The sequence below is a fragment of the Lissotriton vulgaris genome, chromosome 11 (assembly GCF_964263255.1).
Source record: "Lissotriton vulgaris chromosome 11, aLisVul1.2, whole genome shotgun sequence".
NCBI classification, from domain to species: Eukaryota; Metazoa; Chordata; class Amphibia; order Caudata; family Salamandridae; genus Lissotriton; species Lissotriton vulgaris.
The window spans coordinates 114,498,567-114,642,745 of NC_141699.1; the positions used below are offsets into that span (position 1 = coordinate 114,498,567).

The 144,179-nt window shown below is 46.8% G+C and overlaps 1 protein-coding gene across 1 annotated transcript; it reads right to left on the reverse strand.

The window, feature by feature from the left end:
• Positions 1 to 5,267: 5,267 nt before the first annotated feature.
• MLEC (malectin) lies at positions 5,268 to 101,812 on the reverse strand. Its single transcript, XM_086942849.1, has 5 exons — positions 101,309 to 101,812; positions 56,788 to 56,966; positions 55,340 to 55,516; positions 39,199 to 39,256; positions 5,268 to 13,496 (listed from the first exon to the last, which is right to left on the reverse strand). The coding sequence occupies exons 1-5, from the start codon at positions 101,487 to 101,489 to the stop codon at positions 13,267 to 13,269; spliced, it is 825 nt and encodes a 274-aa protein (XP_086798975.1). The 5' UTR covers positions 101,490 to 101,812; the 3' UTR covers positions 5,268 to 13,266.
• Between the last annotated feature and the right edge of the window lie 42,367 nt (positions 101,813 to 144,179).

Consider the following 144,179-nt stretch of genomic DNA (forward strand, 5'->3'; position numbering starts at 1 on the left):
TTTTTGAACTTGGGATCACCTTGCTCTGTATGATGTTGATCTCCGCCCCTAAGAATATTTTCACCTGTTCTGGTTCTATTAATGATTTCTCCCAGTGGATTGAAAACCCCAGTTGAGCTGGTGTCTGTATCACTACTTTCATGTGCCCTTGTTGTATGAGTTTGCCTTTACCAGCCAGTCGTTGAGGTACAGGTATACATGTTTTTCCCTGCCTCCTTAAGTGTGCTGCTACTGCTGCCAGACATTTTGTGAAAACCCTTGGTGCAGAGTCCGAATGCCAGCACTGTGAACTGGTAATGAGTTTTGTTGATCATAAACCTGAGGAGGTGTTTGCATTTGCTGTTGATGGGGATGTGCAAGTAAGCGTCCTTTAAGTCGATAGTTGCCATGTAATCTCCTTCTTGTAGTTGTGGTATGACCTCTTGGGTTGATGTCATCTTGAACCTTTTTGAGCTTTTTTGAACAGGTTTAAGAATCTTACGTCTAGAATTGGACGTAAGGTTCCGTCAACCTTTGGTATGAGGAAGTAGGTGGAGTATACCCCCTTGTTCCGTTGTTTGTGTGGTACTATGCAGCAAATGTGTACGCTCCTTTGCTGAGAGTACTCTGCCTCTTGGCTTTCTGTTTGGAGGTGGCTTTTCCAGGTCTATACAGTACCCGTATTGTATGAGGTTTAGTATCCATTTGTCTGATGTTCCCTCCCTCCACTCCTGGAGAAGTGTTTTATTCTGCCTCTTACTGGTGTTGTGTGTTGGAGGAACAGTTGTAGATCTTTATTCGTTCTTAGTCTTTGTATGGACTCTTTCCACATCCCCTGATATCTTGGCCAGGTGTGCGTTGGTTCTGCAGATGAATCACTTGGATGAGGGAGGCTGACTCCCCCTCTGCCCGTTACCCCTTCCTTGGCAACGCCCTCATAAGTATTGTCCTTGGGGCTGGTACTGCCAGTTTTGCTGCTGCTGTGCCTGGTTACCTCCTTGATAACCTTGTTGGAAGGTTTGGTGTGGTGCCACAGGTTGGTGGTTCCCCCTACCTGTTGGCCTCCTTGGTGGTGTCCCTCTTCTCATACCTCTGAACTGCAGTGCCCCCATGGACCTAGCTGTTTCGTTATCCTTTTTCAGTTGGTTCAGATTGCCATCAACTGGCGCGCCAAACAGTTGTTCTCCATTGAAGGGTGTGTTGAGGATGTTGTTCTGAACTTCATTCTTGAAGCCTGATATCCTTAGCCAGGCATGCCTCCTTTCTGTGATCCCCAGCATCATCTGCCTGCTTGATGTCCCCGCTGCGTCCAGGGCAGACTTCAGACATGTATTTGCCATGTTTTTTCCTTCTTCTACCAGGTGGCTAGCGCTTCTCTGGTTTTGCTCTGGTACGTGCTTTAGGAGTTCGCCCACTTCTTCCCAGTGCTGGTATGCGTGCCTGTTGATTAGCGCATTGGAATTGGCGATGCACCATTGTATCACTGCACTTCTTTCCATTTTCCTACCCATTAAGATCCATCCTCTTGCTCTCTTTGTCTGGTGGTGGGTCAGAGTTAGTGGGTATATTTGCTCTCTTACTAGCCGTGGATCTGATGATCGAGTCGGCTGGTACTGATCCCCTAATGTACATGGGGTCCTTTGAAGAATGTTTGTATTTCTTTTCTGCTCGTGGAGTTACTGCTCTACACATAGCAGGTTCCTTGAATGCCTCCTTCCCCATGTCCAGTACACTTGGGAGCATGGGCAAGAACTGGCTTCTAGTCTGGGATGGTAAAGGGTCTCCAAGAGGAAGCAAGACTGGGGGTTTTCTTCCTCTAGCCGCACTCCATATGTGTCTGCAGCTCTTTTGATGACTGGATTGTAGATCTCCATGTCGTCCGGCGGCGAAGGCCTCGACGGATAGGACTCTACACCCTTTTCCGGGAATTCGGCGTCAAGATCTTGCCACTGCAAGTCCTGAGCCTCCGATGATGTCGAGCCCTGGTAAGTTTGCTAGTCTTCCTCCCCTTCGGCGTCGCCGTAGTACAGCTCTTCCTCTTTCTGTTCCTCTCCATGTTCAGGTGTGGTCGGCGGTTGAAAATCCTCAACGCATCTTTCGGCTTCGGCCTTGGATTTCGACAGAATGCTGTAGAATTTCATCTTTTCGACGAAGTCTCTCTTGCGTTGCAAGATGCTTGCCATTTCAGCCTCGAGCCTTTCCTTTTCCATCTCAGCCGCATGTTCGGCTTCAAGGGTTTCGGCTTTTCTCTTCGCCGTTGTCGACGTCCAAGTCGAAACCGCTTTCGGGCCTTCGTTTTACAACGTCGAGTGATGGAGGTGTCCCCTGCATGTTGTAGTTTGCTCTTCTTTGCCTCTCCCTCACGCTTGAGGGTCTTCGGGGTGAACACTGAACATGCGTTGCAGTCCTCGCTTCGATGGTCGAGCGGCAGGCAGAGATTGCAAACCGGGTGTTGGTCCTTTTGCGCGTACTTGTGGTGGCAGTTTGCGCAAAATTTAAACAGAGTTTTTCCATCACCGTGCCGAAGGAGCCCCCTGTATGCGGATTCTCCGTAGAAATGTTGAATTCTTCGATGTTCTCTCTTCTTAAGTTGACTTCTGTCTTTACTTGTACTCCGGTGCCTTCTCCGGTGATATTTTCGATGTTTCTTCGATTTTTCTTCGAATCTTCTCTCCAAAGTTTTGGAGCAACTTCACTATTGATCCAGACCCAACGGCAGAAAAAAGAATCTGAAGATGGCGGCCAAAGGTGAGAGCTTCCGTTGGAAGCGCGTCAACGTCACGCAACAGTGGGATGTCGACGCCCACATGGGCCCCGAAAAAAAAAAAAAAAAGAGAAATATTACGATTCCGGACCCAACCACTAGATGGTGGAATAATGCACAGCATGGTGAATCCAGAAACATTCACGCTGCAAAACTCACCTTGGTTGAATAGCGTTGCGTTGAAATTTAATGGAGATAAAACGGACATCCTTTTCTGTGACTCAGGGAAACACACCCTTCCGGACAGTGAGCCGCTGGTAGCATCAGCATCGGTGTGGAACCTAAGAGTGCATTTTGACAATAATCTCACTGCACATGTTGATTCCTTTCACATATTTTTCCTTGCAGTTAAGGTTTCTGAAAATATTACCTTTTTTGTCCCTACCAGCAAGGACTTTGGTAGTACAAAGCACCATTTTGAACAGACTGGAGTACTGTAATGCACTACTGCTTAGCTCCCCTGCTTGATTACTTAACCAATTGCTGTATATTCAAATGGCAGCAGCAGATCTTCGTCAAGGGTTCTTGCAACACTTCACTGGCTCCCAGTTACTAAGAGAACCATCTTAAAAGCTTTATGTATTACCTTCAGAGCGGTGCACAATTTGGGCCCCATATTTCTGCAAAGAAAATTCAATCACTACTCTCCATATAAAATCCTGCACTCCTTTCTAGGCCTATCTTTCTTTGTGTCCCTAAATACAAAAAAGTTAGTAAGGGGGCGGGGGCAGGACCTTTCCAGTCACAGCTGCACAAGACCTGAACACGTTTCTCTTTCCCCTTTAGTGGCTTTTTGGATGGAATTCTTCAGGATCTGGTTTTTTATTTAAGGTGCCAGTTCCAGGATGCCACTGTGGTTTCAGTGATGCTTTATAAATGACATTTTCATCTAATTTCCATTTTTTTGAAAGATCGAATTATACAAGTTGAACTGGGCTCTAATCTCTGTTAAAAAAGCTCAGAAATGGCGTTCCACAGGTATCGGCCATTTGCCTTGTCCTATTCAATGTTTAAATGCCTCGCCCTCCAAAACATAATTGATCGAACAATTTGGGTTTACTGCACTAATGTATGCTTATAAGCCAAAAAAAATTGCATGATCAAACTTCAAAGCCAGCTGAAAATAGCGGAGACTGAAATTCCTATACCCCTGTATGTGAAAGAACAGAATGGAGTAAAGCTTTTTGTCCCTCTTCGCTGAACCAACAACCTACCAGTTCAACGGAAGACCAGGTTAAAGCTGTGGCCAAGTCCTGCCTTTTCAAACAATGTATCCTAAAACAGATTATACACCTTTACAAGTTTCAACAGCATAAGCAGATAATCAATGTTTTCATATCGGCCAGACTGGATTAATATCATTCCATTTACTTAGTCCTACCTGACAATCCGACTAACACATTTGAAAAGGTACAAAATAAGACTGCCTGCCTGATCCTGAACATCAGGAAGTAGATTTCTTAGGGTCTGGTTAAACTCCACGGGCTACCAGTTCACCAGAGAATTAGGTTTATGGGCCTCTAAGGTGACAAGCAAGCTTGTTCTTTAAAAGATTTTCTTTCTTTATTCCAAATTCATGTTTGCGCTCAACAAAAACTGCCATGGCAATTATTCCCAGATAGATTCTGCTAAGTCACTTTGGGTGAAATAGTCTTTTCAAAACCAGAAGTTAAATTATTGAACAGTCTCCCCTTCCATTTACAAATTGATAATTACCTCCTGAATCTTAGGAAGTTTCTAAAGACCTGGGTTCTTATAAATATTCTTAGACGCAGCGTTTGTTAGAGGGAACGTAGCTCTTTAGCGCCAAGATGCCATGGGGTGAACGTTCACGCTTTATAAGCATTTCAAATTCAAAATAAACGGTATCGTTTTGAGACTTACAGTAGCTTTCAAAACCTTTTACAGGTTATCTATATTGCCATTTGGAAGTCTGAGGAGAAGTGATGCAGTGTCCAGCATTGGACCATATACGACAACCAGGTGCTACAGATTTTTAGGGATAAAGTGAATACCAAAGGCGCGTGACTGAAAAAATTATATTGAACGACCATGTTTATTTGCTGCCTCATGGAGAGCTCACTGCTCATGGAGACTGCTTTCAGAAAGGCAGTCATTACGTATGGGTTTGAACCCTAACATGACAATTTCTGTTTTGGCTTAAGAGGTAATTACTCGAGAACATCCATCTGTCTACCTGTATGTTAGCCTGCAGTTTCACACTGATGAGACTACAACTCAAAATAAAAGTTATCATCGGCATAGAATTGCAAGTCTATCCTATGGTTTAATTACCCTGGCGATTTAGATGTAAAAAAAAACACGATAAGGAATGAATGACCAGGATAAACTTTAAGGGGCTGCATTGGATGAAAAAAAACCACAGGTTGGCAGATGGTCACTTATGAACATCACAGCTGATCGCATCATCAACAGTATTGTAACAGCTCAACTGCAGCACATTTACACCGCATCCCTACAAACAAACAAAAAAACAGGCAATGAACACACTTCAGCCAAAAGGGACAATATAATTTCTGTTTATTTTCTTTTAACAAACTGCTGACAACTTCAAGTTGCAGACAGCATGAGTCATTAGAGAACATTCCCCTCAAGCAAAACATCCCCGGACAATTAAAAGCCAGCTACAAGTACCCAAAAAATTAAAAGTAACAAACCCCAACCTATTCCTTCCATAAAAAAGGAACACATTTCATACACAAGAACACCGACCTTGTAAGAGCACACAACAGAGGAGCTTGATATCTTCACTCTCCCTAATGCATGAAAAGTTCACTTCCTGTGCTACAAAGGAATGTGGAGCTTTCATGAATTCATCTCCCTGGGATGGGGAAAACGTCCCTAGACAGTAACTGGTGAAATATGCATCATACAAGTACCATAGTTTGCAGTTCTGCAAAAGCTTCTAATTTCATTACTAATGCCCAATGGCTGGGGCTCAGTTTGGCCTGAAAGGGGCACATTGAAGGCTCAGCTTTCTTTGAAGGAAAGGATTCTACTCTTTGGGATGAAAAATACCCAGTGTCCCTACAGTTCAGGTTCACCTGTACACATCTTCCGAAGTGTTTCCGCAGTCAGTAGGACCAGATTGACTAACTAGCTGCCGTTATTGTCAGTGCCATCAAACAGGTCTCCTCTGCGGTTTGTCAACAACGTCCATCTCTCAAGACAGGGCTTAACTGTGCATCACTATTTAAATAGCAAGCTTTTCCTTCAGACTGGAGAAATGGAGAAGGGGAATAAAGCGCTTGCAAAGGTTTCTTTCCTTCAAATAAAAGCACTTAAGTAAAAAACACTATAGTAATTAAAAAGGCAACAATGCCAATCTAGTCAACAAAAACACAAAATCAAAACACAGACTTACCCCGCTCAAATTCCACATCTCCCCCTTCCCCCAAAATAAATAATATGCAGCAAAAGCACACATGGCAGGACCGAGTTATTAAAAATGTATCTGTAAATCGTGTCTGAAAACACAGATTTCACTTTGTATTGGTGTGGGCTCTTTCTCAAACTGGCACTCTTTCAAGCACAAATCCACTTCCAGAATGAAGCTGTTAGGCCAAAGGGGATTAGAGGGTAGACTGCCGCTCCACTAAGTAAGAAGGGCTTGGAAACTTCTGAAGAAAAAAAAAGGCCAATGAAAGTAGATGCACATACTAAAAATAAAAAAAACTTGTAAAAATAGCCCAAATGCTTGACACTTTTGTGCCCCATGGATTCTGCCTGACCAAATGTCTTTCAGACTAGAAGTCTTTGGTGAATGAAGATCTTCCAGGAACCACAAGAGGATGCATATGGAAATGCCATATTTAACATTCGACAAGCAAAGATAAAACTTCTAGAACTGAAAAAGGCACGACTGATAAAATACCACAAATGGTTTCAGCTCAATCTGAATTGTGACGCAGCAAACATGAATGAAAAACAATGGTTGTGTTCACATCATTAAAATCAAGACTTAGGATTCCTGCATTTCAACAGAACTAGAAAATAATAGAACTCCGTCCTTCAACAAATCAGAATAAAAAGCACAACATCTTCCTCATTGACAATACAATTAATGGTAGAGTTATCAAACGGGATTAGCACCCATTTGCAGAACAGAGGGCATTGATGGGTGCTGAATTTCTAACTCATTTACGTTCATCATTGTACGAGTCTAGATAATTAGAGAACATTGGTTTGAATACCAGTAAAAGAAATACACCACTTTACAAGGAATTGTACTTTTCAACAACTGAGAAACAACAGTCCTTAAAGGAGAGCTGTAAAGCAGAATGTTTTACATTCATATTTAAATAAGAGGTATCCTACCAGTAAAGCCACACCTATCCAATGGCATACACAGCATTACTGAACTAACTGGCAGTTCCAGTCTACCTAACCAACTACCGACTCCACAACAAGTTAGTACCCATTCGATCAACCATGTAGGGATAACTTTAAACAGATTACAAAGTTATCTGTCAGCCAATCAGTGGGAGAGAAGGCTTCGAAATAGAAACAGGAGACATACAACCTAAGCCTTTTTTTTGCAAAAAAAAGGGCACAAGTAAGGGATTCATTGAAAGGAGGAATAGAGGCAGCCCTCTGGCATCTCAACCCGTGTTTTGGGAGACAAGTCAATAACAGGGACTGGAAAGATGTGCGAACCAGACTGAAAGAAAAAAAGAAACCAATAATGGGGAACAAAGAAAAAATAAAATTTGGTGGGCAATCCATTTCCCACACAACACAAGGACAGCTTGATCACATAATGGCCACATTTCAGTTAAAGAACACATTGGTCTGTTGTCACAAACAGGGCAGTCAATCTGCATAATCCATAGACGGCAATGAGGAATTGATGAATGAAGGGGGACAGGTTGGTGGGATGTGGCTTAACACTATGGAAACATTACTTGACTGAAAGCGGACAACAGAGGTTGCTTCCAATTGTTCGGGTTTATGAAGATTGAGAGGACGAAAAAGGCACAAAAAAAAAGGAAGATCCCACTAGCACCACACATGCCCTCCGCACTGCAAAGGCACATAGTAATGTGTGGCTGGGGTTATTGTGGATGAAAGGCAACATTGCTTTCATAGGGTACTCAGTGTAAAGGCAACCCTGTGGGAAGGAAACAGCCACCACGAAATAGATGACCACTGTTTCAGCAATCTCTTCACGGATTTGCAAACTAGGATCATGAAATACACATAATCTTCTGAAAGATCAAGGTCATGAAAGGGAAGGCATTTATCCTCATTCCTGAACTGGCTAAGCGCAAGAAATCCAGCTGAGAACTAGCCTCCCAGCAAAGCGAAGACAAATTAAAGGATATACAAAGTCCCCTTTTACTCAGTACTCTACAAAGGCATTGTGAACAAAGGAGATCATCACTGGGAGTGGCACAAAAATGCAATTAGAGTGGTTCCATTATTGCGGACAGCTGATGAGAAAACAGCATTTGGCAGATTCCTGGAGGCACTGTGATAACCCCCATCAACCAACACAGGAAAGGATAAACTACTCAACTAAACAAACAAATCTGATATTGCGTCCAAATAGAGACTAGCAAGAGGATCAACTCTGCAGCCTTTGATTCTCACCATTGCACTGTTCCCATGTTGCCCAAAAAGATGAAGGGGAAACTGGTGGAAGGTGTGTGGACTGTAAGGAAAATGAACATCTCATATGGAAAAGATCATATCGGCACAAGCAGGCAGGGATCAGCAAAGGTTGGCTTCACACTTACTCAGCACATGTCCTTTCATTGGCCCACTCCTATTACTAATATGCAGAAACAGCCGCCACATCATGTCCAGATCAGAAACAACTTTTTGGGTAAGGGGTCGTACAGGGAAGAATAAGTTGGAGGGGTAAGAGGATAAATCTAAATAGTGGTCTTGCAGCACTGCTCAAGCATGTCCCTCAGCAAAGTAGCCAACCCCATACTGCCCAGGCAAAACTTCCTCTGTTTATTTTTAACGCTGATCAGTAACTACATGCGGAGGTGATGAGAAGTGGTGTTGCTAATGAGAGCCACTAAAACTGGTGCTACCTTAAATGCGATTTTCCTTTAAACTAACCTCAGAATCTATTACCGGCATAATAAAAGATCAATCACCAGGACTCTAGGGAATGCAGCAATGATGATGAAAAAGGACCGCTTAAATGGATGAAGCAAGAGGGTTAGAGATCACAGTAGGCAAACCAAGTCTACAATTTTCTTTTGGAAAGTACATTTTACCTTGGCTCTAGTGGTATGTGCAAGAATACCTTCCTGAAGTAAAAGGCCTTTGGCACTTGGCAAACAGGAATACCAAAGAGCACTATTTAACAAGCAACAGATGCCTGAGGAGTGCGCCTCTGTGGGATATTTGCATCAAGGATTAGGCCGTGAACAAGATAGTTCACCATTTCCATCCGTATCATACCTAAAAGCCTCCAATCGCAAGATTAAGCAAAGAGGAATCTTTAGCTGCAGGACCAATGGACTCCTATCTGTACGTACTGTGATGATACTGAGGCCTGTACATCAAATTATGAAATTCATTCTGCGGTGTCTAGAGTGAAAATTCAACACAAGGACATTACTCGTTCTCCAAACTTACCCGAGATACCAATAAGGGATAGTTTCGAAGGGAAAAGGTCTCATGCTAGAGATTTTCTGCTGGAGTCAATTTCCTGAAGAAGTTGTGCAAACAAGAATAATCCTTTGAACAACTCTATGGTATGTGTCGTCAAGTCTGTGAAACCCACTTTAGGGTCCAACTGAGAGGATCTGATGTTCGCAGATATTTGTGGCTAGTATTACTACCCTTTAGGAACAATGTTTTTCAGACGTGCAAGTTCCCTCAGAGGCTACAATGGATTGTATACTTTGCTTGTTAAATAAGTTCACTTGAAATCTGGCAGGCTTCAGCCATCTCGGATAAAATATAATTTATAATCTGATTCGACAGAAAGAAACTGACTGGTACCTTAATACCCCAATGTGTTAAAGGTCATTTTAGAAGCCAAAATCTCAAAAGCAAAATTACGTAGCTCTTGGAATACGTTCCTGGTACCATTTATGTGTCATGCTAAACCCACAAGGAGCCAAGTCTTAAGTCCAGGGGCTGCAGGCATGGATAAAGAATCTGGAGCAATGCTCGTCCATATGTAGATCTGTCTAACTGTGGAGCTGAGACCAATGGCCAGCTCACGGTAATGAGAATTAGAAAACCAGTAGAAAAATAGCCCAAGAATATAGCAAACCAAGGTGGCCTAGATGGAGTGTTTGTGTGTTCTATACCTAGATGTACATCATTTATCAACGGATAAGAAAGGCATCCTTCAAAAGCTTCAAGCTATGCGCCAAGAGGAAAAGTGAAAACATTTGCCATTACCTTTGTTGGGCAAGGAGTTGATTTTTGGCAAACAGTAAAAGGCAACGGTTGATGATCTGCTTAGGGAGAGTAAGCTGGTAAGGTTTGCATGAGGGTTTGGGAGGTATATAGCTCTGGGAGGGCCAGGAGGAATATTTTAGAAAACAGAAAAAAAAACTTTGTGAGAATGTTTTGAGCGCAACGTCTAGTCCTCTTTGTACCGGTTTGCATGACTATTTATTGTGCTGCAGTTGGCTACACACATGCACCTGAGACTTCTTCTGTTCAAGAAGATTTCAATCCACAAGCACATAAAACAGAGCAGACATGAGAACTAGAATAATAAAACCTTTTTCAGCTGACCGTTGCAAGTATCCCAATCAGTGGTAGAGTACAAGAAGAGCCACTCAGCCTCACCCTAGCACTAGGGAGCTACCTAAACCCATTAGGCTATTAACTTGATGGCTTCCTAAAGTCACCAAGCAGAACAAAATGAAAGTCAGCCTTATGTTGCACAAAGCCCGACATGGCAACCAAATTGCCACACCAGAGACATCTTTTCACCATAATTAGCTATTGTTTACCCTGGGTTATCTTTTTAAGCAGGACCGAAAAGCATTCGGTGCTGTCCATCATCATGCATATAAAAGCTGTTGCACCATAGCTAAAGTAGCACTGGCTTGACAGAGGGGTGGCTGTAACTCTGGTTTCACAACTACTTCTTGGGCAGCAGATGCCACAGTAGCCTCTGTTCACGAGGCTAGAGAATTTGGGAGAGGAAGACACTTGTGGGTAATATGTATTATTTATGTGAAATATACAGAAATATTAACTGGAAATAAAAAAAAGACTGACACCGAAGCTTACTTCCTCTTGACATTGAGAGAGTATACTCGTAGACTTATGACATTAAATATCTCTTCTTTAATCTTGAAAGTGGAGTGTTGCAGGTCTACCTGCACATTTTTTGCAATGTCTGGAGGTTGGCGTTGGCAAAAGCAACTGGTGTTTGCTCTGTTAATAGTTGAGAGCCGGAGTATGCGCAAATGAATCAAGAGCATTCTAAGCGTTTTTTGAAAGTTTTTTCTAAATGAAGCGTGATTTGTTGAAAGCTCGATAAACACAAGACGTAGAAAGCCAGTATTTACTGTGTGATATTCTCAACATCCACTATAGACAACAGTCAAGATTTCTTCATGATACAGTGAAGAGGCCTATGGTACTAGAAATAATCTGAGCAAACCGTGCCAGAAGATGAAACAAAACAGACCCAAACACACTACCCAGCAAAGTCTTAAGCAGGAGGAAAGGCGGCACAGGAGTCCGAGACCATTGTGTATACGACAAACATTACTGGTCTTGAATCATGTACCAAAGTTAGGTGCTGGAAGAAGATGAGTTTACAGAGTCTGCGGGACATATATCTGAAACCTAAATTCAATACATGAACTAGGGGTTTGTTGGAATGATCAACAGAAAAAATAATCTGGTGTGGTTTGCTCCCTTATACGCTTAGGCTTTTGAAGAACTAGCACAAGCTCCCAAATGTCTCCATCTGTAGACTGAGGCTCAAGTTCAATATTAACTACACTGAAGTGGTGTTGAACATTCACAGCTGCAACCAAGGAGTCCTGTGGCGGAGGAAATGCTTGGAGCCCTTCACTCCGGTCTTTCATGTCTTCCTTTAGGTGGTTCAAGAAGATGACTGGGACTAAAGTTGGGTTAAGGGAGTTGTCAGTCCAAGAGGCAGCACTGACAGAAAAGATACTGGTTCGGAGACTAAGCTCTATTCTTTCCATGATACTGAAAGAACGATCATGCAGAAACCCGAGGCATTAAGCACCATAAATATGGAGACAGCAGACCTAGGCTGATGGCTTAGCTGGCCACCTGTAATATAGTCCTCTTTTCAGATACGACCAGAAGTGCACACAGAATGGGCTATGGGTAATGATGCTATCCTATATCAGTCAATTTAAAAGAGGGATTTTATTTGAGATCCATGCAAAGACCTTCAACAGGTGAAGCAGTACTTCACAGCATGCCTTTGTGAGAGGATGTATAAAACTAAGGGGAAGAAAGCAGTTTTGCTTTGTGCCAGGAACATGAGGATTCCTAGGCACTGGGGCAGATCACAGGCATAGGAACCCCACACAGAAATAGTACCTCAGCAAAGCTGTTTTTAATTCTAAATAGGTCAAAGAAAGGCAGGTAACAGAAGTGGGCATACAGTCAATGCATAGACAGTGTTAGGGGCCAGCCATATGAAGGAGTGCACATGTGCAGTACCAGACACAGTTTCTTGTCTTCAACTAGACGCAGCAGGGCTAGGATCTAGAATAAAAAAAAAAAGGAGGAGAGGGCAAAGCCCACACATCAGAAATGTACCAGATGTGAGAGCACTGTAGAGCACACATGAAATTGCTTTAAAATAAAACCCATCATAAAAAAATCTAACATTTCTATGTTTACAAGTATCAAAAGTACTTGTCCTTCAAACAAACAAATCAGAATCTGGGAACACCAGGTCTGCGACACCAAAGCAGACTGTTTCACCGGTGCATCTGTACAATTCCGGACTCCACCCCAGCAGAAAGAACAAACCGTTCACTAGAAAGGCTGATTTACTGTATGCGGAGAATCCTCTGCTGATGCCCCTAATGTGCATGAATGTTGCTCCTTAAAAGTCACATATTGAGATCAAATGATGCTGCCAGACTTGGGTTTTCTGTAGGACATAGGAGATTACCATCACACCATTTCTCTAATGAAGCAAAGAAATCATTGCCAGCAACAAGTACCCTGTGTATGCTACTCCTTCCCATCCCTGCTCCGCTGCACTGCTAGCACCTGCATCGCAGATCAAAATCCTTTTGCTGTATGATGTCCTCAGCCTTGCACCAGCATGGAAGGGTCTGCGTCCAGTGTGCCCGACAGAACTCTGCAGACTGAGGGGCTAAGAATGACCAACAGAGGCTACCGACTCCTACCTGCACCTCGTACCTGTATATACCCTTTCCATTGCCCAAGGGTTACTTTTCCCGTTCATAAATAACGAAAATATAACGAATTCAAAACCAAATCCAATTGATTCTCCTTTCCACCTTGGGGTCCCCTCAGGCTGATGAGCAGTGCTGGGAAGGCCATTCTCACAATCGACAGAGGCAGAAAAGTGTAGGTATGAAGACTCCAAAGGCCACCAGAATTGGAAACATGAGGCTGCTGTTGTCCGAAGCATAAGGATTTGGGGTGCGGGGGCCGGACTGCACCCGGTTCCTATTAACCTGCTTCTTTGAGCTGGAGCCATCCTCATATTCTTCTTCTTCTTCCTCCTCCTCCTTCTTTTCCAGGCCAGGGTGAGGTAGCAACTTTGGTACCTCTGTAAAGGAATAACAGCAAAGATAAGGTCAAACATACATCCAAAATACAATATTCACAAAGGTGAGGAAGCGGAAATTCATGGTAGAAATGTTGAAAGACATGAAAAGCATTTGAGAAAGAAGCAGGGGGGGGGGGGGGGGGGGGCAGGATGAAATACTTGACCAGAGAGAGTATGAACTACTGGACAGGCGGAAATGGAGAGAGCAGCATAGGCGCAGGTGGTGGAGAATAACAGCAGAGTAATTAAAGTTGAGGGGTGGGGAAGGAACGGCAAGTTACATAGAAAATAAAAAGGTAAAAACATATAAGGGGGTCAAAGAGCACAGCACAAAGGGTAAAAGCATATAAGGGGGTCAAAAAGCACAGCAGTAGAGTCAGAAGAGCATCCTTTGCAGCAATTAAGGCAGGAGATAGATAATAACTAATGCAGAAGCCATAAAGCAGCAAACAGCAGAACTAGGCCCAAATAATGAGATTATCTTTTAGTGGAGAGTTTATTTACATCAGGTGCGGTGGCAGTGTCTATGTTTCCATGACATGAATTTCATGTCAATACAATCAAATCTTCCTGAACCTTGAGTTTTTCAGCCCCTACCAACACTCTAGAGCCTTCTGTTTTAAGTTTTGAAGAGGTGAAATGATGATGCTGGAGTACCACACAATAACATAATGACGATATGAACTTCAGCAAAGTAAGTTACTTCATGCTGTCATCTACATGTTTGTTTTAAATAAAGCCAGATTGGTCCGCATATTTTTTTTTTAAACTATTTGATTGATATAAAAAATAAACAATGGGCATTTTAGAAGACCTTCAATGCAGACAGTAATATGGCAAGGCAAAAAGGTGAATCAAAGCAAATACAGCGGTACATTTTAAAAAGGAAAAACAATATAATCATGGCATTACTTCAGTCCCCCCACCCCGCTCCCGAGACCCCTCATCCCCTCCCCCCTCTATTCGGAATGGGTCTCATTGTCCAACTGTGGCAGTTCGCAAATGAACCCTCTATATTCATTCCACGCTCCCCAAATCATGGCCCATTTCCGTGGACATTTCAGATTCAGATACAACGCTCTTTCGGCTACCATCGCTGAATCTAGATCGGCACACCAGCCCCTGTGTGTCGGCACCAAGGGAGACCCCCAAGCTTTGGCTAGATAAGGTTTAACATACATAATACCGAGCGTGGCACAGTCTTGCACGGGGTGACTAAGATCATTAGGCTCCCAAATATTCAGCAAGCAGTAGCGCGGTTCCGGAGCCAATGAGACCATAACAACTTGTGATATAGTTCGCATAGCCTTGGACCAGAAACAGGCAATCAAGGGGCACTCCCAAATGGTATGTAAGAAGGTTCCTTCCTCCCCGCAGCCCCGCAAACACGCTGATGTGAAATTCTCCCTATCTTGTGAAGATTAACCCTAGTGTAATAAACTCTGTGTAAAACTTTCAGCTGTATCAATCGGAGCCGGAATGACACAGTAACTTCCGGAGGAGAGGAAAGCGCGGACTGCCAGTCCGACTCATCACAGTCACCTATCTCCGCAGTCCAGGCTTAGCCTCATAGTAGGATAAGGCATGTTATTGACAAGTTTACGGTAAACCAACGAGGTCGCCTTTATGAGCATATGCTCCATAAGCATCTATCATCTAAAGGAGTGGAATCAAATAGCTCTTCGCCCGGTGGTGTCACTGACTTGGGGGCATGGCTAACTTGCAAGTATCGGAATCGCTCCGTATGCACCAAATCAAATTGCTCCATCAGTTGGTCAAAGGTGAGGACGGTACCCCGCCTCCAAAGGTCTCCAACCGTTGAGATACCTTTCAGATCCCAGTCCTGAAATCCTTTACTGTTGCAGAGCGGGCAGAGTCTGCGTGACGACCAGAGCTGCGTCATCTGCGTGATCCTGTCCTTACATTTAAGACGAGCAGAGGCCAAGTACCACAACCTCAATGTATGTGCCGTGGGACCCAGAAGGGCCGCTGCGCTTTTAGGGTCGTAGAGCGCAGCCATCACTCCTCCGCCTCCCAAGTCATACCTATCCGCTTTATACGCCGGCTCATTCTGTGGAGCGTGGAGCCAGTGGTTTATGGTCTTTAACTGGGCTGCCCAATAGTACAATTGAATATCTGGAAGTGCTATGCCTCCATCAAACCAGCCCCCAATTAACTTTTGCCGGGAAATGCGCGCTGGTTTGTCCCCCCAAAGGAGACCGCATATTTAAGCTTGAATTAACAAACAAGTTGCTTACCTTCGGTAACGCATTTTCTGGTAAAGACTATCTAGCTGCAGATTACTTACCTTTGAAATTCCCAGGCGTCAGGCTGGATCCAAAAACTTTTGTTGAGCAATGCCCCTTGTTCGCACCCTGACGCCCGCTTTCAGTCCCCAGAGTGGGAAGGCGTGGGTGGGACTGTAAGGCATCTGCAACTAGAAAGAGTCTCTACCAGATAATGTGTTACCAAAGGTAAGTAACTTTTTCATCTGCTAGAGACTTCTAGTTGCAGATTCCTTACCTTTGAATCAGATACCCGAGCCCTACCATCCCATCGGTGGGTTGCAGACCCATATCCTAAACTAAAAAGTCTTGCAAGACTGAACGGGCAAAATTCTCATCCCAGCGCACCTGGCCATCAAGGCAGTAATGTTTTGCGAACGTGTGCAAGGAAGCCTACGTTGCTGCCTGACAAATGTCTTGGACTGGGACACCCCGAGCCAAGGCTGTAGTCGCGGACAACGAGCCAGTGAGAGATTTACCTTTTCTGCACTGTCCTTACTTTCTTTGCTCCCACGTACCCCACAAAAGGGTTGATCATCCTCCAGGAACTCTTGTGCGTTCAAGGTAGAACGACAACGCTCTTATTGCGTCCAGCCGGCAGAGATGCTCCTCTTTCTTAGAGGAATGCGGGGGGCAAAGAAGGTGGGCAATGTGATGGACTGGCCCAGATGGAATGGGATTACAACTTCAGGTAAAAAGGATGTTTTGGTGCGCAGCACCATTTTGTCCCGAAAGGACATAAGTAGGCGAGCAAGATAATTGCCACTAAGAAGGCAGTTTTGGTGGTCAACAGCCGTAGGCTGAAGGGAACACACACCAAGTAGGTAAGGACCAAATTAAGGTACCACTGCGGCATAATAAAGGGCGTGGGTGGAACTAAGCCAGCCTTTTTAGAAATCAATTTATAATAGGCAATTTGAAGAGAGAGGGCTGGTCTGGCAGCTGGAAAAAGCAGACAAAGCAGAGAGGTAATCCTTGAGAGACCCCAAGGCAGAGCCCAGCTGGGCAAGGGCTAGTATGAATTAAAGTACAGTAGAAAGGGAAGCAGAAAGAGGGTCAATTGATCGTTCTGTACAGTATAATACAAATTTCAGCCAACGGCAGGCGTGTACCATCTCAGTGGAGGACTTCCTAGCTGCCAGAATAACGTTACAGACTTTGGGAGGAAGGTCAAAAGCTATCAACTGTCACCACTCAATCTCCAAGCATAGAGGCACAGAGTTGGCAGGTACCGGTGAAGAACCCTTCCCTGCTGCTGCAACAGAAGATCCTCCCGAAGGAGCAGCCTGATCGGAGGATCGATACTCATTCTCAAAATCTCTGGATACCAGACTCTCCTCGCCCAGTTTGGAGCCCAAAGAATGACTTGGGCCCAGCCGCTCCTGATCTTCAGAACCCTGGCCAGGAGTGGTATGGCTGGAAAGGCGTACAACAGGCCTGAACTCCACTCGTGAGAGACAAAACCAGTGCACACACAATCTAAATATTGACAATTGATATCTTATTAGTGTTCTTTGAAACAACGAAGAAGGGCAGTCGGTATATGTTGCACTTGTATTTATTGCGCCAGCCGACAAGTGTTTCATTGGAGTGGAGTACACTCCAAATCTTCAGGGCTAAATCCTAATGGATATAGCGGGTAATCCCCCAAGACTGGTGATAATTCCGACCCAGTCAGGGTGTCGGTAAATTGTTCAGTGAAACGGCCAGGGGAGTCAAGGCGCGTTGTGGCGTTAATCCAAAAGGAATGGTCTTGAGCCGGTAATGGGCCAGGACAGATGAAGGCGGAACTTTGGTGAGAGCTAATTGCTGGTCGGACAATAAATGTGTAGAAGCTGTCCAAATATTCTATAGTAGTGATGTAACTTGGTCTCACGATAATGGTCTTATGACTTGTCAAGACGGAAAACGCTGCCACAATGGGCGCTCTGTTCCGGATAATGCCCTCTTAAACTTAAGACAGCCCGGTAGATTTAGAGTGTACTCCACTCCAATGAAACACGTGTCGGCTGGTGCAATAAATACAAGTGCGACATATACAGACTGCCCTTCTTCGTTGTTTCAAAGAACACTAATAAGATATCAATTGTCAATATTTAGATTGTGTGTGCACTGGTTTTGTCTCTCAAGTTGTAAATGTATGCCTAGTAATACATTGTCAAGGGGTTGTTAGGGTCACCCCTTTCCAAGTAGCACCACATCAACCAAACAAGTCCAAGTAACCCAACCAAATATCCAGTGGAGCGCAACTATTCCCTTAAACTAAGTGCCCTTGTCATGGAAAAAAGTATACTGAACTCCACTCGTGGCAAAAAGCGGCGAACAGGTATAGCCGCCTTGGAAACTCCAGCGAGCAGTACTGCTGATACTGCACATTCTCTTCTGAGGCGAACAAATCTAACCAAGGTTCTCGCCACTGCTGAAAGAGACCTTGCCCCACCTCTGACTGGAGATACCATTTGTGATCTGCCAGGCATTGACGGCTGAGTTCGTCCGCCCTGGCGTTCAGGGAACCTGCCAGCTGTTGGACCACCAGGGTTATGCCCTGCTGGTCCAGCCATGTCCAGAGAGAAAGAGCCTCTCGACAAAGTGACCACAACCCCACCCCTCTGTTTGTTGAAGTACCAAATGGAGGTGGTGCTGTCCGTGAACACCTGCACAGCTTCCCCTTGACAGAGGGAAGAAATGCTTTCAATGCCAACCGAATCGCTCGGAGCTACAACAAATGTATGTGAAGTCCAGTCTCTGCCAGGGACTTATGTCCCCTCATCTCCACCTCTCACAGATGGCCGCCCCATCCCAGATGAGACACAACTGTCATCTGGTTGGGGAAGGGAGAGAGGACTGCTGTTGACCCAATCGCGGTTCGTTAACCACCACTGCAGTGAGATTTCCCCAATGCTGTGCCCATTGGAAATTCAAGTCCCACTGCAGAGCCCGCATACGCCACCTGGTGTCTTACCAACAGGATGAGGAGGCTATGAGGCCAAAAAGCCTCAGTCAGAGTCAGTCTCACCGAAATCAAAGATAGAGGCTGAAATATCGGAATCATAGCCTGAATATCCTGGACTCGCTGCTAGGGAGGATAAGCCGAAAACTTCAATGTGTCCAGTACAGCTTCAATGAAGGGGAGCACCTGAGGAGTCAGGTGGGACTTCGGCACGTTTACAGAGAACCCCAGCGAATGCAGAAGGTTTGCCGTAGTCTGAAGGTGGAAGACGACTGCCTGGGGCGAGAACGCCTTCCACAGCCAGTCGTCAATGTAGGGGAAGATTGACACCCCTAACCTGCGCAAATGAGCTGCGACCACCACCATCGCCTTGGTGAACACGGTAAACTGAAAGTGCTCGTTGCCTACCTTGAACCGTTGGTAAAGCCTGTGGCCCAGCAGGATGGGAATGTGAAAATTCGTGTACTGCAGGTCCAAACAAGACCTGAGCCAGAGTGAGCATTTTGAATTTCTCCTCGTTGAGGAAGAGAATGATGGCCCGAAGATCTAAACTGGGCCGTAGCCCCTTTTTCTTTTTCGGAATCAGCAAGTAGCGGGAATAACAGCCACTGTAACAGCCACTGCCTACTTCTAAGATCAGGACCCTTTATATAGCTCCCTTGACCAAAAGAGCCGTAACTTCCTCTTGGATCATTTTTAAATGATCCTCCGTCAGCCGTTCCAGATTTGGCAGAATAGGAAGAGGAAAAGAAAGAAAAGGCAGAGACTAGCCCTCCTGGACTATCTGCAAGACCCACTTTTCTGATGTTATGGATCTCCAGTGGATGAGATGATGACAAATTATCCCACCAACTGGAGTAGCTTAGGAGTGCTTGGAGACTGCAGCTACTGGGGTCAGTGTGGCCGACGACTTCTGGCCTCCATTCCGAGCTCGGAATGCACTGCATCTACACCCTTGCACAGCTTGGGCAGTCTGTGCGGGACAGTGGCTCGGATAGGGAGGACGCGGCTGGAAACCACTTCTGCCACAAAAGGAAGACTGACCACGGGGTGAAGGAGTGGCCTATGGATCTGGTCGTAGCTTGAGAGACCTTGAACGTGACCAGGGCAGTCTGCCTTTCCCCCCAAAAGGCGGGTTCCATCAAAGGGCATGTCCGTCAAATTGGCTTGGACATCGGCCGAGAAGCCAGTTCGAAGCCAGGCGTGGAGTCTCAAGGCCACCGTAGTTGAAATCTATCTACCCAGCAGATCTGTCCTATCTAGGTCACATTGTATGGTGAATTTTGTTGCATCTCTCCCATCCTTGACAGCTTGGGAGAGCACAGTCCGGGCCTCCAACGGGACTTGTGGCAGTACTTGCGCAACCGACTCCCAAAGGGCTTTATAAGGATATGGTAACTGGTTTGCAGCAATAGGCGATCTACAAGGAGTATAGGTAAAGTAGTACTGAATGGTTAATGCACATGGTGCTCAAAGACAAGGGTTGGTTACCATACAGCCCAACTTAGATCATCAACAGAGGGGCAATCAATATTCAACGGATAATCCGAGCACTCAAATGATGCAAAAATGTGTCAAGGTCCACGCCGATTTCACATTTTAAGGGAGCACTCTCCTTATCATTTCTAATTTGTTGCTATGATAGTACTCTGGAACTTGGAATTAACTTGGATTCAGGCTACACTTTACGCTCAGATACTGGATTTTCAACACTGTTTAGCTGCTTTATTTTCTCATCTATTTGTTGAGAGTTACTAGTCCGTTCAGCCCTGACCCAATAAAGAAACACGCGTTGGCTGATTTTTCTATGACGTATATATGCACAACACTATTAATGTTGGAAACCTTTCGTTGGTTGTATGGAAATCTCGTCTCCCAAAGGGAATGGTAGAAATGGACCAATGAGCATGCGGTATTCACAGAGCGCAATGCCAGACTGGAGGAAGAAAACAACTTTGTTCCAAAAGAATCCAGCCTCTTGGATTCCCTATCCAGAGGGACGGAAGGGATGTAGAGGCCTGCACCGCCAAACTCTCGGGGGTGGGGTGTGGGCTGAGGAACTTTGGGTCACCCAGGGCTGGACGATGGCAGCGTGCAATCGTCCTATTCTCAGGAGCCCATGTGCTAGGTTTGGACCAAGTTCCTAGAAGGACGTCCGAAAGTGCCTCATTAAAGGGCAACAAGGGTTGGGAAGTGGAAGCCCCAGGTTGAAGCACCTCAGTCAGTAGATTAGTCCTGACCTGCACCAAGGGCAGCTCCAGTCCAAGGACTTCGGTGTCCTCTCAACAACCATGGCATAGGATGCCCCATCCTCATAGCCACTGTTGGCAGGGAGAGCATGCGAGTATCTGGAGAAGTATCCAGTCCACTGGCCTCCCCAAGTTCCCCACACCAGTCCAAATTCTCCTCAGAGACTTCCTTGGTTTAAATCCTCTCCTGAGCCTAGCACATCCTCAAAGTGCGCAGGCGACAACATAGAACCGCTGGGTTCTGTTGATGTTGTAATCTGAGTCAATCGACGTTGTTCCGGCTCCGAGTCTTCGTGATGAGGCTGGGGCTTGCGTCACCGACTGGCATCGGTGACGTAGCAGGCACGGACCTAGAGTCCGACACGGGGGAAGGTCGCGGTAGCATCAACGGCGTCTAACTGGATCCGGGATTGGATCCCTGAGGCCTCACCGGCGTTGTGGCTGGAGCCGACGACAATGAACCAGATGGCGCCCAATCCGATCCCCGCGGGGCCCAAAAGCTCACCAGCAGGGTCGTTATGCTCAAAAACGCAGCGCATGGCCTCAAAACGTATCTGAACGAGAGTAGTTCCTGCTCCTGGAGAGGGGGTGAGTTTCGAAGTCTACTCCATAGAACCATGCCTAGAGCGTCTGTTCTACTTACCTCTGTCGACAACGGATGCCAGTTGAGGTGAAGATGAAGTCCGCTTAGACTTCTTCTTCTTATGCCTCTTCCTTAAGTGTCTCCAGGACCTCGAATGGGAGGAAGAGGACTTAGGGCTCCGGGAGCGATCCTGCAACCTCCTCAGAGTCTCAGTGGACGGTGTCGACTACCGTGCGCGAGTAACTTCATTGCCGGCTCCCTCAAGGTCTTTGGAGCCATTGCCCAACAGTCCGAATAAGACTTTGTATCGTGGTCGAGACACCAAAAACATACGTGGGAGGGACAAGTCCTCAAAGACGTCCCTCGCATACAAAGTCAGAAAAAGTCCAAAATTTCGACAAGTCAAGAAAAAGCCTGTCAAAAAGAAGCAGAGGAGTAGCTCTTACCGGATCTGTGCTTAACTGGTGCGGAAAGAAAAGAACTGACGTCCGCATGCCTGGTTGGCACCTATATAGGCACCACAACGTCATTGCAGATGCCACAGTCACGCGGAGTCGAATGGAGCTAGCGGACGCTGCGCGCAAAGGGTATCGCTCAACAAAAGTTTTAAGATCCAGCCTAATGCCTGGGAAATTCAAAGTTAAGGAATCAGCAGCTAGAAGTCTATCAGATAGAAAATGTATAAACCCCACGGCTGTGCGGAAATAGGGTGACTCAGCACCAACATACACAGAAAATGGGTAAAGTGATACCTATGGGGCAAAAACTAGGTAGGTTGTGAGATGTCTGGGGAGGGAGGAATGGTTTGTCAGGGATCTCAGTGATAAACGAAACAAATGCCATTGCTTAGCAGTGATCACGGGAAAAGTATGGCCTCCCGTTAGCAAATGTCTACTTCTTGAAATGGCAAACAGATTGCCATTCGTAGAGAAAAGACTGCGATCAGGTATGGAAGAGTAAAAATTGTTTGCAAAGAAGCTGAAGCATATCCATAAAGTGAACCAACAACAGGAGGCGCAAGGTTTAAAAGAACAAAAGTTACTTACCTGAAAACTGTGGTTCTCCAGTATTGGTGTCTTTCATAGATTCACATGCTTGAATAATTCCCCGTCCTCGAAGTGTGAGTCCCACAGTACATAAAATAGTAGTAATATACATATATACATAAAAAAACATCATAAATATAAATATAAATATACATATAAATATACATATATATATACACATATATATATACATACATACATATATATATATATATATATATATATATATATATATATATACATACATACATACATATACATACATACATACATACATACATACATACATACATACATACATATATATATATAATAGTCAAAGAAAATTTTTAAAAGTACCCTAGAACAACATAGGCCCATAGAGACCCAAAGGGAGATTTCACATTAGTAACATATCCATGTCAAAATGATAGTCCACATTCCAGCCAATCAGGCTGCAGCACCCTCTAGAACCTTCTCCTCAGAGGCTCAAGCCCTCAGATTTTTGTAGCACCAAAGTGACCAAGAGTGCATGAGGAGAAGAGAGCCTCTGAGGGGAGGAAGGGTGGGTCGCATGTGAATCTATGAAAGACACCAATACTGGAGAACCACAGTTTACAGGTAAGTAACTTTTGTTCTTCACCAGTATTAGGGGTGTCTTTCATAGATTCACATGCTTGAATAAGAATAGAAAGCAGTACGCCAACACATGAGTCATAAAAGGCAAGAAGAACAAATGCAAGCAAAGAAATGCACATATGAACATTGCATATAATTATATATAAAACCTTTTATGACAGGAGGCAGGAAGCAACAGAGGCTCACCTTCATCTGAAGAGATTTCGTAGCACCGCTTGACCCACAGCAGTGTCTGCAGCGTCAGCTGTCTCCAGACAGTAGTGCCTCGTGAACGTGTGCCTGCTGGACCACGTTGCCGTCCTGCAGATCTGATGTAGAGGCACTCCAGCAAATAGGGCGGTAGAGGATGCAACTGCTCTCGTCGAGTGTGCTCGCACCGGAGCAGAAAGAGGCTTGCCAGCCCGTTGATGGCAGAAGGAGATGGCAGAAGAAATCCATCTAGTAATGGATTGTTTAGTGTCCGGGTGTCCCTTGCGCATGCGTCCATAGGCCACGAAGAGCTTGTCTGATTTACGGAAAGCACCAGTGCGTTGAATATAGAATTTGAGGCAGCTCTTAAAGTCCAAAGAATGAAGAGCGCTCAGCAGGAGACGGAGGGTCTGGGAAAAAGGTCTTGAGAAGGACAGGTTTATTAAGGTGGAATTCCAAAGGAACCTTTGGGATAAATTTAGGATTTGTACGAAGTGTAACAGCGTCCCTGGAGATTGGAAGAAACGGAGGCTGAATGGTGAAAGCTTGGATGTCGCTCACTCGCCTGGAGGATGTAAGTGCGAGGAGGAGGAGGGCAACTTTCCAAGTGAGGAATTGTAATTCCGCTGAATGAATAGGCTCAAATGGAGGTCGGAGGAGCTGTGAGAAGACCAGATTCAAAAGCCAAACAGGTGGTGGACTCCGGATGGGCGGAAACATCCGGAACAAGCCCTTAAAGTACTGACGAATGATCCCAGAGGAGTATAGTGACGTGGAACCATCATGGCGAAAGCGCGAAATCGCAGCCAGGAAGACTTTAAGAGTAGAATGCGAAAGTCCCGACTTTGCCAAAAGGAGGAAAAAAGGCAGGATCTGCTCAGGTGTGGCAAGCAGAGGATTGATTTTCTCCTTGTGACACCAGATACAAAACCGTTTCCATTTCAACTTATAGGTCTTAACAGTGGAAGGAGCGCGTGCATGAGCAAGCACCTCTCTGCACTCAGGAGCAATATTCAAATGTGCAAACTCATTGTGCTCAGGTTCCAAGCGTGAAGCTGGAGAGACGCCGGATCCGGATGGCTAATTCGGCCCTGGCTCATGGTGAGCAGATGAGGCAGAGGGCGAAGAAGAATCGTATCGCACTGGGAAAACAGAAGGAGATCCGTGAACCATGGGCGACGCGGCCACCTGGGTGCAATCAGTATGACATGACACGGCTGAAGTCTCATCTTGTGCAGTAGGGGTGGAATCAGAGGGATCGGCGGAAAAGCGTAAACGAATTTGCTCAACCAGTTGATCGAAAATGCATTCCTGCTCGATCCTCTGTTGGGATGCAGACTTGCGAAGTGTAGGCATTTGCAGTTGAATGGGGTCGCAAACAGATCCAGCTCCGGCTGGCCCCACAAGCGAAACACATACTCCAGAGTCGGTTGATGGAGTTCCCACTCGTGATTGTCCGTAGCCGATCTGCTGAGAGAGTCGGCAAGGGTGTTGGAGGCACCCGGTACGTGTACTGCTGTTAGTCGGACACAATGCTGAATCGCTATCTCTAGATCTGTTGTGCCTGTCTGTATTTTATACCAAAAAGACAATCCAGTGGAGCATTAAATGTATTCACAATGAATGATACAACCAAGGAATTATTTATTCACCCGGTTAATCACACCTTTTAATTCCCCGTCATTTTGAGCACATAGACGTCCCACACAACGTCTTTGTCCTGAAGAGACCCCTTATCCACCCCCGGGTCGAAACGCCGTCGACGCCCATAGGAAATGAACCAGTTTTACCAGTGTCTACGATTGAAATAGCCATTGTGTTAATATCCACTGTATCATATCTGGTCATTTGCCTTCCTTCCTTGTATATATCCCAGTAGAAACCTTGTAAATATTCCTGTTGATGTCCTTTTGATTGTTTATGTTTTTGGTTCACACATATTCACTTGGGACACATGTGCACAGTGTAACTATGCTTATGTATATATAGTAAAATTGAAAAATACAATTGGACTAATTTTGCATACAGAAATCTATGTGCAGAGTTGTGCTTTTATTACCAGACATCCCCCACCTCCCTCTTTTATGTCTCATTGCTATTATGCTTGGTTGCAATCATTCATTGTGACTACATTTAATGCTCCACTGGAACCATTGTCTTTTTGGTATAAAATACGCACCCTGGTTCCTTGTGGGTAGGGTTGTCCTTGTCGTTTTTGTGCCTGTCTGGATAGCAGAAGAGACCTCGTACCTCCTTGTTTGCTGAGGTAATGCATACTGGTGTGTTGTCCGTACGCACCAGCAGTTATTTCCCTTCCACCACCAGCCGGAAAGATTTTAGGGCGAGGAAGATGGCTAAGAGTTCCAGGCGATTTATGTGCCATGTGCATTGATCTACAGTCCATTTGCCCTGGACTTAAAACCCTTCGAGGTGTGCACCCCAACCCTCCAAGGAGGTGTCCGTCGTGAGGGTAAGCATGGGGTCTGTGTCCTGGAAAGGCCGCCCGGTGGCGATGTTTGGAAGGTGAGTCCACCATTCCAATGCGCCCTGAATACGGGGGGTCAGGCAGACCCGAGACTTGCCGCCATTGTTTGTCCAATTCCTCTTGGAGGATTCGCATGTGTAGCCTGCAATTGGGGATCAGCTGTATGCAGGACGATGCCATGCCCAGAAAAGATTTCAACATCCGGACAGAAGTGGATCTTCTTGAGCGTAGAAGAGCCACCATCTTGACTATGCGGTCTTGTCGCTCCTGCGAGACAAACACCTTCGCCAGATGAGAGTCTATCAATGCCGCCAGAAAAATTCTTTGATGTACTGGACGAACCTGAGATTTCTCGTGGTTGATGGAAAGACCCAAGGCGTGAAAGACAGCTAGGCAAGTCTGAGTGTGTGGTCTTGCTGCACGAAAAGTTTGAGCTTTTATCAGGCAGTCGTCCAAGTAAGGGTAGAACTGAATGCCCTGTAGGCGAAGAAAAGCTGCAACCGGAGCCATAATTTTTGTGAAGACTCTCGGCGCGGAACGAAGGCCGAAAGGTAAGACATTGAATTGGAAGTGCTTCGATCCTACTGTGAAGCGAAGATACTTTGTGTCTGTGATGGATTGGCACATGAAAATATACTTCTTGGAGGTCGATGGTGGAGAGGAACTCTCCGGGATTTAGGAACTGTAAAATTTCTAGCAAGGTCAGCATCCAAAATGTTTGTGATTTGAGGTCCAAGATAGGGTGCCACTCTGATTTTTTCATGATAAGGAAAAAGCAGGAATAGAAGCCCTTGCCCTGTTGTAATCGAGGAACCACTTCGACCGCCCCTTTCTGTATCATAATTTTGACCTGCGCAAACAGTTCCTTCAAATGTGCTGGGGGAGGCCAGAGGGCGGGCGTGTGGGTGGGTGGAAATTTTAGAGCGTGGCCCTTTAAGATGACGTCCAAGACCCAACGATCTGAAGTTATTTGTGACCAATTGGAGAAGTTTTGGGAGACTCGAGCTCCAATCTTCAGAGCAGGAGAACACTTGACCCTGGGAAAGTCACTGTTTCTTAGAGGTAGCACCTCCTCTGTAGGTGCTCTTCCTGCGATAAGGCCTGGAATCGGATTGCCTATTCTGAGGTTGATAAGAGTATCGCTGTTTTTTGTCACCGTAGGAACGGTACTGGGAGGAGCCACGAAAATTGGAGGAAGTGCCTCTGCCACGTGCTCCGCGAAAAGGCCGCTTCCGGTACTGGAGGGATCCCAAAGCGCGAGCAGTGTCCGTGTCCTTTTGATGGACTCTAAAGCGTCGTCCACATGCTTGCCGAAGAGGGATTCCCCATCAAAAGGCAAGTCGAGCACCCTCGCCTGCACTTCAGGCCGAAAAGCCGTAGCTTTGAGCCAGCCCTGCCTCCTTAAGACAGCAGCACCTGCGAGCTGCCTGAAACCCGTCGAGGAAATGTCAACGGCACAGTCAATAATATCAGAGGAGATCTCTCCCTCCTGCACAAGCTTATGGGCTTCAGTCCTGGAGGATTCTGGAAGCAGGTCAACCAAAGCCGGGATCTCAGACCACATCTGACGGTCATATCGTCCAAGGATGGCCAAGGAGTTTGCCGCCCTGACCGGCGTGGCAGCCATAGTGGTGAATTTCTTCCCGATGGTATCCAGGCGGCGACCCTCCTGATCCGGTGGCAAAGTCAATGGAGTCGCCGGGTTACGTGACCTCTTCTGGGCAGCTTGCGTAATGACCGAGTCAGCCTTAGGTTGAGACACAAGGCATGCTGGTCAATCTGCAGGCGCCTTGTACTTTTTGTCAAGGCGCAGAAGCACGGCCGGGATTGAGTTAGGCCGTTCCATAAGTTTAATGCCATATGAAGTCAGTGATTGGGATGGTATGTACTTGCTTCAAAGGTTGATCCTTGAAGTCATAAAGTAAGTAAGCAGTCCTGTTTGACGTCCATAGGCAAATGAAAACATTTCGCAGCTCTCACCATCAGGTTGTGGAAACCCCCAATGTCCACTGGGGGAGAAGCTAGAGGAGATGTAGGAGGAGGTGATGGTGTCTGGGCCCGATAGTTATCCCAATCTGTAAGGACAGCGTCGTCGTCCTGGTCCGTATCATGGCGAGCATCATCATTATCAGTATCAGGATCTGGACGAACTGGTGATTGTGGCTGAGCAACTGGAAGTGGCTCTTGTGCTGGAGGATGCGGAGCTGGAGAATTCTGCGCAGAAGGTGGAAATCTGTGATTATAATCATCTAGCATGTGTTGAAGGTTTGATATCAAGGACACCGGTATTTGTGCCATAGGCACCTCGTGGTCAACATCCAGCTGGTCATCGTGAACTGGGAAAAGTGAACCCCTGTGATCAGTGTCCTCATCCTTATAGTCCTGATATTTTATATTTAGTTCCGAAGGAATTGCTGCAGGACGAAAGGTGTTGTCGACATAGGAACCATCAGAAGAGTCCTCCTCTGCAGCTGCAAATAGTTGAGCAGGGGGACGAGAATCACCTTGAAGAGGACTCCAATCCAGCAGAGCGGGACGTTTCACAATTGAAGCAGTCACCACAGTAAAGGTTGTTGCAGTCGCTAGAGAATAGTGACCAGTCGACGAGCTCGTAGTCGAAAGAGTCGTCAATGGATTCGACAATGCAGAACCAGGCGTCGACGAAGCGAGAACTTTCCCCTTCGATGGTGCGGCTGTCGTCATCCAGATCGTCTTAGTCGTCGACGGGGCTGTCGACGAGGAGGTGGTCGTCGACTTTGAACTCCACGTCGACGATGCTGCCGTCGACAATGATGGTGCCGTCGACGAAGGTGGTGCCGTCGACGAAGGTGGTGCCGTCGACGAAGGTGGTGCCGTCGACGAAGGTGGTGCCGTCGACGAAGGTGGTGCCGTCGACTAGCGATGAGTCGACGAAGCCTTCGTCAACGAATGTTTCTTAGGCAAGGCCGCCGACGAGACTGATTTCTTCGCCGTCGACGAGATCTTCACAATGGAGGTTATGGGCCTAACCTCTTGGTACGCTGTCGACGATGCGGACGTTGCCGTCGTCTTCGTCAACATAGAGCATGTTGTCGCCATCGTAGGTACCACGTAGACAGATCTTGTCGTCGACTGGCGCGTCGTCGAGCTGGCTCTCAGAATGGACGACAGGGGCACAGCTTGGGACTGCGACGCCAGAGAACCAGGTCCCGTAGGCATAGAGGCCTGCAGATCCCGTGGGGAGACAGATTTTGGAGTGTCCACGAGCTTCTTCCTTTTTAGGAAAGGAGAAGGTATCTCAGTCTCCGACCCACGCTTAAGAGAGGTCTTAAGCGACACACTCTCCACATCAGATATTGGATTATCTGTAGTCTTCAACTTCTGTAGCCACAGAAGGAGACGGGCCTCTCTATCCTTCAGGGTCTTTGAAGAAAAAGTTCTGCAGAACTTGCAGTCCCTTACCTCATGTTCCGGGTACAGGCAATAAATGCACTTTTTATGACGGTCCTCATGGAACAGGCGAAGTTTTCCACATGAACGGCAGGGTCTGAATAAAGATTTTAGTAGAAGACATTTTGTAGAAGCTGAAAGGTTTGAAGATATTTATATTTTTGATGTTTTATATGTATATAACTACTATTTTATGTACTGTGGGACTCCCACTAGGACGACTGGGAATTATTCAAGCATGTGAATCTATGAAAGACACCCCTAATACTGGAGAAATATTGCTTTCCGAGTTATGAATCTGGTGGTTTTCTTCTGTGGACATTTGGGTACAATTGTGTGAAGACCCCTGCTTTATCCCTAACCATATTTATCTTATGTCACATTCTGAAATAAGAGACTTCCACATGGTTTCTAATTTTTTATGTCTTAGCTTTAAAGATAAGCGTCTGGCTGTTTTGTTCCTCGATTAAAACACTCTGGCTCGAATTGTTGACCTACATGCCTAAACCAAGCTTCCTTATTGCTATTGTAAAAGCTTATTAAATCATGATTTTTAATTTCTCATTTCTAATGCTAGAATTCTGACAACCAAGGTTATCTTGGTGGTTTCTTCTACTTTATACAATGCAGAGCAGAGTCACATAGTTTCCACCGATGATCAATCCAGCTGTCCCGTGCACTTTCCAAACCAGAATAGACACAGGGTTGAACAACAAAGTGATATCCTGGTCTTAGTGGTATCACATAGGCAGTCCTTTAATGAAGTAACACCCAACTGCTAGAACTTCACTGATAGGATATACTGATGCTTATAATCTAAGTTTAGAAGGAGTGAATCATTATGCCTGTGTAATATACATTTTTTTTTATAAGTTACCAAATACCTCAGTTATCCATTTAACAAATTCAAAGATGCCTGTATTCCTAAATATCTGAATTTGTATTCTGGTGCATTTTAAAAAAGAGCATTTTTCAGCATTGGTCTTAAGTTCAGTTAGTTGATGAAAGATATCGATTTTTTAGTATGACTGTTGAAGACTATGTATGCTCATAAAGCATAAGATCCAAGTGATATTTAAATTAAATATGAGGTCAACCTTAGTATAACATACGTCAACTGCAATAAAACAGTAATTGCATTTAAATCACCAAAATTAACTTATTTTGCAAGCAAACAACCTCACATTACGTTTTGCTTCGCCTGGTTGGGAGGGAGTAATGCGTCCTGAATTTCCACTCACCTTCCTTACAGATGCTGTAAAAGAAGCATCAAAACGGGTAGGTGCCACACGGGTAAATTCATGAAAGAGCATCAGGCTTACATCACTTACCCATTTGCTTTCAGTAAATGTTTATCTTGATAACAAATCTAGATTAGTTTTTCCAAATTGTGCATCTTGCTGTAAATAGCTTGCTATCTGAGTGGAGTTTATTATCCATGCATATAAAAAGAATCCATTTTTAAGGATGACTCTTAATGGCTGACACCTTGTTCAAGTTCACATTGTGTTACAAGAACATCGTTAAACGTTTCAATTGAAGAGGGAATAAATGGACACAATAAACCATCTGTCAATAATTCCAAATATGACCTGTCAATTGAGTTAACTGCATATCGGCTCTTCCCTTTTCTCAACCCTGGCACCTCAATCGCGTCCACATGAGAACAATTGCCCATTTGGCCACCTCTAAAACAACACTGTTTCAAGGAATGCAACGTACACCTACATTCCGTGGACTGGTCACAATCTAGGGTTGGCACTTCAGTCCTTGAACTACATGCAATTCATTTTAAATGGCACAGCTGATTTGCGTAGATTCAAGTAATAATTACTATGGTCTGAACCCCACTCCCCCCGGCCCTCCCAACTAATGAATTGGATCCCTAAATCCAACAAGCATTTGCAATGCAATAGGTCTCACATTAAGTTTGAGCTATTGGCATTGCTAAATATTGCAACACCAATTGCAACAAAAGTCTACAAATTGTAGGCCAAAAAAATGTGTATTTATTTTTGGAGCAATGGTGGCATGCTGCGCTTTTGATTAATATTTTTAAAAGTAAAGTGTGCGATACTGCGATTGCTACAATAGTTAATTGTGGATGCGTTAACAGTTGATGTGTGCACTGATGGCTGGTGGTGTGTGTGCCTGTAGAAATTGTGCACTGATGGCTGGTGGTGTGTGTGCTTGGTGGAAGTGTGCACTTCCGGCTGGTGGTGTGTGTGTGTGCGTGGTGAAAGCGTGCACTGATGGCTGGTGGTGTGTGTGTGTGTGCCTGGTAAAAGCGTGCACTGACGGCTGGTGGTGTGTGGGTGCCTGGTGAAAGCGTGCACTGACGGCCGGTGGGTGTGTGTGTGTGTGTGTGTGTGTGTGTGTGTGTGTGTGTGTGTGTGTGTGTGTGTGTGTGTGTGTGCCTGGTGAAAGCGTGCACTGACGGCGAATGTGTGGGGGCCGGGTGAAAGCGGGCACTGACGGCTCGAGGCGTGTGTGTGCCTGGTGAAAGCGGGAACTGACAGCTGGTGGTGTTTGTGCCCGGTGAAAGCAGGCACTGACGACTGGTGGTGTTTGTGCCCGGTGAAAGCGGGCACTGACGGCTGGTGGTGTTTGTGCTCGGTGAAAGCGGGCACTGACAGCTGGTGGTGTCTGTGCCCGGTGAAAGCGGGCACTGACGGTGTGGTTGTGTGTGCGTGGTTGTGTGTGTGCTTGGGGGTGTGGCTGTGTGTATGCGACTGTGTGTGTGGTTGTGTGTGTGGTTGTGTGTGTGGTTGGGGGTGTGGTTGGGGGTGTGGTTGGGGGTGTGGCTGTGTATGTTTATGCGTGTGTGGTTGTGTGTGCTTATGTATGTGTGTGGTTGTGCTTGCTTATGTGTGTGGGTGTATGTGTGTGGGGGTGTGTGTGCTTCTGTATGTGTGTGTGGGTGTGTGCGGTTGTGTGTGTGGTTGTGTGTGGTTGTGTGTATGTGGTCGGTTGTGTGTGTGTGTGTGTGTGTGTGGTTGTGTGTGCTTATATATGTGTGTGTGGGTGTGGTTGTGTGTGTGTGTGGTTGTGTGTGGTTGTGTGTGTGTGGTTGTGTGTGTGTGGTTGTGTGTGTGTGGCTGTGTGTGTGGCTGTGTGTGTGTGGCTGTGTGTGTGTGGCTGTGTGTGTGTGGCTGTGTGTGTGTGGCTGTGTGTGTGTGGCTGTGTGTGTGTGGCTGTGTGTGTGGTTGTGTGTGTGTGGTTGTGTGTGTGTGGTTGTGTGTGTGTGGTTGTGTGTGTGGGGTTGTGTGTGTGGGGTTGTGTGTGTGGGGTTGTGTGTGTGGGGTTGTGTGTGTGGGGTTGTGTGTGTGGGGTTGTGTGTGTGGGGTTGTGTGTGTGGGGTTGTGTGTGTGGTTGTGTGTGTGTGTGGTTGGGATTGTGTGTGTGGTTGTGATTGTGTGTGTGGTTGTGATTGTGTGTGTGGTTGTGATTGTGTGTGTGGTTGTGATTGTGTGTGTGTGGTTGTGATTGTGTGTGTGTGGTTGCGATTGTGTGTGTGTGGTTGCGATTGTGTGTGTGTGGTTGCGATTGTGTGTGTGTGGTTGCGATTGTGTGTGTGTGGTTGCGATTGTGTGTGTGTGGTTGCGATTGTGTGTGTGGTTGCGATTGTGTGTGTGTCGTTGCGATTGTGTGTGTGTGGTTGCGATTGTGTGTGGTTGCGGTTGTGTGTGTGTGTGGTTGTGATTGTGTGTGTGTGGTTGTGATTGTGTGTGTGTGGTTGTGATTGTGTGTGTGTGGTTGTGATTGTGTGTGTGGTTGTGTGTGTGTGGTTGTGTGTGGTTGTGTGTGGTTGTGTGTGTGTGGTTGTGTGTGTGTGGCTGTATGTGTGGCTGTGTGTGTGGCTGTGTGTGTGTGGCTGTGTGTGTGTGGCTGTGTGTGTGTGGCTGTGTGTGTGGTTGTGTGTGTGTGGTTGTGTGTGTGTGGTTGTGTGTGTGTGGTTGTGTGTGTGTGGTTGTGTGTGTGTGGTTGTGTGTGTGTGGTTGTGTGTGGTTGTGTGTGGGGTTGTGTGTGGGGTTGTGTGTGGGGTTGTGTGTGTGGTTGTGTGTGTGGTTGGGATTGTGTGTGTGGGATTGTGTGTGTGGTTGGGATTGTGTGTGTGGTTGGGATTGTGTGTGTGGTTGTGATTGTGTGTGTGGTTGTGATTGTGTGTGTGGTTGTGATTGTGTGTGTGGTTGTGATTGTGTGTGTGTGGTTGCGATTGTGTGTGTGTGGTTGCGATTGTGTGTGTGGTTGCGATTGTGTGTGTGTGGTTGCGATTGTGTGTGTGTGGTTGCGATTGTGTGTGTGGTTGCGATTGTGTGTGTGGTTGCGATTGTGTGTGTGTGGTTGCGATTGTGTGTGTGTGTGGTTGCGATTGTGTGTGTGTGGTTGCGATTGTGTGTGGTTGCGGTTGTGATTGTGTGTGTGTGGTTGTGATTGTGTGTGTGTGATTGTGATTGTGTGTGTGGTTGTGATTGTGTGTGTGGTTGTGATTGTGTGTGTGGTTGTGATTGTGTGTGTGGTTGTGATTGTGTGTGTGGTTGTGATTGTGTGTGTGGTTGTGATTGTGTGTGTGTGGTTGTGATTGTGTGTGTGGTTGTGATTGTGTGTGTGTGGTTGCGATTGTGTGTGTGTGTGGTTGCGATTGTGTGTGTGTGGTTGCGATTGTGTGTGTGTGGTTGCGATTGTGTGTGTGTGGTTGCGATTGTGTGTGTGTGGTTGCGATTGTGTGTGTGTGGTTGCGATTGTGTGTGATTGGGTGTGTGCGGTTGTGTGTGTGTGGTTGTGATTGTGTGTGTGGTTGTGATTGTGTGTGTGTGGTTGTGATTGTGTGTGTGTGGTTGTGATTGTGTGTGTGGTTGTGATTGTGTGTGTGGTTGTGATTGTGTGTGAGGTTGTGATTGTGTGTGTGGTTGTGATTGTGTGTGTGGTTGTGATTGTGTGTGTGGTTGTGATTGTGTGTGTGGTTGTGATTGTGTGATTGTGATTGTGTGTGATTGTGTGTGTGTGGTTGTGAGTGTGTGGTTGTGAGTGTGTGGTTGTGAGTGTGTGTGGTTGTGAGTGTGTGTGTGGTTGTGAGTGTGTGTGTGGTTGTGATTGTGTGTGTGGTTGTGATTGTGTGTGTGGTTGTGATTGTGTGTGTGTGGTTGTGATTGTGTGTGTGTGTGTGGTTGTGTGTGTGTGTGGTTGGGATTGTGTGTGTGGTTGGGATTGTGTGTGTGGTTGGGATTGTGTGTGTGGTTGGGATTGTGTGTGTGGTTGGGATTGTGTGTGTGGTTGGGATTGTGTGTGTGGTTGTGCATGTGTGGTTGCGCGTGTGTGGTTGCGCGTGTGTGGTTGCGCGTGTGTGGTTGCGCATGTGTGGTTGTGCATGTGTGGTTGTGCATGTGTGGTTGTGCATGTGTGGTTGTGCATGTGTGGTTGTGCATGTGTGGTTGTGCATGTGTGGTTGTGCATGTGTGGTTGTGCATGTGTGGTTGTGCATGTGTGGTTGTGCATGTGTGGTAGTGCATGTGTGGTTGTGCATGTGTGGTTGTGCATGTGTGGTTGTGCATGTGTGGTTGTGCATGTGTGGTTGCATGTGTGGCCACGCGTGTGTGGCCGCGTGTGTGATCATGGACGAAAATGATCGTGGGCGCTTAATGAGCATGACGAGGTTTGCCATATGGTGCCCCTGCTCCTAAGCGCCCGCGCACATGCACTGTAGCTCTAGGCTGGCCATGGTAGCATTTTTTGATCCCTCACTAAAAGTCTCGCCAGACCAGCGCATGCCCTGGGTCAGGAGAGACCTAAAAAGGAGAAGGCCTAACCCTGCGATAGGGAGGTAAAAAAGGATACAAGGACAGATGAGTGATAAAGAAATGGCAAAACAGTAGAAAAGTTCCAGCGCTCCGTTCATCATCTCTTTGTGTTTGCTTTGTTCGCCCTAAGTTGGTAGGGTATGCCTAGACATGGGTCCCTTACTCACTTTGCCACTGGATGCAAGCAAGCCTGGCTGGAGAGGGCTGTTAGCCCGAAACCGGTCCCAAGATGCTTGTTTCGGTCTAGGGAAGAGATGGCTTGGCAGTTCGGGTTGGACTGTTCCCATGGGGCACAGGGTCAAGAATGATTTGCATATGGCTGTGTCTGAACTGGGGTGGCGGAGTGAGCTAACGAACAATGATGGATTCAACCCAGATCTGTGACTGGGGGCGAGTGTCTGAAAAGTTTCAGAACTCCGTCCATCATCTCCTTTTGTTTGCTTTTTTCATTAGATAAGCAAACACCTGTTCCAGGGACACATCCTGGGACAATAGGAAGTTAGCTTCTTACAAAGTTTATGGTTTCAAATCCTTTTCTTCAAACCAAATCCGGAAAAACACATTCCGGTCCAACATTTTCTTCTTGTGGTTAATTCACAAACACTACAAGGGATCCAATATGCAGAATTTCATTAAAACTACTTCAAGGGTGCCTCTTTCCATTCTTTTCTGGCCCCCCTAGGCAGGGTTAAAAACATATCCAGTGATGAGCCACAGTGAAATGAAATGAAATGAAAAATTGCATTTGTATAGCGCATAACCGCCCTGGGGCCTCGCAGCGCTTGAAGATAAAATGGTTTTAGCGCAGGCTCGGGGCAGATCAGAGAGATTTAGCAAACAAATGCGTTTTTAGGGCCTTTCTGAACGAGAGGAGGTTGCTGTTACCCCGGATGGCAAAGGGGAGGGCATTCCAGAGTCTGGTCGCCGAATGAGAAAAAGAGCGTCCACCCCAACGGGCTTTGTTAATTTTAGAGGAGGTGGCCAGCTGCAGGGTACCAGACCGAAGGGGGCGTGTTGGAACATAAGGCATAACCAGCGGGTGCAGAATCGCTGGGCCTACACGGTGGAAGGATTTGTGCATAATGCACAGAGCTTTGAACTGCACTCTGGCAGCCATTGGGAGCCAATGAAGGTCCTTCAGGGCCTTCCTCGACGACGGGACAGATTGAACAATAGGCGGGCCGCACTGTTTTGTGTGACCTGGAGCCTCTGAAGGACCGAAGCCGGTGCTCCCAGGTAGAGAGCGTTCCCGTAATCCAGGCGAGAGAGAATGAGGGCCTGGACCATGATCCTCCTCGCCTGGAAAGGGAGCAAAGGGAGCACCCGCCGGAGCATCCTCATTAGTCCGAAGCAAGTGGCAGCAGTCTTAGTAGCCTGGACAGAGAAATCAAGGGCAGTGTCAAGCCAGATCCCGAGGCTCTTTATCTGGGACTTGGGCGCAGGAGGAGCGCCAAGACATGGTGGCCAGACGGGTGCAAGAGCAGACGGGGAGGGATTTCCAAGGAGAATGATGTCTGTCTTCTCCCCGTTAAGCTTGAGACAGGAAGCTTGCATCCAACTGGCAACAGCCTCTAGACAGGGGCCTAAGGTGTTGGATGATCCATCTGCGTGGTCTAACGAGACCACCAGCTGCGTATCATCCGCGTAGGTGACTATACGCACACCAAAGGGATGGACTATCCTGTCCAGAGGTTCCATGTAGGCGTTAAAGAGGGTCGGGCTCAGGGAGGAGCCCTGAGGGACCCCACATCTGAGAGGATGTTTAGGAGAGACTGTCTCGCCCTCAAAGACCCGGAAAAAGCGCTCACTCACAGTGATTATTACTTTTTCATCCTATCTGCTGTCAACATGTTTCGGCCTGTGTACCGCTGCTCTTGGTCGCTGGCCTTCATCAGGACTCAGATCCATATACTACACACTCATTATGCCTCATTGCCAATGTGTCAATACGTGGAAGTAGAGTCTCATACTTGCCACTTCTGGTAACACAATCAAGGTATACCCTGTTCTCTACCACAACTTTCTAAAACCAGGGTAGGAGTGGGAGCGTCGCCCTGTAGTTACATTCATCAAGGGTCTGACACCACCCATAAAAGTCGCTCATCTTCCCTTTTTGAGGGTGTTAGGTAAGCTTGGTCAACCTAATTGTCAGTCATATTCACAAGTATTTCGACTCCTCCAGTCTTGGAGAAGCATCCTATCCCTGATTAGGGTTAGACAGTGTGTACTTCTTAGCCTAGTTTCTCTATTCAGGCCAGTTCTGGTATAGCCGTAGCTGGACTATGCAGAGGTTCAGACTAAACTGTTGATATTGTGAAGGGAGATGATCACAACACAGGAAACAGGTGAAGAGTGAATTTAAATCTGAACATGGGCATCTACTCTGAACAAAAAATAGGCTGTAGACAACTCCCTACCCCTAACAAATCGGGGAACACTAGTTTTAGGAATAGAACAGGGCAAGGCATACGTGCAGAATGGTTTATCTTAGAACATAGTTGGCTTACACTAAGTAACTGTCCTGTACACCTGTACAACAAGTATATGGAAGCTAAAGAGACCCCCCCCCCGTTATTCATGAAGCCCAAAAAAAAGCATCCCCATTCCGAATAAAACATGTGCTTGCAATGATAGAGTCCACTGGGAGTACAATGCAGCTTACTCCAGAACATCATTACAGAGCAGGGTGGTGCTGATTTACCAAGCCATGCGGAGAACTTTTGTTCCTATAGCAGGTAGACAGAATAATTATATAAACTACAGTTGTGAGTGCCTGGAGAGTTTTCACTTTCTTTGGAGTCAACAATAAGAATGTACTTTGTCCATGCAAACATCACCGCTGTGATAAATTGGGGGTCAAGCTAAATATGATAATGCTTGCAGTAAATGTAAGAGTATTAGGGGAGAAATGAGTGGCCTGCTACAAATGTATGTATCGCGAAACTCTCAGATCCTTCACACAAGGGCTCTAAAAAGTGACAAGACTGTAGAGGACATTTGAAAGTCAAAAAGTAAGAAAAATGTTCCAGGCTCAGTACCCCTTTGGTCACCTTAGGGTCGTAGACAAGAAATTGCAATCAATGCCAAAGCACGGAACAGGAAATAGGAGCAGAACATAACTTTCAAAATGAACAGGGCCAAAACCCTATCTTTAGATTAGTTTTTAAATAATTGCCCTACAAAGATCATAAAGAAAGACTGGACGTTGGGATTACGGGTTAAAAAGAAAGCTAGTTGATGGGGTTTGGATGGGATTAGTCTGCATGACTGCTTCCAGTAAGGGGCCACTGTCCTTTAGATATCAAACTTCCACTGGGGCTTTAGGCCTCTGAAGTCCAAACTCCCAATAAAGTGGTTGAGAACTCAATGGGCTTAGAAACTGCCCTAGCAAGGGGTGGCATGTCCCTAGGCTCAGTCTCACTACGGTTAACTGCATCTGATCAATGTGGATTTTCTCTTGTTGACCAATATGTGCCACACTAGGCAACTGTTTGTACCAGATCATACTTTTCACTTTTGAACATGTTTTCTAACACTCTGTATCCACTGCAGTTTTATAATCACACATTGTGTTTGAATTCTTTTCAAACCACTCTTCCATGTGGTGTAACCTTTTTCACACTTTGTTTATCTTATTGCATTTTAGAGCTCACAGATGATACAGGTACTTGGAATAAAGAGCCCCATTTAAACATGAAGCATTGGTAGAAGTATTTAGCAGCTGTAAAACATAGCTAGGTGGTAGCTACTTTCACTAAGACTTTCTATTTGTTCCAAAAGCATATGCCATTAAGCTAAAATGATCCAACACTGAAAAAATCAATTACATTCTACTACATAATGTAGCACAATAAAACTACACATTTACATAAGTGCATTTCACAGACAAAAGAGGCAGCAATCCCACTCAAACAAAAATGGATCACAATTTTATGAAACAAATATGCCTCAATTACCATGCTGAAAAATTAAAATGTAGAAAAGAACACATACGCTCAAGATAACGAACACCCTTCTAACCCACAAATCCTTCCCTCCCATTCACAGAATAAACCTCAGCTCCAACTTACCATCTGGTGTGCCTTTCATAAGGAGTAGGGCACAGACTTTGGGATTATCATAGTATCCCTGAAAATAAGAGAAAAGAAGAGGCAAGGGCATGAATAAGTGATGAAAAGAAGTAGTAAGCATCTATATTCAACATGGGGTTTCACAACTGCAGTTTCAATGAGGAGTTACACCATTGGTCTGTACAACAACGGCAAAAGCCGCAATTAATCAACACACATCCTATGTAACAGAGGAGCAACTACATACCAATAAACAGAAAGAACAGCTACAATGCAGTGTAACACCGGACAGACATCTATTTTGTTCCCTACTAAATCAGTCTTTCGCATGATAAACTTGAACTGCATGTAGAAACCAGCCGTGTTTAGTTTTGTGTGTACCTGGCTATGTCTGTTTATGCCTACGGCGGGATCGCGTGGCATCCCGATGTTATGATTACGCACGTGTCAGCTGTGAATAGATGCAACACTATTACAGGGTCACCATGTGTTAAACTACTCCTGTTCAAATGCGCGGTGTGATTATGTGTCACTGCAGGTTTAGGGAATTACTTTTCAGAGCTTCACACCTACTGCCTGCAAGGCTTCACAATGCAGGAATTTCAGGTTTAGTCTGGAGATTGGTATGTATTGTTGGGCGGGGGCTCCGTGGTAACGGTTCTCCTTGAGGGCAAAGGAAGTGAGCTCTAGGACCACGCATCACAGAGGTGTGCCTGAGTCAGACGGTTGAGGTTGGTTTGTGTGTTAGTTGGCAGATTATAGTTGTTCTTTTTTTTTTTTTTAATTTTTGTAAACCTTTATTGTGCATTAATAAAGAACAAATACGGGCCCACAACCAACCGGCCGGCCACGAATACGATAGAAGCACCAAAGCAAGCAATACGGTGACACAGTGACACATCTGTACGATAAGCAAGCATTTACATGTTACACTGGAAGTATCGTGAAACCGTGTCCCAGGAGCGATGAAGGTTTGTTTTTCGTTTTTGTTGCAGCTATTTAAGTTCGACATTTTATTTTACATAATTAATAAACTAAGGAAATGGAGTCCGTGCTAGCATAAAGTAATAGTAACAACAAGTTTACCCCGCAAACAAGTCATCCACTAGTCAGGCCCTCTGAGTAGCATGGCAGCACGAAATATGTGCAGCCGGAGTTGCACATCTAACATCCAGCTGTGTCAACCGCCACCTACCCCTAAACTGTATAAGACACGGACCCAAGAGAGAATAAAGAGGGAAAAACAAAACAAAGAAGAAATAAAGGCACCATAGAAACTGAAATCAAGAAACTAAATCCCATCCCCCAACCCCCCACCCTACACGCATGCAGAGGCTACGGCCTGGCCTACCCCCCCCCCCCCCCCCCCCACCAGTGTGTCTGTCGCCCAATAAACCCGAAATTTAGGACAAGGAAGAAAGAAAGAGAGAAAAAAAAAAAGGAAGGATTAAGTATAACATCTGTAATACAGAAGCAAGAAGAAAAAAGGGAAAAAGAATAAGACTTTCACATGAGAAATAGAGAGTAAGAAAAGAAATCTAATCTAACTCTCATAATAGGAAAAAGTGGGGAGGAGCCCACCTATTACCAAGCCTCCCGGTTTCCCAGCCAAAAACATCTTCCTCCCTATACATAATAGCAAGGTTGAGTAGAATCAAAGACAGAGGGAAATAGGGAGAAATCAAACCGAACACATCAGCATACCCTAAAGAGGTGTCCTATCCCGAGCCATCACCCACCAATCAATACACACTTCACTCCACCCCGTGTGATGTAGGTCAAACAATAACTGGCGAGTACAACAGAAAGCGGGGAGAGTACCACGTCCCGACACCATACACCCTAAGGAAGTGCGAGCCTCTATCGGCCAAAAGTAAAGATCTATTAAGAGGAGCCCTCTAGTGCTAGCCATTACACAAACGTCAATTGGTATCAAAAAGGGGGACAAAGCGCGAGTCTACCGGGTACCCAGCCATTAAACACACCCACACCCCCATGTGATAGAGAAACCCCCACCTTAATCAACAGTCACAGGAAAGATTGGGGAGAATAATCCCATAGAGCTATAGAACATAAGAAAGAAGAGCTCCGTCTCAGGACCCCACCCGCCAAACCAGCGATTTCCAGTAGCGAAGAATTGTCTTAGCCCTGGCCAGTTCGCAGAGATGTCCCAGCACACGGGTACCTCGGAAGATCCGCCCTCACCAAGACACAAGGACAAAATGGCCGCACTCGGTGAAGAAGAAGTGTCCAAAGACAAGATGGACGTCGCCAGTCCCAAACAAAGCCGACAACCAACAGGAGCTGCATTGTCAAAGCGGCAGTACGATGAAAAACACAGTTTAACAGTGTCACTACGGGATAAAGGCAGTCAGCCAAACTAATCCGGTCTTGTATCAGCAGCTCCATGGACGCCGTGGGCGAGGTCGTAGTCTGCACCAGGGAGAGAGACATTGTAACAGCACTGGTGTGGTCGAAGCTCAGTCCACACATAGTATCACCGCCAGGAAGCTGTTGCATCACACATTGTCGCGGCAACAAAGTTTCACAACCAGGGATCAGCAGAGGCTGATCAGCGAGGCGAAGAAGGTGGACTGGCAAAGAATAGCCCGATCCGGCTGCAAGTCCGTCCAGTTTCTCCCCCAGCAGTTTTGAACCCTCACACCACTCTGTCCTCAGTTGAGCAAGAACAGTAAGGACTGAGGCGCAGGTTAATGGCGATTGCTCTTCCACCACTTCCGCTGTGCGAGGCGCGGCAGACTGGCCAGCATCACACTCGGGTTCGCGCTGGGCACACCGGCCAAGAGTCGAGGCGCCATCCGCCATCAGCACTGAGGAGCCGGCCGCCATAGTCCTGTCGCCAGGGGGTAGCCAGGCGAGGGTAGCGCTATATTGCAGGGGTCTAGAACCCAGGGACAGTACGGAACCGTGATGGCAAACGTCCACAGCGAGAGACCCCTTTCCGTTCGGCCAAGGCAGAGATGAGCTAACAGAGGGGCTCCGGCAGCCGGTGCACCTCTAAGCTGGAGAAAACAAAGCACGGCTCACCTTCGGTGTCCCTTCGACGGAAAGCAGTAAATCAGACTCACAGCCGGCCAATATTCAACCTCCACGCAGGTTTCTGATGCAAACGGCCACACAGCCCATTGCCGGTCGTCCGCTCCGCTCCGCTCAGCACAGGCGACCCCCTCAGCTTCAGTAATCACAGGCGGTGCGTGGTAGCGCAGGTCTCGGTTCCAGGGCCAAGGCAGACGCCGGCGGGTCAATTCGATGATTGCTCAGGGTAGCAGACAGGTAGTGACACCGGAGGAACACCCACAGCGTCGGCACACTTTCCCCAGCATCCAGTCGGTAAGAGACAGCAGGATAATCATGCGGGAAACAAAGGCTCGGGGAGCCGGGAGACTACACTTCCGTCTCCGCCGCCATCTTGGCTCCTCCGATTATAGTTGTTCTTGTTTAGGTTTGTTAAGTATTTTGCATGGCCGGTGTTCTAAGTGGTTTAGGTAAGTAGCAGGACACATCTTCAGGTTACAAGATACATTTATTAAGATAGTACAGCAGAGCAGTACACCTCACAGCTGACCAGACCATCAACTGCCAAGGCTGGAATTTTCACATACCAGATAGAACACTTTTACTATGGGAGGTTGGGAAAGTGGGAACACGAAGAAAGGGCTACTGACACCAAGTAGCCATGGTGAAGGAAGCACAAATATACAACACACCATCTTCCTTTACAGATAAAACAAAAATGAAAGACTCAAACACATAGTAAGAGGTTAAGACATGGAAAACAAGAAGAAAGGAAACATAAAACACATAGGAGGTCAGCGACCTCTTGGACTTCCAGATGACGAAGGCAAAGGGACAGGATCAAGACGAGGATCATGATGACCACCTTCGCCCCTTCGATTGACAAAAAATAAGAAGAGACAGTCTAATCTCTACAATCCGTCAATGTGGCCAGCAAAAACGGGAAGAGACAGTTGACTTTCTCCGGTCAGTCTTTGTCCTCCGCGGCTTCCCGCTAATTGTTGAAGATAGAATAGTTCAACAAGTGCCTTCAATGCTCAAAAAAGTTCTGGAAGGATGTTCCCGAAGAAAAAGTTGGAGCCAGTTCTCTTACAGTCCAAGTTGAAGTTCTAGACCAGGTGTCTCGGTTGTGGTTCTTTTTCTCGAGTTATGGGCCTCTGCGTGTGGTTCGGGCCTCTAAGTTACCTTTAAATTTTATTTCATTTGTGAACAAACTGTATCAGTACTGTGGGCTGTAAAGCGCAGTTCAAATCGCTGAACATTTATCCCGGTTCAGAGAACCACCTTGTCACAACTTTCTGTTGGTGTACTGGAACTCTTGTCCATCACAATTCTCGGTCGTGAACTCTCCTGGTCCTGGGACACCCTTTTCCCACTCCTGGTACTAATTCTGGGACATCAGTTGTCCCCTTCTAGTTCTGCCGGTCCTGAACTAGTTTTGTCCTCTCCCAGACGTAATTCTGGGGGCCTTTGGCCCTTCCGATCCTGGGACTAACAATTCCATCTTGCTTCTATGACGTGGTAGCTCCCAGTTGTAGGACGTTTGTCTCTGGCTTGGGCCCAGCGGCCGCTTATGGGCTCGCTTTCACTTAATTGAACTCTGTGCCCAGTCACTGGGCTCTCTGTGTAAAACAGGCACTAGTTGTGGTAATCTTGTCCCCTGTTCATAGTGCTCTGTTGCTGAGTTCTATGTGTTTAAGTACTGCTTTAGTGCTTCAGAAGTCTATGCGCTTCGACCTCTCTTGCAAACAATTGTTTTTTTTTGTTTTTTGTTTTTCACCAAGTGAGATTCTACTCAGACAGGATATCTTTTGTTATGTTGTAGGAGTCTACTACAAACTGGATTTATTAATTGAAACAAGTTGCATGTTCTCCAAGTCAGACTATTCGACTTCCAAAAAGCTCTGCAAATCTTGCTCTTTGACCATGGGATGCTTCAGTACTCTAAGCACTACATACAACCTCTTCATGCTTGCATTTTTTTTAATAGTTAGTTGTGACTGCACTATCTGTTTTGCTACTGCACCACAGTTGCGGTAGAGTACTGTTATGACAGGTGCAAATATCTATTATTTTCTTTTAAATAAGTGACAGTTTAACTTTCCACAAAATATCTCATTGACACCTTATTAAGCTTTTCTGGTTCCCGGTTATACTTTCAAGATCCACAAGATGGCAGTGTTGTTGAAAATTTGACACAGACGGTGTTTCACTTCAATTAAAGGTGAAATGTCACGTACATCGGTTCTGGCATAAAGTTGAATGTGTTGCGAACACTCGGGCTCTCTCATTCCGTACGATACAAATACATGGAAGTACTTTGCAACACAGCATTTATGTAGATAGTAAAAAAACTTGACAGTCACTTAACAATAACTCACTGTTGCTCAAATTAAACAGCGTGTGGCAACCGCCGAGTTTATATTCGTGTCTCCATTAACTTCAATCCGTGGCATTGCGTTCCAGTAACCTACCTTGCTATAGGAACTAAAGTAAAATCAGAGAACAAAGCCACAAGATGGCTTCCTGACGTTCATGACATAACACGTCGTGTGATGATGTTACACGCGATGATGTCACAAACTGGTAGCACCTCACCAGCTAGATGCCGGGACATGGAACAACGTGCAGACGCTGGACGTGCCACAACGAAAACTCTGCCTCTACGCCAGAACCCTCGGAGGTTCTACGACGTCATTAAAGTGAGGCTGACCGATCAGGGAAAGGATCTCCCAGCTGAAAGACGGTGAGGCTCTAATGACTCCACTTACATCACACAATCTCTTTACTCACGGTTGGATATTTACGTGAGCTGTGCACTCCAAATTAATTTGGTAGTTTTCCCGTGTCACGCACCTATGTTGAATGGCAGCAGCTGGGGTTTAACGCAATCAGTCTTGACTTTGTAGGCACAGGTTACTGGTTACTTTTGCTCATTATATAGGCTGGGGAGGTGAAGATTTGATTTCTTCTTAGTTGCTTTTTTTTAAAGTTGCTACTGGTTTCGAGTTTTTCCTCTATTTAGTTTGTTGCTCTATTCGTTTGTTTCTGGTCGTAGTTAGAGATTCTTGCGTGACTGAGGTTACTGGTACAATTTGAATGCCAGTAGGCAATAGTTCTGACTAAACAGAGTACTTGCGGCAGGTTTCCTTTACTTTTCAAAGCGTTTCACAGTTTTCTGGTTTCTTTACTTCTTGCCGCAGTTGGGCGAGACGCCTTCATGGGTTTGTGGTGCGAGGTACTGCTTGTGCTGCACTGTTCTTCTTGGTCTGCTCCTCTGGTCTGGTCAGCGCAGAATGTCGCCAAAATGTTGTAAGTGGTTTAGGTAGGTAGCAGGACACGTCTTCAGGTTACAAGATAGATTTATTAAGATAGTACAGCAGAACTGTACACCTTACAGCTCACCAGACCATCAACTGCCAATGCTGGAACTTTCACATACCAGATAGAACACTCATAGGTACTATGGGAGGTTGGGAAAGTGGGAACACAAAGAAATGGGCTACTGACACCAAGTAGCCATATTGAAGGAAACACAACTATACAACACCCGGACACTGAAAGTGGCAGTTACATTATTTCAACATCAATGGATCCTTTGCCATTGAAAGACAGGGTTGCAATGGCTATTTACAATTGTTTTACGGGATGCAGAGTTGGAATCTACTTTGGTTGGATAGGGTACTATAAATTACCTAAATGGTGGTCATAACCACAAAGGGTGTTCACCACTTCACTCTGGGGTTTAGATTATCTGCTCCTATTTTGGCCCCTGCTGTTTGAATAGCTGTCACAGTGCGGGTGATGTCCTAGAAAGTCAGAAAACGTAACCTGTTAAAGACTGGGGATGTTTTCTCCTATGCTAAGTGCATTGGAACAAGCATCCTGATGCTGCAAGATACATTTGGGATCCGTGTATGCTGATCTAGCTGGGAGCGGGCCCTCATATTTTATTCTGTGTTCTTTACATACTCTAGATCCGCTGCAATTTTAATACAGAGAGAGATATGCTTTCATCTAATATGTGACAGAGCAGAGAAAGAAGCCAGGCTAGTCTACCAATAGGTAAAATAAATGTCCATAAAACTTTGTTGATAGCTATGACCATAATATTGATCATGCTGAGTATCTGGAAAATGGGCAGTAGATAACCCCATGTCTATGTTATACTGTTAAAGTGGTGACGGTTTAAATCTATTTTACAACGTGCAGTTGGCAGATTTCGTGTAGTTTCCCTACCTGTGGTCAAGGCTGCTTTGAAAAGCATGTTACTTCTATGTACATGATGTGCATTCTAGGTTCGATCTTCCACTTATAGATGCATTCTGCATAAGGTATTTAGCAGGCAGTCACGTTCTCTCCGATCACTCTCCAGCTGTGGCTGAACTGACATTCCTCACTCTCTGCCTGTCAACTAGGCTGTGAGGATTTCAAAGTATAGTACTGATGTACTGTTTCAAACACCAACTGAGACTAAAGCGGCAAACCTTTGTCTAAGGTGTCAGGAACTCAGTTTGGAGTGCTGGTAAGCCTTCAAAGTATGTGGGGGAGTATGTATCTCCAGAGAGTCTGGGGTCCTTGAATCCATCAATAGCAGCTTGCACTTAGTGGAGGGCACTTTGCACAGATTGGAGAACATCTATGCATCTACTAAGAATAAATCAATACTACAGGGAATTACGAATAGTCTGAAAAAGATGTGTGAAGGAGAAAGGGAACGTCTAGTGTAGTTCTGGTCCTGGGTGTGCAAAAGCAGAGCTCCAAGAATTCAATATTCAAGAATGCAGTGTTAAAGATAGTTGCCAAACCAAATCGTTGATGTGTTTGAGCAATACGAGGAGTTCTGAATAAATCTTGGCTGTCCCAAACCTGGACAGAAACTAAGCTATATAAAGATTAGGTTACATTAGCTTGCATTGACAGGGGCAACAGAGTCTATTGAAATAGCCACTAACAGCAGAGGAGAGCTAAGAGGATATTTAGGACTTAGACAACTGTACAGTCCCATATTCTGATGGTATCGGTCCTGAATTCTCAAAAGAATATTAAGATTTGAAACTGCCACATATGTTGTGAATGTCGTTTCAATGCTGCTACAGCCCTCTTGGTGAGCAGTTAGACCAAAATGTTAGACAGTAGATTGCTTTCTATAGGTCTTTTTTTGTACCTTCAGATCAAGTGGGGCTCGTTCCAGATACAGCCACACATAATAATTTGAGATGGCTCGTCTCCATTATTCATAATGGAGACCTGCAGCTTCATCGATGTGGAGAAGGCAACTGACTCAAACCAAGTTGCCTTTTCGATTGGAAATGCTTCGTAGGATATAGGGGGAGAAATTACTTCCTCTCCCTGGTTAGACTGCTATACACTGCTAAGGTTTGCACACTTGGATTGCTCTCTGGAGACTACAGTCCAGTAGGGAAACGAGGCAAGGATGTCTTTTATCTCCCTTACTTTGTAGTAGAACCTCTGACATGTCTTATATGGGGTCTGGAATAATTAAGATCTTTGTAAGCACTTCCGTCTTGTCTGAATTCAGTTTTAGACGGCTGTTTTTCATCCACTCGGCTACGTCTTTCATCCCTTCTTGTAGGTTGGTTTTGGCGGTGGTTGGGTCGTTGGTGAGGGAGAGGATCAGCTGGGTGTCGTTTGCATAGGAGATGATGTTGAGGTTGTGTTGGCGTGCGATGGATGCGAGGGGGCTCATGTAGACGTTGAAGAGGGTGGGGCTGAGTGAGGATCCTTGTGGTACTCCGCATATGACTTCGGTGGCGTCTGATCTAAAAGGGGGGAGGCGGGCTCTTTGGGTTCTTCCGGCTAGGAATGAGATGATCCAATCCAAGGGCTTGTCTTGTATCCCGGCGTCTCTGAGGCGCTGTACAAGGGTGCGGTGGCAGACTGTGTCGAACGCTGCGGAGAGGTCCAGGAGGATGAGGGCCACTGTTTCCCAGTTGTCGAGCAGTGTCCGGATGTCTTCTGTGGCTGCAATGAGGGCGGTCTCGGTACTGTGGTTGGCTGGAAACCGGATTGTGAGGGATCTAGGGCATTGTTAGATTCAAGTAAGGCGGTGAGCTGACTGTTGACGGTCTTCTCTATGACTTTGGCTGGGAATGGGAGGAGCGAGATGGGACGGTAGTTCTTAAGCTCGGTGGGGTTCGCAGTAGGTTTCTTCAGGAGGGTAGTAAGTTCGGCATGTTTCCAGCTTTCCGGGAAGGTGGCAGTGTTGAAGGAGCAATTGATGATGTCCCGGAGTTGGGGGGCGATGATGAGTCGGCCTTGTTGAAGATGTGATGGGGGCATGGGTCGGTTGGCGATCCGGAGTGGATGGAATTCAACGTGCGGATGGTGTCTTCGGTGCTGATCGGGGTCCAGGCGCGGAGGGTGGTGGTGGTGGGGGGCTTCGGTTATGTGGTTGGGGGAGTGGTCAGGTCGCCGAAGCGGTTATGTATGTCAGCGATCTTGCTGTGGAAGAATGAGGCAAGAGAATCGCAGAGGTCTTGAGAGGGAGTGATGTTGTTGCCGGCGTTTGGGTTGGTGAGCTCTTTGACAATGCTGAAGAGTTCTTTGCTGTTGTGGGCCTTTTGTTTAGACGCTCCTTGAATGCTGATTTTTTGGTGGTGCGGATCAGCTGGTGGTGTTTGCGGGTGGCGTTCTTGAGGGCGGTAATGTTGTTTGTGGTTGGGTTTCTTCGCCATGCTTTCTCGAGGGTGCGGCAGTTCTTTTTGGAGTTCTTGAAGTCGTCGTTGAACCAAGAGGCTTTTTTGCTTCCTGGCTTGTTGGGAGGGTTTTTCAAGAGTGCTAGTTCGTCAGCACAGTGGGTGATCCATTGTGCGAGCTTAATGGCTGCTTGGTTTGGGTCCGTGGGTCTAGGTGGAGGGTTTTGGTTTAGAGATGTGGTGAGCTGATCGGTGGTAATTTTGTTCCAGTTTCTTCGGGGAACTTGTTGCGGGTGGTGGTGTGTCGTGGTCTTTCTGAAGCTGAAGTGGACGCAGCTGTGGTCTGTCCAGTGGAGTCCCGTGGCGTGATTGAAGGATATGTGCTTGCTGGAGGTGAAATTTGGGTCGAGTGCGTGTCCGGCGTAGTGCGTGGGGGTGTTCACCAGTTGTTTGAGTCAGAGACTGGTGAGGTTGTCCAGCAGGGTGGTGGTGTTGCCGTCGTTGTTATTCTCCAGATGGAAGTTGAGGTCTCCTAGGAGGATATAGTCATCGGAGGGGAGGGCGTGCGGGCTGATGAAGCCAGCAATGTCTTCGCTGAACTGTGTGCGGGGTCCTGGGGGTCTGTAGATGAGGGTGCCTCCAAGTGTGGTCTTGGGGTTGGTGTGTATCTGGAAGTGGAGGTGTTCAGTGGCTGAGAAGGTGTCGTCGGTGGTGGTCGTGATGCGGATGGTGTTCTTGTGAACGATGGCGATACCTCCTCCTGTTCTGTTGATGCGATCTTTTCGGGTGATCTTGTATCTGTCCGGGATGGCTATGGCGATGTCTGGCGCTGATGAGGCGTTCATCCATGTTTCCGTGAGAAAGGCGACGTCCGGTGTTGTGGTGTCCAGTAGGTTCCATAGTTCAATGGCGTGTCTGTGGACCGAGCGGGTGTTGAGAAGGATGCACTTCAGGTGGTTGTTGTTAGAGTTTTGTTTGGCATTTGTGGATGTAGTGTGGGTTCTGATGCAGTAGAACTTGCAGGATTGGCAGGTGAAGGGTCTGTGGGTGCGAACAGGGGTGGATTGGTGGCAGTCGGGGATTCGGCCGGTGTTGAGTGCAATGAGGGATGCAGCGTCGTACGTTAGCCGGGTGGAGTGGGTTTTGCCAGGGGATCTGGCACTGGACGCGGGCCAGGCGCAGACGGGCTTACCTTTGGCGCGCCTTCGACGCACATAGGGCACGCAGGCTGCGCGTGAACGCTGTGCGCAAGTGCATCTGTCATAAGTGGAGAGTGGAAGGGGGCGGAGCGAGGGAGGAGCAGCTGGGAGCGGGGTGGCGAGTGGCTCGATTGTAGGTGCTGTAGGGAGCGGGGGAGCAGCGGCTGGGAACGGGGAAGGCTGCGCGTGAACGCTGTGCGCAAGTGCATCTGTCATAAGTGGAGAGTGGAAGGGGGCGGAGCGAGGGAGGAGCAGCTGGGAGGCGGGAGCGGGGTGGCGAGTGGGGAGGGGCTTGATTGTAGGTGCTGTAGGGAGCGGGGGAGCAGCGGCTGGGAACGGGGAGGAGAGACGGGCTGGGACAACAAAATGGCACCAAACAACAACAAGGTGATGCAGGACGAGATCGGGGCACAGAAACTAATTCAGGCAGCAAATACGATCAGCAGCAGAAACGTGTAGCACAGTCTGGCACACAAATTAATTTTAGCAGCAAATGCGATCAGCAGCAAATACGTAATGCACAGGCTGGCACACAAATTAATTTTAGCAGCAAATGCGATCAGCAGCAAATACGCAATGCACAGGCTGGTACACAAATTAATTTTAGCAGCAAATGCGATCAGCAGCAAATACGCGATGCACAGGCTGGCACACAAATTAATTTTAGCAGCAAATACAATCAGCAGCAAATACGATACCACAGGCGAGATCGGGGGCACAGTCATGCACAGAGTGTGGAAGCGCTACAAGGATGGCCAGGAGCGGGTGGAGCGACCGTGTCTGACCAGGTCAGGGCGGTCACAGCTCTTCACCGTTCCAGTCTCCCCTTATGTTCCAGTGGGAGGGAGGAGCAGCTGGGAGGCGGGAGCGGGGTGGCGAGTGGGGAGGGGATCGATTGTAGGTGCTGTAGGGAGCGGGGGTGGGGCCGCGGGGGAGCAGCGGCTGGGAGCAGGGAGGAGAGACGGGCTGGGACAACAAAATGGCACCAAACAACAACAAGGTGATGCAGGGCGAGATCTGGGCACAGAAACTAATTCAGGCAGCAAATACGATCAGCAGCAGAAACGTGTAGCACAGTCTGGCACACAGATTAATTTTAGCAGCAAATGCGATCAGCAGCAAATACGCGATGCACAGGCTGGCACACAAATTAATTTTAGCAGCAAATGTGATCAGCAGCAAATACGATACCACAGGCGAGATCGGGGGCACAGTCAGGCACAGAGTGTGGAAGCGCTACAAGGATGGCCAGGAGCGGGTGGACGCAGTATTGACTGAGCCAGAGGCAAAGGTTACCAATTGGATACAGCGGTCTTCGTCTACGATAGACTATTAAAATAGCAGTGTTGCTTTGGCAGCTATATATCTTGCAAAATGCCCCCAATGTGGTCACTAAGAGGCTCTTCATGAGGACTTTGGCCACTCTGATTTGAGAAGGGAAATCCAAGGGTAAGATATGAATGTTTACTAGCCTGGGGAGTGGGAAGGAGGTGAAAGCGAGTGGGGTCTAGTGGTACCGGATCTTGAAGGACATTATATCGATGCAATATGCATATTACTGGTGCCATACAATTAAGGATATGCCACATGCTAGTAATGAAAGAGTGGTGGCTGACCCTCTAGCTTTGAATTTGCTTTCGCTTAGTATGTACAGCACCCCACAAAGCAAGATTCAGACAATTAACACATTAGTAGCATAGCTGAGGCGGATGAACGTACTGGGAAAGTCGATGTTTTTTCCTTCCACCCCTCTTAGTAAAATCCAGGATTTGAAGGTAACTTCAGGAACCAAGTTTACCAGTGACTTTTCAGTCCTGGGGATTAAAATACATGTGACTTGTTCCTTGATTTTATTTATTTAAACGTTGGATCAGCTGTGGGCAGGGAGTCCGGTGTCTCCATAGACTAGGTTGAACAAATCTGCCCAAGTAATTCACTCAAAGTGAGATTCCTGGATACCCAAAGGTGCAGCTGTAGTCCAAGTTGGTGTATTATGTCCTCTAAATATGTGAAACATTTGGTATATAACGTATTCTCTTTTGTTGTATTCCCAATCTTCCAAAGGGATCATGCCTGGGACATAGATCTGAGTTAAGCCTCGAGTGACCAACAGGGGACTATAGCAATCATCAAAAAGGTGTTCAATTAAAATGTTTCCACCAGTTGGATTGCATTGGATGAAATGCACTGCTCACACTCTTCTCATACATGTGGTGTGGAGCAGGCTTATTGCACATGGCATGGGAATGTTATGTAATTATATATCTCTCGGGGTGGGGGGCTGCCTGAAATGATCAATAAACACTTAAGCATCATTTTTGATAAGTGGTTTCTAGGGGTTGTTTGAAGTACACTCAAGCTACACCGCTAACATGGCTAAAGACTAATTAATAGTAACAGGTTGGCTCCAGGATCTCAGTTACTAAATACAATGATTGGCTCAGAGATATTGCAGATCTAAATAAACTTGAGGAAACTTACTGTGCAACTATTTTCGAAGTTCTGAGACCTACAAATATTTGGCCTGGCTTCACCACAAATCTCATCTATCGAAAAATGGTCCAAGTTTCAATTTAGTTGGTGTGCAATTTCTTCTACAATACATTAAATGAAAACGATTCTTCAGATCACGTTTTAAGCAACTTCTGCATTCAGAGCTTGTTTTTGTTTAAAATCTTTTGATTCGCCTTGTACCGTACACGATTGCAAGCAACATGTTTCTTTAAGCATTCATGATCAAAAGTAAAAACTAAAATTGTGATATTCAAAGTTTACACTGACCCCTTGAGCGAGTACAAATTTGGAATCCCCTCCTTAATGAAAAGATAAGCTATTCTTAAAACGAACAAGTGGAATGCTAAACTTAGGGAGCAAATTAAAACAGTGTACAGGACTTCAGACTTTTTCTCCACAAAACCTGAATAAATTCTGGTTCAGTACATTTTTAGCTACACATGCAAAAACCTGCTACGATTCGGTGGTGGTGGGGGGCATTAGGGAGGGGGGGGGTGAGGTGGATGTTCTTGATCTTCTCTTTTCATTAGTTTGCTACACAATATTTACTATCTCACTGGTGTTCAATTGGACTTTCTGGCCTGAACCTAAAAGAGTGTCATGTCCGTTTGTGAAAGATTGCTTGTGCTAAATACAATACATGACCATGAGTAGGGCTGGTTGGGTGCACAATGCATGCCTTTATTAGCAACAGGAAGTACTGCCCCCTGCCATTTAAAATGGGCTTAACAGTGGTGGAAGCATTAGTTTTTGAATCATGGTTGCAGAACAGGCCTTTTTCCTGGTCTTCGTAATTTAGCAAGTGGGCTTTCAGCCTCATTTCTGAAGTTTTGCCTAATAACATGTAGCTTGGTCTGTTGCTATATTGTGTGCCTAGACAGTGCATGTATGTAGTGTAGTGGTGTGGTAGGATATGTCTGGACATTGTGCATTAAGGAGGGGGAAGACAAACACTGTGTACTTCTCACATTCCTAAAGCTTTTGTGTAACATCAAACTCTGAAGAGTTGGGGGGGATGGAGATGGTGCTTCCTTTAGAAGTGACCTTTTGCTGCAACTTGCCTTTTGTTCCTTCATGAAAGCACTTCCATTAGATTGGATAAAAGCATAGAGAACCTGGAGATAGTCTCCTTAGCCTTTTGACAGGGCCGGACACTTTTTTGTGTGCTGGTGGGCGTTTTGTCTAGAGGCGTCTTTCCTTTTTAAGCACATTATAATATTGTACCTAAATGCCACATAGGTTATTCACCTACTATCAACTGCCTAGAAACTGTTCCATGACAGCACGAGGAATGTCTCAGAAAGGAACGTAAGAGAGGGACTGAAACTGGCAGTCGTGGTTCCAGAACACGCTACAGGGTACTGGGTAAATATCTGAGATATAGGGATGGTGTTTTTGGTAGCCAGCTTCCTACAGGTGAGGAGACATCACCTGAAGGTGTCTGTAACCATCTGCAGGAGGAGGTGTAGATCTGCCTTGCAAAGGAATCCGTCTAGCCTGCTAAGACACGAGTGCTGTCGGTATCCCTGCAGGAAGGAGTCTGCCTTCAGGATTTGCTTGGCCATAGTTGCCTGGAATGGGGCTGCCCAGAGGAACTACATTGAGTGATTTACAGCGTCTGGAGTATAAACTAGTGCGCCACTGGTTGCACCATCAGGCCGTGAAGATTACCGTAGCCACATCCTTGGCGAGGAAGTGATCATAAGTGGAGCTGATGGAGAAAGAACAAACTGCAGAAACGAGAAAGACACATAAGAGGGACTTTTGTGCATCTCATGTTCATAGCTGTGGCGGTGATTGTGTGCCCGACACTCGGTATGGAGAGCTGGAGAAAACAGAACCACATTCTGTGGTTTAGAAGAAGAAGTGAGCGGTGTGTGCATCGTGGGTCTAAGCATTGAGAGACTGACGGACAGTGCTGTCAAGCATATTGAAGTACCCCAGCAACCTGTCACACGACCCAGGAATTCTACAACGCTGGTTCTAGGCTTAAATCTACTGTCGTTTCAAAGTCCTCTTTGTATTGTTTATTTGTGGGTGTGGGGGTTGGGAAGGGGCACAGCAAGGACAGAAAGGTTGCCTTGCGCCGAAGAAACACCTAGACCACTGCCAGTATAGAATAACAGATGCTGCCTTAAGGAGGCAGGGAAGGGGCAGAGTGCAAACTGAATCCATATGCAAGATTCATAGTGCAATGACCGCAAGTAAAAACACACTTGCTCATAACGAGTTACCAAATGGACAAGAGCAAACTACAACCGAGTAGATTTGTTAGCCAATTATTCATATGCACATTACAGACACTGACCTTTGGCTTGATGAACTTACAGCTGCTGACGTCATATACCCCGAGCAGCAGCTAGATTTGCCACTGTAACACGTATTTTCTTAAGTCCTAAATAAGAACATGCTAGTAGTATCTGTTCATTCCGAACTTCCAGATCTGTGTGCAGTATTGAGTGGTAAGTGAAGGTACAATAAAGTACTATCCTTAATCCCATACACCTTCCCGAACAAGCCCTGCACAGCTTCTATCACTACCATGACGTCAGGGGCTAAAAAGTGTACTTGGTTCCCAGTTATCAGGATCTATAGTATGTCTGCTCCTTAGACATCAATGGGAAACTAACTAAACCACCTTGGCTGAGGCCCAGTTACCCCTTTATGCCTTGGGACCAATTAATGGGTTTCTGACAGTGAAGGTGCAGCTTCATGCAGAGACCGTGTTATTACCTTCACAAATTCTATGTGGAGCTTTCCGGTGAATGTGGACACTTCACCCTGCACACTTAACTTCCCCTTCCTCACACTGATGGGGATGATCTCGTCGTGGGCTGTGCTGTGTCCCACTCGGTCAAAAATGTCCAGGTCTTTAACCACAACATGGCCATTCAAACGTACATCAAACACCTAAAGACAGCGAGAGGGGAAAAAAAAGTTGACTTGTAAGCAAGACATGCATAAAAACTGTGTGAAAACAGCACAAACACCCACAAGTTATAAAACATCAGTACTTTGGATATGCAACAGTGCGCTGTCTAAGATTTGAAGAAATTAGAGTTTTCTTAGTACAATTGCTAACTAGCATGACTAACGGTTCTCCTCATGCAGTTCTACTATAAAAGATTACTACAGATTAAGTCTGTTGGAGTTCTGAGGCATACCGTGAATCTCTGGAGTAAATGTAACTGAAGTCTTTCTCTATTAAGGAGTGGTAGAACAATTTTTACTCACGCTGTGACTTGCTGCATGAGACATTACAGACTCAATCATCAATTTATATTGTATTTTGTACTCTGCTTTTATGGTTGAAAACTGGCGAAATAAAGCTTTATTGACTTGACTTGACTCAATCATCAAGCGTCTAGTACTTTCCTCATGAACCTAAATAAGCTGCTCAACATTCTGAAAGAGCTACAAGGGGTCAACTGTTTTTAACGTTTACAGTCCTGAAGATGGTCTTACTGACGAAAGCATGAGGACCAAAACATCGACAAATACACTTCTTTCTTAAATATCATTTGTTTTATATGAAAAACTGTACACAATTGTTACAGTGAAGGGGTTAATTATTGAAAAAGCGTGTTTCCTTCTGGTTTCACTGTTAGTTAAACCTACAAGTACCCTATATTAATTCTCAATATAAAGTTATTTTTATACTTACACCTGTGTTTGGATATATTGGTCTATGATTAGATCTTGTATTGTCATTTTGTGAATAAGAGTACAATCTAAGTACGTTTATATTCTACGAAAAGAAATAACAAAAATGTATTACACTGCAAGCAGTATTTGCTAGCTTGCCTTGAATGGTGAACTAAAAGAGTGAAAACAAGTATTGAAATAAATCCCTTGAAGGCGCATTTACCGGTTCATTCCTAGTACAATGGCACTAAACTAACTTGAGAATAAAAGAATACTTTAAGACGGCAAGCAACAGTTCTAAAACCTACACTTATAAGGACAGTTTGAGCCATGAGGTAAGGTGTCTAATCATGTCACTTAAAAGGGGGTGAGGATAATCAAGAGCATGCACATGAAAACGTAATTGCCTGCAGTCACACAAAAATAAGAGATATTCACTGCTGACATAGGAGAATTAAACTACAAATTTTGACGCGATGTATCTTAATATACATTCCCACAAAGGCCTATTAGCTTGAACTTAGTTACTGACTCACCTTCTGCTGAGATTGTGCAAAATAAACTTCAGCAAACTTGACCACCACAACGTAGTCACCCTCTTCCTTAATGGGGACTTCATAGCCAAAAGTCTCCTCATTGTACCGTTCCGTCTGGTAGAGGACCTGATCTTCAGGATTGGAGCGCAAAATTGGAAGTTTTAGCCCATAGTCTGAGGCTGCATCAAAGTAAAAAAAAAAACATTTCAGTATGTGTTTGGTAAGGTCACATGGATCAGCACTGCAGAACTTGGACATATCACAATCAGAACTAACTTCCTGCTCAATTCCACTTTACGCATCTCTGGCTCCAGGAGGAATTTCAGGGTATCCATTTACTCCCCCCCCTCCCCGCCTCTTACTAAGGAGTCATCTATTATTGCAATGCAAAAATCTTGCTAAACCCCACACAAAAAAAGACAACTGAAGAAAGAGTTTGGGAAGCTAAGTGGCTGGTCAAAGACAGAGGTCAGAATGTTATATGAGCGGTATTTAGGTTTTGCATACAATTACTTCGTATGTATGTGGTTCACTTTATTGTTAACTATGTTATTGTGGTAAGCGTGTCACAAGGGAGATGGGAGTTGGGAGTTGGAATGTTAGTAGAAGTTTGGATGCCGGCGGTCATCGTTACTGGCAGCGGATCATGGAGGTGTCGGAAGCGGATTGATGGGCTCTTTTCAGAATTACTTATTTTCTGAATAATAAATAATACATGTAAACTTATGAACAAGTGGAGAGGATTCACTTGTAACATAAGGAGAAGAGTGGGATTGAGTTGGTGAGGTGCTTACTTTGTCACAAGTAAACTCTTATATTTGTGAATGGTTACCTGTGTCCGGAGCCTATCGGATCACTTTGCCAGGTGTGGAAAAGAAATGTTTTATAAGTGGAACGAGCAAAGAGATTGAAGGCGGCTGCTACGAGTTATTTCCAAGCTTTATCGCGGCAGGGGAAGTGTGTCAAGCTTCCAGCACTGGTCATGGCTATGGAGTGGTCACGGGCATGTCAGAGTAGTGCAAGCTTGGACTCACGACGTGCAACCCAGCGTTGTGTGTGTCAAACGTGAAGCAGCCATTTTGATTGACTGTATCAGCGGCACAGCTTATTTTAACAAGCAATTTGCTAGATAACTATTTTTGTTCATTTGACTGTGTACTGTCCGAAAGACAAAGATGAGTTGAAATCTTTGGTGGGTTTGTCTGACTACTATTCTAGATTTGTGGAGGGGTAAACTGTCATAATGGAATCTCTCAAGAGGATGTTACAGAAAAGAGAAACGTGTGTGGGGAAAACTGAAAGAAAAAGGGTTCAAGATATGAAAAAGTTATTGATGAATGAGTGTTTTGAAAACATGTGTCAGGTGTGGAATGTTCTGTTATTGTTGAGTTATGTCAGAATGTCAATAGGGTGAATCGCACTATTGTGTTTGCATCAAGAGCACTTAAGGATGGTGACAATAGATAGAACTCCATACAGAGGGAGGAGTTGGTGTGTGTGTGGGGCATTGAAAAAAATCAAGACATGTGAGGAACACATTTCATTTTGTGTACAGATCTCAAAGCCTTTAACTTTCTTATTAGGTGAAATAGAGGTGTCTAGAGCATTTTCTAGACTTATTACAATCTTATCGAATCTGCAAGAATTAAATTTTGATGTTCAGTATATTGCTGGATCTGCTAATTGTAGAGTGGATTGTCTGTCAAGCTTATTGGTTGAAATGGAGGCAGGCGAGTCTGATTTATTCAATGAAGAATGTGTTGCTGCTGATGTAGACATTTCGGAAAAATGTTAGGGCAGAATTTTGGAAACAGATGGTACAAGGCGCGTGAAGTGGATGTTTAATTGAAAAAGGTGTGTGAATTTGTGGAGAAACGTTGGCCCGGGATAAAAAATGTGCAGGGTAATTTGAAATGCTTTTTCCAAATTGCTCAGGAATTAACTGTGGAAAACAATATTTTACTTAGGGGGCGAGATTTGTTCCACTGTGTAAATTACACAATATCATATCTTTGGCTAACTCGGGTTCAACTTCCATTGAGAAGATTTTGAGACATACGTTTTGGGTGCCAGGTATGGATACTTGTGTCGAGGAATTTGTTGACAGGTATAACCAGAGTTTATCCATACTAATATAATAAAGAGAGCCTAAACCTTTGAGGCGGGTAATCTCAGGAACCACAGCACCAATCACAACACCCAATACAGCGTTGAAAAGGGTAGTTGCAGCAGAAGGACATATGCTATGCAGACGCCCACCATATACATTTAAAAGGTAAAAGAACCGTGCCAGCAAAGTAGTCTCTTGTGGGCGTGTCTGCGTTGTGCTGTGGGCGTGACAAACGCTGGGGGCGTGTGGTACGTTCCGCCCTTCATGCCATGTCTCATATCGTGTGCTAATCCCACCCTGCTCCCTTTAAATACCTCTGCACCCCATAATCATAACCCACTCTTACTCCTTAAAATACCCCTAAACACCCTTAAACACTAACCCATCTTAACCCTATAAATATACCCTGTACCCCAAAACCCAAACCTAGCCCTGAACCCTAAAAATACCTCTGTACCCCAAACCTAGCCCTGAACCCTAAAAATACCAGCGTACCCCAAAACCCATACCTATCCCTAAACCCTAAAACTACCCCTGTACACCATAACCCAAAACTATATCTGAACCCTTAAAATACCCAAACACCCCAAAACATATACCTCAGTACCCCAAAACATATACCCCTGTACCCATACTTACCTTATCCAAACATTAAAAAAAAACATGCTTTTACCATTCATGCATTTACAACAAATTTCGTTGTAAATGTATGCGTGGTAAAAGCATATAAAAATGTAATGCCATGCGTTATAATGGCATTGCGGAGTCATGGTACTTTTGTAATGTACCATGTACCAAGTATGAGGAGTGATGGTATGCGGAAAGAAAGTTGTGGAATAATGGGTGTTTACCCTCCCCCGGTAAGTACATTGGTGGCACGGCGGCCCACATCTCCAGCAACATACTCATATTTTTTCACCACCCATTTGAAAAATGCACAGGTCTCTCTCATTGATGGCCAGCACCGACATACACTTTTAGACACACCTCCCGCCACAAGTTCTAGAATTGTGAACTTTAGAGCTGGGGAGCTACGTTCGAATATCGGCATCAGCTCAACATCCTGTGATTCCAGACAAAATCGCTTTACCTCCCCGTGCCTACCACAAATTAATGTGTTCTTCTGTAATGTAAATTATGCCATGTTGTCGAGTTTGCGCTATATAATATTGCAAGGATAAATAAAGTAGGGAAACTCGAGTTCACACACTACTGAACGCGCAGCGCACTCTTAAGTGCATCAGCAGTGCACTGTGAATCGGAGCGTTTCACAGGCCTGTCACAGATAAGAAATGCTATCAAAACGAAATCCTACAAAACAATATACTACTGGCCGGCAGCAATTCATACCCGGATAACGTCGGGACGGGCTGCTAGTTATCTAATAAACATTGAAAATTGTGTGATACACATATGGTTCCTGTACCATTGCCTGATGCCCCTTGGCAGAAAATAGAGTTAGATTTTGCAGGACCCATAAATTCTCTAACGAATTATCAAAAGTATTTGATAGTTTTGGAATGCACCTTGTGGTTTGGATGTTGTGGAGTTTGTCTGGCAGAAAATGTGGGCAAATCATACCACGTCACATTCGGTTACGGAATTTTCTCCTTTTATGTTGTTGAGGGGATGGTATTTCCGCTCCAAACTTTTTCCTGAATAGTTACTTGGCAAAACCAATGTGTTACCAGAGACTTCTTGACTATGATGTTGTGAAGTCTAGAGTGGAAGAGTCTCAACACAGAATGAAGGCTCGTCATGATGATTTAAGACAGTTTTTTTAATAACAATTTTAGCGCTAGTGCATGGGTTATGTTAAATAACATGTGTGGAAAAGGCAGGAAGATTGAACTCTAATTTCGTGGACCACAGTCATTCAAGTTAAAAAAATGTTCAGTACGGCTTGCAGATGGGAAATGCTTGTCTATTAGAAATGTGGGTCTGTTGGAAGATTTTGAAAAAGACATTGTGGAAAGGAATTTGAAAAGTTCTGACAATTTACAATTGTATTCGGCTTTGTTATACAAGCAGAGCGATTGTGCACAAAAGGACACATATAGCTCTGTAGCAGTGGTCCTTCTGCTAATGGTTGTGATGGTGACAATGCAAACAAGCATTTACAATGCAATGGTTTTGCCTTTGTTAAAGTTAGAGCTATTGGCATTGCTCTTGACATTATTTTTATTTATGTTTTTTTTAAAACATAAATAAATGGCATTGTCATTTACAATAGCAGGGCAGGGCACAGGGAAGGGGGGGGGGGCGAGGAGAGACGAAGGAGAGCTGCGGGCTCTTGTTGTAATGCTTGCATGGATGAGTTGGTGGATGCATGGATGGGTGAATGCATGGATGGGTGTATGGATGGGTGTATGGATAGATGCATGGATGGGTGGATGGATAGATGCATATATACAGCCAATCCCTCAACAATTTATGGAATCCATCAACCCATCCAACCAACAACCCATCCATGCATGCATCCACCCATACATAATGTAGAATCAGACTTAAGTTCCCCCATGAACCATTAAGCCTTTACCATGGCTTATCATCAACGCATGCTTTCAGAATGTTACATAAACTTGCAGCCATTCGGCATACAGTTGGAAATTCCAAATATCTAAAGTACTGCAGTTTGCAAACAAAAATACATTGCCTCTCTCAAAAAGGCATACCAAGGATCATCACAAATAAAATATTGTGCCCCCATGGTTTGCGAAAGGGGCAGCCCAACACCAACCAACTTGCCTTCTACAAAGAGATGTAATTTAATGTAACGGAACAGGTCTACAAACTGTAATAAACATCAACCATGAAATGCCTGTTGGCTATACTTAATGTTGTCTACAATGAAGCAGCCAGGCCTACTGCCTTGGTCTTAACTTTTCATAATAAACAGATCAGACCTATGGCATCGGCCATACCTTTCCCAGCACAACAATCAGTCTTATAGCCTTTCTTACTGAATGTCTCAATAACCAACTCAGGCCTACAGTACTGCTGCTTTGCCTAATGTTTCCCACAAGGCAACTACTGGCATTCAGTTATAAAATTCCAAATGTATATAAAATTACAAAAAAGTTTATAAATTGTTCAGATATGCCAACAGGTCCCGGAGCTCTGGTCTATTGGGTACGCTGAACTTCAAAGTAATATACTACTTTTGAAAGGCAATACAGTTAAAACAATCCAACATCTGATGCCTTCCCTCTTTAATGTACGATGTTCAGAATAAATATGGCAGGCCTTCTGCCTTTATTGTAACTTTATACAATAAATAGACCAGGCATCTAAAGAATTAATCTCTGCCTTGCCACCACATCCACTTGTATTGAGAACAAGTATTCCCATCAGGCAAAAACTAGAATACAAGCACTTTCCGTGGAAGCAACCAAATCCGGCCCAATCACGGCGGTCCTCGACGGAAGCAACATGTGGGCAAAAGCAAATCCTCTCGCTAACAGTAATTCTGAAAACTCATTGTTGAGAACACGATGTCCAGCAGCAGCTGTGGCTCTCAAGCCAGACCTAAAACGAGTCTATACCACGAAGTGGCAAAGAGAGCGCTCTGCACGTCATGTACAGAATCAATAAGACGCCCCAAAGCTGCCCTTACTCAGTTTGGTAAAGACACACAAACATCAGGCAGGCCCCTTCTGCACTGCAGTGGTTTCCCCAGACCTGAATGTGTCTCTCTTCCCTCTGGAAAACAAGATACTGCACTGAAGGCCAAACCGTATCTATGGATAAGCTCAGTCAATTGAAACGTAAGCTGCTTCTAGGCGCATCTATCCATTGAACACGAGTACTCTAGACTAGGCGGTCGTGCTGTTTACACTACTTCAACACCGCAGTAAAACAGGTGACTAGCCCTCCAGCCTTTCCTAGAATGCGGACTGCTTATGATCAATTAGGGGGGGGAGCTATAGAAACGGAGTGCTTAAATATCCGTGTTCCATATATTCCGCCAGACATTTCTAATCAAGCGTGCTATGTTTGAACCGGACAGAGGTGCAGCACGGTACAGGCGGCGGCAGGAGATACGGTGCATGCATCTTCGGCATTTAAATAAAGCACAGCCGGAGCCCTTCGTTCAAACAGACATGCCTCAACTATGACCGAACCGAGCGATCCTCCTACCCATGGTCATTCATCATGCCCACAGTCGCCTACATCGTGTGCATATCAACAATTATTTACTTCAAAAGCTTAAGTCAATAAATCCACGAGTGAACAGGAAAGGCCTGCGTTTATTAATATAAAAAGCATTGGCAAAGTAAAGAGACCCGACATGTAATGCAGCCATACTCCAGGGGAGGGATGGAGACACGAAGCGGAAGAAAGCCTAAACCGCTGACCAATAACAAGCAAATGGGCGTGACAATAAGCCAAGCAATAACAAACAATGGATGGCCTCTAGGCGCACCGAGAAACAAGCTACCAGTATTACGAAGAGCGGGAGGGGTGCGGGGGCGAGAACGGACACACGGACAGCGGGAGGGAGGGTGGGAGCACTCACCTGGACTTACTCCGGCGGCGGCGGCGGTCGGCACACACAGGCACGTGTTGCAATGTTAATTGCATTCGGGAACGCCCCCGAATTGAAAATACGAGACTGCATATATTACAAAAGGATTGATTTAAATGTGCATTCTTATTTTCAAGGACATTTGCAAGTTGTTTAACTATCTTAAAGAACTCTTCAGTCGAGTTTTTGCAAGTCTCGACTTATGCGTCACTCTGAGGAGTCCGCCTCTCGAGGCTCTGTAGAGCAATCACTTAAATCCTTTCCTGTAAGAAACGCTCGGTACACGAAGAGACGAGCAAGGCCTGCAAGGGTAGAGGGCTCATGTAGCTCCCTGAAGCCCCTCTAGAGTTCAGACCGAAGTAAGGAGACTCACAGAGGACGCTTCACAGGCGATCATCTTGGGTGGGCAACACGCCCTCTTCCATACCCAAGAGCCACTCTGTTGTACTTACTGCGTTCTGTGCACAGCGTCCTGACCTGACTGTTTCTAAGCGCTAGTCTCGCGTGTGCTCTTAAGATCGCTCCCAGTCTGTACTACCTACGCCTTGTCTCCAGCCCCTGCCTGCACCCCCAGCAGCCCTTGGCCTGCACGAGAGAAGGTTCCACGAGGCCCGCTAATAGGCGCTTAGTTGAAGTGGCTGACGCTGATCCTGGGACTCTCTGGCCAGCCTCATCTTTGCATTAAAAACGGGTAAATATTGTCTTGTCTGACACCTTTAATTGGTCCCGCCAAGTCACGCAGTGCTTTGTGGAGCAGCGAGCCCCCTGTGGGAGCTCGATGGTTAATGCAGAGGGCCAAACTAAGGCACTTCCTGACTCGAGCTCGGCGGAGAAGGGTAGGTCATGCAGCCAAGGCACAAGTGATCAGAGTTTTGACTTTTGGACTCATCCTTGATGCCTTATCCCGCTGACCCCTCTGGTGGCTGTTAGTTCTTGACAGATAGGCATAGGACAACTCCCACAGAGGTAATGCACGCACAAACTCACACATGACACTAGCATGTGGTAAATCACCTTTTAAAGGTCCTGATGAATCGCGGGTAACTTTTGCCCACTGCGAGAAACATGTCGACCGTTTGCACCACTAGCCCTATCTAGGTTCACCTGACCTTACTTGTTGATTCCTAGTGAGCTAGCCCCCTGTTTTTAATTGCAGCGAGGGACCCCCAGAATAAAGTGGATTCCGGTACCCTTAGCTACATTTTAATACCCCCTTTTTCACTATCACATACGGCCCTGCCCACACACCCACACCTCACCATAAGGCTGTTGGAACAAAAGATCTCCGCCAAAGAGCCCCTCTTTGAGGTGAGCCCGTCGGGGATTGCACCGCCTCCCCGACGAGGAGCAACCGCCGATGATGAAGCATGACATCCTTCGGGGTGTGTGAGGCAAATCAATCCAACAAAATGGATGCCCTTGGGTGTTACATTTACACCTTTGGTCACGCCAGTTAGTTTTTCCCTCAGTCACGCTTAGGAACAGTCCAGCACCCCCCCTTGCTGTAACTTCCTCCCTCCACCCCGCTACCCCACATCATCCCTGGTTAGCCCCTGGCCTGCAGCCTTTCTTCTCTGATTGAAGCGCCTGTCACTTCACTGCCTCCTGCCTCTCGGCAGCATCGTTATCTTGTCAAGCCTCTGAAAGCGCCTCTTACATCTGTAGCGCTTTGGCAGTGTGGCAGCCTTCAGCAAACCTGTCTCTGCTCGGGACAGCACTATCTGTTGACTCCCGCGGGCTGTGCAGGGCGGAAGTGACTGTGCCGTCACACATAGGGCCTTCATCCCCTGTGTAGGACGAAAGTGCTGTTACGGCATACATAGCCTGCGTCCCCTGTGCGCTGACTCCCGCGGGGTGCTGTGCTGGACGGAAATGACTGACGTCACACATAGGGCCAGCCTCCTGTGTGCACTGAAGCCCTCGGGTCTTTCCAGACCCGAGGGAAGTGGAGGGAGAGGCCGCAGCTTTCGCCGCTTTCTGGTGTTGTTATGGCTGACACCGGGACAGCTCTTGCTCTCCCGAACTATTGCTTTGCTCGTCACGGGCAGTGAGGCTGGCGAGGAGAGCAGTTTACAACAAAAAAATGCCAGGTTGCATACCCTGGAGGAGCGGGCTGCTACGGATCGGATCGGCATGGAAGAGGGGCGGGAGAGGGGGCGGGAAAGGCGAGCACGCCCACGAGAGCAGGAAGGCGGGTGCCGTCAATGCAGGAACAGACTCGGGGGCGTTCCCGAGAACTGGCTTTCGGCTGACGTCGCCAAAAGCCAAAAATTCTCGGGAACGACCCCGAATCTGGTCCGGCATTGAAGGACAGGCCAGTCTTCCAATGGCTAGCCTCCATTTATGGAGCTAGCCAATGTAAGACGGGGCGGATTCCAAGCCCCATATACTATATCTCATTAGGTTTTTTCCTAGCACATGCGTACTTCGTACGCATTGGCTAGGGCAACACCTAAAAAGTGTTTTGTCAATGGAATCCTTTACCAATCAGGATAATAGTGGGGTTGCAAGATGTGTGGAGGAGGTTACAACCAGGATGGAACGTATTTCTAAGAAACCTGGTTATTTAAAGGACTTTTGCACTTAATGACATAGTAATGTTGTAAGATTATGTTTTTTTAAATAAAAAATAGATGTTATATAGGCGGTATTTAGATGGTGTATATATTTACTTTGTATGTATGTGATTCACTTTATTGTAGTTAAATATGTTTTTGTGGCACACACAAGTTACAAGGGAGATGGGAGGAAGAAAGTTGGTAGAGGTTTGGATACTGGCAGTTATTGTAACTGGCACGGACCAGGAAGGTGTCGGAAGCCGATTGATGGGCTCTGTTCAGCACTACTTATTATCTGAATTAAAACACATGGAAACGTATGAACGAGTAGAGAGGATTCACATGCAACAGCATAAAGCATTTTTTTAAGATTCTAAAAACACAAACTACTTATGAAGTATATGGTGACACAGTTACAGTACAGCTCACTGGACCACGATTACATAACTCGCAATTCAGCATGTCTAATTCAGACACTGCAGAATGCGTTTTAGGCAGATAGTGTTCTTTATGGAATATCTTATTTTTTTCTTTTAACACAGAATTCTTAATACAAAACGTCCAAAAAACACGTGTCCTTTAGAATCCCTATATCTTTCAACCATTCACTACCAGAATTCACCACTGCTATAGTATATGTGTATCAGTTAGAAGGTAGTAGTTAGAAGAAATGACTTCAGTGGGCTCCATAGGTCTCGACGGTGAAGGCAACAACTCAAGGTTGAACTGTTCATTCTAATAAATAAGTGAGTTAATCCAAACGTTTACATTTGGGGGACCTCCACCCACGCTAACAAAAGGAGACTAATCTCTTGGCCAGCAGTCATGCCAAAGCAGTGAAGTTTTTATGTGTTGTCGGGGTACCCCACACCCAACCTAATAAATTAACCCTCGGATCAGGTATTCGCTCACAACCAACCATCTGGGACAGGGTGGACAGCACCTCCGTCCCATACATCTGTACATTCGCAAATGACCAGGCCAAATACTTGAAGTTTGCCTCTGGCTGCCTGAGTCTGGCTCAGTTTGAGTCATCACATCAGTCTAGTCCCACAAAATAATGTAGGTTAGTGTAGACCACAATACACTACCTGGGGAAATAGTGCCCATTTGTGCACAGCAGCACTGCCCCATTGCTTCCAAAATCTCCATTATCAAAACCCCTCCCCCCCCCTCCTCCGTTTAGCCCCAAAAGACGGAACCAGCACAGGCATCTCCTCCTGCACAGATAAAGTTTAGACATTAACTGTTTAGTGGAGGTTGTAGACAAGAGGCTCTTTGAGCTGTGAAAGTGATAGGTTTCGATGGGTCGTTCAGCGATTGCTGCCCTGACGGCACCCAGAAGCCAATAATATAGAAATATGTTCAGGACAGCAGGGCACCCTCCTGTTAAACTCCGTCAATATTATGAATGTTTTATTTTTTATACCAATCACCCCAACGCAGGTAGACTCACCAGGGCAGCTGCAAGAGTACCTTGGCTCCTACTTTACAAGTAGCACTGGCTTGTGGTAGCGTGGTGAGTTAGGAGATTACATGATGCCTAATCCCTCCCTCTCCCCCAATTACTCCAAACGCTTGAGATACAGGATGTGGTGGGAATATTTAATGTACATCAAGGAGAGGGAAGAGACAACCAGATAATGAAGTGGAGCAGGGGCCAACACATCCGTCTCAACAGCAAGGTGAGGCAAATAAGGAGCTGTAGGCAATGTAAGTCTGTGCGCACAGCTAACAGAACTCTAGGTATAGAGCCTCAAAATTCCTGTGGAGAAAGGACAATGCACGTGTTGCCCCTTTTATTCTGGGCTGCTTGTCGGTCCAATCTGATAAATCGAGTGCAGAGCAGGTGAAAAAAAGGAGCACATATGTGGCAGAGGAATATTAACAAACAGAAATTGTAGCTTAGGGAGGATGACCATTTTCATGAGGCCTCTCTGGTCAGCCAGAGAAAGCAGGTACGTTTTAACTGAAAATACAGTGCAATTTAACAACTAGCATCCCGAGCCCTGCGGGAAAATCTTCCTTATAGGCAATTTCTCTGCATCCAGAAAAAAATTGCAGCAATTTAAGACTATGAACAACAATCACAAGATCTCAAGAAAAACTCCAGGCAAAGAGATACCGTAATAAAATCACAGATATAGCAAAGAAGAGGGCAAGAAACAACAACCGGGAAGCCCCTCTGGAACCCTCGAACCAGGAGAATATAGAATGATGGACTTGTGTCTCTGCATTATGTCCAGCATCCAATCAGATAAAAAAAAAGACTATTCTGAACAATTGGCATATTCTGAACACTAATAATATCCCATGAAAACCCTCTCTTTGCTTTTAAAAGATCCCAAAACTTGTAAGATAGATTGATCCACACTAAATCCAAATAGAAGGTTAAACTAGAGTCCGTGATGATTAGTCGGTTCTTCCCAATTTCCCCTGTGGAAACTGTAACATATGTCACCTTATAAAAGAAACTAAAGCAGTGGACTTGGGGCTAGAAAACTCGGAGAGTTAGGTATCCCCACAAACTGTAATACAAACAATTGTGTGCATTTGATCACATGCGGATTAAGGTATGTTGAAAGGCCAACCAGACCAGAGTGAGAATTAATATTCATAAGAATACAATCTGGCGCAGACTCTGTAGTACAAAACTTGCTGCACGTTTCTGGAATTGCAGCAAACACAGAATTAAATGAAGTGGATAGTATTAGAAACAGCGCCAGTCTGTCACAACCCTAAAGCACAACTCTTACTCGAGATACAGCAACAGGTGTTTAAACTGGATACATCTAGGGTGGGACTCAATGAGATACAGTGGAGTCAGCTGCAGAAATAGAGAATTACCAAGGAAACATGTTATTTGCATATGAATTAACCACAGTATCTTTCTGTGTATAATCACAGAGGGTCCAGGTATCCAATCATTACATGATACCGCATCACTGTTACATTGAGTCAGCATTCACGGTCAGATAAAGGTCACCCAATAAAATTCCTGTAAATCTATTAGGAGAATACACTTTACTAATTATCCTTTTGAATTATATGCAAGTATGATATGAGCATTCCCTCATATGTGCCATACACGAAGAGGCGGAATTTGTGATAAATGTGCAATGCTGATTGTTCAAGTGCATGAACTGTGATGATGTTCATAATTCAAAAATCTTTGACTGTCAAAAATATACGTTCTGTTATCTTTTAGATCACAACTGATTCAATAAGATATGCACTACAAAATGGGGCACATGAACTACGTGTAGAGTCACACGACTCTAGGCTCGAGCTGTCAGAAGATAATAGAACCTGGTCATAAGTAAACTTACCATTGAGACAGATTAAAATAAATATGCTGTATTCATAACTCTGGTCAGTCTCACGACTGCCAAGAAACATTACCTGCGGTATGTGCTGGCAGGAGACTAAGACACCTATTCCTAGTTAACTTGTTACTGAGACAGATTTATTTATTTCTTTAAAGAGTTTAATATAGCGCTGGCTAGACCCGAAGGTATCAGAGCGCTTTACATTAGGTTCCACAATGTAACAGAAAATGATCACAATTACACATTACGTCAAAAACATAAGCAATACATTGAGAGAGGAGAGAAGATAGTGGAGGGGGAAAGGGGAGGTGAGAAGTGGGAGGATGAGCGAAGAGGCGACAGGAAGTCTGTCTAAAAACCGACTGGGTAGGTGATGTCCAAGCAGGGAATCCATGGCCCGTCTCCCCTTTAGTTAAACAAGATAACTCCATCTACATCAGTCAAAATAGCTAGGTCTCAAGTGGAGAGGGAAAGTTCACAGATAAACAGGGTGAGACACTAAGGGCAAAGACAGGCGAGGGCAAAGGTAAGTAGCTGAGTAGAGTAGAGCGGAGAGTGGTGGGGTTGTGGGAAGGGGGAGGGGGGAGATGAGGCCAGGGGCGACGCAGGAGAGTGTGCCCAAAGTCCGGTTGGGTAGGTGATGGTCAAGGTGGGAATCCAAAGTCCATCTCCCCATTAGCTCGTGAGGTAGGGAATGAAGGTGGAGGAGGGAGGTAAGGTCAGGAAAGACACAGGAGAGTTTGCCCAAGGACCAGCTGGGTAGGTGATGGCCAAGGAGCGAATCCATAGCCCACCTCCTCTTTAGCTCGCGAGGTAGCTCCACAGGGCGTCAGTCAAAATGGCTGGGTCTCAGCTGTCGATGGAGGGTTCACAGAGTCAATGACTGGGGCGTCCGTCTTGAGGACAGGCAGGGGTGGGGGGAGGGGAGGATTCCTTGATATACAAATTCAGAGGGTCCCCATAATTTTGTATAATCCGGATGAAAGGGGGTGCAAACTAAGCAGAGGATCGCATGATGAACAGCGCCAGGGTCCGCATGTCTTTAGGGGGTCTGTTCAGGATATAGCTCGTCCAATTACTGTGCCTTTCAGAGATCCTCCTGTTATCTGCTCAGTTGATTGCCTGTTATATTGCTCAGGGATTCGTCAGGGAGCAGCTCCACCTGTTAGTTGTCCCTGACGGCAGCGACCTTAGGATCCGGCAAGCCCCAAATGTCCAGAGTTGACCCTGCTTAAATGGACACCATTCAGAATATGCCACATTTCTCGACAATATGGGAATGGGAGGGGGGGGGGGGGGGGGGAAAGCGGAGGGGGAGGCTTGCACACTGTCCTCCGATCTTGCCTTTACATGTCCCTGGATTCGTTTCAGGGCATTCCAGGGCGATGAGCTCCATTGGCATCCAACGCCGCCACCCTCTGGAGTCAGATGTGGCTTACATGTCCACAGCAGGGAGAGGCAGCTTCTTGAGACCCAAGCATTCTTCTATGGACCTTCGCTCGCGTCTCTACTTCAATGCGATCGGCAGCTCGGTCGGCACTCCCGCTGTCATCACACCGTATCTCCACATGAATTAACTGCGCCGCCGAGTACAGCCAGGCCTCCTAGCGCAAATCCGCTAGCGCCGCTCTCGGCTAGTCAGTGAACGTGCATTCCTCACAAATTCCGCCCCCATCTTGTCCCTCGCCGGAGCGCCTTCATGAGACGGATAATCTTGTTTAAGCGTTCCCTGGGATTTCTGAGATACAAGCTCATATCATCTGCATAAAATGACATCAGGATACTTCGGCTAGTATATCATAGTGCGCAGTCTGAGTATTGTTGTAATATTGTGCCCTACGTAAGATCTTGCCATTACTTCCTCCGGGAGCCAGAGCAGAGGTAGTGCGTAGTTCCATTCTCAGTAGGTTAGACTACTGCAACGCACTACTTCTCGGAGCTCCTAAGACCTTGATCCTAAAGCTACAGGGGATTCAAAATATTCCTGCTAAACTGGCCCTCTCTCGTCCACGCTCTGCTTCTTCTTCTGCAGCACTAGCTGATCTTCATTGGCTACCTGTCCAGCAGAGGATTGCCTTTAAGGCTTTATGCCTTGTCTTCAGGGCTCTGCACGGACTAGGACCAATACCACTTCAAAATCTTTTCTCTTGGTATCAAGCTGCCAGACTTCTGAGATCTTCCTCCGCGTTCTTGGTGAGGATTCCTAGGATTAACAGAGTGAGGATGGGCGGCCGTGCTTTTAGTTTCACGGCCGCCACGTTATGGAACACCCTTCCTCTGACGCTGAGGAGTAGACAAGATCTGACCTCCTTCAAAAGGGATCTTAAGACCTACCTGTTTCCAAGAGCATTGTAGTGCACTGCACCTGATGGTTAGATATGGTCCCAGCGCCAGGATACCCTTTGGGTGACAGCTGCGCTTAATAAGTATAAAATACATACATACATATTCGAAAGATATCAGGCTTCCCCTCACAGGTGATTTTTATCTGGGCTGAGTATAACTTGGCGGATAGGATATTCACTTCAAGCAACTGTTTGACTAAGGCAAACTTTCTTCTAGGCTCTTGCACCACATCCATAAAGTCAGAAAAGAGAAATAAGCGTTACCATTCAAATTTCAGATTTTGCTTCCTCATAGCAAGCCTCAAATAACATCTGCTTCACAGAAATTTGTAAGTTGTGCATTTATGGGTCGAGCAGATGCCCCAGGGTGCAGACATACAGAGAGACCTGTGCGCCCTCTACACAAGCAACAGCCTTGAAAACACTAGTGCAGCAAAAACTGGCAAGAGTAGGCGATGCGTAAAGTCTTTCATTCTGCCAGTCTTGGCAGATTGCGGGATGGCAGTAATCGGATTTTGTTACATTGCGTTCTAGCCTCCATGTCTTTGGGCGCAAAAACATGTTATACCTTTTCCATGTTTTGTAGCTTTTCTCCTTTTGTGCAGCTGTCTTGTGCTGTTCTGCCTTTGTAATTCTACTATCACGTTTACCTAGCTTATGAGAGATGGAGTTCATATGGCTTGTGAGATCATCCATTTTGTTGTTGGACATTAAACTTTTTTGGATTGCATGTCATCATCCTGGTCTACACCCTCCGGTGTAGTCAAGCGTCTCATTTGAGCTATTTCTAGGGGGCCCTCTCCTGAACCCACGGCAGGGCTCAAATTGCAATTAAGCCTGTTGAATATCAATTATTCCTATCTTGGCACTAGTCACCAATAATGCAGAAGAAAATATTTACCACCACTCTGGAGGTCAGTCCCTTAGCCAAAGTTAGGAGGCCTTTATGAAAGTGGAGCTGATAAGTGACAATCGCGGACAAACTCCCACACACATGTAGTCTCCGAGGGTGACAGGCAATGTGTATGTAAATGGTTCACCCCACAAGAGCTTTTATTTACTCCATTATGCCAAGTCCATATGGTGTATGCTGTAGACCTGGGCTATTCAGTGAGCCAGGTGGAGACTTATCTCATAGCCCCACAGAGAATCCTCCCCCTCCCCCTGAGATTATGCCCAAAACATTTTGAAGAGGCACGAGCAGACTCTCCATAAGCTTATGGAGTCTTTTTTATATGGAGATGTGAAGGCCAGTCAATTACAGCACTCAAAGAAGCCACCATTTCATGGGAGCTGGCCATTCATGGGCACTGCACAGGGGCGTGGGAAGGCCCAAGCTTTTCCAAGGACCTAAAGGGGACACTGCAACCCCAAATATCAGCCTCAGGTTTTCCCCCCACTTGCCGAAATCCACGTCAGCAGAGAGCAATGTGTGCGGGTCCAAGCCAAATCTACTCATGATAAGACGTGTCAGGTAACAATGCCACTCCAGGGTTCTGCCACTCACTGCAAGGCCAATCTGCCCAGAATCCTACTCAAAGTGCCTGTCACAGACAGCTTCAGTGATCTTCAACAGCGATTGCGTGGCTGAACTGGTCCTTTGTCACGCAAGTGTCGCTCTGACAATAAGGCAGGCTGTCCTTCCAGATACTTGATGCATGAGCCGATAGATTTAAATGGAGGAGATTGTCAGTGTAACCTCCCACCACACTGATGCCCGCAATTTCCTTCTGCAATTAGTGTTGCAAGCCAAGCAGTAGAGCAGGTCTACCAGTCAGGTTGTGACCAGAGACGGCAGCATCTGACATCCTTTCCATAGTGTGCATTCACTCGTTAGTTCCCGGTCGCATGAGGGCGGCAGGTATAAACTTTGCCCGTTAGAGGTGCATGTAATTATAACGGGCATGCTCGCTTACAAGTTGTCAGCTTTGATGGTGAAAATGCACTGATCGACCCTACAGTAGAGCTCCTCACCTCCTGAGTCTTCACTGCTAGAAGACAGAATCCTCGATGGATAGCTCCCACAGAAAGCAATTTGTTTAACTTATAAAAAATTGATTAATACTACTCCGGATCCGGAGGAGGAGCTACGAGCGCACCCAAAATGGCCGCTTGAGTCTAGGGCTCCCGAGACCCCAGCTGCCCCGGGGTATATCCTGTTCCCCATCCTGTTGCTGGACTGTAGGAATCGGTCGCGGAAGGAAAGCAGTGCCGGGCGCTGCAATTTGCGCCTCGATCGGCCACGGAGCTCCTGAGGTCGGGAAAGATTGAGGCCTGCAGGCCAGAAGCCGGGGTCTCAAGTTGTAAGCAAACCCCAGTAGCAGTGAGTCAACATCTGGGCCGAAACCAGAAGTCTCCGGCCCGGCCCTGTGTTGGCGCCTCCTGGACTGCGCCCCCCCCCCTCGCTGCCCCCCCCTCCTGCAGTAATTCACGAGAGGGCCCAAGGGCGGTGACGCGCGCGCTATGGTGGCGTGGGGCTCGACGCAGCCCGCACCGGGGGCCCAGACTGCGTGGATGCTGGCTTTCAGGCTACTTGGATCGCGCTGCATCGTGCTGTGGAGTGGGGCTGCGAGCTGGAAGCCCATGATTGAGAGTTGGGGAGCCAGTGGCAATCAGGAGTGCCCCAGCATGTTATGTATGAATCGGGTGAAGTAGCTCAGGCGCAGGAGGCGGAGGGCATATAACAATTGTGATCAGGACTGAGGATGTGGCGGATCTCCCACTTTGGGGACCATAGACATTGACTGAAAGGCCGTCAAGACGAGAGTGTTGCCTGCGGCTCGGCCATCGCGTTGGGTATTACATATCGACCCTGTGTACCGGGTGGTTGGTGCAAATTGGAGGATCGCCGTCCCCCTGGAAAGCGGATTAGTGCGGCGGATGAAGGGCTGCACTGGCTGAACGGGAGTAAATACAGTGTAGCCAGTGCAGCTGTGCACATTGTCTGGCACCTCGTTCGTGGGATCTCTGCCGCTGCTTGAATATCTCTCCACTGTTTTCAGAACGGCGGCAAAACCTGAAACCGAAAAACAACAATCTAAGGCGGCTAGAGGAGCTAGATACACTCAAGCCAACAAGTTGGATCGTTACACGCAGCCCAGAGGGTCTCCGACCGGGCTCGGGAAATCGCAAGATGGGAGTGAGGGGGAGTCGGCTGCTACAACAGAGCCTACGCTACAGGATGTGATGGCTGCGATCGACGGGGGTGAAAACTTCCCTCGGAAATAAGATGGAGTCCTTGGATCATAAGCTTGACGCTGTCACGATAGAGGTTAACTTAATCCAAGCAGACCTCACCAAGACCAGTGAAAAGGTAAAGTCACTAGACATTAAAACTTCCAGTCTTACAGATGATGTGGCTCTGTTACAACAGGAAGTTCGGGAGCTCAAAACCTCTACTGTAGCCGCGAGTCGCAAGTTGGACGAATATGAAGGGAGGGCCCGTAGAAACAACGTGCGTATTATTGGCGTACCTGAAAAGGCTGAGGGACAGGCCGCTGACCTTTTTGTTGACGACATCATTCTCAATCATCTGAAACCCAGAGGCCTGGGAAATTTCTTTACGATTGAAAGAGCGCACAGCATACCGGGAGGGAGACCGTGACCTGGGGCACCACCCCGGGCGATGATTGAGAGGGTGCTTAACTTCAGTGACAGAGACGCTATCCTGCAGGCCTCCAGGACTGGGGGTCCTCTGAAGTATGAAAACTCCACCCTAAGTTTTTTTCCGGACTTTACGCAGGCAGTACAGAAACAACGGCATACCTTCTTGGTTGTCAAGGGGAAACTTCGAGATAAAGAGCTGATGTATGCCATGATGTACCCTGCCAAGTTGAAAATTGAACATGCGGGCAGGGCGTTTTTCTTTGACAATCCCGAAATTGCCTGGGACTGGTTGGAGACTCTTTCCTCTCAGGATGAGCAGCGACGACGAAGCGGAGATGAAGATGAAGGCGCGCAAGAGCAAGAATAATAACTAACATTATTGTGGGTGGTGTTGGACCGAGATGGGGGGTGAAATGTTATGTTATGTTATAAAAACTTTTATATCGCGCTCTACTACTAACAAGTATCCTGGTGCGGTGAGTGAAGGTTGTATGGAAGACAGAGAGACAGACGGGTTATAAAGGAAGGTTGAACAGATGAGTTTTCAGCCCCTTCTTAAAGGCAGAGATTGTCGGGGTAACTCTCAAGTGCAATAGAAGCGCATTCCAGGCCATAGCGGTCCTGACCGAGATAGATTGGCCTCCCAGTCTAGAATACTTAAATCTAGGCAGAGTCATTTGGCACAAGTTATCAGAGCATAGGGCGCGACTAGGAACATACATAAAAACCTTTTACGCAACAACAGAGGTCCTAATTGATGGATTGCTCGAAAAGCAAGAACCAAGAATTTGAACACAATCCGGTGAGCGACCGGAAGCCAATGGAGACTGTAGATGGGACCGCACACTAGTTCTCCTGGGAAGCTTAAAACAGGAGACGCACTGCTGCGTTTTGAATGACCTGAAGCAGTTGGATTAGATAGGCAGGTAAGCCACTAAACAGGGCATTGGCGTAATCAAGTCTGGCAAGTATGAGAGCGCGCAATACAGTCTCTTTGGCTTCTCTCGGGAGTAAAGGAAAGAATCTTTTCAAGGCTTTGAGGGTAGCAAAGCAGATGCCCGTCAGTTTTTTATATGGTCCTCAAACTTAAGGTCCTTCAGGTGAGGCTGAAAAGAATTCGCAGACAAGTCAGTTGTAGAAATGGTTTAAACAGGTCCGATGATAATTTTGGGGTCAGACGGGGAATTCAATAGTTCAGTAGATAGATTATGGGGCGACAGGCACACTGCGAGTTTGGGGCGAATGAATACCGTGAGCAGGGGTGCAGGGAGAGGGGTGGAGAGGGGGGTTTGTTTGGGGGTGGCATTTTTTGTAATTTTTTTGTATTGTTTGTTATGGGCATTGCATTTCAAGGCTTCGTACGGAATAATAGCATGTTCATGTTGCAGGAGTTTGAGGGGAGACAGACCCATTTCATGTTTGATGATGGGGGGTAGGGGGCTGAAGGTGTCGAGTTAGAATGTGAAAGGGCTGGGGGACAAAATTAAACGTAGTGTAGTTCTTCAGTCTCTTAAACGTCACGCCCCTGATGTAGCCCTGCTTCAGGAGACGCATTTAGTGAGGAATTCCTGCAAGGCGATGCATAGAATGGGGTACCGACTGGTCGCGCAGGGGAGTGGGGGTCCTACTCAGAAAGACGCTCCCCATGGTGATGGACTCCATTGCTGAGGATGATAGGGGCAGATATATAGGGGTGTCGGGTCGTTGGGAGGGGCACACCCTCTCCTTGTTGTCGGTCCCCCCCAGGTATGCAAGCAACCACTTTCCCTGATTTGGGGAAAATTCTTCTGGACCTCCCGAGGGGTCTATTGATATTGGAAGGTGACTTTAATGCTGTGGTCTCCGGCGCTAAGGATAGGCATCCACCTAGAGATACGGGGCGGGAGCAAAGATGGCTTCCTGATTTTATGGATGCATTGGGTTTGGTAGATGGTTGGAGATTGCTTCATCCGGGCCAACGACAGTACACCTTCCACTCTGGTGCCCATGGTAGACTTTCACGTATTGATCACTGTTTAGTACCGGCGGCCCAAGTATATTACATCACAGAGGGAACACACCTGGCATGGGGCATTTCGGATCACTCGCCACTCTGGTTCAAATTTGATATTACTTTGGGATCGGGAGGTAGGGTAGCCCCCATTAATCCCTGGTACATGCACAATCCTAAAATCCGTACGGACCTGTTGAAGACGTTAGAACATTATTTTCAGGAGAATGAGGGATCGGTGTCATCTCTAATTTCGCTTTGGGAGGCCTTTAAGACAGTCATACGGGGCCAGGCTTTGTCACTGATCGCAGGAGCAAAGAAAGATCGTAACAAAGAAATTGTAAAAGTAGAATCTGAGATAACTCGCATTGAGGCGGAATTGGAGCAGGAGGCGACTCGTGCTAACCTGCATGTCCTGAGTCTCAAGCAGCTTGAGTTTAGAGCGTTAGCTACTGATAGCGCCAGAGCCCTAAGTAGGGAGCAGCAGGGTTGGTTATATGATGTCGGAGATAAGCCTGGGAAACTTATCTCCTGGTTAGATAAGAAAGACAGAGCAGATCGTGTGGTCCCGGAACTTGAGACGGCTGAGGGGGCGCGAATAACAGACCGTCAGGGTATAGTGGAGGGTTTTGCTGAGTATTTTCAAATATTTTACATCTCAGTTTCGGGGCGGCCAGAGGAGGATTCTCACTTGTTATTGCGAGATATCCAACTCCCATGCCTGACTAAGGAAGACCGTGATTTCATGGACAGTGCCCAGACTGTAGATGAAGTGGCCCTGGCAGTGCGTTCTTTGAACTCTGGTAAGGCATTGGGCCCTAACGGGCTCCCGATCGAGTTGTATAAGCTCAGGCCAGATAAGATTGCCCCCTACCTTAGGAGTATGTTTGTGGCAGCGCGAGAACAGGGAGCATTACCATATGATCAGAGAGTGGCGTCTGTTGTAGTTATTCATAAGTTCATAAGGAAGGGAAACCAAAATCCAACTGTGCTTCGTATAGGCCTATCTCGTTATTGAATGCAGAGCCAAAGATTCTTGCCTAACTATTGTCTAATAGGCTTATTAAGGTGATTAGCAGGCTGATACACTCTTATCAATCGTGCGTTATTCCCCATAGAAACAGCATTAAATCTTCGCAGGTTACATGGAGTGTTGGCCAGAGCTCATACCCTGAAAGAACAGGTTATAATAGCGTCGCTTGACGCAACAATGGCCTTTGACACGGTAGAATGGCCGTATCTGTGGGTAGTCTTAGCTAAGTTTGGATTTAGACCGGAGTTTATTTGTTGGGTGCGTCTGATGTATACTGAACCGCTCGCTCAGATGGTGGTAAATAACCGGGATTCGGCGCCATTTTGACTTGGGCAGGGCACCCGACAAGGATGTCCGCTCTCTCCCCTGTTATTCTCACTGGCGCTTGAGCCTCTGGCGGCCTGGATCCGCTGGGAACCCTCAATTCGGGGTATTCGATGGTCCCCTAAGTTAGAGGATCGGATCTCTCTATATGCGGATGACATTCTGCTCTATTTGACCTCACCAGAAAGTCACTAATTGTCGTCTGTGATGTTTTGGCCTCCTACGGTAGGAACTCGGGGCTTATTATAAATTGGGGGAAATCCTATTTGTTTGTTCTGAGTGGTGACACCCCAATTCCCCCGCGAAATTGTCCAATTCAAATCGCTACGGATGGGTTTAAGTACCAGGGGATCTTTATCTCAATGTATCCCAAAGTCCGATATGAGAGAAACCTCCTTCCCCCTTCGGTTAGATTACGAAGCGACGCAACCAGCTGGAGGAAGCTTCCTCTCTCCTTGTTGGGGCGGGAGACCCTCTTTAAGATGATGTCCATGCCTCGTTTTCTCTATGCCCTCCAAAACACATTAGATATAGTACCGGCCAGTTATTTCCGAGAGGTGGAGGGGGTGCAGCGTAGTCTGTTATGGAAGGTTAGACCTCGTATTGCCTTGGCCAAATTGACGCTACCATGGTACGACGGTGGTATTGCCCTCCCTGACATCAGGAGATACTATTGGGCTTCACAGTTGGCAGCCATAAACCAAAGTACTTATGGGCCCTGCACGGACCCTGGATATGCGATGGCTAGGTGGCTGCTCCAGAGTGGCAAATATAATAGAGCTTTATATGCCAAGTCAGCAGGGAAAAGTTTGACGGGACCAACTAGGGTTGCAGTCCGGATATGGCACGACGCTACTAGCTCTTTGGGATGGAAAGGCCGACTAACGCTGGCCACCCCACTGTTTGGCTCGGACAAACTGGGCAAGCTTTGGAACACGAAGGGTTTCGATAAGAAGGACATGATAGGGATTGCTACTATTGGCGATATTTGGGTCAAAGGGAGGATTAAGACGTTTGCTGAATTACAAACCGAATTCGAGTTGAATGGAGCGGAGTATTTCCACTATGCGCAAGTTAGTCATGCCCTAAATTCGGCGATGCCGGCGGAAGAAGAGACCCTCGGCCTCGCCGCTGGAGGATAGAATATTCGATGGGCACTTGCCGGATAGAACTATTTCCCTGATTTATAGCAAATTGATCAACCACAGAGCATACCTTCTTTTAGAGTTGAGGGACAAGTGGACGAGGACGGTATTGAACTAGATGATGAGGAGGACTGGCAATCGGCCGTGTCCTCCCCGAAGGAGGTTGCGATTCCCGCGCGATTGAGGCTAGATCAATTGAAAATATTACATAGGATGTATGTCACCGGTCCTCGTTTGGTTCGAATGGGACTATCTGAAGAAGGTTTGTGCAGGCGAGGATGTATATGTGTGGGCACGTTCCTCCATATCCTCTGGGAATGTCATTATATGGTGTAGTATTGGAGTGAGATACATGATGTTATGCGAGAGGTATTGGGGGTGACTGTGCTACCAGAAGCGAGGAGATGTCTCCTTAATATCTGGGAACCTACAGATCTAAACACAGCGCAAACCAGGTGGGCCACTCTAGGGGAAATGATAGCTAAACGAAATCTGGCACAACGGTGGGGATCCGAGAGGCCGCCCATGCTTGAGGAGTGGAAAGAGTGCGTGGATTGGTGTATGTTCCGGGAAAAGACTGTTTACCTGGCAAGAGGCCGACCTCGTAAATGGGCAACTGTTTGGGGGTTCTGGAATCTATACAGGGAGGAGATTTGTGTACCACCGGTGGACTCAGTTTTGGATATTCCTGCATCCCCGTGACCCTTACATGTAAAAGTATTTCGGCACCCTTCTCCCCGCCCCTCCCATTACTATTGATATGATGTAATGTTATGTGGTAATGTTTAACCTCTGTACTATGCACTCATTTTGATGCCTTGCTTAAAGAAAAAGAAATTTATATAAAAAAAAATAATACTCCGGATCCCCTTGAACGACTACGTGAGTGTTGGGAAAGAGATGGCCTTGAGCTTGATGAAGAGGAAGAGGAATGGCGAGAGGCAGTGGCTTCGCCCCAAGAAGTGGTCCGCTGTATGGTGTAAGTGGAATGCCTACCAGCGAGATATATGTGTGGCCCCTGTCAGGGATGTGGAATTCCTATAGCCCGACGCCCTGGACATATTGTTTGGGTCATGGGCAACAAGATTTCATGTGTATTTTGTCCTTGGGACAAGTAGGCCCAACCCCCTTCAGCACAAACCCTTTGGCTGCCAGTTTACAGTAGCACATTATAGATCAGGGAAAGCCATTGCCTGCAGTTACGGTAATATTTGTGTCCATATGTTAATGCTGTTCAAACTTTTATTTATGGTTCATTATTGCAAAGCCTTTATTATTAGGGTGAGCGCATTAAGTAAATGATGTAAGCTCAGACTGCACTACGGACAGAGATTCCGGTATAAAAATGTGTGCAAACGTTTTCAATGTTTAGCAATATGAGGCTCTTTATAAATCTCCGTGAATGCTCTCTGATTAGATTTCCCTCCAACCACTTTTTTCCGGGGAACAGCCTGTACGACGCGGCTGTTACACCGCATGCCGCTACAACGTGGTTTTTAAAACGCAAGTCGTTACCACGACTTGCGCTGGAGGGTGCTGCAGGACAAGGAATTTTTTAATTTACTATCCAACACCTTCCCTACTGTAGGTAGGCTGGTGTTGGAATAGTAAATTAAAAAATTCCTAAGTCCGCACCCCCTCCAACGCAAGTCGTGGTAACGACTTGCGTTGAAAAAACCGCGTTGTAACCGCACGCGGTGTAATAGCACGCGTTGTAAAGCCGTACATCCCTTTTTCCCCAACCCTGGAAGAGGTTTTAGATCTGCCATTGTCAGGAGCAAATTTCCAACCTTCCTCAGTATGGGACAAGATTAGAGAAGAATTGGCGATAACCCTTAAAGCATGCCAGTTAGTAGATTTGCACAGTCTCAAAAAGGCATTCTAACCCTGGAACTATTGCTTACCATTACCTTCAGTCCCAGTATGTAGATCTGCGGAAACATGGTAACATAAGGGAATTACTAGTATTCAAACCCTACTATGGAAGGAGCCCTAGAGGAGATTTCAAAGTTCTTATATAATGAGATTGCTGCCACAATTAGTCACCACATTACATGGAACAAAAGGGACAAGTGGATTTTGTTACAGGACTAGTAGATTTAAAAAGCAACCTGGCCCTTGGACAGGTAGATGTTTTATTAAATTCCAGACCACTGCCCTGTGGTCCCCTCGGAGGATGAACCTCTGTCTCCTTGAAGCCCATTTGGGCGCTCGATATGTGTCCCAGCTATCTATGATGCCTAAATGTACTTGCCATATGAATCCATACCATGTAAGTGCACGCTGCTTTACCGAATGTCAATCTTTATGTTTAATAAAAAGAGCTCTAAAAAAAAAATGCCCTGATGTGTCCGGATACTTTACACACACGACCCACAAAGCCTCACAGAAGTACGAACATATTGTGCATTGGCTACCTGCTATACCCTCTGCATAAAGCATTTTGGATAATAATATATATGTTACTAATATTGCAGAAAAGCAATGATATAAAAAGATAGCCACTTTACAGTAACAAAGCCAGCCATTAAGTAAAATAAACTTTGTTGGATTTTTCCGGTTGTTCTGGCCATGCTTCAGTGTTGGCCACAACTAAGCAGCTACCATTCCTTACAACTACAACTAATAATTGGTCTAACAAGATTTATTACCACGACCAGAAGCCTACCTATGCAAGTCAGATATTTATTACAGAGGAACAACTGCACCTACCTAGTTATGAAGACACAACTACGTCTTTCTATTAAACTAATAACTTCTGAGGGATCAGATGAATCAGTACTAGGCTGGGCAGACATTCAGCCTACAGAACACAGTTGTTGCATATTCATAAAGAGGTCAAAAGCTTTTCCAAAAACAAGAAATAAAATTTGGAGTGTGCATACAAACTTTTCAAAGCACATTTACATAAAAATGTAAATGTATATAGTACAGTGCAGATTGTGCAGTTTGGTTGACCCTATTCTAGTCAGACTTTTTGGGGATACTGTCAAATAAAAAATCCTCATACTGATTAGGACTTTCAAATGCCTAAAACCCAATTTAACTGGTATCCACAGTTCCGGCATGCCATTACTCCATACATTGAGGGGTTAGGGTCCTTGGCTGACTTTAGTCCCATAGAGGAAAAGGTATTTTGGGGGGGGGGGGGGGTCTCCATGAGCACCAGATATCCATAATCTATCAGTCCCTGGCCACCCATAGCTCCCCCACACTGAAGCGCCTTAGGGAAGCCTGGGAGTGAGACATAGGCCCACTGGAGGAGGACTGGGAGGAGGCCTTGGCTTCCCCTCGGAGTCGGCCATAGCCGTAAGCCTACGCCTAATCCAGTTTAAGTATCTCCACCGGGTCTGTTTCACTAGGGTCAGGTTCTAGAGGATGGGATTTGAGGCCTCCCCGGTGTGTCTTCGATGCGAACATGAAGATGCTACTCTGCTCCATACTGGATGGTTCTGCTCTGCGTTAGCACGATTCTGGCGGGGGGTTATGTCGTGCCTCTCCGAGGTACTGTGTTGGGACCTCCCCAGCTCCCTGAAGCTGGTCCTGCTACATGTTATGGATGACATAGGAGGTAACATATCTTATGTTATTAGGGTTCACTTTGGCCAAGAGAGATATCGCCAAAGCCTGGAAGGCTCCGAGGGCACCCTCGGTCTCTGCGTTGAAAAATGGCCTGGATTTCTGTCTGGCTCTAGAGAGTCCCATCTTTGTGGCTGGGGAGTGCCTGCTTAAGCGTTATAAAATCTGGAGGTGATGGGAGGAGTACCATGGCTTAGAGCTGGAACCCATTTCCGTGGCCTGATCTCCTTACCTGGCTTCCCTCCAACTCTAGCAAACATGCAATATCGCCCTTTGGGTACTGGTGAATGTTGTCTACGTAGACAAGACTGTTCTCTTGTGGTCTGGGGTCGGTGTGAGTGAGATGGGGGTAAGTTTCTGGGGTTTTTGTTTTGTTTTCATTTTGTTAATCTTTCAGATGCATTGCTCTTCAGTTGTCCTCTTTTGCAACTGAAATTGTCAAAGTCACTTCAATTTACATTCTGTATGCACCAGTTGCTGGGTTACAATGCGCTGCACTATATTTGGCAAATAAAATCTGTTCTTAAAAAAAAATCCCCATTGGTTAGCACTGTGGTCACGGACAACGCAGATTATCATTTACCTTGAACAACTTAAATTGCATGATCTGCTGGCAAACATTTGATTTACAATCCTTGTAAGAGATTATGGTTGCACCAAAATATTTTGCTTGGGATATGCAGCAGCTACCCGCCTTGGACACTGGACTTTGGGAAAGAGGGCAAATTTCAGAAAATGAACGTTTGGAAAATGTCTGTATTTACCCAAAACTTCGCACATAGGGCCAAGTCATAACCAAATATTTCACAATCTGTTTTCAATGGCACCAAACGTGGCAATGACGATCACATATCAACAGAAAACTAGGTGTTTGAATCCTACAGATAGCAAGTTAGTGCCACACTTACTACCGTAGTAACTGCGTTCTTAGTATGGAAAGAAAAAAGAATCTGAAATTCACTGGTTAAAGAATTACTTTTGTTAAGTGTTATGATTTACATCCGCTTAAAACCACCAAAACAGTAACACTATCAGACTCAAACAACAAAAACCATAGATTTCTGGTATGTTGGGGTGGAGGTGTGCAAATAAATTGGTACTTAAGATTATATGTATATAATACAAAACAGTAATTGCTGAGATGGTGAGCACCCTGGGAATGTAGTATTTAATGGGTAAGTAACTTTTGAACTGCTTGACAAATTCGCACTAGGTAATTTTAATGTTGGTCTTTATTACAAGTTTGATCAAAAACAATTGTGGGTGGGGGCGTGGCTAGCAGCCGACCAAGATGGCTGCGGCAACTGAAAGCAGCAAAGGTGAGACAGGAGTCCTCAGACAGCTCAACGGCAAAAACTGGCACCAGGGACTCTTCGTGATCGCAGCGAAGCAAAACACGAAACAACGACATATCCAGCGCAGGTTGCAACGCACACAGCACCGCTAACAGCATGCTGGTGGTGACCCCCCCCCAAAAGGTGAGAGACGAGCGGAGAGGGCAGAGGGAAACCAGACAGCGGCCTACCTCCTGTGCAGGGACCGGGACTAAAAGTAATCTGAGGCCTGAGAAGGAGGGTGGGGTGAGTGGGAACGCAGCAACGGAAGAGCCGGCCATAACTGGAGCACAAAACGCAAAGTGCGAGTGAGACATGCCATGGGGCCATCAAAGGGCTGAGTGAGACACGAAGACAAGCAAGAGCAGTGACAGAGTGGGGGTGAGGCCCGAAACCAGAGATACAACCAGGAGATTGTGCACGGGGGATTCAACTGAGCTAGAAGACGACTGGCCAGAAACGCACACTCTGCACACTCGGCCGTGGCTGGCCTAACGAAGGTGGAGACGACTGAAGAGCCTAACTCGCCCCCTCCCCCCCCCCACATCCCCATATATAGCGGGTACCGGAATACGAGGTGGCCCGATGGGCACTGATTGGAGGACGAAGCTACATCAATAATTACCGGAGGCGCAATCAGGCACGCAACATTGGCGAACCAGGTCAGCAATACAATACAGTGGCCTGGGACACGCCAGGACTTGAGTTGACGGCGACCATCTCTCAGGGACTACAATCGAACTAGCACCGCTGCCTAAACCAACCACTGCGTCACATATAGAGCTACGGTCAACAACTAATAACTCGCGGGTCTGGTGCACAAAAGTGAGTGCATAATAAAACAGCTGCTTGATTAACCTACCAGAGCGGCTACCATGTCAGGCAGGGGGCCACGAACTCAGACAACGCAGGCCAAACTGGACAAATATGCATACAACAAAAGTTTCCGGCCCCTGACTGAAGGATGCCCATCCCCAGGGAAAACACCAGAAGGCGAAGGGGCGAAGAAAGTTACGCTGGAGGACATTATCAAAGCACTATCAAGCATACAAACAACGGTAGGGACAATCTCAACAGATGTCTCACTGCTATGGGCGGACCATCATGAAATGGCTGATAGGGTTAAAGAAGTAGAGGTGGTAACCAAACCTCTGGTGGAGGACACGTCGGAACTGCAAACAGTGGTGGCCCGAATAGAGGCAGAAAACAAGCTACTAAAGGAAAAGTTAGATGACCAGGAAGGGCGCTCAAGAAGAAACAAACAATGTAAGCATCCTTGGTGTTTCCGAGAATGAAGGCACCCAAGCAATGGACCTCTACGTGGAGGAACTGATTAAGACAAGATTGCAACCCAAGGGACTGTCCAGTTTCTTCTCAGTAGAGAGAGCACATAGGGTTCCCGGTGACAAACCAAAACCAGGAGCGGCCCGAAACCTGTGGTGGCCAGGCTATTCAACTTTCGAGACAGGGACGTGATCCTACAAACGGCAAGAATCTCCCCACCAATTGGAGTTAAAAACTCAGCGATTGCATTCTTCCCAGACTATACAGCCGAGGTCTCCCGTCGCAGAAGCTTCATGGAAGTCAAAAAGGCACTAAGAGCACACAAATTACCCTACTCCATGTTGTTTCCAGCGCGACTTAGAATAGTAACTGATGGGAAAAAATGGTTCTTTGAAACACCAGAAGCTGCTTATGATTGGCTAGAAGGCCGGAGGCAAGTAAAGGGTCCCCGTCGTGGAAACAAACCACCAACGCCAGATGAAAGACGAACACTCCTGATCTCAAGCATCAAGACGAGTAGATCCAGACCGCTCACCAGGAACAGGAGCTGAAGGAAACAAGCATGGGCCGAACACTTGAATAACCGGCTCCCGAGATAATAACTGTTGCCATGAACAATGAAGGTCGGGCCGTCTATGGACACTGGACTGAGGCGGGCCTTGGAGAGCAGGAGGGACCGCTGCTCCCACTGGACCTTTTACCCCGACAAGCAAGTACTATGGTTTGGGGTGGGGAGAAGCACTCTGCTAAGTTAGGGTGGCGGCCGGTTCCAAGTCCGTTAAGCAGGGAGGGTGGGAGGGATAGAGGGTGAAGTTGTTTTTTTGGATTACAGCGAATTCCATCAGTGTTGACACATCTCAAACTCGACTAGTTGGCAGGTACATCGATGTCTTAGCAAAGAAGCGATTCCTCACACCTAAGCATTTCACTCATGGCGCTAGATTCACAACTTAACAACACTTGTGAAATGACACAGAAGACCCCAGTAGCACCCCTATGGATAGTAACATGGAACGTAAGAGGATTAGGCGATAAACTAAAGAGGGGACTGGTGTTACAGGCCCTAAAACGCCTTGGCCCTGCACTAGTGCTTTTACAAGAGACGCACCTCACAGGAAAGGCATGCAAGGCTCTGGATAGATGGGGGTACAAGATGGCAGCACACTCAGTTCTCCTCGGGATCAAGGGGGGACAGGTATCCTGGTGAAGAAAACCTCTCCATTCATAATACTACAGGGTAAGGTAGATGACCAGGGACGTTTTGCGGCGATACAGGGGCAGTGGGAGGGCAGACTTCTGAATATAGTATCAGTATATATACCTCTGGCACTCTAATCAGTGACGCTGCCTGCACTGGGCAAATTCATTCTCGCCCTACCAGAAGGCGACCTTATTATAGGAGGAGACTTCAACACTACAATAAACACTAATGTGGACAGGTTCCCTGCTCGACCTCAGACATCCGGACCCTCCCGGATCCAGGGCTTTTTAGAGGCAACAGGGTTGGTTGATGTTTGGAGAATCATGCACCCCGCAGCTTGTTCAGTACATGTACCACTCCGCAGTGCACAATAGTCTATCACGGATAGATTACTTCCTGATGTTGGGCGCTAGACTGCAAATCGTCGAGGAAATAGAAATAAGGCCCAGGGGCATCTCGGATCACTCCCCGGTGATACTAACCCTCTCATTTCGGGAGAAATCTCGTAAGAGATTATATCCTATTTACCCTAGCTACCTTAAGGTTCCCAGCATTAGGAAGGAACTTAAAAAAACCACTAAACATTATTTTGTTGAAAACACAACATCAGGAGAATCACCATCAATAGTTTGGGAAGCATATAAGGCAGTCCATAGGGGTCAAGCAATTGCCTCTATTACTGGATATAAACGGACACAGCAGAGGGAAATGGCTGAGTTAGAATTAGCTTTGCAAGCAGCGGACACAACACACATGGCAGACCCCTCACCAGAAACGGCTCAATCCCCGAGCATCAGTCAGCAACAATATAGGGACCACCTAAAAAACCGAACAGTTGATAACATCACGGCGACAGCACACAAAATATATGATGTAGGAGACAAAGCAGGTAAAATGCTGGGTTGGTTAGATAAAAGAGGGGAAGGCTCCAGGAGAATACAACAGTTACGAACGCTGGAAGGGACACTCCAGAAGCATCCAGAGGACATAGTATGCACACTGGCGGAGTATTTCAGCGAGGTTTACACTTCAAACCGAGAATTGACGGAGGCTGAAGCAGTGGACTCACTCAGAAACATAGAAATGCTGACACTTACGCCAGAAGCAGCCTTAGAACTGGAGGCAGACCTGACGTCTGACGAAATACAAACAGCAATCCGCTCGGTACAATCTGGAAATGCGCTAGGCCCCAACGGGATCCCCATAGAATGGTATAAGCTTATGACTGAGACTATAAGCACACCTCTGTTAGCAATGTATAACGAAAGTTTGATAAATGCAGAGCTCCCACTGGATCAATGAATCGCTACAATAGTGGCGATTCCAAAATCCGGTAAAGCTCCGACAGAATGTACCTCCTACCGCCCAATATCGCTCTAAATACAGAAGCCAAAATTTTAGCTAAACTATTGGCCAATAGATTGATGCCCCACCTCCCACGATTGATTCACCCCGATCAGTCGGGCTTCATGCCAACAGGAGCACAGCCCTCAATCTCAGACACGTACATGGGGTGCTAGCACGGGCTTCGACGTTGTCGGAACCGGCGGTGATACTGTCGTTAGATGCGAAAATGGCTTTTGACATGGTAGAATGGCAATATCTCTTTGCTGTCCTGTCCCATATGGGCTTTGGCCCTAAATTTAGTGCTTGGATATGACTCTTGTATACTAAACCGTTAGCTCAAGTTACGGCTAACGGCCACATATCACACAAAATACAACTGGCAAGGGGGACGCGCCAGGGATGTCCCCTGTCGCTGCTTCTGTTTTCAATGGCATTGGAACCGATAGCAACATTGATTAGGACAACCCCGTTACTGAAAGGAGTTGGCTGGAGGGAAGGGTGGGAAGACCGTCTCTCACTCTATGCTGATGACATGTTAGTATATCTGATGGACCCGGAACACAGCATACCAGAGCTCCTTACAATTTGCGATACTCTCGGGAAAGCATTGGGATACACAATAAATTGGTCCAAATCAGTAATCTACACTTTGAAAGGGCCGGAGCCCCTACTCCCCGCCGATTGCCCACTTTTGTTAGCAGGGGACTCCTTCAAATATTTAGGAATTCACGTTACTAGGGACCCGGCAGACTTCTCCGCGAAAAATCTGGCTCCGCCCCTGGAACGTTTGAGACGCGATGTCGCACACTGGGCGTCTCTGCCCTTTACGCTCCTGGGTAGAGCAGCGTTATATAAAATGATGGCCCGCCGAGATTTCTTTATGCACTTAACAATACACCCTACCCGGTTCCACCCCGGTACTTTAAACAAATAGCAGCGCAAGGTTCGACCCCTCTAAACTGTGCAGATTGGTATGACGGCAGGATTGCGCTCCCGAATGTACAACTATATTACTGGGCGGCACAACTTAAAACCCTCAATCAATGGATTCACGCACCCCAAGATGACCCAGCATATAGGGCAGACAGGGCACAGCTGGGCACGATTAACATGCTAGCCGAGCTATACAACCGAGGACTAGCCTCAAAACTGGAGGGGCCCACAAAACAAACGGTCACACTATGGTACACAGCACAAGCAAAACTGGGGTGGAAGGGGGTTATAACTAAACTCACCCCGCTCTGGGACACCAAGGTTCTGGGACATCTGAGACGTAGTGAGGGATTCACACAGTGGGACAATATTGGCATCTCCACAGTGGGAGATTTATGGGATAAAGGAACAGTGATACCATTTGCCCAGCTTCAACAACAATATGAACTGGGCACGAATGAGACCTATAAATACGTACAAATTAGACATGCATTATTAGCGGTACTCCCGTCAGACACTGACGTCCCAGAGGCCTCCCCGCTAGAAGACAGTCTACTTACTGACTACATGCAGAAACACGCAACATCGCTTACATACCGGAAGTTACTCAACAACCTGCCAGACCCTACAACCACAATGAGGGAGAAATGGGTGGCGGAAGTGGGAGAAATGGAAGATACGGAATGGATAGCCATGGCGTCCCTTAAGGAGGTAGAAATTTCTGCCAAGCTTAGGCTAGTACAGCTTAAAATCCTACATCGAATATACTATACCAGATCACCTTGCACAAGCTACAAAGGGCACAACATCCATTTTGCCTTTGAGGGTGCGGGAGGAAGGTACCTTTTTCCACACCATGTGGGAGTGTCCAGCAATAGTAGAATGTTGGCGTCAGGTTTTACGCACAGTACCACAAACACTGGTGGTTTCCCTTCTGCCAGAACCACGTAAATGTCTCTTAAATATATGGGATCCCAATGATCTCACTCGCCATGGACAGACCTGGGTCACGCTAGGCCTTAGGATTGCTAAAAGGGATATAGCGCAGAAATGGGGTGCGACAGAGCTGCCCACGCTGGCAACCTGGTGTAGGAACATGGATCTTGCAATGATCACCAAACGCACAGTATATGCAACCAGGGTAAGCCTGCGCAAATGGAATAAAATCTGGGCGGCCTGGAATGTATTCCTAGGAGACATATGTGACCCGCTGCCGGAGTCGGACGTGGACAGCTCAGATGAAGAAGTAGAGGGGGAGTGAGGATAGGGAAAGAAATAAGAAATTGTAAAACTGATGCAAAGGACATAATGTATTAATGCTATTATAAGAACTGTAAGGTTGAATGTGTATAACTGCACCAATGTAAAATGACTGTCTGTTAATTGTCACGATTGCCAATCTGAAGTTTGTTTTAATTAAAAACATTTTTTTTAAAACAATTGTGAGTTGTTTACATGAAATTCCTATATCAATTTTTCTTCTCTCCTACTGTAGAAACTAATAGATATATTTACACTGAAGTTGGAATGAATACAGAGTCTGTGCCAAAACAGTGGCTTTTTGAAGTTGGGTGTAAATCTGTCAAGTATTCGAATCTTAAGAAATTGAAAATTGGTTTTAGCTTTCCTATAGCTGCATTGTTAGGTTCTGCTGACTGGTTGGTGAACCACATTTTCAGCTACAATGACGTGCATGTATGCGTCAAGACCCGATTTCAGCTCAGCATGATGTGTACACGCATCACCAAGCATGTGTGTGCATACGGAATGACAGGCATCATTCAGCTTCTTTGGTCTTACTGACTGCCATTTTGGGCTTGGGAAAACGTTATGAACTCGATTTTAAGGGGAAGCAGCCGAGGAAGTGGATATGGGGGCAACATGGAAGTCTGAGGCAATGGAAATGTAAAGACAAAAACTGGGCAGGTAAAGTGACAGGCAAGATGGAGAGGGAGAAAGAGGAGGTGTGGGTATAGAAGAATGAGGCATGAGGTGGGGGGACAGTACACATAACAGAGGACAGGTGTTAGACCTTTAAGTATTAGGGTAGTCTTCTACCAAACTTAAGCCCTTAACTCCTCCTGGTTTAGTTGAACTTGTTTTTGTTGGGCTTAGGTCTCTGCACACTTTACTACGGCTAACCAGTGCTAAAGGGCTCTTTCCTTCAAACATGCGAGCACCAAAAAACATCCTCGCCCAATGCCGAGTCAGATTTGATCAGGTCTAGCTATTTTTAGGACTAAGTGGTCCATTCTGGCAAGTGAACTTGGAGTTGGAAATGAACAGGTGTTCTGCTAATGCAGAAAGTGAATGAGCAATAAAGATGCCTTTAAATCTTGTTTGTATCTTAACACATATGTTTTCTGTTCAAGGACAGGGGTCAAACATCAGTTTTGTCTTTTTAATAATTGCTACTTAGCTTATCCTGGAAATGGTGTGTGCTTTTCTCTTACTGCAACTAAAGGACTGTGTAAAGTTAGCCTTCTGACAATCACTGTGAAACAAAAGGCTGTCAGTTTTTTTTCTTACACACAAAATGTAAATAGCGTGTAAATGAATAGTACAAACCTTTAAAAATATATCAAGAATTAGAAAATCTTTTTTTGTAGTTCAGAAGTATGATACAAACAAAGATTTAAATAGGAACAAAACAATTCAGAACACTTTTCTTGGTGGTGTGCCAATGACAAATATTTGCAGAAACTCTATTTTCAAACATTATTGTTTGTATACTACATTGTTTTATCAGTAAAACCGCGTTAGGTTTTACTCTAAGTTTTGTGGCCATTTCAATGGAAAAGGTGCCGAATGAAATTGGAAGTTCGCTACCACCTCACGCTTTAGTAATATATTCATTAGAAGCGAGTTTTTAAACATGACCTGAGAAACGTTCCTGCCTCTGCTTTGATGACAATACTGCCAATGAACTAGGAGGCAAGTCAGGGGCCATGTGTATCCTATATTTAGATAGATAGATTTGTATTGCATATGGAGCAAACGTTTAGTCTATTAAATAACAAAAATAAGTGTTTTTTGGACAGCGGACATGCTGGACTTACATATTTGAAAGTGCTCACATATGTGATATTGAAGAAAATGGCGGCTCAGTGAATTAAAATATTTGTAGAGGATCACATCACTTAAGAACAGTTTATGGGTCAAGAGCATTACCTTTAGGTAGAGTAGATTGTTTATGTCACTAGACCTGCATGTCTGGTAAAATTTTTATGATTTTTTTAAGTTTGACATGGAAAATTGTCTCACACCCAAATGGCACATTTAATTCACTTGCAAGTCCCTAAAATGTGGTTGTACACGTACCCAAGACCTGCAAGTTAAAATCCTACTAGTGGGCTTCAGCACTTTTTGTGCCACCCACTTAAGTAGGCTTTAAAACATGTCTCCAGCCTGCTATTGAAGCCTGTGAGCACCTTAAAACGGCCATTTCGACCATGCAAAATAAACCTTCTACATGCCCAAACTTTGTTTTTTAATATAAATAAGTCACCCAATGGTAGGTCCCAAATAGCCCATAGGGCGGGGTGCATTGGATTTAAAATTTGGACATGTCCTGACAGTGAAAAACTCTCAAATTTGCTTTTGACTATTGCAAAGCCTACCTCTCCTGTAGGATAACAATGGATTCCATTTAATAAGTAATAACGTTTGATTGGGAGCAGTTAGGAAATTCCTGTTTGGTGTCTGAGGAATTATAATTTTAAATCATTTTAATGGTAACGTCAGATTTTAAGTCACAATTAGGAAAATACCACTAAAAGATAGTTGGTGTTTTTCTTGTCCTAACCATTTGGTGTCAGCAGCTTATTCCGGAGTCACATAACTAGGTGTGGTTGGAAGGTGACCTCTGTGTATTAACCCACAGACAGCAGCACAATAGATGGTGTGTATGTTGGCAAGATGGGCCATCTCTAGCCGGATAGTTTCTTTTTTTTAAGCTGCACCTATCACACTTGCACTTCAAAGCCACTGGCTCAACTTACACACACAGGACTTCACACTAGCCTAATGTGCCCCAAGACAGACTGGAAACAGGGCTGGGAGGCAGGAAATTCCAGACAACTCCATAGGGGACAACTTCAGAAGATGCTCCCACTTCTCACTTTGCCACTGGATTCAAGCTAGCCTGGCTGATGAGGGCTGTTAGCCAGAAACCGGTCATAGGATGCTTGTTCCGGTCCAGGGAAGACATGGCTTGGTAGTCCGGGCTGGACTATTCCCATGAAGCACAGGGTCAAGACTGATTTGCATATAGCTGTGTCTGAACTCGGGTGGTGAAGTGAGCTAAAGTACAATGATGGATTCAACCGAGATCTGGGACTGGGGGTGAGTGTCTGAAAAGTGTCAGCGCTCCATCCATCATCTCCTTGAGTTTGCCCACTTCAAAGTGGGCACCAGGTATAACAGGCATTTGCAATACAATCAGTATTACATTTGTGAAAGGTAGAGCTACTGGCATTGTGAATGACCATGTTTATTTATTTTTGTTGCAGTGGAGTGATCATATTTGCATAGTGCTCATGCCATTCATATGCCCTATAAAACATGTAAAACACTGCTGAGTTATGAGCAGGTAATATGAACAGGAAATGTAGAAAACAAGCGGAGGTCAAAGAAAAAGTGGTGCGCAGCACTAAAGTATATGGGGGATCGTGAAATAATCCATGTAACAGGGGCAGTCTCCAGGACGTGACCAACACAGCAAAAGGAGGGACAAATGTAAGATATTCACCAATGGGAAAAAAGTGATTACAAAAAGCACATGAAGAAACCAATCAATCTATTTTATTTGCAAAGTTTTATATAGCGCGAGCATGACCCATATGGGTATCATAGCTCTGTACAAAGGAACGGGAAGCAAGGTGAGGTAAAAAACATGAGTACAAACACCAAGTAACAAAAAAAAAAAAAACACACAAGAACAAGCAACAACCCATTTTGTGGGACCGGTATGGTATGAGGAGAAGCAACAGGTCATGTGGAGCATTTGGAAGACACAAATTACAACATTAAACAATGTAACAGCCCATCTTGTGGAAAATGTAAAGCACCTTAAGAGCAGCAAGTCTACAGGGCAAAAGGAGAGACAACAATTAAAAACGTATTTACAGAGGTATAACAGAGTGTCAACAGGAAATAAAAGTAGGAGAAGCTGGCATCCAGGCCTATTGCTGTAGATGGTCATTCATGAGTAACCATTTGACTTGTTTCTTGAAGGAGGAAATAGAGGGATTCGATCTGATCTCGGGAGGAAGAGCGTTCCAAATTCTTGGTGCAAGACAAGAGAAAGTATGATTGTGGGTTCTTAATCATAAGTGATGGCTGTACTGAATGCCAAAACACCAGATACAGCATTTCTTTAGAGACGGAACAAGCGTTGCCTAAATGGGCCCCCAAGACCCAATATTCATTTCACTCCTGGACCTATGGATCCTACAGAAGTAGGACATCCTGCTGCTTGAGGCCGGCCCTGCTTGTTGAGAAGAAGGACTAGAACTGGACCTGAGCACTTTGTCACAGACTGAAGTGACACCAAGGGTTGCAACAGTCCTGTGCACACAAAGTCAAAACAGAGTATGCTTGTATTCAACACATAAAAACAATAATTGCTGTGGTTTTTCTTGCTTCTTGGCACAGAGAACAGCCAGCTGACACGTGTTTCGTCAGAGAAACAGTGATCTCCCAACTTTTCAGGGCTTCAATATATGCTGTGTATCTCATACGCCAATATGAGGTCGATAAGGAACGGATAATTCCTCCGAAGGGCAATGTTTGAGGCCAAAGAATCCAAAAACGATCCTCTGTGACACAGGATAAATGTTGACAAGTTAGGAATCAGACGTGGACCCCATGTCTTGGCGGTTGCTGGCTTGATCCATCCGATTCATAACTCGTTGACACTTATCCTGTGTCACAGAGGATCGGTTTGGGATTCTTTGGCCTCAAACATTGCCCTTCAGAAGAATTATCTGTTCCTTATTGACCCCATATTGATTTTGATTTTGTACAGTGACAATTTTCTTCTGCTTTACATCATATTTGGTTGCACACATGAGGTTCTGAAAAAAGCTGCTACATCTCTGATGGTACTAGGCTGAAACATGTTGACCTACTCTTCAGTCTATGACAGGTTCTATCCCCTCCTGTTATAGCCTGGTTTTAATCCTGGTCTAGGGACGCCCTAAGTCTGTTGTGTACTCTGGAACTAGTTTTACTTAACACACATTTTGTTTTGCAACCCTTATTACACCTAGCTTACCTAAGGTATTTACTGTAGCTCTCTCCGTCAAAGAAAACATCCCTGAATACGCCCTCTCAGAGAGGGGTAAAAGCCTGCATTATGACTAGGTTCATAATACAAGGAGGGTACCCTATGATTAAGCATGCCACATTTGGGTGGGTGAAGAAAACCGCTCTTTGAAAGGGACACTCCGTTAGCACTCTTCTTCACTTTGTAGACATTGGGGTTCTTTTGTGTTTTTAGAATCTTAGTTGGGGAGTCAACCCCTGAAGGTCTAAAACCCTCCTATGGCCCTTTTTAGGTTTTGACTAGCGATGCATGCGTACGAAGTGCGCATGTGCTAGGAAAAAACCTAATGAGAATGGTATGGTGGCTGGGAATCCGCCCCCGTCTTTCATTGGCTAGCTCCATAAATGGAGGCTAGCCATTGAAAGACTTCTCTGTCCGTCAATCCCGGACCAGATTCGGGGGCGTTCCCGAGAATTTTTGGCTTTTGGCTACGTCACGCGACGTCAGCCAAAAGCCGGGAACGCCCCCGAATCTGGTACGGCATTGAGCCGGCACCCGCCTTCCTGCTCACGTGAGTGCTTTGTTTATCGCGGCTGCACTGGGCACCGGGGCAGGCAGGAGCCTACTCTGCGCCCCAGTGCACTCACCCGGAAGAAGAGAGACGGCGGATGGTGCAGGCGGGGCTCCGTTGCAAGGAGGAGAACCCCGCCGCCCAGGAGAAAGGAGCCGTCCGCCTGTCCAGCCACGGGACCTCCATGCGCTCAGGAGGGCCCCGCATCCTGCCGGAACCGCAACAGCAGGAGAAGCCGGTGAGTGGGGCAGCTGTTTCTGCTGTACTCCTGGTGTGGACCAAATTCAAGGGCTGGCGCAGCGACAAGGGCCTAAGTGAACCTATTCTTTGATCAGGGAATCGGTAGTGAGGGGTTAGCAAACAATTACGCTGAGTGTTTGAGTCCCTGATGCCTAGGAATCCCAAATCAGATATAGTTAAGTTAAATATCCGGTTTGGGGGCTGTCTTCTGACACTCTCTTGCACACAGGCTGCCTGTCTCCCAGTCCGTTACCACTTGGCCCCTCCTCCTTACTGCGCGCGCACCCTCCCGGGGCAGCCGGGACAAGTTGGCGCGAGATAGAAATGAAAAAAGAGCGGAGCGCGGGCGACTCCTGAGCAGAGTCGGGGGTGACCCCTCTAGGACGGGGGACCCCCACGCCACACAGCAGGCTGTCGTGCAACTGCACTGGAGGATGGCTCGGCGGAGTCGCAGGTGAGTGTTGCTAGCGTCACCTGTGTCCACACAGCATAACCTGTGCATTGCTAGAAATCTGGGTTACACTAGAGATGTGAACTGTCAGCGACTCAGAGGTCGCTGGTCTCTGTTTCTCTCGGGATACAAGCAGGAAGCCTCCAGGTACTCAGCAGTTTTGCAAAGATAGTGCCAAAATGAACGAATGTGGAATTTGTAACTGGTTAGTTCACTCCTGTGTTTATTTGTTTTCATTCTGTTATGATTTGTTTTGAGGACGGCAAGGGTCTCTGTGTCCAAGTGTTTCGCCTACTATTTATTTCTGTGTTTATACTTTTACCAGCGAGTCTCTTTCCCACTTTGTGTCTGGATCCCGCCCAGACATGGCTTCCCTCTCTTTGGTAGATGTAAAAGTTGCCCGCCTATTTCACCCACCACTTCCAATGGCGTCTATACAGTGATTCTATGTCCGAGCATTATTACATTTGTGCTTGTCTGTCCTTCGATTTTAACTTGCTTAACTAACCGACAGTGTAATATTATTTGGAATTGGATTGGCACCACTTGTACACTTCCTTCGTATCCGACGTCCAAACCGATTGAGCGCACACATCATGTTTATGCGCATTATAAACGACCCTTTACTAAATCGCTTTCCATCGAAACTTACTGAATCATTTTGAGTTCAGACTTCATTTATTCTAACTTAAAATATGCGTTGCACTTTTGTTTTGCTGGTGTATTGTTCGACATTGCTCTATGTTGTCATATTGATCACGTCGTTTACCACTCACGCTTCAAGAGAATTGTTACATTTGTTATGTACAGCAAATTTTCCAAGTGTTATGAGTATTTGTATAACACACTTGTGCTACTAGCATGGCCCTGTAATACAGCACTACGTTTTTGGTGTGACTGTCTGTTGGTGGTCTGGTTCATCTTGGGACTGTGGTGTGTGGGTGTGACCGCTCAAGTGTGTGTGACTGCTCTAGAGTGTGTGTGTGACTCCCCCAATGTGTGTGTATGTGACTGCTCTGTGTGCCCCTGTTGCCTGCTTGTGCCTCTGTGTGCCCCTGTTGCCTGCTTGTGCCTCCGTGTGCCCCTGTTGCCTGCTTGTGCTCCGTGTGCCCCTGTTGCCTGCTTGTGTCTCCGTTTTCGTGCCCCTGTTGCCTGCTTGTGTCTCCGTGTGCCCCTGTTGCCTGCTTGTGCTGTGTGGGTGTGTGTGGAGGGCTCTGTGTGGCAGTGTGTGTGGGAAGCTTTGTGTGGCTGTGTGTGTAGGAAGCTTTGTGTGGCTGTGTGTGTGGCTGTGTGTGGGGGGGGCTCTGTGTGTGTTTGTGTGTGTCATTTGCGAGAGATAAAGCTAGCGGCATTCTAAATGACAATGCCATTTATTTATGTTAAAAAAAACAAATAAAAATAATGTCAAGAGCAATGCCAATGGCTCTTACTTTAACAAAGGCAAAACCATTGCATTGTAAATGCTTGCTGTGTTTTGACACTACATAGAAATCCAGCTTGCTACACACCACTCCACTTGACTACACTGCAATAGTTTAAGCCACTATGCCACTACAATGTATGCCGCTCCTCTAACAACACTAGTCTATAAAAGTGCAGTCTACAACCCTCTACTACACTATTCCACACCATAATATAATGTATGTCCCTACACTCCACAACACTTTCCTCTATTCTGTGCCATTCCACACAATGACACTCCATAATACTACACTGTACGAACCTCAACTGTACGACATGCCACTCTATGATGCTCCACTATATAACACTTTACTCCACTAAGCAAGCTACTCCACAACACTAGACCCTATGACACCACTGTTTGACACTGTCTTTTACTATGATTTACAAGTGTCCTTATCAACAATCATATAAATGACACTCCTCAATATGATTTGAAACAGATTTCTCTAGCACGCACTGTGTTCTGAGAAATTTAGTAATTTCAGATGTCATAAGTTATTCTGACTGCTATGATTCCCCATGCAATGAATTATATAATAAGCAAGGATATAAACAGTGCATGGAGAAATGGCTGGTTATAGTTAATGCAGTGTGGTGATTGATACAAGAACCATGTGTACGGAGGTGTGTGAAGTACACAGCGCCTTGAGACCCACGCGGGTGAGTAGCGCGCTTTACAAATGTATTGATTGATTTAAGTATAGTAAATTGAAGATGGTGTGTAAATTATAAATATAAGTTATACCTAATGGTGCGTAAATTGGAAAATTAAGTTCTAACAATAGGTTTACTATTTCTCAAGTTTGTATAGTTTAAATAGGGCTTGTATAGAAAGAATAAATAAAGTTCTTAACTATTGCTTAGCTTTAACAAGATATATCTACACACAAAAAAATAAGCTGGCTGATTCAACCACAAGCTGCATCAGCCACCAAGTCAAGCTAGTAACTTATTAATAAGTTGGGCTCTGCACTGCTCGGCCTGCAAAACTTTGAAGGCTGAGCTAACCCTCGTGTCTGACACACATAGGGTCTAAGTTCAACCGGAACGCGCATGGACTAAATTGCTGGATAAAGACACTGAGCAAGCAGAGTTGGTTTTCAATGCTCAGCGAGATACAGGAAGTTAGAGTCAACGTTGCCCAACACACCACCTCGTTTTTAAGAAGAAATGCCTACCTCTAATTTACCCACTGATACGCTTTCTTTTTCCCAAATCCATTATTAGTGCTTGGTCATAAAGCACATTACTTTCCGAGTCACTAACACAATAAAATACTGAACCGTATGCTTTTAAAATGCCCCTCCCCACCTCATAATCATCTCACAACAAAGCTCAGACTTTATAAAGGCAATACATACATTAAAAATAAACACAGAAGGAAGCAAACTTTTAAGATCTGCAAACGAAGAACACCACAAGCCCCTGCTCATTCTGTAATCTGAAAGCATGCGACTTAAACCGCAAGTCTAACAGCAGGGCTGCAAGACATGCCCTTTAAAGTACAACTCGAAAGGTTCAACTCCTAAAAATAGAAAAAAGCGCCGTTAAAACCTAAAAGATGTATTGCACTACTCAATTTAAAGGTGAACCATAGTTTAAAAACTGTGTCTGGAGTTCGGTGGACTGCTTACATTGGCACACATCTGCTCAGACATCCTAGAAAATCGTCACCATATGCGATCGCAGAAATTACATGTAAGCTTCCGTAGACCATCAATACGAGCAGAGCTAAAGAACGATAAATGAGGAATTTGAATTAAGCAGCACTGAAGTTACTTAGGACTTGCGTCGACTTTGCCTACTCTTATCCCATAATCCTTAACACTCCCCCCACACACACGTCTCCAATAAGCACCATTCTCGGCCACTGTGCTCTACTGTCACTCTCACCCATATGCTCATGTCACAGCACTCTTTGACTAAGCTTTTCCTCATCAATAGAAACCCTCTTTTCAACAACTCTAGCATAAGAAATGGCTGGCTAAACTCTCCGTAAACGACAGCTTATCAACCGCTGTAAACTTAAACTGATGGTCTACAACAAACTGGCACCATGAATAAAATAAACTTATTTTATCATCAACATCTCAACTGTTCGCTCTGGAACCAGTAGTTCTTCAGCTTTTAACAGCTGTCAGCAACTACACAACCATCACTCACAAACAGGTACAGTGCCTCCCTCAGCAACTGATACTACCACCATCCGGCTCTCAGCAACTGGCACTTTCCTCACCGCTCACTCCTAGAAAATGGCACTACCCTCCACACCGGCACCCCCTTCTGCAAATGACACACTCTTCCACCGCTCACTCAATCAAATGACCCCCTCCAACCCCATGTCCCACCTGCAGCAACTGGCACATTCTCCCACCGCTCACTCCACTGAAAATGGCACTCCCCCCAACTCCTGGCCCTCCCTTCAGCAAATGGTACAAGTTCCTTCACGGCTCAACACCTGACAGTCCGCCCTCCTTTGGCTTAGCCTCAGCAACTGGCACCCCCACTTCTAATGATCTGTCAGCAACTGACATCCCTCCTGCAGGGTCCTCATGTCAACAACGTGCACTCTTCTCGACAGCTGACATCTCGCCCACAATCACTTCTCGTCCAGACGTTGCTTCTTTTCACCCCTATTGCCTCTCAGCAGCTGGTACTTCCTCAATGCAACCTCAACAACTGCCACCTTTCCTTCTCAAGGTCCTGCCTCCTGACAAATTAACTGGTTTTACTCGCGCCTAACCCTCCGCTTATACCAACATTCCCCCCTCCCAGTCTTTGCAGCTCACGTACTACCCTATTAGCACACAGTTGGTCCATGCCCCCTTCCATGAGCGCCTACTTACTCATTCATCACAAACTTCCATACTCTGCCCCTCACCTCTCCCCACTCGGCCCTCCAGCGGATCCTTCTTGTAGTGGATCCCGTGCACGTCCACGTGTGACTCCCCACCGGCGTTAATGGCCCAAACCACCTTCTCCGCCACTCCGGAGCCTGCAGTCCGCGAGCCGGCTCCAAGGAGTAGGAAGAGTCCAAGGAGTGGGGCCTGAAATGGCGCCATGTCCAAGGCTCGGTGATTTTTAGCGGTCCCGTGATGGCACCATGCCGCGCTCCAGCATCTCCCCCTTAGGGCTCATTCACTCTTCGCTGGCACTCAGTTTCGCCACCGTAGTGTAGCCTAACCCGGCGACTTCCAACGATGGCCAATAACATTTTTCCCCGGCCACCAGTTCATGAATAATTCACGCCCCCACCAGCCCGGGGGCGTGGTATTACCGGCGCGACGACCATTAATGTGTGGACACTGGTGGATAGGGCGTGGCCTAAACAAGCTTAGTTGAGGCCTCGCATGTACTGGTGGAACAGGTCGGTTCGGGTTGCAGTGGCGGTTGGATGCGGAAGTACATGATAGGCGCGCGCACACGGGAAAGGGCGGGGAAAGCTTTCGTTACAGTGTCAGAAAGATTGCGCAGGCGCACTACATCTCTATCCTTTCCTGTGCACATTGATCTCTGCATTGCAGTTTTAACATGAATGCCTGTTCGACCGGCAGACATGTTGAGAGGAGCAATCCCATCGAAGCGCTATGGAAAGAGGGGCGGGGTCATAGGCTCGCTTTTTCTTTACGTTTTACAAAACGTAACTTGGCTACGCGGTTACGTTTCGACGCTATCCCCCTCTAAAGACTGACGTTCATTTTTCCTCTCGAGCGCTGCCACGGCTGTACTATTTTACACCAATCAAAGAAGTACAGCTCGGCGAATCACAGTGCATCATGGGACTACGGTAGTTCTTTTCACCGCCGGGCCCCGCTCTATTTTTTCTTCAGGTTACTACTAAGCAGGTTTGTGTATATCGAAGGCACCCCCCACATGGATCCCACTAACTTAGATCACACCAATTTAACGTTATGGCAGAATTGAGGCCGTAGTTTATTAGGTAGTTAACTTACAAGCGATCCTTCAACATGCATTACTTCAATTTATTTGGAAGCCTGTAACCTCTTTACCATAGCCAGAAGCACTGTGCCCTACATTCAGTGCTGGTCATTGTAAAGATGACAAATACTTCAGGTATGTGGAAACTGCTTTATTCAAATACCACATACTGACACTGAGGCACGTCTACTCAGAGCGTCTCGCAGCAACTGTCAACTCAACTGTCATCCTGCCAGCCGCCAGGTAGAACATCCTGACGTCACAGTGCTTTGGCAGAACTGCGCGTGCAATAGGCAGGGCGCGCGTTCTATTACATTGCATGGCACCTAAACTCAAGTAAACACAACACATCTCTTCAATGAAAACAATAAGGACTGTGGTGACAAATGGATGAGGCTTATGGGAGAGATGAGGAGACCAACTTATAATCACGAATGAAATCGTGTAACTTAGCTGGAGGTTTGACCACTCTCCCATATCTGCTCACAGTGGGCTCATCCTTACAACTGACGTCCTGAGACGTAACATCTTTATGAACAGAATCATCTGAATCGACATTTATATCGCTGTTGGTCTGATACCTGTACTCTTCCGATGTCTCCTCGCTCTGCCTACTACTACTGTCATCCACCCGTGAACTATCAGAAGGGTTCTCACACCCAGAAGATACATCGTTTGTACCCAAAGATACAATGTTTGTACCGTCTGGACGAGACCCTCCAATAGTCTCACGATCCAGAATCCAATTGCAGTCTTGAGAATAGGAAACATCTAGGTTATTTGGAGTGCATTGAGAAAGAGACATTGTTCCCCCATCTTTACACATTGACAATGAAGAAAAATGCCATGTTTTGCCATCGCTCAAAAGAGCAGAATTACAAAAGACCTTCTTGACTTCTATAGGTTGTGAGTAGTGATTTTTTCCTTTGCTTGAACATCTGGATTTCTTCACTCTAACTCTAATAATAATAATAATAAAACAGCTTATAAAGCACCTGGTAACACCTTCACAGCGTGTCCCCGCGCTAGTGAGGAAAAAAACTAGCCAACAATAACAGAGACTGCCAACCCTTCCGTGAACCCTACATCCTATACAGATGAGTTTTTAACAATGCTCTAAATTTGACTTCAGCGCCTTCTAGTCTCATCTCCAAAGGGAGATTGTTCCAGCTCCGTGCCGCAATCACACTAAAAGAGCGCCCCCCCATTCTTGCTTTCTTCACTCGAGGAACCACCAGCAAGCCCGTTCCTCCCGAGCGAAGAGCTCTCGAGTGTTCATATTTATGCACCAAGTTTTGCAGGTAAGAAGGAGCCCTATTCCATACAATGCGATGGCAGATCAGGAGGCATTTATAAAGCACTCTCTTCCTGACCGGCAGCCAGTGCAGAGTATCCAGGGCCAGACTGGAGGCTGCTCTCCTAGGCCGCCGCAGAACTAACCGTGCGGCAGAATTTTGCAGAACTTGCAGCCGCCCCAAACTTTTCTCGGTGGCCCCCAGGAATAGAACATTCCCATAGTCCATCCGGGAGGTCACCAGGGCCTGAGTCATGGTCCGTCTGGCTGGCAAGGGCAGGAGGTCAAGTGTTTTATTTAAGGTCTTCAAGACTCCAAAACACTTCCCAACTAACCGGCGGATATGCCCTTCATAAGAAAGGGTAGGATTGACTCATACCCCCAAGTTTTTAGCCTCCTCACAGGGTACCGGGGTGGGACCCAAACATGGCGGCCACCACTCTGCTGACAAGCTGCTGGTCTCCCCGCCCACCACCATCACCTCCGTTTTAGAGCCATTGAATTTTAGGCAATGGGAGTCCATCCAATTCGCTAGAGCCTGCATACAGGCCTTAAAATTGGACGCTGTCATTGCGGGGCCTTGAGATAGGGATAACAGCAGTTGGGTGTCGTCGGCGTAGGATACCAACTCCACTCCATACGCCTGGACGACCCGGGCCAGGGGGGCCATATATAAATTAAATAGAGTGGGGCCCAGGGCAGAGCCCTGAGGCACCCCCTGGTCAAGTTCCAGCTCAGTAGAGCGGGCAAGTCCCTGCTGGACCTGGAAGTAGCCGCCCGTGAGGAAGGACTTTAGCCAACCCCAAGCAGACCCGGTGACACCACCATCGCTAAGACACTGTAGCAAGATAGAGTGCGCTACAGTGTCAAAAGCGGCACTAAGATCTAGCATCACCAGTGCCATGGTGTGCCCCGCATCTGCTCCCTGTCTCAACGTTTCAGTGGCTCTCAGAAGGGCCGTCTCAGTCGAAAACCCCGACCGGAAGCCCGACTGAGAGGGATGTAAAATCTCAGCTTTCTCCAGGTGCTCCACCAGCTGACGGTTTACAACCTTCTCAGCCACTTTGGCCAAATAAGGGAGAAGAGATATAGGTCTTAGATTTTCAAGAACCTCCATACCCACATTAGGCTTTTTCCTAATGGGCAGGACTATAGCCTTCTTCCAGTCTGCTGGGAGCTGCTGGGAGGTAAAGGAGACCTGAAGTACATATCTGAACAGGGGTTCAAGTACATCCAAGCCCTCAGCAAGCACCCTAGGGGGCGCGGGGTCCCGCGGGGAGCCTGATTTTACACTACGACAGATGCTGCGCAGTTCTTCAGATGGAGGAATGCAGAAGTGCTCCAACCTCTCAGCCGATCCTCTCCATCCCAGTGATTCCATGAACTGAAGGCTACTAACCGGCTGTTTGGAGAAAGAGGCATAAATACTCTTTACTTTGCCAGCAAAGAATTCAGCCACTCGATTACATTCCCCCACAGAATCGGTAGACTGGGAATTCACGCCAGGTACCAGGGATATTTCTTTAAAAATTTTAAACAGCTCCTTCGAGGAGTTCTCCGCCTCCTCTATCCGGATGTGATAGTAGGCAGCTTTGGCCCCTCGCTCTTGCTTTTGATATTTCCTCATAGCTAATTTGTAGCAGACCTTACTTCCAGAACAGGATGTCAACCTCCAACTGCGCTCCAGCCGTTTACATTCCGATTTTACCAGCTGTAAATCTGGTGTGAACCATAGAGCAGTCCTAGCTCTTCTACCACAAGTCTTGGAACTGCTCAGTGGAGCCGTGGAGTTCACGGCGTCTAGGATGCGCTCATCAAGCTTAGAGTTCACACACTCAACATCATTACCATCCAGCGGACCCCCTATTTGTATCAGCCTGTGAAAGCTATTTTGGGAGAACTGCTTCCATTTACGGTACGGAAAGTTTTTGATGTCCGCTGCGCGCTTCTCACAGCCAGAGCTACTTATCTGAACGGGAACTAAGTAATGGTCTGACCATGGGATAGGAATAGGGGTGTCCACAGTCACCCCCTCCCAGCTCGCAAACACAGGATCCAGTAAGTGACCCATAACATGCGTAGGAGTGGTATTTTTCAGCTCAAGCTGTAGTTCCTGAAATTCCTGACGAAGGTCAGTAACATCTTTCAGATGAGTGTTTTCAAAATGCATATTAATGTCCCCTAAAACTAAGATTTTACTCCGTCTAATGGTTAGGTGGGCAGTGCTCTCCACAATACTAGACCTAAAGTTTCCAAGGCTTCTTGGAGGTCTATATACTAGGATCCCAGATATAGAGTCCTGCGGACTAAGCTTCAAGTTGAACGTTCCAGCTTCGCATCTGTCTATAGGGATCGGGAGTAGGGTACATTCTAATGGGGACTTTACAATAATTGCAATCCCCCCACCTCTTCCTCGTTCCCTATCAACTCTGGCTATGGAATAACCTGGTGGAACAGCACTAACGATATCGGGATCAGAGTGCTCGTCCAGCCAGGTCTCCGTTAGGAAGAGAAAATCTAGCTTCTCATCCAGCAGGAGATCCCATATTTGAGTCGAGTGCTTACTTAAAGATCTACAATTGAGTAAGCCTCCCTGGGCTCTTAGTCCTCCATGAGAGCTAGCGGGCTCTCTAATACCTTTGAAAGGGCAGTAGGGGCAACTATGTATCGCATGTGGCTCCATAGAATTCCTGCAGGATACATTTATTGGTGGACACAAACGCACAAGTTCCTGTGTGGAAATTGAAGAAATTGATGTACATAAACAGCATTCATTTCCCTTCTTCTCCCACTCCTCTCCATGTGAGCACCATGAATACCGTAAATTATTGACCGTATCACTCTGCCAATAAGAGCCCATACCCATATGCATATGTACAGCCATTCTAGGCACCATGGCCTTTTACCCATTGGAATCCCCGGCTTCCCTCCTGCGCGTACCTTAAACCCCCTCTCTCATGTATAGACCAAGAAACCCTCTCCCTCTGCGCGACCCTGCTGTGAAAGGCAACCCTTCTGCTTGACCCGCACAAACCTCCCATTCCCTCTTGAAGAGACATCCTTCGCCTTAGCTGACATAGCCCTCCCCAGCTGCACCTGACTGCCCCCGCTCTCTCATGAACGGGTCATAAGACCTCTCTCTCTCTCTATGTGACTCTGTCCCTGTGTCCACCCTGGCTTCCCCCCCCCTTCCTTCTCCTCCCATGGGCAAGTCATAAACCTTCTTCTTCTGCAAGACCCTGTCCTTGGGAGCCACGGCCGCGCCTGACCAACACCTCCTTTCCTTCCATGAATGCCCCTCTGTTGACAAGCCTTCCCTCCGCGCTCGATTGTCCACGCGGCATGAATACCACTCCTTTGATGACCCCTTCCCCCGAGTCCGGCTGACCACACATGTCCGAGGCCATCGCCTGAGCCAGGAGATACCATTTACTGCCCTTATTGTATGAAGTCACTCCTCTTCAAAGGACCCACTATTGATCCTGGCCACCCCACCCCCTGGGCTATGATCAGGCGCACACATCCTAAACTGTTGACGGAACACTCAGCTGCGTGATTACCCTCCCCTCTTATCAGCAGGTCAAGGGTCCCTATTGTGAACACATGTGGGGTAGGATTGACACGAGGATCATGGGGATGTATTTTCCTTGTTACACAATATCATGATTGTAATGCCAAGTGTTCTGTAAAGTATAAAAGACGGAGTCTCAGCTCACTTGTTAGAGCACCTCCTGAAAGACACCGTGTTTCGTGTCCGAAATGACTGGCTCTCCTCATGAGAAATAAACTCCGTTCTTGATTCCTGCTTCCATCGCCCGTCTCTTGATTTGGTAACTATTCAACATGGGAACTAAGAGGCGGTTTGCGCCAGCGGCCTGGGCATCGGTAGTAATCTGGGCTCCTGTTCCACAATTGGCGTCCCAACGCGGGGTCCATCAGTGACATAAGGTCCGGTAAGAGAGATCCAGACGAAGAAGTGAACATCTAAATGATCGGAGTATACCTGCCTTGAGAGGGCCCTCGCCCGGCTGCCGATCGAAAAGAACTTCACCAATTCTGAACGGACCTCTCTTGAGTGACCTATTGTCCTGACTGGAATCCCACAGGAATGCTACATGGAGTAAGAGAACGATCGGGCGCTGGAAGAGGAAGACGAAGAACTGTCCGTATGGTCCGGTCCGGGTAAGATTAAGTAGGGTGTTTCTACGCCTGATTGGTAGGGTGGTTCTATCCACCTGATTGATTGATTGTTTGTATTGGAATCGGTATATGTATACTGATATTGTTGGTATTGGTTCATTTAGCTTTGAATGCTACTTGACATATTGGTTCTCTTCTGGAGAACGAGACATTCTCTGTTTGCAAACAGCGGCGAATAGGAACGTCGTCCCTCTTTGCAGATAGAGAAGGGTAGGTAATGCAGACTTTTGTCCCCGTTGTAATCCGTCATGCCTACTTTTCTCCCCACTGATTGTTTGAAATCGATTAATAATCGATTGTTGCTCTTTGAGATCTTCCCTGTCCACAAACAGAGACGAATAGGAATATTCTGTTTCCTTTATGGATAGCGAAGGGCAGGTAATGCAGACATTTGTCCCCGTTGTAATCCGTCATGCCTGTTTTTCTCCCCACTGATTGTTTGGTTGCCTGGACATTGTTGTTCCAGGAATTGTTTCGTTTGAGGTATTTTCTACTTGCAAACAACGTGGAATAGAAATATTCTGTCTAGTCTTTGCAAGTAGTAAAGGGTAGGTTATGCCCCTTTGTGTATTCGTCAGTCCTACCCACTCCCCACTGTTTGGTTATTTGGGGGGTAGCTCGCATGGTCCGCCCAGGAGACTACCCTTATGGAGGACATATGCTCCCCGCTCATGGGCCATTTAGTGGAAGTAGACCATCTGGTCCGTCCAGGAGGCTACCCTAGTAAGTGGAAGTACATCGCTTGGTCTGTCCAGGATGATACCCTAATGAAGGAATATATGTTCCCCTTTTGATCGATAATCTCGTTCCACCCCGGACCATTTATTGGAGGGAACTCGTCTGGTCCGTCCAGAAGTACCCCCTAGTGAAAAGGACACATAAAAAATATGAAGTGATCATCGTTCCCTATTAACAGAAAACTTTAGCTCGAAACACGCTAAGGAAAAGAAGGTAAAATAAAAAGAAATCAGGCTAAGTCAGTAACCCCCTGATGAGCTTTTGACTTCACTAAAAATAAGAAACATTAGAAATAGTTCGTAATAAGAAATATAAAATGGCGAAAAGTTTGACAGCAAAAATAGCCACGAGGTAGCTAGGCTTCACTGCCTATTCCTGCTCCCAACATGTCTGCCTCATTGCCCACCACGCCCAAATAACGGTCACACGAAATAGAAACAATTCAATAGGTACCTACCCCCATTCCGGAAGCTCCCGAAGTGCAACAGGTCCGCGGTTACGCCCATCCGGAGGGCGAGGCCTCGAGGCATGCGGGGCTCGCCTGGCCGCGGTCAGTAGGAGATGCTGGTGGGCAGGCGGCCCAAAGAATAATAAGGACCTCTCCACCTTTCCCTCTTCTGCCGCCCTGCAGGCCGCGGGGAGAGAGGGGGCTGTCTTGCCTCGGCCACCGACCACCTCTCTCTCTCTCCCGATCCGGCCTTCGTCGAAGGTCGAAGCCAAAGCGAGGATGGCGGCATTTCTTTGTGCTATAATGGCCGCAACTACACCCAACGCCTGACAGTTGCAGGTAGTCCCGCCACATGCCATCGCCTGGATAGTTACAGGTAGTCCCGCCACATGCCGACGTCTGGACAAGCGCAAGTAGCCCCGCCACATGTCCACTCCTGGAGAGTTGGAGGTAGTCCCGCCACCTGTCAAAAAGGAAGGGGGGGGAGGAGCCAAGATGGCGACCGGAGCGGACGGGTAGATTCCCGGCTCCGCCAGCCCTTGTTTGCCGTGCAGCTATCCTGACTTTGATCCTGGCGCACTTAGCGGTGGATTGTAGGCGGAACGGCGCTGATCCCGGCGGTGCTTCTCTGGAACCCCTACCCGCCCGGCGACCGAAGATATCCGTCTCCTGCTCCTGATCCCGGACCCCGCCTGCGAGTGCTCCTCCTGTTGTGCCTTGGAGACCGGCTGCCGGCCGGAGTGCTCCGCCGGCACTGGTTGCTGTAAAACCGGCGTTACCCTTGTCCCGGCCGCACGAGAGGACGAGAGACGGCGTGGAAACAGGGCTGTACTTGTGGCACTGCTGCTCCCATCGCAGCGGCGCCTTTGCTCAAGACTGCAGGTACGGGAAGAAGACTGTCCGGCCATTTTGGGTCGTACCTCCCGCAAGACTCTTTGTCTTGTCAGCGGATACCACCGAAGGGCGCCTCACAGGGGTGGCATAACTTTTGGGCGCAGTGTATGGTGCTCGGCTTACGGCTGCGGGGTATTACGCCGGTGCTCTTTCTACTCTGGTGACCGTCGCCTGGCCGGTCACGGTGGCTGTGTGCGCCGCCATGCTGGGCGGGGATATTTGCTTGCCCATGCTGGTGACCGGTACTGCCCTGCCTACAGGAGAGCCCGACACTCGAGGGATCCCCCTGGGACACGAGGCCCAGGGGTTACAGTCTGCTATCTCCCTTGGCGCCGTCCTGCGAGCCCTGCGGGACCTCCGTACAGAAATCCGCAACTGCCACCGGGAATTGGGAGACAGTCTGGATCACACTACATCTACGCTGCGGTGGGGCACTCCTGATCTGGTACCCGGTTGCTGCCTGCCAAAACCTGCACTGTGTGGGGCGCCGGCGCTTTCTCCTGACTGCTGCACGGCTGAACTCGCTGCTTTTTCCATCGACGCCCAGGATCACCAGCCAGACGCCTCTACTCGAGACACTTTGTTTCCCCTCCCGGCATTGTGTGCAACATTGTGGCCGGATTTTACATTGCTTTTGCCTCGAGAACTGTCTGCTGCGCTACAGTTGCCTTTTCCTCCTGCGCTGTGCCATTTGCCTACTTGGTTTATTGTATCGCATACTTTTGGTGCTCTTGTGGGACAGACTGTGGCTTGGGACGGGAACCCTGCTGACTCATCGGGGCCATTTTGGGTTTTCTTCATGTTGTCGTCCTTCCTCTCGCTGCTCTACTCCTTTGTTGTGTGGGGGGCGGACCGCCTCTGGGGAGCGCGTCTGGGGGAGTGTCCTCGGTCGGGCCAGGGCTAGACTGTTTTTCTGCGGTTGGAGGCTGGGCGGGTGGACTAGGGTTTGGGACTGTATCCTGTTTAATTCAGTGACCGCTGTGCCATAATACTTCGCTCCTGTATTGTTTTAATGTTTGCTGTTTATCCTGCATTTGGGGTGGAAGATGCACTGGGGGCTGGCGGAGACCGGGTAGCCTGATATTAATGCTCCTCCCCTCCATTTCCTTGTCTTTGGGAGTGAAGATTAGGGCGTCCTTTTCTCTCTCTCTATAACATATGGCGCGTTTTTCTTTCTTCTTATTCCTTCCTCTTTCTTCTAAATTTCGGGTTTATGGGGCGACAGACACACTGCTGGGGGGGGGGGCAGGCCGTAGCCTCCGCATGCGTGTAGGGTGGGGGGTTAGTAGTTAGAACTTCGACATTATTTCTATGGAAGTCTTCTTTTATTCCTATTTTTTATTTTCACCTTTGGTCTGGGTCCATGTCTAGTTCACTGGGGGTTAGGTAGCGGCGGGAATTGAGTGGCGCGTGCGAGGGGGTCTTCTACTTGACTCTGAGGATGGCTGCCTTACGGCCCGGGGGGAACATGTTGGTTGATGTAAAACTCCTGTGTATATGCTTGCAATTATGGGTATGCTCCTCCCGCATGGATCCTTCTTTATTTTCTTTTACACCATTTGGACAGTACGACTTGTCTCAATACTTGCATTAAGAAAACTTTTAAAATTAACCTTCATTGATTCTGGGACGTGGTATTGCAGTACCTGTTATGTACTCTTATTGCTTGCTTAACTGAGGTGTGATACTACGTCGCCGTAATGTTGTACTAGTGCTCAACTGTTCTCGTGGCCGGCCGACTGGTTGTAGGCCCGTACTTGTACTGATTCATTGCACAATAAAGGTTTTCAAAAATTTAAAAAAAAAAAAAAAAAAGGAAGGGGGGGGCTGTCTTGCCTCAGCCGCCGACCACCCCCCCCCCCATCTTCAATAGCCAGCACGGCCAATATCGAAGCGACGGAGCCGAGGAACGGCGCGGGGTCGCTGGAAGGGGGAGGTGACGCGAACGAGCCTCCCCCACCTCCCTCCAGGTGGAGGCTTCCAGCGACACCCCAATGCTCTTACTTAAAGAGGGTCAACATCGAAAAGTGGTCTTTTGCCCAGGACGGGCACGCACCCCATGCCTTCTCTCCTCAACCTTGAAGATTCTATGAGAGCCGGGGGGCACCCCGATCCCTCCGCATGGGCGCCCCCGCCCCCCTCACTGGGAACCGCGACATCGGTGCACTCCTGCCGGCACCAGCCTCAGTTTGGAAATGGCTAAAATGCAGCCACGGCACAGACTTGTTCAGTTCCGGAGGAACACCAGAATGACCCGGTAGGAAAATTGTTGCCGCCCTCTCCGCTCTTTGACTGTTGTTAGACTGTTACCACATTGTGCAAAACTTTTTGAACTACCAATGGGAGGTTCTGGTCCAACCACGAGTCATTGGAGACATTCTGACTGTGCTGGAACCAGCATGACCCCACCCAAAATGGCGCCAACACAAAATGAGACTTTTCAAATAAACCTTGTTGCACCCTGATTGCGCAGCTTTTTGTCCCGAGATATATATGCAGTTTTTTGGATAATGAAAGTAGATATGAAGGATATTGAGTATGTGATTGGACAATGAACTGACTTAGGGTGGGTACAGATTATGATTTGGGAAATGAATTGGTGTAATTTAGATAAAGAATGAGTATTGGATAATGAATTTATGAATTAATTAAAACTGAATTCTTGACATGCATCATGCTTGCTCTGTAGGGAAGTTTGATACGATTTGTTTGCACTGCTGCACTTTATGCAATGAACTGCCACCAACTTCGTTCTTCTTACGTACAGTTCCGATCTGCTCCGTGGCCGGTCCACTGGGTTATAGGCCTGTATTTATACATCAACCCTCTTTATTAAAAGTATTTTTGAAAAAGAAAGCATGGTTGTAGCAGTTGCATTAATGAGTTTTGGATGTTTTACTACGACGAGCGAAGAATAAGTATGATGAAAGTTGAAGGTTAAAAAGGACCAGATATTTAGCAAACTGTATTATGTGTCACAGGCGGCTGGGAAAATGCTTTAGACGCACTTAAATCGACACCACAGAAATGCCACCTGACCGCTACCCTTGCACCCAACCAGAGGGGTTGTGACCAAGTAACTCATGTAGATACCCAGATCATTAATGGTTATATGTCTGACATTACTGGTGCCTCTGGGCTTAAACGCCAAGATGGTAAAGAAATGCAGTACGTGGAGATAGGTCGAGTATGTGGTAGGTAAAAGCATTTTCGGATTTATGCGCGCTGATGTGTTTTGAATGCTGCACCCCCCCCCCTTTTTTTCTTTCTCCTCCCTTCTGCAGGTCGCGTCAGAACGTCGGCTGAAGTATGGGAGAGCGATGGTCGAACCACCGACGAAAAGGGAAGGAGGGAATATGTGCATAGTCCTTATGACGATAAGTTTAAAAAAAAAAAAAAAAGACGTAGACTTAAACATGACTGTTCCTCCTTAGAACATAGAGACTGGGAGGATGGACTGACATAGAAATTTGACGGGTACTGTATGACGAAAATTGACTCGAAATGACACGTTAGATAATGTAACTAGACGTTTGACTAGGTAGGGAAAGGACAGAGGAAAGTGTGTAGGTAAGGGTTACCACGGCACCACCCGTCTGGGAAGATAGAAATGTTGCTGATGTTCAAAATGCACTGCCCCCTTTCTCACACTCTTATAGATATAGCCAAGCTGTCCGACCGTTCTCCCGATCAATGCTTGCCGTTGCCTCAGCCTGGAGAACTTCCCACCAAAGGAAGGAACTGAAAAATGGTTTAAGATCCAACCATGGGTAAATAGCGCGACCAGGTTAATTTCTGATCGACTAACCGAGGTGTAAGTATTGGCAATTGAGAACGCTTGCAGAGATAACAAGCGAGAAGGAAAAGGAGGGAAGGGTAGAAAGAGCTAAGCACATAGATAAATAGGATAGTAAAGATACGTAGGATATAATATGGATTTTGTTGGCCACCTGTTGTTTTCTGTTTTGTCGTGAATGTCTTATATATGTAATACATGTGCTGTCTTCCTTGTCTGAGTTTGTGTGTATGTAATGTACGGATTTATGTCTTCCCTCTGTCTGTATTTGCGTGTTGCCTGACCTTTGCTGTTCTGTGTTGTGAGCGCACTAAATGACCTATTTTCGTACACGTCTCTCTCTCTCTCTCTCTCTCTCTCTCTCTCTCTCTCTCTCTCACCACCTCTCTACATGTCATACGTGTACCGAATGGCTCGTTTAGATTGCGGACGACTCCCACTCTCTATGAGAGTCTCCCTATTTTCTATCCCTCTTCGTGGTAAAATTGTGCCCCACCGGCACCGGTTTGATTGGATACTTATTGAACGCGAAGGTGTTCAGCGAAATTGACCGAAACTAAAATGATTGCATCTCGCCATATTACTACCTCTCCTTTCTGCAAAATGAATGAACTTGAATTGGCTGAGAAGGAAAGGACAGGTAAGACGACTAAGGTCCCCCAAATCTGGCCATTTATAGGGGAACTGTATGTCAATGGCACCTTATTTCTGTTCATCAGAGACGAACGCCAGCGCCTAGATTGACCCCCAACGTCCAGATTGCCCCACCCCCTTTGCACCCAAGCGCGAATACCCGAAGAATCCCCGCCCCACTTGATTGACCCCAGCTGCTGTCCTGGATATAAACATGATGACCATGAGTAACTGTCGTCCCTCGAGAAAAACCTGTTTTACCCTGACTCTCGATGATAGCGCCCCCGCCCTGTTTGAAAAGGTTAGCCAGCCTTGAAGGGAAATGTTAGACTGTTAAGGCGCAGGTTAGAAAGACGAGTCTCCCTGGAGGCTCCGAAATGTTGAGTTTGATGAAATACACAGTTGATAAGAGTCTGACTTTCCTCCATATGTGACCTGTGTAGACAATGAATAAAACTTGGCATGAACTCAGTAGGAATGCCGACATATGCACTGCTTGGTAAATGAACTTCTGACTGTGACCAATGAGCGTATCTCCCAAGTGCGTTGGATTGAGAGAGGAATTCACATGCATAAATGTCTTCCCCTGACCAGTTCTCTAAAGCTTGTTTTGTACCTATTCAAAGATTCACGATCGCCGAAGGAGAAGGGTCAGATGTGACGTACAGCCCGGTTGCAGATCTTGGGACACGTGTGACCTCGACCAAAGATGGAGCTGCAGAGCAACTAGATACGGGACGAGACCGCAATTCCAACGTGGAGAATGAAAAATGATGGGCCGCCTTGAAGCCCTCCGTCTGCTAACCCACATGTGCCTGGAGTCTCCGTTCCCCTTCTTTGGGCCCGATTGATGGGCCTGCCTGCTTGTTATCTTTTGCTCCCTTGGTCCCTTTTGTGTGTCCCCGGAACTCTGACCCAACTCCGCCCTCCCTCCTATCGACTATTTGAACCACACTCACCCTCTTTTCCACGTGACTTTTTGCCAAAGGGAAGAACTGCATTCAAGTGGAGTAGGGTGTTGCCACGGAAATATAGGTGCCGAGCATAAGGCGCCGCCAAACGGATTGTTTAGGGAACAGGACTGTGGTCTAACAGCAGAGGACTGACCACACCCTGCAACGCGTAAGGATAGAACCGAGCTGGACCTATAGCTCCACCGCCGGTGCTCAACAGCGCCAACGAAAGTACACGGACTAGAGCCTACCAGTGATGGCTCACTGATAAAAAGACACTGTGACGAAGAAATATTGTGTATTGAACTGAATCCCGCTCTCAACTACCTGGTCAAAACTGTTCATTGGTCACATTTTTTAAGTCAGAAAGACTTATGCTATGTAGTGTGCTTAATTGTTAGGAACTCAACGAAATGCAATTTCCTATGTGCTGCATTCTGCCCATCACCTCAACTGTCTATGATTGTACGCCAAAATGCTAGTATCAACGAATGCGAATTCTTCAACGATGCCTGTCTATCTGTAACCCCATCAAATTGCAAAAAAAATGAACGCTGTAATGTAAAAAGGGGCGACTGTGGAAATTGAAGAAATTGATGTACATAAACAGCATTCATTTCCCTTCTTCTCCCACTCCTCTCCATGTGAGCACCATGAATACCGTAAATTATTGACCGTATCACTCTGCCAATAAGAGCCCATACCCATATGCATATGTACAGCCATTCTAGGCACCATGGCCTTTTACCCATTGGAATCCCCGGCTTCCCTCCTGCGCGTACCTTAAACCCCCTCTCTCATGTATAGACCATGAAACCCTCTCCCTCTGCGCGACCATGCTGTGAAAGGCAACCCTTCTGCTTGACCCGCACAAACCTCCCATTCCCTCTTGAAGAGACATCCTTCGCCTTAGCTGACATAGCCCTCCCCAGCTGCACCTGACTGCCCCCGCTCTCTCATGAACGGGTCATAAGACCTCTCTCTCTCTCTATGTGACTCTGTCCCTGTGTCCACCCTGGCTTCCCCCCCCCTTCCTTCTCCTCCCATGGGCAAGTCATAAACCTTCTTCTTCTGCAAGACCCTGTCCTTGGGAGCCACGGCCGCGCCTGACCAACACCTCCTTTCCTTCCATGAATGCCCCTCTGTTGACAAGCCTTCCCTCCGCGCTCGATTGTCCACGCGGCATGAATACCACTCCTTTGATGACCCCTTCCCCCGAGTCCGGCTGACCACACATGTCCGAGGCCATCGCCTGAGCCAGGAGATACCATTTACTGCCCTTATTGTATGAAGTCACTCCTCTTCAAAGGACCCACTATTGATCCTGGCCACCCCACCCCCTGGGCTATGATCAGGCGCACACATCCTAAACTGTTGACGGAACACTCAGCTGCGTGATTACCCTCCCCTCTTATCAGCAGGTCAAGGGTCCCTATTGTGAACACATGTGGGGTAGGATTGACACGAGGATCATGGGGATGTATTTTCCTTGTTACACAATATCATGATTGTAATGCCAAGTGTTCTGTAAAGTATAAAAGACGGAGTCTCAGCTCACTTGTTAGAGCACCTCCTGAAAGACACCGTGTTTCGTGTCCGAAATGACTGGCTCTCCTCATGAGAAATAAACTCCGTTCTTGATTCCTGCTTCCAGCGCCCGTCTCTTGATTTGGTAACTATTCAACATGGGAACTAAGAGGCGGTTTGCGCCAGCGGCCTGGGCATCGGTAGTAATCTGGGCTCCTGTTCCACACCTGGCTATCATAGTGGATAGGTACTTGCACTAAATGGGCAGGGGTTGTGGCCCCACGCCCCGGCCGGCCGCGGACGGGCGCAGACGGGCTTGCCTTAGGCGCACTTCGGCGCGCCTTCGTCGCGCCCGCTGCACGCGCCCGCTGCGCGGTCGCGGACCCACACACATAAGTAGAGGATAGGGGAGGGGCAACTAGAGCGCTGACCTCGCTGCCTAGAGCCCGGAAGTGCTGGGCTCCTCCTCACCCTCCGCAGCAAACTCCCACACTGGGCGTGGCGAAACGGGGCGGGAGTGCAGGAGGTGGAGCGACCCCCCCTGACTAATAATCAGCCCCGGAGAATCAAATACAAGTGAGTCAAGCCCCCCACAATGTCACCATAACATTAGGAACAAACCCGATCGTATGTGTCAATATTTAAAAGCGCTTTAGATCAGTGCGCAGTGCAATAAGTGATAAAATACACATGCAATTGTATCAGCAGTTTTTAAGCTCTTAATCAGCGTGATATACAATAAGTATTTTAAAATGCTCTAACAGCTATGGCGCACAAGCGGATGGAGCCTGCCACTGCCACCGGCTAGCTCTTCCCCACAACTGTGGCCGAGATTCACCTGAGTTAAGTAGGTTCGCCTACAGCGCAACTAGAGCACTGACCTCTCTGCCTAGAGCCCGGAAGTGCTGGGCTCCTCCTGACTCTCCGCAGCAAACGCCCACACTGGGCGCGGCGGAAACGGGGCGGGAGTGCAGGAGGTGGAGCGACCCCCCCGGACTAATAATCAGCCCCGGAGAATCAAATACAAGTGAGTCAAGCCCCCCACAATGTCACCATAACATTAGGAACAAACCCGATCGTATGTGTCAATATTTAAAAGCGCTTTAGATCAGCGCGCAGTGCAATAAGTGATAAAATACACATGCAATCGTATCAGCAGTTTTTAAGCTCTTAATCAGCGTGATATACAATAAGTATTTTAAAATGCTCTAACAGCTATGGCGCACAAGCGGATGGAGCCTGCACTGCCACCGGCTAGCTCTTCCCCACAAAGTCACCTGCTTTAATGAAAACCTTTTTACATGCATGTTTGGAGTCATAGTATCTCTTACCAACACTTTGTGAATTCCGTAAATTCCTTTGAATCTCCTCGGGAGACCAACACACTCTTTTGGGGATAGCCCAACCCACGTTATCCTTAGTAATGGGGGTCCTCCCTCTCAAAAGCACAAAGGGACTGGTACCAGTAGATTCACAAGGAGTTACTCTGAATGACCAAAGATTGTTGATAAGTTGTTTTTTCCATGACATGTCATTTTGATTTGCTAGTTGAATAATTCCTTTAATCACACAATTGAACCTTTCAACTGTACCATTTCCTGCAGGATGATAAACAGAAGTGGTTTTGTGTTTGACCCCATGTTGCAACAGAAATTCTTTAAAAATTGCAGACGTAAATTGTGGACCATTGTCAGATACAATACAATTTGGAAGGCCCTCTCTAAGAAATAGTTTGCGCAAAAACCCCACAACACTTTTTGCTTCCGCATCTTGGACCACTTCTACCTCAGGCCATTTAGAAAAATGGTCTACCAGTACTATAAGGTATAATAGTTCACCCTGCTCTCGAATTGGTCCGCAAATGTCAATACCCAATCTAACCCAGGGCATGGGTGGGCAAGAAAGGGGTAGAAGGGGTGGTCTCAGCGTGTGTTTGGATATGTCTGAATTCTCACAGGCTGCACAATTTCTGACACTCCATTCGATTTCTATGTCAGAACCGGGCCACCAGTATGAATTCCTGACTCTACTCTTGGTTTTTCCTATGCCAAGGTTTTCCTCGTGGCAAATCTCAAGGAGTTTAGCCCCTAAACACTTGGGAGGAACGACCTTGCCATTTCTCAATACCAAAACACCTTCAACTGACAGCTCATCCTCGAGTTCCCAAAATGAACGTAATTGTTCAGGAATATTTTTATTTTCAGGCCAACCCGCTCTTATATACTTCGTCACCTCAAGAAGTACATCATCCACCTCCATTGCTGCTGACCACTCTGCACCAGAAATACATGGTATCGCTTCTGCAATGTTAGCTATGTAAAAAGTGTCAATGTCTGAAACCTGGTCATCCGTGTTGGGCAAGGGTAAACTGCTTAAACAGTCTGCAACCTTGTTTTTAACACCGGGAAGATACTCGACCTCATAGTTAAATTCTAGCAACTTCATGGATATGCGTGACAAGCGTGGGGAAGCAACTTGAAGAACCTTAGTAGAAAGTAACTTTACTAGAGGTTTATGATCACTTCTGAGGGTGATCTTGTAACCCCAAATGTATTGTCTAAAATGATTCAAACCCCATGCACACGCTAGTGCCTCTCTCTCAATCACAGAATACCTTCCTTCAGTGGGTGTGATCGAACGTGAGGCAAATGCTACCGTCACCTCTTTTCCTTCTCCAGTAATCTGTGAAAGCACAGCTCCTAACCCCTTATTGCCAGCATCAGTAGTTACAATGCTGTGGAGAGAGGGGTTGAACCCTTGGAGGGATGGAGCATTACAAATGTCCTCTTTAATCCTAATAAAGGATTCTTCACAAATAGCATTCCACTCAAATTTGCTCTTCTGTTTGGTAAGTTCTCTTAAATGCAACGTTTTAGAAGAGAAATTTCTCACAAATTTGGCATAAAATTCCTAAAGGCCTAGGAATACTCTGACCTCCTCCTTGCTTTTGGGTGAGGGGGCCTCTCTGATAGCTGATAACAGTTCTTTTTTTGGTTTTATGCCACTGCCTTCAATTTCATGTCCCAAATAAGTGACTTTATTGGCAGCAAATTTGCACTTACGCAAATCAGCTGTAAGCCCATGATGTTCAAGCACTCCTAGGACTGTGTTCAGTTTTGCATCATGTTCACCTTTGGTGGCACCTGTTACCATGATGTCATCCTGAAAAACTAGGAGATTCTTTTCCTCCTTAAAAAGTTTGCTCATCAACCTCTGAAACATGGCCGCAGCCGAAGCCAGTCCAAACGGTACCCTCTTAACCACATGGCTGCTGCGGGGATTTTTCCCCAGTGCTGCAAATTGCCATTTTGCTGTTTCCATGACGAGCTCAGCTCGTCATCAGCACACGACACCCGTGGGTGATGACGAGCTGAGCTCGTCATCAGCATCGAAAGGGTTAAACCTAAATCATCCCAAGGGCGTTACAAATGTGGTAAGGCTCCTACTCCTAGGATGTAAGGCCATTTGGTGGTAGGCTGAGCTTAGATCAATAGTGGAGAACCACTTAGCCCCATTGGTATAAGACAGCATTTCACTAATCTTTGGCAAAGGAAATTGATCAACCAAAATGTTCTTATTGAGGTCGCGTAGATCAATACATAGACGGAGCTTGTGTTAGGGATTAGTTAGGGTTTTCCTTTCCGGACTAGTCTTTTTTCCTTCTTTCGCCTTTCCTTTGGTGTCCTTCCTCTGTTTTCTTGTTTTCGGTAACCCCGCCCCCTTTCCCTCCGTGGATTTAGGTCCCCAGCACTTGGGCTCTGTGCTTGGTTTCTTACCTTGTTGGCGTTTTTCGTGAGTCTGGATTTCGAGTCTTCTCGTATTCATCGTGGGTTCTTGTGGGACTTTGTGTGTTCTTGACGCGTCTCGGCTAGAGGAGGCGTTCCGCTACACGAGGCTTCGTGTCAGCCGCCCGGATGGGTGCAACTCCGTTCGTCTCCAAGATCGAGGAAGAACCGGCGGAAACGTAAGAGAGGCGTCCGCTTTGGAAAGCAAGAGAACGTGCTGTTGTCGGATTGGGACTGTGCTCAAGGGTTCTCCTCGCAACCGAGGGAACCGCGGATGCTTTGCCGGGTTCTTAGTGCCCGAGGTATAGAGTAGTTTAGCGCGACCATTTTGGTTGCGTTATTAGACTGTGGCCACAGTGATTTGCATTTATTATTTGATTTAGTAGTGCCTAGTTAGCACTTCTCGTTTTCCGGGGGTTTTTTATGTCAGACGTATGACTTTTTTCCCCTTTCGCCTAGAAAGAGTATTCGAGTATTTTGTCCTTGCTCAGTTACTGGACTTTCGCTCTCCTCGGGACCATCCTGCTATGTTACACAAGTAAGGAGGGGATTGGGGTGTGTTGGTCGTGTTTATTGGGTGAGAATAAGGATTCAGAGGAAGGATCACTGGGCCATACGTTAATGTGTTATTTCTTTTCTGTGTTTCTTTTCTCTCTTGACTGCAGGTTAGAAGACCTTTTCCTATGCAGCTGAAGAGAGTTTGCAGTGGTGTAACATAGAGAGAGGAGTGGCTTTACTCTTTCTTTGTTCTATATTCTCCTACCTTCTCCCTTTTCCCGGTTCGCGGTCACGCTGTTCTAAATTGCGTGTGGCGTTCCGAGCAGGGGCAGAGGAGTGGGGCCATCCTCGCTTCCGTGGTTGTGGGTTGAGTCGGCGAAAGATCCAACAGAAAACCAAGCCCACGAATTTACAACCACCTGAGCGAGAATGGATGAGGATGGGAATGAGTTGGAAGAAAGGGCCCCTACAGTGCAGGAACTAATGGGGGCTGTTAACGCACTTCAACTTAAGGTGCAGGAATTACAACAAGAGAACCAAGGGTTACGTCATGAGATGAGTGCAGGGAAGGTTAAGGCTCCGGTTTGGGGAATGGGTAAATCTCCTATAGTACAACCTGCTACTTTTCAATTTGATAGGGGCGTGAGTGCCAGTAATCCCCCTTTAACCGTTAACGTGACTACACCCTCCCCTGTCCCCTTGGCGGTTCCCGAAAGGTTTACTGGAGACTCCAGTAAATACAGTATATTTATGAATCAATGCCATCTGCACTTTATGTGTCGACCTGCGTCATTCCCTAATGACTCTACCAAGGTGGCCTTTGTTATATCTTATTTAGCAGGTACTGCGGCGTCTTGGGCAGTGCCGCTAGTTGAGAATGATGACCCTGTTTTGAATAATTATGTGGCTTTTAAGGAACAGATGCGTTGTCTCTTTGCAAAGCATGCGTTTATGCAAGCGAGCGACGCAGAATTGTTGAAACTAAGACAGGGAAAACAAGATCTAATGACTTATGTATCCACCTTCAACCGGTTAGTGTCCGAAACCCATTGGCCCGCAGATAAAAGAACTTCAATATTTTACCAAGGGTTGTCAGAGGACCTGAAAGATATCGTCTCACAGGTAGTGAATCCCCCTGAAGATTGTGTGGAATTCATAGATCTTGTGGTGAAGCTGAACCATAGGCTAACAGAACGGAGAGGCGAGAAAAACCGCTTTCATTTTTCTCGTGTGGTTCCAACGAAGGGAGAGATAAAGAGTCCAGGGGAGAGTAGAACAACCCCTGAGCCCATGGAAATTGGTGGTGTGCGGGGTCCCCTCACGGCCGATGAGAAAAGCAGAAGACGAACTCATAATTTGTGTTTGTATTGTGGGCAAGGAGGACATTATGCCAGGGATTGTTCTGTTAAACCTTCTTCCCTGTCCTCCAAGAAAGTGGTGGCGTGTGTGCAACCTTCTGCTGAATTGGAGATGAGAGACAGGCATAATCCATCTTACCAGATTTCTGGCATAGTCAAACGAGTACCCAAACATTTCATGATCACTGTCTGCTTAGTTATTTCTAACAGCCACAGGACTCCGGTGTCCGCCTTATTGGATTCAGGGGCCACTGGCAATTTTATGGACCTCAAGTTAGCGGAACAATTGAAAGTGCCCTGGATTCTGAAGGAGCAACCAGAGCCTGTGAGGGCCATAGATGGAACAGAATTGTCCTCAGGTACTATCACTAAACAGACTGAGCCCTTATGCATGATATGTGATAATGGACATTCGGAGTACCTTGGGTTTGATTTGATTGATGCCCCTTCGTTTGGTGTGGTGTTGGGGGTTCCTTGGTTGCAATCCCACAATCCCCGCATCGATTGGTTTAGGAGAACGGTGACACTTGATTCAGTCTTTTGTCTGCAGAGTTGTTATAAAGTTGTTACGGATTGGGTTACACCTCTATCTTGTGCGGTTGGAGACGGATTGCGGTGTGACGTGCAGACAATACCGGAAGCTTATGTGGAGTTTGCGGAGGTGTTCGACAAAGGGCGAGCGAGGGACTTGCCTCCCCACCGTTCTTTTGATTGTCGCATAGACCTAATACCTGGGGCGACTTTACCTTGTTGTCGTATTTACGCCTTATCTGGGCCGGAGGAACACCATTTAAAGGAGTACTTAGATGAGATGTTGGCTAAGGGGTTTATTCGACCTTCCTCTTCTCCCGCTTCCTCGGCTATCTTTTTCATTCCCAAACGGGAAGGTGGTCTTCGCGCCTGTGTGGACTACAGGGCGCTCAATAAGGGTACTATTAAGAACAAGTATCCCCTCCCTTTGATTCCGGTATTACTTGATCAGCTGAGGCATGCGACGGTGTTTACCAAATTAGATCTCCGAGGGGCATATCATCTCATACGAGTCCGTGAAGGCGATGAGTGGAAGACTGCCTTCCGGACTAAGTTCGGTCTGTATGAGTACTGTGTTATGCCCTTCGGGTTGTGTAATGCCCCGGCTGCCTTTCAGTTTTTTATCAATGAGGTACTGAGGGAGTTTCTGGATTTGAGCGTGATTGTCTACATAGATGACATACTGATCTTCTCAAACACGGATGCGGAACATGTCAAACACGTTCGGCAAGTCTTGCAGACTTTGAAAGATTATCAGTTGTTTGTCAGACCTGAGAAATGTACTTTTCATACCGACAGGGTAGAGTTCCTTGGTTTTGTTGTCTCGGTGGAAGGCATTAGAATGGATCCTCGGAAGATCGAGGCTATCACCTCGTGGCCAGCACCAAAAAATGTGAAAGAAGTACAGGTGTTGTTAGGATTCGCTAACTTCTATCGGAGGTTTATCTCCCATTTTTCTGAGATAGTGGCCCCTATGACTGTTTTGTTGCGGAAGGGCGTTCCTTTTGTGTGGTCTTATGTGGCTCAAATGGCTCTAGATCAGTTGATTGAAAGGTTCACTTCAGCCCCTGTTCTGGTTCATCCCGACCCGGCCTTGCCCTTTTTTGTTGAAGCCGACGCTTCCTTGGGTGCTGTGGGGGGGGTTTTGTCTCAGCGGGATGCCGAAACAGGATTTATGCATCCCATAGCCTTCTTTTCAAAAACCCTGTTGCCTGCTGAAAGAAATTACACGGTTGCTGAGCGAGAATTGCTGGCCATCAAACTGTCTTTCGAGGAGTGGAGACATCATTTGTGGGGGGCCCGGCACTCCATTACCATCTTTACAGATCATAAGAATCTTGAGTTCTTTCGATCTGCTCGGGCCCTTACCCCCAGGCAAATGAGGTGGGTGTCATTCTTCAATGAGTACGATTTTATAATCACCTACAGGCCTGCCGCTCAGCAATTGAAATCGGATGCTCTATCCCGCATCCATGTGAAACCTAATGAGTGGGGGACCGACAAGGACTCGGGGTGTTTTATTCCATCTGAGAAGATAGTGGGGAGTATTACACTGGATGATTTTGTGGCCTCTGTGAAAGAGAAGTTGAGGGGACTAGATTTAACACCTTGGTCCTCCCTACCTTCCTTTGCACAGAGAGACGGGTTGCTGTATCACGGCTCACAATTGTTCATACCTCCCCTTTTACGGGACTCTGTGTTGGAATGGTGTCATTCATCTGCCTTGGTTGGGCATCCCGGAATTCATAAAACCAGGGAATTCTGTTTACGTTGGTTTTGGTGGGAGTCAATGACCCAGGACGTTCAGCAGTATGTAGCTTCTTGTCCGGTTTGCGCGGTGAGTAAACCATCTCATTCCCGCCCCTCTGGCCTGTTACTGCCGTTACCTGTACCCCCTTCACCCTGGCATACGATTAGTATGGACTTTGTTACAGATCTACCCTTGAAATCAGGGTGCTCAGTGATTCTTGTTGTGGTTGATTCCTTTACTAAGATGGGCCATTTCATCCCCTTACCTAAACTTCCCACGGCAAAGGAAATGGCCTTGGTATTTGTGTCATCCATTGTGCGGCTGCACGGGTTACCTTCCTGCATTGTGTCTGATAGGGGTTCTCAGTTTGTGTCCCGGTTCTGGACTGAGTTAGGTGAGGCCCTTCATATGAAACTCTGCCTTTCCTCGGCTTATCATCCCCAGTCCGATGGTCAGACGGAGAGGGTCAATCAAACCATGGAACAGTACTTGAGATGTTTGTTGACTTCCTTAACCTGTGATTGGGTGGTAGCTCTCCCTCTTGCGGAATTCGCGTACAATAACAGCTTTCATTCCGCATTGGGAATGTCCCCTTTTTACTGTTCTATGGGGTTTCATCCCAGGGCAATCCCTATCCAACCTACTGGTCATGTGCCTTCGGTTGATGCTATAGGAATAAACCTGAGCCGGATATGGGACCTGGCGAAAGAACATCTGGTCAAAGCCAAAGAAGACATGAAGCGACAGGCAGATAAACATAGGACTCCTTCCCCGTCCTATGCAGTAGGGGAAAGAGTGTGGTTGTCTACTAGGAATCTGAGACTGGATGGCCCTAGGAAATTGCAGCCTAGGTTTGTGGGTCCTTTTCCCATAGCTCAGGTGATTAACCCGGTTGCAATGAGGCTGGAGTTACCGGATGAATATCGTATCCATCCGGTGTTTCATACTTCATTGTTGAAACCATATACCGACACCGATCAAACCTTGCCCCCTCCCCCGCCTGTGATAGTTGAGGGAGAGGTGGAGTTTGAGGTCAATGCTATTCTTGATGCCCGGAGAAGACGAGGGAGGTTGATGTACTTGATTGATTGGAAGGGGTATCCACCGGAAGATCGCTCCTGGGAACCTGCTTCTGAGGTGCACGCTCCCAGACTGGTTAGACTCTTCCATCTTCATCACCCGTCTAAACCTCGCCCGGTGGGGAGGCCTTTGAGGGGAGGTACTGTTAGGGATTAGTTAGGGTTTTCCTTTCCGGACTAGTCTTTTTTCCTTCTTTCGCCTTTCCTTTGGTGTCCTTCCTCTGTTTTCTTGTTTTCGGTAACCCCGCCCCCTTTCCCTCCGTGGATTTAGGTCGCCAGCACTTGGGCTCTGTGCTTGGTTTCTTACCTTGTTGGCGTTTTTCGTGAGTCTGGATTTCGAGTCTTCTCGTATTCATCGTGGGTTCTTGTGGGACTTTGTGTGTTCTTGACGCGTCTCGGCTAGAGGAGGCGTTCCGCTACACGAGGCTTCGTGTCAGCCGCCCGGATGGGTGCAACTCCGTTCGTCTCCAAGATCGAGGAAGAACCGGCGGAAACGTAAGAGAGGCGTCCGCTTTGGAAAGCAAGAGAACGTGCTGTTGTCGGATTGGGACTGTGCTCAAGGGTTCTCCTCGCAACCGAGGGAACCGCGGATGCTTTGCCGGGTTCTTAGTGCCCGAGGTATAGAGTAGTTTAGCGCGACCATTTTGGTTGCGTGTTTAGACTGTGGCCACAGTGATTTGCATTTATTATTTGATTTAGTAGTGCCTAGTTAGCACTTCTCGTTTTCCGGGGGTTTTTTATGTCAGACGTATGACTTTTTTCCCCTTTCGCCTAGAAAGAGTATTCGAGTATTTTGTCCTTGCTCAGTTACTGGACTTTCGCTCTCCTCGGGACCATCCTGCTATGTTACACAAGTAAGGAGGGGATTGGGGTGTGTTGGTCGTGTTTATTGGGTGAGAATAAGGATTCAGAGGAAGGATCACTGGGCCATACGTTAATGTGTTATTTCTTTTCTGTGTTTCTTTTCTCTCTTGACTGCAGGTTAGAAGACCTTTTCCTATGCAGCTGAAGAGAGTTTGCAGTGGTGTAACATAGAGAGAGGAGTGGCTTTACTCTTTCTTTGTTCTATATTCTCCTACCTTCTCCCTTTTCCCGGTTCGCAGTCACGCTGTTCTAAATTGCGTGTGGCGCTCCGAGCAGGGGCAGAGGAGTGGGGCCATCCTCGCTTCCGTGGTTGTGGGTTGAGTCGGCGAAAGATCCAACAGCTTGCCGTTGGGTTTCTTAGCGATAACCAAGGGCGAAACCCATTCTGCTGATTCTACCTGCTCAATAATACCCTCCTTTTGTAATCTCTTTAATTCATTTTCCACTTCACCAATGATGGAAAACGGTATGTTCCTAGACTTGTGTATACACGGAACAGCATCTTCTTTAAGTTTGATTTCATGAACAAAACCTTTAAGTTTCCCTATGTTCTCAGAAAACACCTTGGGATACCTTTTCCTAATGAAATTATTGCACTCTTCTTCAGTTTGTAAGATCAGGACAGAATCCGGGCTGTTTGGATCCAGAATTATTCCCAATTCTCCTTGGTCGATCCATCCCAACACGGACGGCCCCACCTTTGAGACATACAGTTTGCCTACCATTTGGCGAGACTTAAATTGTCTGTGGAGTGGAGTGGTGTGGCTCACTGGTTAGAGGCGGCAGACCCGGACGCAGAGAACGGCCCGGGACCAGGGTTCAATTCCCGACGCGGCAGGGTCGTGGACCAGGGTCAGCGGACTCGATAATTCTCGCCTCGGTGCCTACTCTAACCAGGGATCACACTCAGCAAGTCTGGGCATTAGCTTGCCTCATCTCTACAACGGCCCCCCACATTTGCCGGGGTTGCCTGGTTTCACCTTGGAGATACCCAGTAGGGACCATCTCATAGGGATAGCCAGGACGGGTTCCCCAGCGGTCTACAGCGCCACGACGCCTCAGGGCAGCAGTGTGCTTTACAAGACCACATACATTACATTACATTAAATTGAAACTAATTCTCTGAAACCCAACATTTCGACAGGATCATAGTTAAATGATTTGGGAAAAATATCAGGGTTCTGTAACTTCTTGCCAATGACGGGAACACATTTCTCCAACCATACCCCTTCGTTAACAATGTTATAGGGTGAGCCGGAATCAGCAACTATTGAAATATCTACCCCACCAATGTGCATGTCACATATCGGTTTCTTTTTGCTACCTCCCTCATCGACATTCAACACAAATAAATTCATATTCTCTACATCTGAGGATATAAAATCTTCTTGTTCATCTAGAACCACTGCTTTTACATTTCTTCGCCCTTTCTGTTTCTTAGGACACATGGCACTGAAATGCCCAACTATTCCACAATTTGAACACTTTTGTCTCAAAGCTGGACACGCTTTGTCATTTGCCAAATGATATCTACTACCACATCTAAAACATTTTCTATCATCAGAAAGTTTTACTTTATAAGTGGGATCCTTTCTCTGTACAAAACTAGAACTGGGTTTACTGTTTGTTTTCTTTGAACCTATGACTTTTGCCACAGTGGATTTGTCCTCTGTAGAGGATTTCTCTTCCTGCAACACAGCTTTAGCACATCTACCAGTTAATTCTGTACACTTAACTATTTCCACCACTTCTTCTAATGGCAATTCACCTTTCGCCCACAATTTCTCCTGAACATGCTTATTGGAGGACCTCATAACCACCTGGTCACGGACCAACTCATCATGTAATGTCCCAAATCTGCAAGTAAGCGACACGTTTTTCAACGCAGCAACATAATCTTCCACAGATTCTTCAGGCGCTTGTCTGCGTTGAAAAAACTTGAACCTGTTAACTGAAATAGAAATAGTGGGTTTGAAATACAATGTCAAATCTTCTAAAGCAATCATGTACACATCACTTGTCCTAGGTTTCTTGTTAATACAGTTGTACATTTTCATAGCTTTAGCACCTAAACAATGAAGAAGAATTTTCTTTTTCTCCTCAGGGGTCAATTCTTCATCGCCTTCAAAAGTGGATATATAATTCTCAAAGTATTCCCGCCACTCTTTCCATTTGAGTGCATCATCTCCTGTTGAGGGTATGAAAGGTAATGAAGGAGATACATTCCACACATTTCCTGAAGCCATGACTGACTAGGAAGTACTAAACCAACACAGAATTGATATATGAAAAGTATGAATTTATGTTCCAGAAAAAACTTCCTTTTCAGACACAGTGTACAATTATTACCATAAATATTTGAACAAATGCTATAACCTATTATGGTATTTGTGTCTTTTGTCAATAATACCACCCAGGATACAGTCACATAGATTTGTGTGCGTGTCACCGTTTTTGATAACAACAAAAACACACTCTCTAAAGGCAATACTTAGTTCCTCAGGATGAAATCTTTAGGATTGGTGTGCGTGCCACCGCTGTAGAGGATTCAGAAAAGGGGGTGGTGATGAACAGAGTGTCTGAATTAAGCAGACCACTCTTACCCAGTCCAAAGATCAGGGCTTGATCCATCACCGTTTTTTAGCTCACTGCACCATCCCAGCTCAGAACCTGGCTACATGCAAATTAGTCTGTTCCTGTCCCAGTGCATGATGGGAACAGGGCAAACCAAACTACCAAGCCAATTCTTATACTGGGAAGGAAACAAGCTTCCGGGGACCGGTTTCTGGCATTTCAGCCGTCGTCGGCCCGGCTTGCTTGAATCCTGATGGTGCAATGAGCAAGGGACTCACATCTGAGTATACCCTCAGACATGAGTCCCTTGCTCACTGCACCATCAGGATTCAAGAAAGCCGGGCCGACGACGGCTGAAATGCCAGAAACTGGTCCCCGGAAGCTTGTCTCCTTTCTGGTGAAGAATTGGCTTGGTAGTTTGGTCTGCCCTGTTCCCATGATGCACTGGGCCAGGGACAGACTAATTTGCATATAGCCAGGTTCTGAGCTGGGATGGTGCAGTGAGCTAAATAACGGTGATGGATCAAGCCCTGATCTTTGGACTGGGTAAGAGTGGTCTGCTTAATTCAGACACTCTGTTCATCACCACCTCTTTTTCTGAATCGTTTTTGGCCACTATAGGTGTGGCAGGGTATACTCAGACATGAGTCCCTTGCTCACTGCACCATCAGGATTCAAGCAAGCCGGGCCGACGACGGTGGTCCCCGGAAGCTTGTCTCCTTTCTGGTGAAGAATTGGCTTGGTAGTTTGGTCTGCCCTGTTCCCATGATGCACTGGGCCAGGGACAGACTAATTTGCATGTAGCCAGGTTCTGAGCTGGGATGGTGCAGTGAGCTAAATAACGGTGATGGATCAAGCCCTGATCTTTGAACTGAGTAAGAGTGGTCTGCTTAATTCAGACACTCTGTTCATCACCACCCCCTTTTCTGAATCGTTTTTGGCCACTATAGGTGTGGCAGGGTATACTCAGACATGAGTCCCTTGCTCACTGCACCATCAGGATTCAAGCAAGCCGGGCCGACGACGGCTGAAATGCCAGAAACCGGTCCCCGGAAGCTTGTCTCCTTTCTGGTGAAGAATTGGCTTGGTAGTTTGGTCTGCCCTGTTCCCATGATGCACTGGGCCAGGGACAGACTAATTTGCATATAGCCAGGTACTGAGCTGGGATGGTGCAGTGAGTTAAATAACGGTGATGGATCAAGCCCTGATCTTTGGACTGGGTAAGAGTGGTCTGCTTAAATCAGACACTCTGTTCATCACCACCCCCTTTTCTGAATCGTTTCTGGCCACTATAGGTGTGGCAGGGTATACTCAGACATGAGTCCCTTGCTCACTGCACCATCAGGATTCAAGCAAGCCGGGCCGACGACGGCTGAAATTCCAGAAACCGGTCCCCGGAAGCTTGTCTCCTTTCTGGTGAAGAATTGGCTTGGTAGTTTGGTCTGCCCTGTTCCCATGATGCACTGGGCCAGGGACAGACTAATTTGCATATAGCCAGGTTCTGAGCTGGGATGGTGCAGTGAGCTAAATAACGGTGATGGATCAAGCCCTGATCTTTGGACTGGGTAAGAGTGGTCTGCTTAATTCAGACACTCTGTTCATCACCACCCCCTTTTCTGAATCGTTTTTGGCCACTATTGGTGTGGCAGGGTATACTCAGACATGAGTCCCTTGCTCACTGCACCATCAGGATTCAAGCAAGCCGGGCCGACGACGGCTGAAATGTCAGAAACCGGTCCCCGGAAGCTTGTCTCCTTTCTGGTGAAGAATTGGCTTGGTAGTTTGGTCTGCCCTGTTCCCATGATGCACTGGGCCAGGGACAGACTAATTTGCATATAGCCAGGTTCTGAACTGGGATGGTGCAGTGAGCTAAATAACGGTGATGGATCAAGCCCTGATCTTTGGACTGGGTAAGAGTAGTCTGCTTAATTCAGACACTCTGTTCATCACCACCCCCTTTTCTGAATCGCTTTTGGCCACTATAGGTGTGGCAGGGTATACTCAGACATGAGTCCCTTGCTCACTGCACCATCAGGATTCAAGCAAGCCGGGCCGACGACGGCTTAAATGCCAGACACCGGTCCCCGGAAGCTTGTCTCCTTTCTGGTGAAGAATTGGCTTGGTAGTTTGGTCTGCCCTGTTCCCATGATGCACTGGGCCAGGGACAGACTAATTTGCATATAGCCAGGTTCTGAGCTGGGATGGTGCAGTGAGCTAAATATCGGTGATGGATCAAGCCCTGATCTTTGGACTGGGTAAGAGTGGTCTGCTTAATTCAGACACTCTGTTCATCACCACCCCCTTTTCTGAATCGTTTTTGGCCACTATTGGTGTGGCAGGGTATACTCAGACATGAGTCCCTTGCTCACTGCACCATCAGGATTCAAGCAAGCCGGGCCGACGACGGCTGAAATGTCAGAAACCGGTCCCCGGAAGCTTGTCTCCTTTCTGGTGAAGAATTGGCTTGGTAGTTTGGTCTGCCCTGTTCCCATGATGCACTGGGCCAGGGACAGACTAATTTGCATATAGCCAGGTTCTGAACTGGGATGGTGCAGTGAGCTAAATAACGGTGATGGATCAAGCCCTGATCTTTGGACTGGGTAAGAGTAGTCTGCTTAATTCAGACACTCTGTTCATCACCACCCCCTTTTCTGAATCGCTTTTGGCCACTATAGGTGTGGCAGGGTATACTCAGACATGAGTCCCTTGCTCACTGCACCATCAGGATTCAAGCAAGCCGGGCCGACGACGGCTTAAATGCCAGACACCGGTCCCCGGAAGCTTGTCTCCTTTCTGGTGAAGAATTGGCTTGGTAGTTTGGTCTGCCCTGTTCCCATGATGCACTGGGCCAGGGACAGACTAATTTGCATATAGCCAGGTTCTGAGCTGGGATGGTGCAGTGAGCTAAATATCGGTGATGGATCAAGCCCTGATCTTTGGACTGGGTAAGAGTGGTCTGCTTAATTCAGACACTCTGTTCATCACCACCCCCTTTTCTGAATCGTTTTTGGCCACTATAGGTGTGGCAGGGTATACTCAGACATGAGTCCCTTGCTCACTGCACCATCAGGATTCAAGCAAGCCGGGCCGACGACGGCTGAAATGCCAGAAACCGGTCCCCGGAAGCTTGTCTCCTTTCTGGTGAAGAATTGGCTTGGTAGTTTGGTCTGCCCTGTTCCCATGTTGCACTGGGCCAGGGACAGACTAATTTGCATATAGCCAGGTTCTGAGCTGGGATGGTGCAGTGAGCTAAATAACGGTGATGGATCAAGCCCTGATCTTTGGACTGGGTAAGAGTGGTCTGCTTAATTCAGACACTGTGTTCATCACCACCCCCTTTTCTGAACCGCTGTAGAGGACACGCTTAATTGTCACAAACGTAAGTGTGCGTGTCACTGTAGAAAAACGCTCCTAAAAGAATTTGTTGACAAAGTTTTCTAAATGCGTAAATTGGTGTGTGTGTCACCGTAGCTGGAAACACGCTCAATTAGCTCTTAAAAGAAACACGAACAAAACTTTCTAATTGCGTAAATTGGTGTGTGTGTCACCGTAACTGGAGACAAGCTCAATTGGAGATTTCCTTTCTTCAAAAATGGCCGACCGACGTCGGAAAATGTATGCGTTCCACTGACGTCATCTGAAACCCTGACAGGAAAGCCGCTCGTCTGAAGTGCGAAGTGGAATCCTGACAGGAATGCTGCGTTCGTTGGGACAGCAACGATGTTCAAGGGGTGAATAGGTCACCCTAACCAAAGGTAATTACAGCAGCCACTCGAGGGGATGGATTTCCCTCCCGGTGAATGTGCCTTCCAACTGGACCAGAGATTTGCCGGTCGTCTGGTTAGTGGTTCCCAAGGCAACTCAAGACCATTACATCGCCACACAAAGTCCCGCACACTACTTCCCCCAAGGTGAAAAGCAATGTATTTCGCATCCAGTACAGGTTTCCTCACGGAAAACACTGTCAACTCGCACTTAAAGGCATTCAACACGAGACCCTGACAACACGCAGGGTATCTAAATCCTGCCGGACAACATCCAAAACTCACCCGATATAATCGGTGGACGGAAAGATGTCACACTTGCTGCCTCCAGGAATGATCAACTTCTCTAAAGAGAACCTGAACTGCCAACATGCAGATCTTGACCCCGACGACCGATGAAACACTGGCTGAATGAGGTCAAACCACCATCAATTCCTGAAGACTCCGCTAGAAGTAACCGCTGGTGAATAGCTCGAGACTCCCAACGGTGGCTTGCGGAATTGCAGATGAGAGGGCAACCTCAGCAGGCAGAAGACGTCCCAAGAACAAAAAACAGGTGGCTTCTGGTGGGTTCGTCGCGGTGTCAGCAGTCCCGTCTCGTCGCCAACTTGTAAAGATGACAAATACTTGAGGTATGTGGAAACTGCTTTATTCCAATACCACACACTGACACAGAGGCACGTCTACTCCTCAGAGCCTCTCGCAGCAACTGTCAACTCAACTGTCATCCTGCCAGCTGCCCGGTAGAACATCCTGACGTCACAGTGCTTTGGCAGGACGCACGTGCAATAGGAAGGGCGCGCGTGCTATTACATTGCATGGCACCTAAACTCAAGTAAACACAACAGCCATCATGTACTTCCACTCTGGGCAAGCGTCCGCTTTCAGCCGCAACCAGGTGGCCTTTAACTTTGGTGCAACCAGATGTTTTGTTCCGGGTAAGTGTCTGCTTCCAACCCCACTGGGTGACCTTTCACTTCCAGTACCACCACACATTTTATTCCGGGTAAGCTTCTGCTTCTAACCCGACCGGATGACCTTTCACTTCCGGTGCAACCACACCTTTCATTCCGTTTAAGCATATGCTTCCAACTCGACCGGGTGATCTTTCACTTCCGGTACCACCATGCTGCACCTTTCGGGTAAGCGTCTGTTTCCTACCCAACTGGGTGACCTTACACTTCTGGTGCCATCACACCTCCCAACTTCCTCCGGGCCACAGGCTCCGCCCTTGACTATTTACTTCTGGTTCAACCCCCAAGGCCATTGCCGTAGCCTACCAGTACCCATTAGGTCCTGACTGTAACCTGTTTGTGGCCTTTTCCCCTTTGGCAAATGCTATTTTTACGTAGGATCACTTTGTGAGTACCGCCAAGCCTTTCTGGAATCTTTCGCTGCCAGGAAGGCCCCCTGCCATAGCTGCGCCTCAAATCTCCTTATACACCTACAACACTTTGCATTAAATATTACCCATACGTTCCATAGAAGATTTGGCATGAGGTTGTTTATGGTTGTATCTGACAACTGTATACCTCCCACCTTGGGATGGAGCCCATGCCAGGGGCCTCCCGGGAATAATGTAAGAGTATCCCACTTTGTGTCATACATGCTCCTGGCCAAGTTAGGAGGTATTTCTTTATAATGAGAAAGAAGTTGCCCCTTTCTATAGTTGAGAAGTTGTTTCCTACCGAAGTCAATGATCACAGCCATAGCATTTGTTGATCGGGTGCGGCAATTTTGAATCTTTAAAGCAGTGCACCCTTAAACGCTGAAAGAGGAACCATAAGTGAACATTTGAAACAAGACGAGCGGAACTGGGGGCTGTCCTGTGGTGGTGCAGTCATGCTGGTATTTTGGGACCGTGAGCGAGCATTGGAGAGACGCATGAGAGGTCAGCGTGTGAGCAGTGCACATGTTTGGTTGCCAAGCAAAAAGTCAGTACTTGAGTAGTGCACGTGGTTGGTTGCCAGGCTTCTTGGCTTCCTAGCAAGGACACAGCTCTGCAACGCCATTGTGACTGTGGTAATGTTCCAAGCTACGGAGTAGAATTTTTACAGCGCAACATGAGGCACGGCATTATGTATCCATACGCAACATTGGCGTCGTTTTATTTGGCGCAGGTGCGTGTAGGAAGGAAGTGAAGAGGAATCTATGGGAAAACGGGTGGTTAGACCAGCAAAGCGCATTCCGGTGATGTGCACACCATAATCCGATAACATTAAACATTTGAAATTTCTATATGGCTTGCATTTTGGTAATGCGCACACTACAACTGCTTGAAAGTTTAGGTGTATGCGCACTATTTTGGTGCAAGTGGTGAGCTTCGTTGATGTGCACACCTTGGCAGTAACTTTCTGTGTTTATTTTGGCACGTGTTTAGGGAATTATAAAAAGAAAAAATACAGAGAGCAGTTGAGTCATACCCTCACACAGATTGACCATTTGTGGGTACACATACTGGCGATATTTGAGGTTATTGTAATAATCACAATTGGTCCTCATTTCAAACAAAACTTATTGTTTCTTTCTCTCATCTGCATACCTTGTTAACACGAGTTCACAAAGCTGTGGGCTCACACCACCTGTGCCATTTTTTTCTCATCCAGGTGATCCTTTGTTGAAATTAGCTGACTGTAAGGATTACTTTTTGAATTCTGTATCTGCACTCAAGGAGGAAAATGAGGATGAGTTCACACCTTCCAGGAAGAAAAACATTCTTCTACACAGTCTGGGACCAGAAGGGTTGCATGAGTAAAATAAGATGGAAAAAAAGACTAGGCCACAGAGAACGCAAATGTTTTTGGGGAAGTGTAAGGGGATTTAGATAATTATTATTATACAACAGTTGTGCTGCCATTGACAGGTACTCGTTCTTTCAAAGGAAGCAAATGAAAACTGAATTGGAGGAAGATTATGTGGCAGCATTAAATAAACTGGCTATAACTTGCAAATTTGGATGTCTGCACGATGATCTATAAGGGATCAACATGTAATGCACTCTAATAATGCAGGGATACAAGACAACTTGTGGGCATATGGGGAGTCGAGAAAAAACAATAAGGTAAAGGAGGGCCTAAGGGAGTTTAAAGACCATGCAGAGACACATTCCCTAACTGAACATATGAAACACAAAGGTGTCAAAGGGTCTAAATACAAAGTCTATGTGTGGTACATTGAACTAAAGAAATCTGTGTCAACCCATTTAAAATCTATGAAAAAGCATAAATTAGTGTCCTGTGATCCCTAACAGGATACCCATCAGTCACCACTCGGAACCGCCCTTCATCATTTGGGATTCCTGTTGACCATATAATAGGCCCACTACCGGTCAAGATGGAAGGTCAGATCTTATAACCTCTTATGAACCTGGTAGTGACCAATATGGTTAGAGTGTCACAAAATGCCCATCGGTAAATATGGGGGTGACTGATCTGCAGTGCTTGTGAAAAAAGGTGTGCTTAGTGAGAATAAAATTGGGTGAAGGAGCAGGAATGAAAACATTTTATTCTGTTTTTTTGCTTGCTCCACCAATATTAAAAGAGCAGCAAAGGTAGATTTAACAAATATCTACCTAGATGTAAAGATGGCCAACATGTTTCAGCAAATTAAGGGGACTAAAGAGTCCATTTCTTTCATCAGGACCCAGATATTAAATAATGCTACTGCAAGAATATAGTGAAATGTTAAAAAGTGACTACATATTTGACAGACTGCAACATGAAAAAAGATCACCTGAATTCCTAGGTGTAGTCTTTGCTTGCAGGTGTATAGTATGTCACTAGTGGGAAGAAAGAAGAGACGCAGACAAAAAACAGTAAAATGACCACATAAACATAGACATAATAACGTGTAATTGATCCACATTTAACTGTAACCTAATTGTTTTTGGTAAAGCAACACATTGGTTCTGTAATTTTTCAACATGAAGACACTTAAATGTAATGCTTGCATGTAACATAGTGTACTTCGTCTTACCCTTGTAGTCGAAGTAGTGGGACACCCCGCCTGGCAACGGCTCAGGAAACGAGGGAAGCACCGCTCTATTAAAAAGGAAGCAAGAGCAAAGGTATGTAATCGCTTCCTGTCGACTGAAAATAATACACACCATCAGTACTCTGAGAAATATACGATGCAGAATTTCTGTTTCAAGAGAGTATATGAGAAACACATCATGAATTAGATCCGAAGTTCTTACGATGACTGTTCAGAGAAAGGATCATGGCTGATTTCATCAAGTTAATCACTGCCGAGTATCGTAGGGACTCGGAGTTGCTAAATATTTGCCTCTATGTTAGCGAGGTAAGGATGTTTGATACTACTTGATAGTCCTATGACTCAAGTCTGAATGCCCCCAAAGAGAATATACAACCTACAGTGAAGCTGCAATTTTTTTTTGTGTTGAATAGATCATGTCTGCTTCACTTGAACTAAGTTTAAACGCCAAAGTGAACCCGGTCTTTAAGGAGATAATAAGACCGAGTTTTGATAGGTCATGAACTAGCACTCTTAAAAAAAGGGGTATAATGGCGAAAGCAAAAGTAATGAAAAAACGCTTAAGTATATCTCACCTCTCCGTCGGTACCTCTTTGCCGTCTTCCAAGCCGGTTGGGGAGGTACCTGAACGGAGTGGAGACTTCGGTTAAGAGCAGTTTGCTGATAGGACCTCAACCGGTCATGTGATCGGACCGTGCAATAGGAGCTTACATGACTGATGGGCCCACTGTAATTCAGAACAGTTTGCTGATTGGTCTTAAACGGGTCATGTGAGCGGACCGAGCAGAGAGACATAGATGTTTGAAGCCCTTCTGGAGTGGTGAAAATCTTCAGATCCAGAAAAGCAATATTAGTTTTGCTGGCCTCCACAGTAAAACGAAGAAAGTTATTCCTGCTGTTTAACCAGTTCTGAAATGCCAAAAGATCTTCATATGTCCCTCGCCATATCACTAGTATATCATCGATATACCTTTTCCATATTTTTATCGAGGTGATATAGGGGTTGTTATTTGTAAGGACATGCTCTTGCTCAAAATGATGTACAAAGAGGTTTGCCAAGCTGGGGGCAAAAACGCTCCCCATGCTAGTACCTGACGTTTGCAGATAAACCGTGTCTTCAAACTTAAAAAAGTTTTTCTTCATGGCTAAGGTGGCACAAGCTATGATAAAGATGCCTGGTGTGATGCTGTCTAAGTCACGAGCCATCAAGACAGAAGAAATAACTTCTAAAGTTTCATCTTGAGGTATCGACGTATAGAGTGACTCTACGTCGAATGAGACAAGGTGGTCATTCTCTGCATCAAATTCCATGTCAGGAAGAAGGCGTAGCACATCTGTTGTATCTTTGAGGTATGTAGGCATTTCCTGCACCATAGGGCGCAAGAAATTATCAACGAAGGTGGAAAGTGGTTCCAAAATGGACACAATGCCCGAAATTATCGGGCGGCCTGGTGGTGGCCTTTGTTCTTTGGGCACCTTCGGGAGACAGTAAAAGTAGGGCATTACTGGATGTTCTGTACATAGGAAGGTAGCTTCTTGACGAGTAACCCATCCCTCTGACAGGGCTTCCTCCACCATCTCATGGATCGTCTTTAGCATGTCAGCTGTCGGATCTTGAACTAGGGGGCAGTATGCTTGTCTGTTGTTAAGTTGTCGTAAGCATTCTGTGCGATAATCACTCGTGTTCATAAGGACAATCTGTGAGAAATTGGCCTGATATGCAGTGCTCACTATTCTAGTGATCACTATGTATCAGTCCAAATGACCCTTATTGATGATTGGTTGTAAGTCAACCGTAGGCCAGCTATCCTAGTAGCATGGACAAGAACAATCTTTAGGCTAGACTCTAGAGGGCGTGTTAAGCCAGCTGTTATACCATCACATATACCCCTTGAACACTAAGTGAAAGGACACCACACAAGTTGTTATGAAAATAAAAGGATATTTATTTAGAACACAACAGCCTTGGACTCTTTATGAGGACAGGCGCTAAGCACAATACAAAGCTCTTACGAAAATACTTCATGTCGCACAATTTACACAAATGCCCGAGAGGCACGAAAAACCATATACTCTAAAAGTGGAATGCGAAATTACTAGCAGGTAAGTACTACTCTAATAGACTTTAGGATCGCTAGGACTGTGTTGGACTTGGCCCGCAGGGCAGGTTCGCCCCTAGACTTTTTGCCTTATTTGTGACCCTGTGTTAGTGATTTTTGGGTCTCTGCGCACTTTCCACTGAGTCCCAGAGTGAAAGTGCGTGCGTGTAGTATGGCTGGCCTGCCCTCCCATAGGAATGCATGGGGAATGTGTGTGTCCCTGGTAGTTCCTGATGCGTGGGGAGTGCAGGCTCGAGTTTGGTATGCTTAAACTCGTGAGAGTGAATGCTGCAAGATGGTGCCTGCGGCATGTATGTGTCTAGTTGGGAAGTGCTACTTCTGGACATTGAGATATGTGTACAGTGAGGGTGCTGGAGCGTGATTGGCTGGAGCTGGCTGGCATGCCAGGCTCCAGGAAGTCTGGATGGGTCTGCCCGGTGGTGAGTGGGAGATTAGCATGAGTGATGTGTGGGAGGAGTGTACCTGGGTCCTGGATGGGCTGGGTTTTCCCCACACAATGCTGGCTCCGCCCCCCTGTGGTGTGTCTAATGACCCTAGCCTCCCCAGTGAAAGGAATGGGTGGTTGGGCCATCAAGAGTGCTCCAGAACCAGCTGCGACTGGTTTTCCCCCCACCCTGCACATTGTAACAAAGGAATTTACAGTATAAGAAGGGGCTGTGTCCCCTTGGAAAATGTTCTACTTTGGAATCCTGCCAGAGGGGGCTTTTGCCGCTGCTGGGGCCAGAAGGACCGCCACTTGGGGAGTCTCCCTGCCTGGAGACCCAGTGTGCTGGCTCTGGCCCAGCCTTGCCCCCCCTGCCTGCCTCCAGCCCTGCTGGAGCCCTGTCCTGTCCTCCAGTGCTGGGGAGCACTGAGGACTCCTTGCCTGCAGCCTGAGAGCGCTGCTCTCTGCCCTTCAGCGCTGGGAGCGCGGAAATCGCCTGCCTAGCGCTTGGAGAGCGCTGGATTTTACCCCTAGCGCTTGGAGAGCGCTTTTGTCTGCTGTTTAGCGCTTACGAGCGCTTTATGGTGCCTGCAGCGCTTGGGAGCGCTGTGGTCTGCAGAGGCCGGTGCCCACCCGGCATCCGATCGCCCCGTGTGGCGAGTTGACGGCGCGGGTGCCACCCCGCTTATTGCCGTAGTGTTTTGCCCGATTTATTGATCTACGAGGGAGCCCACTCCTCGGATCATCTGGTAAGCCGCCTGCCTGCCTAGAAGCGAGCCGCCGCGCTGCCCGCGGCGACCCAGAAGTGGTGAGGCGGCCGACCAATCACAGTGCGGCCCCGGAGAGGCCGACCGGAAGTCCCGCCCCGCTGCCGCGACCCGGAAGTCAGGCAGGCCGGGGGCAGGACGAGAAGCAACCGGCCGAGGAGCGCCCCGGGACCAGTGGGAGAGACCCGCCTCCGCTGGAGAGCCCAGCGCGACCCGGTGAGTGAAGGTGCCTGCAGGGGAGGGGGGGAGCGTCGGGACACATTGCCGGTGTCCGCCCCGCCCCCTCTCTGTAGCGCGACCTCGCGCCTTTGTGTTTTGAGCCTGAGGGCTCAGGGGGCATCTGAAGATTGGAGCAACGAAAGGCTCCAAGGCGCCACAGTGATTTCACGAGCCCTGAGAGGCTCTGAGCGCCCCACCTTCCCTTCGAGTCCCCAGAGGGGGGGACTCCCCAAAGAGAAGCGCCGCAGTTGTGCCTAGAGCCTGAGAGAGGCTCAGGGCGCCATTCCTTGTTTAGAGAGCCAGAGAGGCTCGCAAGGGCCTTGTCTATACTCCGGGTCCCCAGAGAGAGGGACCCCACAGCCCAGCGAGGCTGCACCTTTGGTTGCTGGAGCCCTGAGAGGCTCAGCAGCCCCCTTACTGGTGAGAGAGCCGGAGAGGCTCACCAGTGCCACAGTGGTGGTTCTTTGAGCCCAGAGAGGCTCCAACTTTGCGCTAACTTTCCCTGCTCCAGTTGCCCAGCACTTTGTGGGCAACTGCCACGTTTAGGCCCTGACATTGGGACACTGGGACAGTCACAGGTGGTGACTGGTGAGTTTGGGGAAATTGTTATTGATTCTGCACCTCTGAATGTATTGATTATGCGTCATGTGCCTTTACACCTCTGAATGTTACGGCATCATGTGTTTTGCTTACACCTCTGAATGGGTAGATTATTCATCATGTGTTCTCTTTGTCCTTTTACACCTCTGAATGTTACGACATCATGTGTGTTGCTTTCGCACCCCTGCAGGTAGTGTGACGTGTAGGTGGTTGTTTTCTCCCTAGTACAGGTGGTGCTAGTGAGGCCCTGTTACCAGTAATTACTGGTTGTATGCTATTACTGAAAGTATTGCTATTACTGAAAGTATTGCTCTATTACTGAAGGTATTGCTAAAGTGCTATTACTGAAAGTATTGCTTTATTACTGAAGGTATTGCTGAAGTGCTATTACTGAAAGTATTGCTTTATTACTGAAGGTATTGCTGAAGTGCTATTACTGAAAGTATTGCTTTATTACTGAAGGTATTGCTAAAGTGCTATTACTGAAAGTATTGCTTTATTACTGAAGGTATTGCTAAAGTGCTATTACTGAAAGTATTGCTTTATTACTGAAGGTATTGCTTTATTACTGAAAGTATTGCTGCTAAAAGTGTTGATACCCTTGACAGTGGTTCAAGTGGCCCTGTCCTGTACAAATATCCCTTGTAAATTCCGCCCGTGCCTGTTGGCACAGTGTAACAAGATGTGTGTTTTATCTGATGTATATTTATTATAATACAAAGGCTATTTTCATATAACCTTGTGTGGAGTGTTTTCTTTGTGGTGGGCCTTGGGTGTTGTTGCTGGGGTGCATGCGCAAATACTTAACTTACATCGCCTCCAAGTTTAGCCTTGACTGCTCGCGCCACGTTACCTAGAGGGCGAGTGAGGGGTTATCTTGGCGTGTAACTTCCTTGCCCTGACACTTAGAAGTGGCGATCCCTGACTGACCTCGACGCAAGTCTTGGCCGGCCAGGGTCCCGGTTCTAACATTGGCGGCAAGCGGTGAGGATAAGGATTTGTGTTTGCGTTGTACCACAGTGGCAACTGGCCACTACAAAGCTCTGCATTTTAGATGACCACATTTTTTGGGGATTATTGTGTTTTTGGTGAAGTTCCATTTTTTCTTCTCCTGAAGAGTGTCATTTGATAATTGTGTTCAGTACATTTGTCCCCCGCCCTGCTTCCAGAGTTTGGTACCTGTGTCACATGTGGTCAGGTTGAGAAGTCAGGGGTGGTAGAAACTGCCTTACCGATCCAAGGGGAGGGTGTGTGTGGATGAATGGTGTGTTTCCCTGGACGCAGGAGTGAGTTCTTTTTTTAAGGAGAGTGTGGAAGTTTTGGAAATGTGTACTTGTACTTCAGATTGCTAGGTCCCTTGTGTTGCACGTGTTTGTGAGCATCCTGTCAAGATGGAATCTCCTTTTAACCTTTGTGGCCTGTTTAAGTACAGTGTGCATGAGTTGGTACGGTTATGTAAGGAGAGAGACATCCCAGTGAGTGAGTCAGACACCCAGTCCAAGCTTAGGGATAACATGATCCTGTGGCAGAAGAGTGACTGGGAGCGTGAGCACAGTGAGAGGGAGAGGGCCCGGACCGCACACCATGAGGGTGGTGGGTCTGAGGGGAGCCCTGAAGAGTCTGATGTGGAGAGTGAGTTTGACAGTGGATGGGCGCCAGCAGAGAGCGAGTACCCCCTAGATAGGGAGTCCCTTGCTGGGTCCAGTGTCAGATGTAGCACCCCATCCCTTTCCCTGTCCCCAGAGGAGTGGGTGGATAGGAGAGAAGAGAGGGAGCACCAGCTGGCCATAGAGAAGCTCAGGTTAGAGCATGCCTGGAGGATGGCGCAGCTGGGTGTGAATGAGCGGACTGCAGAGGCTGAGAGGGCCTTGGCCAGGGAGAAGATAGCCCTAGAGTGTAGGTTATCCCCTGACCGCAGTCAGAATTTTCTGGATCCCCCAGGGAGGGTGGAGTCCAGTGGTGGCAGCTTTTTAAGTGTTGGTGTTGACAGTCCCACTCCCAGTTCCCAGAGTATGGTTCCTGTTTCTCCAGAGGAGGAGAAGAGGTTGAAATTCAGGGGCAGTAGGAAGCTGCCTCACCAGTCGTGGGAGGAATTTGAGGAGGACTGTTGTGGAGCCCTGTGTGATTGGGTACAGGAGCCCACGAAATGTGATTGGGACATATTGTTCGATATGTTTCTCAGAGAGCAGTGGCTCAGTTGTTGTTCCCCAGGGTTGCGGCAACACCTGATGGGGTGTGGATTGTCTGAACCATGGGAGCTTGCACTGGAAGCAGACCGCTGGGAGAGGGCCAGAGGTGCTGTACAGTCATTAGAGAGTGAGTCCAACAGTAGTGGTACAGGGAGCTTCCAGCCCAGCGTGGTGGAAGAGGCTCAGTGTAGCCCAGCTAGGTCCCAGTATAGTGAGAAGGGTGAAGGGGCTGACTGCCTGGCTCAGCGGAGCAGGAGTCAGTGGGTGGCTGAGAGCCCCCCGAGGCCCGAAGCCCTGTCTCAGAACTTGGGTGGTTTCTTGAGGGAACACCAGGTTGGGGACCTAGGCTGTCCTGTTGGTACACTTGAGGAAGATCTCCTAGTGTCTAGGGAACCTGGAGCGTCTGTAACTAGAGCTCCAGGGGTTCCAGTGTCCGGCAGTGTCGCTCCAGTTGGGAGGGCACAGAAGTCCGAAGCGAGGAGTGATTGGGGGATGAGTTTCCCAGTGGATGCACCAGTGGACCAGAGACTAGCCAGTTGGGCTAGATCTTCTTGGGTGGACCCGGGTGGCGCCACTTCTGGTCTGGGGGATCTTTGCGCACTGTCAGGTGGACAGGAGGCGGGAGATCTGCGCCAGACAGACCGTCACATGACACATGGGTCATGTGTCAGCCTCAGGGGGATTGCGTGTGAGTCCCCAGAAGTCCTGGAGTGCCAGGCAATTATTCCACCAAAGGTTTTAGACCGGAGGTTGGGAGGCCAGGTTCAGGTTCGGCCTGACCTGAAGGGTAGGACGACTGTAAGCAGTGTCCTGAC

Coding starts and splice junctions, on each gene's coding strand:
- MLEC (XM_086942849.1), bottom strand. CDS start 101,489: ATGGCGCCATTTCAGGCCCCACTCCTTGGACTCTTCCTACTCCTTGGA. Junction 55,517..56,787: donor TTGCACAATCTCAGCAGAAG/GTGAGTCAGTAA, acceptor CGCTGTCTTTAG/GTGTTTGATGTACGTTTGAA. Junction 13,497..39,198: donor TATGAAAGGCACACCAGATG/GTAAGTTGGAGC, acceptor ATTCCTTTACAG/AGGTACCAAAGTTGCTACCT.